The sequence below is a fragment of the Nesoenas mayeri genome (genome assembly GCF_963082525.1).
Source record: "Nesoenas mayeri genome assembly, chromosome: 23".
NCBI lineage: Eukaryota > Metazoa > Chordata > Aves > Columbiformes > Columbidae > Nesoenas > Nesoenas mayeri.
Genome location: NC_137574.1, coordinates 1,102,968 through 1,237,647, shown reverse-complemented (window position 1 = coordinate 1,237,647; position 134,680 = coordinate 1,102,968). Strand labels below are relative to the sequence as shown.

At 54.9% G+C, this 134,680-nt stretch overlaps 10 protein-coding genes across 26 annotated transcripts; 6 read left to right on the top strand and 4 right to left on the bottom strand.

Annotated features, from left to right (window-relative positions):
• Positions 1-1,907: 1,907 nt before the first annotated feature.
• BTG2 (BTG anti-proliferation factor 2) lies at positions 1,908-3,626 on the bottom strand. Its single transcript, XM_080358154.1, has 2 exons — positions 3,433-3,626; positions 1,908-2,427 (listed from the first exon to the last, which is right to left on the bottom strand). Exons 1-2 carry the CDS (start codon positions 3,584-3,586, stop codon positions 2,087-2,089), a joined length of 495 nt encoding a protein of 164 aa, XP_080214280.1. The 5' UTR covers positions 3,587-3,626; the 3' UTR covers positions 1,908-2,086.
• A 21,377-nt stretch (positions 3,627-25,003) lies between these two features.
• TAF8 (TATA-box binding protein associated factor 8) lies at positions 25,004-30,237 on the bottom strand (the record flags this gene model as incomplete). Its single annotated transcript, XM_080358463.1, has 8 exons — positions 25,004-26,397; positions 26,833-26,975; positions 27,680-27,827; positions 28,125-28,249; positions 28,492-28,554; positions 28,766-28,864; positions 29,358-29,514; positions 30,178-30,237. The coding sequence occupies 8 exons, from the start codon at positions 30,235-30,237 to the stop codon at positions 26,254-26,256; spliced, it is 939 nt and encodes a 312-aa protein (XP_080214589.1). The 3' UTR covers positions 25,004-26,253.
• CCND3 (cyclin D3) lies at positions 30,064-64,911 on the top strand (the record flags this gene model as incomplete). 5 transcript variants are annotated; one of them, XM_080358464.1, is made up of 6 exons in its annotated part: positions 30,064-30,272; positions 30,496-30,653; positions 54,485-54,700; positions 60,255-60,414; positions 60,918-61,060; positions 63,183-64,911. In XM_080358464.1, the coding sequence occupies 6 exons, from the start codon at positions 30,236-30,238 to the stop codon at positions 63,342-63,344; spliced, it is 876 nt and encodes a 291-aa protein (XP_080214590.1). In that variant the 3' UTR covers positions 63,345-64,911. The 5 variants fall into 5 exon arrangements, with proteins under 5 accessions (XP_080214590.1, XP_080214594.1, XP_080214592.1 ...); XM_080358466.1 differs by having other exon boundaries at positions 30,231-30,272; positions 30,442-30,653; XM_080358468.1 differs by lacking the exon at positions 30,496-30,653.
• A 1,030-nt stretch (positions 64,912-65,941) lies between these two features.
• BYSL (bystin like) lies at positions 65,942-68,784 on the bottom strand. The gene is made up of 7 exons (XM_080358175.1): positions 68,432-68,784; positions 67,923-68,085; positions 67,715-67,853; positions 67,312-67,445; positions 67,018-67,178; positions 66,728-66,830; positions 65,942-66,555 (listed from the first exon to the last, which is right to left on the bottom strand). Exons 1-7 carry the CDS (start codon positions 68,721-68,723, stop codon positions 66,207-66,209), a joined length of 1,341 nt encoding a protein of 446 aa, XP_080214301.1. The 5' UTR covers positions 68,724-68,784; the 3' UTR covers positions 65,942-66,206.
• Positions 68,785-68,824: 40 nt separating this feature from the next.
• On the top strand, positions 68,825-71,309 carry MED20 (mediator complex subunit 20). Of its 2 annotated transcripts, XM_080358507.1 has the most exons (4): positions 68,825-68,872; positions 68,975-69,129; positions 69,802-70,055; positions 70,688-71,309. In XM_080358507.1, exons 1-4 carry the CDS (start codon positions 68,859-68,861, stop codon positions 70,901-70,903), a joined length of 639 nt encoding a protein of 212 aa, XP_080214633.1. In that variant the 5' UTR covers positions 68,825-68,858; the 3' UTR covers positions 70,904-71,309. The 2 variants fall into 2 exon arrangements, with proteins under 2 accessions (XP_080214633.1, XP_080214634.1); XM_080358508.1 differs by lacking the exon at positions 68,825-68,872 and having other exon boundaries at positions 68,996-69,129; positions 69,807-70,055.
• Positions 71,310-74,743: 3,434 nt separating this feature from the next.
• On the top strand, positions 74,744-93,321 carry USP49 (ubiquitin specific peptidase 49). 2 transcript variants are annotated; one of them, XM_080358340.1, is made up of 7 exons: positions 74,744-74,778; positions 85,844-85,979; positions 86,845-88,255; positions 90,052-90,256; positions 90,497-90,605; positions 91,327-91,532; positions 92,277-93,321. In XM_080358340.1, the coding sequence occupies exons 3-7, from the start codon at positions 86,873-86,875 to the stop codon at positions 92,465-92,467; spliced, it is 2,094 nt and encodes a 697-aa protein (XP_080214466.1). In that variant the 5' UTR covers positions 74,744-74,778; positions 85,844-85,979; positions 86,845-86,872; the 3' UTR covers positions 92,468-93,321. The 2 variants fall into 2 exon arrangements, with proteins under 2 accessions (XP_080214466.1, XP_080214465.1); XM_080358339.1 differs by lacking the exons at positions 74,744-74,778; positions 85,844-85,979 and adding an exon at positions 86,363-86,499.
• Positions 93,322-96,200: 2,879 nt separating this feature from the next.
• TOMM6 (translocase of outer mitochondrial membrane 6) lies at positions 96,201-97,137 on the bottom strand. The gene is made up of 3 exons (XM_080358403.1): positions 96,959-97,137; positions 96,707-96,808; positions 96,201-96,525 (listed from the first exon to the last, which is right to left on the bottom strand). Exons 1-2 carry the CDS (start codon positions 97,108-97,110, stop codon positions 96,712-96,714), a joined length of 249 nt encoding a protein of 82 aa, XP_080214529.1. The 5' UTR covers positions 97,111-97,137; the 3' UTR covers positions 96,201-96,525; positions 96,707-96,711.
• Positions 97,138-97,228: 91 nt separating this feature from the next.
• LOC308049019 (uncharacterized protein) lies at positions 97,229-112,849 on the top strand. 10 transcript variants are annotated; one of them, XR_013923222.1, is made up of 14 exons: positions 97,229-97,857; positions 103,398-103,502; positions 103,763-103,876; positions 104,079-104,231; positions 104,336-104,468; positions 104,671-104,762; positions 104,892-105,064; positions 105,167-105,255; positions 105,345-105,473; positions 105,582-105,616; positions 105,760-105,858; positions 106,007-106,210; positions 106,332-106,523; positions 107,001-107,108. XR_013923222.1 is itself a non-coding variant. In XM_080358397.1 (14 exons), exons 1-14 carry the CDS (start codon positions 97,460-97,462, stop codon positions 112,725-112,727), a joined length of 2,004 nt encoding a protein of 667 aa, XP_080214523.1. In that variant the 5' UTR covers positions 97,229-97,459; the 3' UTR covers positions 112,728-112,849. The 10 variants fall into 10 exon arrangements, 9 of the variants coding, with proteins under 9 accessions (XP_080214523.1, XP_080214522.1, XP_080214520.1 ...); XM_080358397.1 differs by lacking the exon at positions 105,582-105,616 and adding an exon at positions 112,713-112,849; XM_080358396.1 differs by lacking the exon at positions 105,582-105,616 and adding an exon at positions 107,406-107,935 and having other exon boundaries at positions 104,928-105,064.
• A 4,616-nt stretch (positions 112,850-117,465) lies between these two features.
• FRS3 (fibroblast growth factor receptor substrate 3) lies at positions 117,466-128,023 on the top strand. 2 transcript variants are annotated; one of them, XR_013923204.1, is made up of 8 exons: positions 117,466-117,608; positions 118,665-118,799; positions 118,993-119,081; positions 119,606-119,792; positions 121,745-121,906; positions 122,480-122,637; positions 122,994-123,973; positions 127,724-128,023. XR_013923204.1 is itself a non-coding variant. In XM_080358298.1 (7 exons), the coding sequence occupies exons 2-7, from the start codon at positions 118,790-118,792 to the stop codon at positions 123,918-123,920; spliced, it is 1,533 nt and encodes a 510-aa protein (XP_080214424.1). In that variant the 5' UTR covers positions 117,466-117,608; positions 118,665-118,789; the 3' UTR covers positions 123,921-127,498. The 2 variants fall into 2 exon arrangements, 1 of the variants encoding a protein (XP_080214424.1); XM_080358298.1 differs by lacking the exon at positions 127,724-128,023 and having other exon boundaries at positions 122,994-127,498.
• Positions 128,024-128,956: 933 nt separating this feature from the next.
• Positions 128,957-133,901, top strand: PGC (progastricsin). Its single transcript, XM_080358254.1, has 10 exons — positions 128,957-129,031; positions 129,575-130,480; positions 130,767-130,905; positions 131,309-131,426; positions 131,998-132,116; positions 132,473-132,672; positions 132,823-132,945; positions 133,031-133,175; positions 133,420-133,518; positions 133,638-133,901. Exons 2-10 carry the CDS (start codon positions 130,425-130,427, stop codon positions 133,788-133,790), a joined length of 1,152 nt encoding a protein of 383 aa, XP_080214380.1. The 5' UTR covers positions 128,957-129,031; positions 129,575-130,424; the 3' UTR covers positions 133,791-133,901.
• The last annotated feature ends 779 nt before the right edge of the window (positions 133,902-134,680 follow it).

Genomic DNA, 134,680 nt, shown 5'->3' with positions numbered 1-134,680 from the left:
AAGCAGCTTAAGCCAAGACTCCAAAAAGCACCTGAGATCCCTTTTCCTGGAAAAGGGAAACTGCTTTGGGAAGCTCCCAACCCCCCCGTTGGTGAGGTCACCTATTGCACAAGTTCACCCAGGGAAAAGCCCCAGCGCTTCGGTTCAGCTGCTGCTTCGCTGAGAGCAGAAGCTCAGAGGGAAATGACGCAGCCTGGGAGGCCCAGTCTGTTACTGTTCAAGGACAAATAACTCACCACTTGACATTTTTAAGGGGTTTGAGAACTGAGGCTGGTTTTCCAGTCCTGGATTCATGATTTGAAGCTTAAAAAGAAAAATCTGAACTTTTCCACATTAGTAGTCAGAGTTGGGAAGCTGTGCTTTTTTTATATATATAGGCATTTTGAAGAAACCAGCTAAGAACTGCGGCAGATGGGAGGCTTCCTTCCTCTCTCAGAGCACCCAAGATTTGGTAATATATTGCACAAATGTCTGAGAACTTGACTCAAAGGCTGGGCAAGAACAACTCTGGTTATGCCAGACAGCTGCCCGGTCAGGAAAGAGGAAGGTTGGAAGGAGCATTGAGGGACAAACCTGGGCAAGTTTCATTAAAACACCACTGTCAGCGTCCTGCTTCGCCAGTCACTTCTCTTAGGATCACTGGAGGAACACCAGCTGGTGGATAAAAAGGCAATGGACATAAAACATCCTGGTAAAGGCTCATTCCCAGCAGGCAGGTAAAGTTCTCAGGGCAGCACTTTCAGCTCCCACCCTATTTGTAGCTGCCAGAGCAGTTTAAGGGCCGAATCCTGAAAAACACTGGGGCAGAGTCCCCGCAAACACAAGTACCATCAGGGCTACAAGAGGAGTTTTACCTGAAGAGACAAAGCACAGGGCCAGGCATTAATTGTGCAACTCCTGTACCGAGAGATCAGGACAATCGATGCCCCTTCCCACGGTATCAGCGGGTACCCTCCCAGAAACAGCCACACGCTCATCACTGGGGGAACAGAGGGAAGTGCTGGGACTTGAAAAGCAACGTTAGGACACCAAAGCACGTGAGCATCCCCACACGGGGAGGACACCCCCGGTATTTCTGATTCTCAGAGGCAGGGCAAAGGGGGTTCTCACACACCGCCTCTGCGGCACAGGAGAAGTTGCTTCATCTCTTCTGGAGAAGCGACGGGGCGAGTCGTCAGCACTGGATGAGGCAACTTTTGCAGGAGGCCAGACCGCTGGGGCACAGGGGCCGCGCAGGAGCGGGACGTGGGCTGCAGGACGTGGGCTGGTGTCTGAGCCACTCTCAGCAGAAAGGCTTCGTCAGCCCCAGCCGCTCGGTGCTGGTTTCGGGGTCTGGAGTGCACCAGCAACAAACCGCACTCCAGTGCGCCACAGCAGCTGCAAAATTCATCCTGGTGATGTGCCCCCGAGCATCTCTGCCTTGCTCCACTCCACGGACATCGATAAAGGAACAATTGAGGGGCTGAAGACCGGTCACACTGCCCCTCGCTTCGTGCTGGGAGTGGGGCAGAGCAGATCTGCTACACTCATGGAGTGAGCGGGTCCAGAGAGATGTGAGAGCAAAGGAGAGGGATCCCAGGGTCCCCAGCATCACCCAGCCCTGAGGTGACGTTCCCCCAACACTACGTCCAGGCCCCAGAGAGATCAGACCAGCTGAGAAGTGAAGTTAAAGACAGCAACTCCCTCATCCCTTCTCCAGCAGTACAGCAATACTAGGGGTACAGCAATACTGCTGGGTACCAGGATGGCAAGGTGACCTGTGCATCTCCCACCACCAAGCCACACTTCCCAGCCTGGCTCTTCCCTCTCATCCTCCATTCCAAGCTGCCCAAGTGAGCAAGCCAGCCCAAAATTGCCATCCAACACTAATTAGGTAGATATCGGCTTCATAAGAAAAACTCATAAGCTACAGCTTTAAAAAAGGCACCTAGAACACCGCTTCTGTTCAAAGCAGTGCCCAATATTTTAATTCTGGGTTTTCTTGGATTTTTTTAAAAAATATAAATAGCTCTTCATCTTAAAAATAGATCCTCAGGTGAGGTATACAGTAGCCTGTGTCTTGGCAGTGTAAGGACAAGAGGAGTATTTAGCTGGAGACAGTCATGATGTAGTTTTTGGAAGGACTGGTGCGACCCAACATCATCTGGTTCTTACAGGTCAGCATCCCATAGGAGCTCACAGGTTTCGTCGCAGTCGCTTCGTATAAGACACAGATGGAGCCGTCCTCCCCGATGCGGTACGAGACCTCGTAGGGGTCCACCCAGAGCGTGAGCTCGCTGGGCAGGAGCTGGTAGAGCTGCGGGAGGCTGAGTCCGATCTGGCTAGCTGCCTTGCAGATAATGGGGTCCATTTTGTGATTGATCCGGATGCAGCGATACCCAGAGCCTTTGAAGGGTTTCTCAGGAAACCAGTGATGTTTGTAGTGCTCTGCAAGGGAAGCGAGAAGGGAAGAGCGGTGAGCAGCAGCCGGGAGGAGGTCTGCGTCCTGTAGTCCCGAGGAGTCCCACACCTCGCTGTAGGCAGAGGGAACCACGTCCTCCTTAGGCTGCCTCCATCAGACGGCGGCTCCAGAGCCCAGCGCTCAGCTGTTCAGCTGCCGCTTGCTCCAGGGTGCAGGAGCGCAGCTCTTCAGGTCCTAGAAAGCCCAGGCGGGACGGTGCCACGGGGGCTGCAGCTGGAGCCCAACACCTCCTCAGCCCAGGCACTGGGGTGGCCGGGGTAGATACCGTATCACCAACAACAGAACACCGCAGGCACAGAGTAACATCCAGGTCACTCTCTAAATTTGGGGGCATGTCGCTGCCCCTTATCTCAGCACAGCGGCAGACAAACCATCCCTCCTTAGGGCTGATAAACGGGGAGGAGACCCCTGAACCACCCAGTTAGTGCAGAGCCCCAGACACACTCACGGGGAGGGGAGTTCCGGACCCCACACACAGCTGTTGCCAGGGGCTCAGCGCTCAGACTAGCTTTGGATCACCTATATCAAGCCCCAGTGAGGAGGATTTCAAGCAGATGGGCTGCACAAAGCCCTAAAACTGGGCAGGGGATCTGCTCACTTCAGGGGCTGAGGCAGGAGTTTGCACAGGACCCCCCCAGGACAAAGGGGGGTGCCCAAGGAGACACACAGATGCCTGCCAGTCCCGAGGGACATGGGTGGGCACTCAGGCAAAGGCACTAATAGGCATCCAGCATCGATGATGACACCACTGGGTGTCAGGGAAGGGCACAGATGGGTGCCCGATCTAAGAGGACACAGATGGGCACCCAGGGAAGAGCACCAGGTCCTGGGAGCAACACAGGGGACACCGTGAAGGACACCAGTGGGTGTCCGGCCCCGAGGGGGATAACAAGACAACAGACACGAGCGGGCCGTTCTCGGCCCGGCCGTTGCTCCCCGTCCAGCCGACCTCTCCCCGGCCCGCGCCTCACCTGCCAGCGCCTCCCGCAGCGCTCCGCTGAAGACCTGCAGCTGCTGCTCGCTGACGCAGCCCCGCGTCCGCAGCAGGTTGGACACGAAGCCCACGGCGGCGGCGATCTCGGGCACCATGTCGGCGCGGGGCCCGCGGCGCTGGCTCTGGCTCATGTCGCGCTCCAGGCTCCGGCGCTGCCGGGCGATGGCGATCGGCTCCGATCGGTCTGCGCCGGCGGCTCCGCGCCGCCTTTTTATAGGGCAGCCCGGGGAGGCGTCATCGGCGCGGCGGCTCCCATTGGCGGAGCGGGCGCCGTATGCAAATAGCGCCTGACCTCAGCGCACTGGAAGGACTGACGTCGCCGCCGCGGTGACAATAGCGGCGGGGGGGGCGGTTACCGGAGGGTTATTTTTGGGGCTGACCTGGGAGGAGGAGGAGGAGGAGGAGGAAAGGAGGAAAGGGCCCGGGCTCGTCCCCCCCGAGCTCTCGGCACCCCCCTGCTCCAGGGCAGAGGCCCCCGCTCAGCCCTGGCGCTGCGGCACCCGTGGGCTCCCGGAGTCACGGGGGGATCGGGGGTCCCTGGCAGCGGGTGCTCGAGGTGACCCTCGGGACGTGGGTCGTGGGGGCAGGAGCACAGGGAAAGGGCTCCCCGAGGTTCCTGAGCAGTGGAAACCCCCTCCCGATCCCGGATCGGCCCAGGTGCCCTTTGCCGGCCCGTGGAAGCCGGTGTCGGGGTCCCGCGGCTGCTCCCGGTCCCCACAGCGGGTCTCCGGGTGCTGTTGGTGTGTGGGACGCCAGCCCGGACCCGCTGCTCCCCGCAGCCCAGCGCCCCGGCCGCTGCAGGGAACCCCAGAGCACCAGGGTCAGGTTTCCAACCCCTCCCCGCCAGCAGTGAGTCCACGGGCCAGTTCCAGTAACAGACGTGACGCCTCGGGAGGGTGCAGCAAAGGCTCGTCCCCTCCAAGCCATTGCCAAGTCACCAAAACCACAACGGACTGAGGAACAAACAGTGCAGCTAACGGGAGCTGGTGCAGAGGAAGGGTGTCCCCAACAGCTGGTGGCCCTGGGGTCCCATGCACTTCTGCCGGGGCATCAGCCCAGCATGGGCACCGGTCACTGGATCGGCATCGGCGGAGCAGCGTTTCTGCTGACCTGGAATGACAAAGACCATTCCCCCGTGCTGTAATAGTGACCCATACGCAGCATCTCGCCCTTCCTACCCTCCTGGCTTCAGTACAAGATGGGGTCTGGCCCCCTACATGGGGCTCCCATCCCCCCAGGGGTGTACAGACAGGTTTCCATCACCAAATTGCATTCCCTGAGACACATTCACAGATCTTTGTTCCCTGGACAAGGCCAAACCCTTCCCAGAGCCCCCTGAAGCATGCCAGGAGAACTTGCCACGGCCTGCGCTGTCCTGCACAGCTGAGGGACGTGAGAGGGAACACGACAATAACCACTTTTGTCTCAGTGTGTGAGGAGCGAGGGCAGACACTCCGAGACCTGGTGCCTCCCCCAGCCAAGAGCTGGGCTGGAGGGAGAGCAGGATCCGGGAGGAGGTGGCTGCAGCGCAGAGGACGTGTCTGATCACAGAACAGGGTGAGCAAGCCAAGGCAAGCATGGAGCAGAACCAAGCGTCCTCGGTTGCCTCCATCCAGCCGTGCAGGAGGGGAGAGGAGAAGCGGTGCAGCCCTGATGCTCAGCGAGATGCAGCAGCACCTCAAAGCCACACCAAACCGGGAGCTGCACCAGCCGGCCCGGCCGCCAGCCACGCTGCCCGGGACAAAGGCACTCGCCCAGCTTCTGCTGAAACTGGCCCCGAGCTAAAGCAACAGGAGGAGGCCAAGCTCTTTTCTTGCTTTTGCTTTGATCAACCATGAGAGAGTTAGTATCAAACCAGGCTGGGATTTCTGAATGAATATTCTTTGGCAGAGAACTGGGATTGTTTCAAGCCATTGTCTCGCAGCCCCAGATGCCTCTCTTGGCGTGCACCGGGGGAGGATCTGAAGCCGCAGCTCTGATGCGATCCCCAGCGAAAACGCCTTCTCCTCCTCTGGCCGGGGCCTCATTTAGCATCTCCACAACCAGTGGGTGCAGCTGGAGAAAACGGAGGCCGGGAATGAGATCATTGGGGTTTGGCTCTGCCCGGGGTGCAGCCCCGCGGAGGCTGAGCCATCGCCGTTCCCACCGCGCCGCTGCCGGCGCTGGCACAGCGAGCTCACCGCGGCGCTCCCCTCCAGCGCGGCTCCCCCATATCACAGCTCCCCCTTATCACAGCTCCCCCATATCACAGCTCCCCCTTATCACAGCTCGTATCCACCCTAGAAGAGGTGGCTGTAAGAGATCCTGCCCAAGCAGAGGTCTGTGCTGACCCCATTTTGTGTTCTGTGCAGCTTAAAAGGAAGAGCTTTGGGCAGCAGGCACAGAGCAGGGTCAGCCCAGCAAGGAGATAGAGCCAAGGGGTCCCCGAGTCCTCCCCCCCTCCATCTGCCACCCCATTCATCCACAGAGCACAAGGAATCAAGCAAATCTCTCGCTATAAACCAGATTTTCCTTTGTAAGCTTTGAAATAAACCCAAGGATTAAAGTCTAAGGACTTTTTTTTGTTGTTGTTAAATCAGCAACACACATGAAAGAGCACACGGGTGCATGTGAAACACAGAGCACAGCACAGTGCGGGGGGGTTATTTGTCCTGTGGCAGCAGCCGGAGGCCCCGGGAAGAGGATGCACAAAATTAGGAAGCAAGCAAAACCATCCTGGTAGAAGACACCTGCATACAAATACCTCAGGAAAAGCCAAAGCAAAAATAAACTGGTTTTCTACTGTTGTAAAGCACAGGAGGCTCGAGCAGAGCTTGCGGTGTCAGCAGAGAGCAGGGAAAAGGGCTCGTTTCCCCACCAACACATCACAGTGGATGGGATCACCCAGTCCTGAGTCACTGGGTTGGAGCAAGAGCCGTCCTGCCCTCCAGCCTGCCAAGAATAGCACTAATGGCGAGTGCGGTTGGGTTGCCATTAGGGCTAACAGTGCTCAGCAAGCACTGCCGATGACCCAGCCCCGGCGAGCAGGTTCCCCTGGTTCCCCCGGCTCCGCGAGGGGATGAAATAAGTGGTGGCACCATTCTCCAAATTCAGATCCTCCATTTATTCTTAATCATCGTCTCTCTCCAGGCCGGGTTCGCACGGCTTAGGGCCTTTGTCTTGTGTGTGTTCATATGGTCTGACACAGGCCCTGGTCTCCAAAATCAGATTGTCTTCGTTAAGCCCTCCCAATAAGAGATTTCCTGTGGAGCTCAAGGACCTCTAAGCGGGTTACGTGCCCATAATTTCTGGCCCTGTTACAAGACTGCAGCCTTAAAGACAGGGCATAAGACTTAATACATGTTTGCAAATTGCTTTGAGGAGTTACAGAGTAAACAAACAATTAGAAAATAAAATTCATTTAAAAAAAGAGAAGTTAGAGCTGGTTTTAATTCTGTTCTGGCTAGATCAGTTTCCGCCCTGTGTTTAGCTGGAAATGGCTCAGAGCATTTAGATTTCAATTTAAAAAAAACACAAAGCAAAACAAAAAACCAGAACCCAATAAACCTCCCCATAGCAATTGGCCAGACTAGGGTTGTAACTGGTTTGACAGGAACCAGGAGTTCAGATAGGCCTTCAAACACCCCAGCCCTGTTTATCCAAATGAGGTTCCAAACCAGTTGAGCTGGAAATTTTACAATAAAAGGGGAACATTTGGCTTCCAGTCAAGGGTTAAAGCTCCGCACGGACAGCCCAAGCTGCTCACGGGGCCTTTTCAAGAGTCAGCAGCTCGGTGTTTTACATACACCTAGAAGGCGGCTGTTCCCACGCTGCGCTCGGACTCGTCAGGTTTTTTGGGGGTGACGACATCTCGTTCATTCTGCTGGGCTGAAGTTCAGGAAGCATGAGACACACAACCCGATGTCGAGCTGTCCTCGAATAGAGGCGGCGAGCCGCCCGTCAGAACAGCCACGGTGTGAATTCACACCCCCCTTATCACCAGTCACATAGCTACGCAGAATTAACATTCAGATCCCCCCCACCCCGATCAGACGTGTCCCACACATTGCTAAATTAGCTGTCACTTCTCCCCGATGTTCCCCCCCATTACCCTAGAGGTTGAGAAGGATTTTAAGGGTTTTTCTGTGGATTCGGGAAGCCAAGGGCTGGCTTTCTTTGTAAGAAGAGAAAAACCAGACCCAAGTGTCTGGGAACAGTTCTGAACTGTAAAAATACGAGACGTATTGAGCCGGTTCAAATCTCATTATCTGTCTCTGCCGGACAAGGCACAGACAATGGTGAGGGCAGTGCCAGCAGCCACCTGGTGCTGACACCCGCTCAGCACAATCGCTGGGAATTTAAGGGGAAAAAAACCCAGGGGTAAGCTGGGCTATATGTTTAATCACAGCTGTAATAGGTAACCTGGGTCTGACCCCAGAAACAGGCCTAGCAGGCAGGGTAAACAATAAAACAAGAGTCTTAAGCCCAGCCTACACTTAGAGCTAATAAGTCCTTTCAAAACACGCAGTTGTGAAATAAGGCTGTGACTGAACCGTGTGAAATGCAGCTGAGGGGGGAGAGGGAGGACAGGGACAGAAAACAAAGCCTGTTAACCTGTGAGCTGCTGCATCGGACCATGTTCCGCAGCACGTACCGGCCCCGCTGGCCCGGACCTCGGTCGGGACCAGCACGTCGCCTCTTCCAGCGGGCTGAGCAGCTTATCATCCCGCATGACTTCGTGGCGCTGGGCTTCGCCAAGCACCTCGCCACTTGTTTTGGTGCCTGAATGTCTTTTGTCAGCTCGGTCCTTTGTTCCGGCTGTGTCGCCTGTAACCTGACTCCCCAGCTTGTGCCTTGGGATTTGGGGACATGTCCCGACACATTTTGGGCATGTCCGGGCAGTTTCGTTCGTAGACTATCAGGAAGCTTTGAGTGTTCCCCTCAGCTTCTGAGCAGATTTGTGTGTGGACTGAGAGCTGGATGCTCTTCCCCACGGCATTTAACACGGTGGCGGTTGCAGCCCAAGCCCAGGGCTCCAGCGAGGGACCGCGCGGTCCCCAGGAGCCGTCTTTTGCAGAACAACCTCCCTCTGATCCACTTTCCTTGCTTCATGCCATGTTTCCTCATGGAAAACAACCCATCTGACCCACTGCGAATGTCACATCTGTTCAGAAGTATTTTAGGAAGCAAACACTGCTGTACTCAAGGGAGACACTAGTAGAAAGAGTTGCTTTTTATTCAAGCTCCCTAGGACTTTGGACCTAATTTTCCAACTAGCCCTGCGAGCTCCTTGCTGAACCCACACTGCCCAGCGTCTTGTGCAACAGGACATGTGTTCAACGCTCAGTATTATCGGCCAGAGACAAAGGCTCAGCCTACAGCTCCTCCTGAAGCCGCCTCCTTGGGGAAGGTGTGCAGATGACCTCATGCTGATTTCAGAGATGGTTTCCTGTTCTTTCTTTGCATTTGGTTATTGTTTATTTCCACATCCTCTCTGCAGGATGCCACTGCCCTCGCCCACCTCTGTTCCTGTGGAGCAAAGCTCGAGAGGGTAGATGGGGACCAGAGAAAAGGCCCAGCGGAGCGCTCGCCACGGCAGCGGACGCGGAGCAGGTGGGGATGGAGGTGTTTGCACACTCAGGTCCAGAGAACCTTGTCAGCTGCAAAGCCTGCAACAGGCTCGTTAGTTAATGAGATAATAGAGTCCCGAGCCCTGTCTCAATCTTGGAAATGGAGCAAGGAGCAGCAGTGCTTGTCCCGCTCCTGCCCTTCGCCAGCCCTTGGCAGTCACATCTTCCTCCTGCACAGGGTCAACAACACACGTGAGACACCGACGTGCGCAAACTGCCCCTCGGTAGTTCACCCGTATCGCAGCACCCTGGGGTGTGTCTGCCTACCCGGGCGCTGCTCTTTGCCCCTCTGGAAAGTCCCAGACTAAATACCGGCTCTGGTCAAAGCATGATTTCCCTCCCCACAACTGGGAACAGGCAAACCCACCGACAACACACAAGCACCGCAAAGACACACATGAACAACCACATGAAGTGAGGAGCTATGGTCTAACGTGGGAGAGACAGACAGACAGACAAGCAGCACGGCAGGAAACCGAGCCCAGGAGATGCTGTGTGTTGTTGGGAGCCACAAAGCCGAGGCACAGGGCCCTCCCCTGGGCTGCTGCGGCCACAGGGCGAGGGGCCGACGTTCTGCCCGGCCAGCTCGGGTCTATCTCACACCATTCCTGCTACGCGAGGCTGGAGGGTTATATACAGGGGTTTCACCCGTCACTGACGTGCAGCCATGCTACGAAAACGGGACTTTTCTTTTCTTAGAAATGAGAAGTTAAAACAAAAACCCCACAACCCTCTGGCCGAAAGCACAAGCCGGGATTTTTTAGGTGGTGAGAATGTGACTCGTCTGCCAAAGTCCAGCTCAGCCGGGGAGCAATGCTGGACGAGCTGCCAAGCAGCACACCGCCGAAATCTGCCATTATTGCTTATAAAGCATTAATGCAGGATAACGTGTGTTGCTGCACCATAGCAACCCCGATCATCGGCAGAAAACAAAGGCGAGGGCACCAAAGGCACTGTTGCTGTAGCAGCTGGTAAGTGAATCGAGTGACCCTGCTCGGAGCCAGCTCGACATCTCGGCCCTGCCTGAGGTCTCTGCTGGCTCAAATGTGTTTTCTGAAAGCCTGTGAAGAGCAGCTGGTTTACCCACACTTGAGAGGAGAAGAGCAGGGGACACTTATGGATTAAAGCAATTTCTATTGCGGCATCAGAGCCCTGAGCTGCCACCACAGTGTTCTTTGCTTGGTGGTTTTATAGGACACACAGTGTTGAACAGAAAACAAAATCTTTCTGGGTAATTCTGTGTTTTCCACAAGGCTGAAGAGATCAAGCCAGTCCCACAGAGACTTCAAAGACCCAGCGTAGCAGATGCTGCTTGACAAAAGAGAATAGAAGTAGCTTTAGGTCTTCCAGATCTTGGCCGGCTCTGGTTTGTGGCAAGCTGACCTGGCTGGGGTGATCTCCAGAATCTCATCACCATCCCAGGCGATGGATCGGCCACATGGATCTGCCTTCCCCTCCTCCCCCTCCCCACCAGCCCCTTCTTGGTCCCCAGCTCAACTTCACAGCATGGATTATGTCAGACACAACCTATAGCTGCTCTCCAGGCAAAGCTCTGCCCAGTCTATATGTCCAGAGTGCAAATCTATGGGGGGACTTTTGTCTCACAGCCAGCGAGAGCTGCGGCGTGTGGATGGTCCAGGCCCCAGCGTGGGAGAGGAGGGACACTGGGAGAAGGTCCTTGGGGTTCTTCTCAGGCTACACCCACAAATATGAAAGAACTCAGTGCTTCCCAGAGCCCAGCAAACCTCCCAAGCCCTGCAAACATCAATTAGCGCACGACGACGGCCCAGATAAAGCAGGGCAACACCCTGCAAGGGCTTAGATCTGGGTGGTGCCCTTTCCCAAGCGGCAGGTTGATCCCTCCTGGGCAGCAGGTGGACTCGGCAGGGCTGCTCCGGGCTGTTCCCAGGAACCCAGGACTCCTCGCCCGCCCTGGCAAAGGCAGCTAGTTGGGTTTTGGTGGGCGCTGCAGCTGGGCAGGGGGTGGCTGGCACAGGGTGTACCACACACACCCACCGCCCGGGCTTTGCAAACCTCACTATCCGCAATTTCGCCTGCGCCCAGCGCACTCTCCCCACCACAACACAAACCCTTTGCAGGCAGCGCCAAAGGCCGGCAGAGCATCAGCGCCGGGCAGAGCCGGGATCAGCACCTGCGGGTCGCTGCCTTGTTCGTCTGCTCGCTGCCTTGCAGAGAAACAGATGTGGTTTTCTGCACTCTGTGTGTTGCAGAAATCCCACAGAAAGTTTTGTTGTGTAAGAAAGTCAGGGCGGCTGGAGCCGAGCAGATATCTGGAGCTCGCCCTGCGCTGCCAGGGTGTGTGCGCCCAGCGAGGAAGTTGGCCGCTTATTAAAGTAGGGGTCATTTACTCAGAAATCTGGGTTTAGGCATGGCTTTGGATTGCATACAGAGTGCATCTCGGTTCGGATACCAAATTTCAGGTTAGAGCCACATTTATTACTCATAGAAGCAGCACATAAGCTCTCTCTTCATATTTCTGCATTTCAGCAACAGCGAAAGCTCCAGCAGAGTCTCTGGGGGCATCTTTCCACTCATATTTAGAGGAATTGGAGTCATGATTTTATCTGTGTACATTTGGGGGCAGGAGGTGAGGGCTGGATTCCTGAGCCGTTTTCAGGTCAGACCTTGTGCCTGTCCAAGGCCTTGATCTATTGCTCAATTTCTGCTCAGGACTTTGGTCTCGGCTTTATGAAAGCCCAGGAGCTTCATGCAGAAGCTAGGCTGGGAATGAAGCAGGCACATTTAAACCTGCTTAAGCTAAACATAACTTCAATATCCTGGAAACAGTCTCCAGGAGGCTGCTCTGGGGTCTCCCAGGCATGTGATGGCTCCAGACCTGCCCCCAGGGGCTGTGCTAGAGCACAGATGATGCTGAGGGACCAGCCACCCTGGCCCAAGTGGCTTCAGTCCACCCCAATGACCGGTGTTCCCCAGAACTCCTGCGAGTGATGGTCCTGCACACGCTCAGCACCAGCTCACAGTCTAATTGATGCTTTTGGGCACCCAGTTATACCCCAGCCCTGCCCCAGTAATGGCAGGGACGGTCCCACTCCCACCCCAGCCAGCTATGTCCCCGTGTCCCACAGCGAGGTCAGCGCAGCTGTCTGGGCTCTCTCAGCACCAGAAACAAACACGGTGTCTGAGACATGCCAAGAACAGCGACTGGAAATCCAGCGCACGGACGCTGTTCCCCACGAGGTGACAGAGCCAAAGGCTGTGCAGAGCAAACACAGAGCATCTGCGATGCCACGGCGTGTGGGAGGGTGGAGACGGGGCTGAGCTGTGCCACAAGGGCAACAGCTACGTGGTTGTAAAAGAAACAATGTGCAGCTCACTTGTTGGCGTAATTCCCCCCCAAGGAAGAGCTACCCTCGGAGCAGGACGCTGGAGAGAGGCTTTGGCAGCAGGGCTTTGCAGCCACATTCCTCAGGAAACAAAAGGGTTGGAAAAACAAGGACAACAATGACCCACTTTCCCCTTCCCTTACCCAGCCCTGGCTGAGGCCGTGCTGAGTGAGTGATACGCGGGGCTCTGTCGGGAAACCTTCTGCACAGCTGGGAAAGCAGCGAGACAGCAGCACGGGCCAGGGGACAGAGTGCCAGGCAGGGGTGGATGGGAGTCCCTCTGCTAGAGCAGGACACGTCCCGCTGCCTCCCTGCGCAGCCAGCACCGCCCAGCACCGCCCGGCACCGCGGGCTCAGCATCTCGCCCCCTGCACCGGGGGTGCCAAGGCCTGCGAGACTCACCTGGCTTTAATACAGCTGTCCCCCGACATCAGCCCGCAAAGCAGGGTGCTATTTCTTTTCCTCTATTTCCCAGAAGGTAAACTGAGTCACAGGAAAACAGAATGGCACGCCTGGGGCAGGCCGGCGGTTTGTGATGAACTGAACTGAGATGTACCCCCAAAACCCAGATTCCTGCCGACCAGGTCACACGTTGTTTGTTGGCGGCGTCCCCAGCGGCTCCGGTACCAGCTGAGCGCAGCCCGCGGTGTCGCACACGGTGGGGCTGGTTCCGCTGCTGCCACTCGCCTGCTCCGGCTTCGCAAAGGCAACTCACTTTGTCCCAGTACGTGCCTCAGTTTCCTGATGCACGTGGAGCCTCACTGCCCATTATAACAGCACCTGGGGACTTCCGAACATGAAAAGGTGCGTTCCTAATGAGTGGAAGGGCCTGGAAACATAGCTCTGAGGCACCCCCTGCTACAAAGAGGATGAGAGAAAGGAGAAAATCGCCTTCCAGTCTCCGTGTCGCAACAAGCCATATGGAAACACAAGGCCCCGGTGTGTTTTCTTACAGCCCCCTCAGAGGGGCTGCTCTGAACCCAGATCATGGACACTCAGTGGGAAACGGCCCCGTGGAGCAGCAGAACATCCCCTGTGAGCACCGTCCTGCTGCAGGGCTGCAGGGCTCCCGCTCCTCCTGCGCCCGCAGCTCTCCCCATCATCACCATTTCGGATTTGCCTCATATACATGCCCTTGAAACCTGCAGAGCCTGGAAGAGTAAACAGACCTTAAAAGGGTCTCGAATTCCTGCCTTGGCTCCCTCATTCTCAAGAGCACTCCTGAGCAAAGCAGCTTTTGCAGAGCCCAGGCAACTGAAGGCCCCTTTCACCATGCAAAGCAGCTAATAATAACTCACAGCCTTCACCCTGCCCGCTCCAGAGCCCGGGAGGGCCCTCGCTTGGCAATTGTACACATTTGTCTGCCATAAATGGCCGCTTTCCCTCTTTCTAGCAAGGCCGCATTGTACTCAATCTGCGCTGTTCCACCATTAGAAATTCCAGCTCCAAGTTGCCAATGCTTGAGATCGCACCACAAGTCTTCTCATGTTTGAAGCTTTTCTTTCCCTCCTGCAAGGGGTGAGCTTTTAATTAAAATAAAAAAGATCATTGCATAGAGGAAAACTGTGCAGACCAGAACATATGCATTAGAAAACACCCTAGATGTACACGTATGTGCTGCTGGCAAGCGAGACGAGGATCTGGTCCACCCAAAGAGCAACCAGGTGCCCTGTGGGCAGCTCTGCTGAGTCCCAGACAAGGTCCCTTGTGCTGCTGACACCCCCTCCTCGAGAGCCAGAAAGGGTCCCCCACAGCCAGTCTGGGCTCCAGTTTGCTTCAGAACCGAAACACCATACGAAACTCCTTTTCTGCACAAGGGAGTTAAACCAGAGCACTTGTCCAGCCAGCTGTTTTCTCAGCAGGAGCTGAACAATACCGTCCACTTCAAAGGTGCCACCTCAGACACACCTCGGATGACTGCTCTAGAGACATGTGAGCAGGTCAATCATTTGAAGGGCCACCTTGGGCCCTGTAAGTGCCCCTGGGTATGCAAAAAATTGGCCACAATTACTCTGTGGGGTGCTTACCTTACATAATTGTCTTAATTATATGGGGCTGCCTAATTACACTTTATGCAGCTCTAACTATGCAAAGAAAGGCATCACACGTGGGATAGAGAAGATTCTGACCGCGTCTTGGCCAACACGAGAAAAACAGGAGTATTGGCGGTGTCCCCGTGCGTCCTGCGCTGTGACCGCGCTGGGCAGGTCTGCAGCGCCGCTCCCATCAGGCTGCAGAGCTGGTGTGACCCCAGGTACCACAACCCCCAGAGCGGGGAGCGCTGGGGGCGCCGGCACGGGGCTGAGATGGGAAAAGGGACTTTCCAGCTGAGCAGCGTTTCCCACAGCGGCAGCACTGTAATTGTGCTTCATTTGGGGCTGTTTATGCAAGGCTGGAGAGCTGTTCTCAGATTAACTATCTCCTCCTCGCAGCTCTGTCACCTTGGTAGCCGGCTTTTGTTGTTTATTTTAGACTGCGCCACGTAGGCGCGGAGCAGAGCTGGCTTATCTCACAGCCACCCGCACGGCGGCCGAACGGAGCAGCATCCGGGCGCGGAGCTGCGGGAAGGCAGAAAGGCCCAGCCCCGCTGGCTGGCAGGATGAGTACGCTGGGAACGAGCCCTGCGATGATGCTGTGTCTCGCTCAGGCTTCTCCCAGCAGCTGAGGCGCAGTCAGGTGGGGATTTGACTTAATCCTATCTTAACGACTTATTGTAAACTGCCCAGGTTTCCAAATGTGTACGTGTACATATAACCCACTTTGAATAACACGTCAGTTTAAGCGTGCTCTGCTCCAGGGCTGGTTTGTCCCCCATTCCAGGCACCCGAAAGCCCCCAGGCTGAAGCTGGAGGAGGGAGCAGTTCTGCGGGGCCACCCCAGTTCTCCTGCTCCACAAACACAGACTTTCTGAACCCCCAAAAGTGCCCCAGTTCAGGTGCTGCCTCGGGACACGACACTGCCGAGATTTATGGAAGGCAAATGACAATTTCAGTTTCAAAAAGCAGGGTAATACAGCTGCACTAGAGAAGCTGGGATGGGGGAGTGCCGTCGGAGGAGAAAATCTAAATATAACTGTGGAAGAGCATTCCACTCCAATTAATTATCAGCAGTGAAATAACATTTTTAAAAGAGAAAGGAAAATATTGTGCTGAGCTAAGAAAAAAGAGGGAGGTCTGCCAGTCCTGGAGTGTGTTTATCGTGGGTATTGTTGAAGCTCTTAGTGCTAAATTACTGACAGAGCCCAGCTGTTCCCGAATCTCAGCCCTCTGCTGCGCTCGGGCCAATAGACTCTGCTCTCGTCTGCACCCAAAAAAGGACCGCGCTTCCCTCGGCGGCCGTGCCTGACGTGGCCGGCTCCGCAGACGTCAGCAGCACCGGCTCCTCGGCAGGAAGCTGGCGAGAGCTTCTCAAAAACATGTGACGTCGGAGACGGCCGCGCCACCGCGAACCCTGCGCGGCAGAGCGGGCGCGACGGCCAGAGCCGCGCTTCCAAACAAGGCGAGCCGGCCTGCCGCGCGCCTCGGCGACAAAACCGGGCGCCGGCTCCGCAGCCGGGGGTTGTGGTGCTGCAGTGGGCACCGGCGGAGCTTAAAGTCTTTATAGAGGCTGGCATGGCAACAAAGGGCTGCTGGTGAGAGGCACATACGTGGATGCTTGGAAGGATCTGGGGAAGGCAGAGAGGCACAGAGAGCACCACGGGTCCACGCACGGGTGGCTCTGTCCCAGCCGCGGGCTGGACACGGTGAATTCATTTCCCTGTGGGTAAAATAGTCAGGAAAATGAAGTGAAGCCCCTCCACACCCCCCCTCGCCGTGTCTGATCCACGAGGAGAAATTATTGCTGTTGCAAGAGACTATCACCCACACGCTTCTGTTCCACTCCCTCCTCCACTCCAAACCCCCCTGGCAGCCTCTGCCCCAGAGCAGCCCCAGGAAAGTCCCTCCCCATGCTGAGAGATACGAACAGCAGATGAACCAGGACAATGCCCTCCTCCGACTTCCCCGCTCCCACGCGGAGCTGCGCAGAGCCCCGTGCTGCCCTCCCTGCAGCGGGGCCCGCAGTGCAGTGAGTCATTGGGAGTTTCTTTGATGAACTTCACTTTTACTGCTTTCAAGTTCGCCACAGTCCCCAGCCTACCTGGCTTTTCACTCATGTCGGCAATATTCAGAATTATTTGATGATTCTGCTTCGAGTGGCACCAGCCAGCAGAGACTGGGGCTTGTGAAATGCGGTCTGGCTTTAGACAGGGCTGAGCAGAGGGAAGGAGAAGCTGCAGCTCTCCCAAGCTGCTCCGAACGAACTCTATACAAGCAGCAACTCGCCAGCCAGCACAGAGGTGCCTGCGCTGGACCCGGGCTCAGAACCACGGTGTGCACGTCCCCGCTGAGTACACCCTGCGTACACCCTCCCTGCGTGCACCCTCACTGCTCAGAAAGGTTTGTAGGCAAGGCTTCACCCCTCTGTTGGCACTGATTGCTGTTAGGGGAACGGGATCTTGTTCTCTGTGCCAGCCCCGAGATGGAAACCTTGAATGGGGAAACAAGAAGATGCTCTGCAAGATAAAACCCATTCCAGCAAGATTTTGAAACAAAACTGCTCTTTAAAAACAAGGACAGTAACTGATGAAGCTTGGGGACACAGATAAGGTCTCTGCCGAGACTTCAGGGCACGTTTCAGGAAAGCTGAACTGGGGGTGGGTGGTCACACCGACTCCTGAGCTATTTTAAGCGTTTGAGGTTAAAGAGCATCTCGAGCTGCTGCTTCAGTGGTGAATGTTTTATTTAAAGGCTATTTGGTTGCTCAAACTTCTAGGGCCCCAAATGCTATTGAATTATGCTATTGAATTATTTTAAAAACCTTCACCATGCTAGCGAGAGTGTTCACAGACATAAGCGAGAGGACCACGTACCCTTCTGGGGGCGTGTGACGGTCCACGTACATGTTTAGACCCCTGTATTTTTCTGGTTCGACGGCCGCGAGGCGGTTGGAGGCGCAGGGTCAGCTCCTCCCGGCGCGCAGACACTCGCCTGGGTTGTCTCAGCAACAGTTGCTTCAATACTCTCTTGTTATATCCTGTAAATGTTTAATGGGAAGCTTATCTCTCTTACCTATACAGATGGCTCAGGTTACTGAGCTTGTGAACAAGGATTAATTGGCAATGGGCAGATGTCAGCTAACCAGGAAAGGAGCTTAGTCAGTAATTAGATGAGCTGGGGTGCTGTTGTGGGGGCAGAGCCTCCTCTGAAGGGTTCCGAGGAAAAAGGACAAGCCCAAAGGCAGTTCCCGTAGCCCTGCTCCAAGTTACCGCTCACATCTGGACCCCACGGACGCGGGATGCGGACGCAGGACGCTGGGCACACGGCAGCACCCGGCTCGGTGCGCAGCACTGCGGGATGGACCAGCACCCAGCGCCCTCAGCTGCAATTCAGGGCAGCTGGTTCTTGCCTCACAGATAATGGGGATTGTCAGGGTGAGATGGATGGGGAAAACCGGTCACGTTGCAGGGAGCAGCCCGACTGAACCTGCCGCTGGGATCCTCTCTGCAAGGAGTTCAAGATCTGCATGCCTGCTGCTGATAGTTTTCTAAATAATAGATTATAATAGTTTAGACTCTAATGTGCATTATCAATCTCAAGTGGGGTTTTGAAGATTACGTACTTTAATAAATCCAATTTTGAAAAGATCAGACTATAAAAATGTGCATGTGACAAAAGGTGCATAAAAACAGAGGAAGAAAAATCCAGAGCAGCTGAAACAAAGCATTCTTCACGTGATATTTCCTTAGCTGAAGTGACAGCCCTGTGCATGTTTGTTCATGCATACACAGCTTTTCTGCAGTATGTTTTGCCCACCTGCACACACCTGCACTTGGGCACAGATGTTTATGTGCAAGGCAGCAGCCTGTGAATCTGTATCCTATGCACACATGCCCCCTTCCGAAGGCCTGTCCTCACTTGCCAACGGACCAGGAAATAATTCTTGGGGCTAACACTTGGATACAAGGGCAGGTGGAAGGATCTGCCGCCCGTCCCTCGGCACCGAGAGCCCCATTTTCACTGGGAGAGTGGGTGAGCGCGCCGCCTCAGTCCTGATCACCAGGCAATATTCGTAAGATGCCTGCAGTGCAGAGTCAAGGTTTATTTGAGGAACAGGATGGCCAGAAATCAAGTTCGAGTGTTTCACAACATCAGAGAAGCTTGAGATTTGTTTACAGCACCTAATTATAGCAGTTTAGTGCCAACAGAGAATAAGGAAAGATGAAAGATGTGCTGTAAGGGAAGAATATGCAATGGCTGATTGCAGTACTGCATCAAATTCCTCATGAAAAGAACTCTGCTAAATCCTTATAAAATATACCTGGGGACAGAAGGTGAATAAACGATGACGCTCCGTGGAAGCAGCCAGGGAAATGGCTGCAGCATTTCGTAATCAGCGTGAGTCACGGATGATATTTCTGGGAATGTACATGCAGAAGGCAAGAATTTCCCCCGGGGGGCAGGGAATGGTTGGTATCTGAAAATCAGCAGTTCTTTAGTTCCACTCAATGAGCTGTGGAGGGAAGGGAAATCAAATGGAAGATGTGTGAAGCAGAACAGATCCAGCCTTTGCAACAAGGAGTTAGCACTGGGGAAAACAGGCTTTAAACCAGAGATCTTTAAACAAATGCGCCGGTGTCGTAAGAATCAGAGAGATCTGAATCTCTCCTGGCTGTCCCGTACAGGCGAAGTGCCCTGAACACCCAGTCCCAGCCCAACACCTACACGATGTGATTGTCTTCTGGAGGAGGAAATCTGAGGAGCTTTAAAGCTCCTCATTTCTTGCTGTGAGTCTGAGCAGGAACAGATGGCAGACACCTCCCGCACAGAGCACGTTACGCCGCAGGTCGCGGTGCCGGCTCCGCGGCCCGGGCTGCGTGCAGGACGGTTCTCCCAGCAGCAGCGACATGAGCCTTTCAGCTACACCAAACAACCTGTTTAGGAGAACAAAAGGGATTTGGAGCAGGACAGCTCCCAAATCACTCTCCAAGCTCTCAGCCGGGCAGCGGAGCAGACGCCAGACCCACAGGCTCCAGCTGTCTCCTCTTTGCGCAGATATTATTACACCGGCCACCAGCAGCTCCATGTGCGCACAGTGAAGGACACGTCTGAGCGTTACGTGACTTGGAGGTAGCACAGACCCCTTTTCAGGACTCCATTTACAGGCATGGGGTTATAGTGGCAGTAACTTACGCGTACACATACCCAGCTGGATGCGGAGCCAGATATTCACATGTATGGCCACTGGCTCTGCAGCCGTATTTCCTTAATTCTCAGTCAGATTCCTGAAGTGAAGAGAGTGGGACAATTTCCCAAGCAGCTCAGCAGCCCCCAAGGACAGCTCTGCCATTAAAGGCTGTTAAGCCATTGAGAGACCAGCCATATCACCAAAGCTCTTGATAGGAGAGCTGGAAAAGTACTCACTGCATCGACAGGGCTCGGAAGAGCAAGCAACATTGACACCTACTGTTGGATATTTTAGTTGCTGATAGCACCCAGCCGCTGACTATAAGATCCTTGTAAAGCCAGAGGAAGATGCTCTCCGTAGTTAAAACAACATCTATGCAAGTCCAGCCAACAGGAGCAACTTCTATAACTGCGTTAATGGTGAAAGGTTGGTGCAGAGCTCCCAGGACGGTCTCGTGTTTGATACCAGCTGCTCCTGCTGCGGCTGGCCATGAAGACACCCATCCTACTACAGCAAACAGACCCCTCTGATCTAATTACACAGAATAAGATTTATTAAATAAAGTGTGCTGCAAAAGCAGCAATCCTCAGTGTTTCAGCTCATCTCACTCTTAATATCTGATGCTCCCTCATTCTCTCATGGCACTTACACTTGCGCTCAGGGAAGGGCCTGAATCCACAAGCTGGACTTAATTCCAATAATATAGCATTTTCCAGGGGTTTCTTGCAGCTGCACCATGGCAGCGAGACAGGGAAAAAGAGAGCAGACAACGGGCAGAGCAGGCTGTGTCACAAGGGAGATCACACAGAAGGGTCCTGACAGCCCAACCTAGAGCTTGCTCCCCCAGAGACCTCTCCCCACTGACCCAGGGGGTGCAAACAGCAGCTCCTCGGAGTAGGACCCAGCACAGCACGATCCAGGGCTTTACTAATCCTCCTCTTTTCCCCGCACCCTCGAGGTGCCGCCATCATCAGCGTTCCCTCCAGCAGCCTCTGCTCCGCGTCTATAGCAACTGGAGAACGCGCACAGTGAGCCGTGGCAGGGCAGCATGGCCCGGGAGCCCAGAGGTGAGCCCGGCCAGGTGCGCGGCCGTGGGCACCAGCGCTTCCCTTTCCCGCAGCGCCCGCTGGCATGGGCCTGCCCGGCAGCCTTCCCCACAGCGGCTGCGCTGCCCCGTGCCCCTACGGGGAAAACGAGCCTCTGCGGCAGGAGGGAACAGACATCCAGAGGGCAAGACCCCTCACGAAATTCCCGTCTGGGAGATGAGGGGGTGGTTGGCCTCAGGCAGAGAGCAGCAGACACTTAGGATGGTAAAAAAAGCAGCAAGCGGTCACCTCCGCGTGCGTTTATCACACTGGTGGAATCTCCATCTCCTGGTCTCACAGATGCACAAAAGCAGATCTCGTTCGGGTCATGCCAAGAACGGAAAATCTTCCCTGCCCACCAGGCCTCGGACAGGCTGGGGATCCAGCTGACAGCCGCAGGGGGGAACCCTTCGCTGGGGCCAGGCTGCTACCTCAGCCAAGAGGTAAATCCTGCAGGGATGTGCTCAGAGCTTTCCCTTCACAAAACACACACGGTACAGGAGCGATAGGACCATGGCCAGCCAGACACGGCATCCCCCTCACCTCCAAACCCATTGTACAAGGTCTCCACATATACCTAGAAAAATAAGCTCCGCTTCCAAAAGTACCAGTCCTCAAAGCTCCAGCTGCCCTAGCGCTCTACAGCAGTGAGAAATTAGAGGTATTAATAAGAAATACACCTGCTGCTCATGTACTTCTGCCCTTCCCCTGATGCAAATGATGTCTTAAAAATGTCAGTGAGACCCTTTGGTTTTGACTTGTAGAAAAGCAGCCTCAGATACTCTTTGGGAAACAGACCACTGAGCAACAAAGGCTACGTGATCGGAGCGAGAACGGCCCAGCGCTTCATGCCGCAGCCCCAGGTAAGAGAGCACACCTCGAAGGGCAGAGCTGCAGCTCTGCAAGGGTTTGTAGGCTGTTCCCACCTCCAACTTCATCTATAGGGTAGCTATAGATCTCCTTACACGAGTCTAGTGGCAGGTGTTGAATGTAGAGAGTGATCATATGAGCTCTGGCAACATCAACGCACGCATTTGTATATACCCATTTCTTTGTATCACATACACACGTATGTAAACCTACATATACCACCTGAACAAACACTCTGTTTTCTGACCTAATTTCTCCAGAACAACAGCATATTAGGAGCAACAACACAGGACACACTGGGTAAGCAGCAGGGAGTGCATCATTGATTTTTTCAGGCTATCAGGGTAGCCCAAGCAGGCATGGAGCAGCAGGTCTGTCCTGCCCCGCTGGCTGATCAGAGCACGTATGAACGGTCCATACATTTTCCATACAGAAATTTCATCTTTTGCAGCCTGTGAGTCCCGGCCCAGCAACGTACCAGCCATTCGGGAAGAAAAAGTGCCAGCCTGCCCATGCTCCATTTTCTGCTAAGACACCGCGATTTCCAGACAAGCCTTCAGATAAAGAACTTATCCCTGGGTAATGGAACTCATTTTCTTACACTTTTAATAATAAGCAGGAGTACTGGCAGAGAGAAATACTAAGACACAAATGGGATGTAGGTAACTGAGCTCCTGGTAATGCTTTTTTATCTTCAAAAAGCTCCACTGCTTTAGTCTTTGACTTAGCGTGATGACTAGAATACCACAACATGCTTCTCTCCCACGGATCGAGGTAGGGCTGGTAAATTCCAGTATAACGAACATCATACACCAGCTCCAGAAATTAGATATTTTGTGCCTGTTTTCTTTAGACCTGGAACTTATGAAGCAGAAAAGCAACTACACAAGAAACTCACTTGGCCAATGAAGTTTGGGTCTCCAGACTGGTCTTTAGTGCCAATGCCAGCAACAAGGATGCTGAAAACGGAGGTGCAGAAGGTAAGGACAGGGTAAGGGGTGTTATTCCCGGCTCAGTGCTTCTGACAAGTGAAATTGTGGGATTACTTCAATGTATTTGCGCTATGTTTTGTCATCCGTTCCTCACCAGCCTGCTGGGTACAAGATACAAAGCAATTTTCTATCGAAAAATGTCAGTTTACAAAAAGTTACAGTCCTTCAAAAAAACCTCCTAATAAGAAATTTACTCTGGAAGTTTCCATCCACGAAGTGAGAGAACCAGAACACAGACTTCACTGCGTAGCTCTGCTGAAAAGAAAACCTTTCCAATTTAAAACATAGGTTAAGGTTCTCGACGCCGCCCCACATCTTCCTGCGCTTTCCTGAAGCCGTTGTCACTGCTAATATAACGGGGAGTTGTCTTTCAGCTGAGCTTAGACAGAGAATGGAGGAGACAGCGGGACCGAGCCGCCTACCTGAGCCTGTACTTCAGCTGAGGAGCCGGGGCCGCCCGGCCAGCCCTGGAGTCGCCTGCACTGCTCAGCCTCTCCGAATAAAACCATCATGAAAGAGCCATTTCTTGCCACTGTTTGTGCTTCCCTGCTACTGTCCCAGGTGTCTGCTGCCCCTGTGGGTGTTTGGGTGCTGCCGGGTCCCACACACAGCACCCTGAGCCCGGTTCCCTCAGGCCTGGCCGCCATTTTCTCTGGGTCGCCATGGAAACACATCACTATCTCCCTCCCTGCAGGGGGCTTTTCCACCCCAAATCCAACCCTTGCTGGCAACAACCAGGAGTCTAATTAACACAGATAGAACATGGCTTGGCTGCTGCCCTGTCTCCTCAGCACTGGAGGCAAATCCACCATCTTCTCCTCACCACCATCCCCTCATCTCCAGCCGCTCCAGGCTGGACCCAGGGCTTCACCCCCAGCCCGAGCAGAGCTGAGAAACACGGCGGCGTACACGGCACGGCCACCGGTACCACGCGGCACAGCCACCGGTACCACGGTGTGTTCAGAGAGCGTATAACGGGTTTGTGCCCAGCCAGCAGCCATGTTAAAGCAGCACACAGCAAACGTCCCAGAACGCGGCCGTGCTGGGACCAGCTGGAGCACCGGGCCTGCAAAACCTACATTTGCATCACAAGCTTTTCCCTGCTGACACGAGGAAGATATTCTTGAGCAAGGAGCAAGCAACGTGCTGCTAATTAAGAATATGGCCACAAAAATAACTCCAGTGTGAAACAGAAAGGTGCTGGTATTCGTCATTAGTCGTTTCTGTAATGTACAACTCGGACTCTGGGGATTTCTATAAATGTTTACAAATCTTCACACACAGGCTCAATCTGTCTGATCACAAGCTTGATTCGGTCTCAGGGGAAACTAAGAGCGGGCAGCATTCAACCTCGGTGTAACTACCAGTCACAATGAAAGCTGTCAAATTTTCTAGCTCTGTTTAGCTGTTTCTGTAGCAAATTTCAGCTGCAGCCCAATTTCAGCTATAAAACCAAAATGCATTCTTCTAATTTCCCACTTTTTGCCTCCGAGTGCTCTCACAGATGCACAACAGCTGCTCGTGAGGTGTCTGTTCTAGGCACGTTCTCCTTCCCTCTCAAGCACGAGCCGCCGCGTTGCCTGCAGCTGTCAAACAGGGGGGGACCTGCCGATCCACAGATCTTTGAGATCTTTGGAAGGAGGGGTAAGACTCACTGGAAACTGTGCTCTCCTAAGACCTGGGCTTTATGGCTGGTTAAGGCTCCATCTTTGTATTCACGGCTGATACTGCATAATTCACCTCCATCTGTCTTGGTTTTCTAATCAGGAGAAAAATACACGTGTAAGAGGAGATGTAAAAGAAAGCGAGCAGTACCTATGATCCTGCAGTTCTCAACCACATGTTCCACCTGTGACCGGAGAAACCTTTTACAAAACTGACGGTATTTCAGAAGGCACTTTGTCCTCACTGAACGCGTTTCTAACAAACCAAAGGTCTTACTGGAAAATTCCCAACTTTCTCAGCTATCAAGTGTTGCTATGCACAAAGGAGGAGATGCAGAGAGAAGGACAAGATCTGCTTGTAGACCTCACTGAAAACACACTCGGGCGTTTTTCTACTCCTGAAACTTTAAGGACTCAGCCAGTTTTGCTTGTAGGAGATAAAATTTCTTTTATTATGAACATAAAAATGGCTGTTTTCATTCTACAGTTTTCCCCTACCTAGTGAGGGATTTCCTCATCATGAACAACACTTAATCCAAGTAAAAAAAGATATAAACTTTTATATTTACATACATACACAACGTCTCTGTACATCTGTTATTCTGTACAACCAAGGCACCAGCAGAAGTGACGATGGCACGTGCAGGACTTTTTACACTAGAGATCGCATTTCAGACTGTTTGGCAGCAACAATCTCCATTCTCACAGAAACAATCGCTCCCGTTCACCTTCCCTCCCTGGCCCGGGAGGATGCTCGGACTGAACAGGGCTGAACACGTACGCACCTGACGCGCATCTCCCGGGGTCTGCGGGACTTGGCGCGTTCAGCTGCTGTGCTGGAGCACCAAGCCCTGCCTGGCAGCCCCTGCCGCCTTCCCAGCTCCACATTCTCATCCAGAGATCATCCAGGAGTCTTTTGTCATTGAAATTTAACCCATATTTTGCCTAAGCGAAAGCTGAATGAAAACTAAAGCAAAGCTCTCCAAAACCAGCCAACAATGACAATACTCCCATCACCAGCCGTTTTCACTGCTGAAATAAAGTCTTCTGCTCTGGGGAAATAAAGAGGGGGGAAAAAGAGCAACTTCTGTTGATAAAAGCCCGTATTTGGGAATGGACAAAATGAAAAGGTGCGATCGATAGCATGGCCTTGCAGACTGCAATCAACAACAGTTTTATTCCATATTCCAAGTTTTTCAGCACAGCATCTTCCCAAACAGCCGGCGAAGGCGCGAACTCCCAAAGGAGCTGTGCTGTGTTGAAACTAACAATAGAACTGAAAAACAGCCTGAGGCAGCGGCTGAATCTTGCCATTCATACTGCTACAAATTATCTCAAGGCAGAACAGGGTAAACACCACACTTGGTGCTTTTAAGTTAGAAGTGCAGCTGCAGTCAGAAAAGTGAGAATAAAATGCCATCTTAGCTCTGTATTTACACTTCACTCTCCTACTAACACATCAGACACTTTCAGTTTATAAAAGAAAAGCCTGTTTGCTTTTACCTGCCAAGAATCCAAAGAAAGAAACCTCTCTGGGGTTTTTCTGTCTCAGTTAACACACGCTCCTGAGATTCTGAGGCAAGGTTGATTGCAGAAGCTGCTTTTCCAGCCAGCCATGAAGGAATGGCGCCTTTGTGTGCTGCAGAGCCCGCTGGGACGCACCGAGCAGCCAGAACCTTTGTGTCCCCGTCTCTTCAGAGAGCAAATCCCACCGCCAGCGAGAACAAACCACCGTGAACGAGACAATTCCCGTCTGCAACCCGGTGGCCTTCGACGCTTTTGAGGCAATTGGCCATTGACCGCTGAGAGTCAGCAGGAGAGCGGAGGGGAACGAGGGAGCGTTGCAAAGCGGGAGGGGAGCGCGGTTCACCACGCAGAGATCACCCCTCTGCCTCCGCTGCAGCGGGATCGCCTCTCCTGCCTCAGCGGTGCCCTCGGCCGCAGCAGCGGAGGTGAACCCCCGTTTCCTCTCCCTCTGCTGCCCGCACCTCATTTCTTCCTGCGGATCTTGGGCTTTTTCACCGGCCGGAGGTAGGGATTGTCTATCACGTTTTCCTCCCCGTTGCGACTGCCCGACAGGGACGTGTTCTGCTGTAACACTGAAGCGTTCTCCTTTTCGGGTCCTGAATCATCCTGCCACATAAAAATAACCAACATAAACAACCCAAGTTATGCTAAACAAGCTTAGAAGTTCAAACCACACAACCAGCGGGCAAAACAGATAACCAACTGCCAGGATAAACAGCAGCACATGAGGAGCTGCGTTAAAGGTGAGGACCCCCGATTCCTGACACAAGATTCCCTTTGGGAACAGCGCATCCCAGGAAAATCCTCTCTCCTCTAACATGAAATGAAGGTTGTACTGAAAGCTCCTGATCCAACCTCATTTTGCTGCAGAAAGTGAAAGAACCGTAACAACGTTTAGTCATTGACACCTGGTAAAACACAACCCCCCCTGCCGTTTTCCACCCACTCTGCCCAGCTGGGAGGAAGACGGGCACAGAACCAGGTTTCAGAAGTGTGAGAAAGCCGGGCCCAATAGACCTTGATCTCTCGGGCCGGACGTACCGTACTCATGTGCAGGGGCAGGTTCTCGGTGTCTGTCTGGTCGTCCTGCTCGGATGAATCAGTTTCTTCCATTTGCTGCATTTCCAGCTCGGAGGGGAGCAGAGCCGTCAGGTAGGGCACGGTGAAGGGCCGGGCGGCGATCACTGGGGCGAGGGACAGGGACACGGTCAGCACGCTGGGACAAGGCTCCTCAACCCAGACATCACAACGCACAAAGCCAACCAGTCACTCAGAGACCAAATGCTTTCACTGGTTCTGGTTTTAAATACAAACACTCTTTTCCTCCTGCTCCCAAGGATCAGGAATTAAATATACTGTCCCTAAAAGACGGCAGTCTCTGCTTTCCTAGTTGCTGAAGCCTCATTATGCTTCCAGCCAAGCACACAGCATTATACTAACACTAAATGTCCTTCCTAACTTCCATAAAAGTTCGATTATCTGACAGGCTGAAGCATCATCCCTTAGTCCCCCTTAAGATAACACTGAGAGCTGTGCTGCCAGCGAGCCGCGGGGAGGGGGGAATTCTCATCACCGCTTCGCAGAGAAACAGGAAAATCTCCACTGCCCACCACAAAAATGTTAGAGACAAGAAATCACTTGTTTAAAAGTTACAGGGGGTCAGAGACAGGACTGGGATGAGCTCTGAATTTAGCACCTGTCAGCCAACGCCTTCTCCACCAGCAGAACAAAGTGACCCTTTGGTTTTCATCCCCATTTTAAATAGAAAATTACTCATTTTCCAGCCTTCCAGTGCCTCAGAAGGGCAGCCACAGCGTGGTCGGCCCGTGGAGTGTCTGTTCAGTCAGGCAGCTGCCATTTATAGCACAAAGTGTCCTGGATAACTCACGTGGGAACGTGCTAACGTCGTCTTTGAAGAGACTCTGTGTTTCTCCTGTCTTAGCCATGAAGCGGGTGAGAGCTCTTTCCACGTCGCGCCGTTGAGACGCTGCCTTTTCCCGTAGGACTTGATAATCAGACACCGGCTCCCGGTACGTCTGGAGCGAGGAGGAAAACAAAACCACCGTCAGTGGATGCACGGCTGACAGCTGGAGTTCCGAACGCTACGAGGACGCAGATGCTACGGGTGAGCATTGACCTTAAACACACGCAGATCTTCAGGGAGCTACAGAAATCTACAGCAAGGGCAACCCACACAAAACAAGCAACATCTTCAGCCAGGAGAAACACTGTTTTGGTTAAATGGTATCAGCACTACAGTAAAAATATCGACGCTCCTGGTGTCACTGACTCCAGACAGACCCCGAACAGCACAGAAGTCTCTTTTCACTCACTGGGGTCTTGATGTAGGTGTGAGGATCCGGAAACTCCGGGAAGTGACCAGGAATGTGAGGGGGATGCGGCTTGTTCTGTCCGGCTGTCAGGGCTTTGGGAGTCACGGGCTGGTTGGTCACAGGAGCTGCAGTTACAAAACATGCACACACAGATCAGGCAGATTTGTTCTGCCAAGGGTTCGGCACAACGTGCTCCCAAAAGGCAGCAAGGATTACTTGACCCGTCTCTCCTACACAAGAAGAGCAAAACCATCTGGAGGATTCTCATGTGCAACGAGGAAGCTGAAGCAGAGGGGACCTTCCTCCACCAATTACACAGCCATTATATACATTTCCTGCATAAGAAGAGAAAGAATTTCTCACGTACGGGCAGTGATGACCATCCTCTGGGAGCGCTTGGCATACGCAGGGAGTGTTTCAACGTTGAACCCTGAAATACAGAAGAGGAAATGGAAATCACACCAGGAGTTTATCTTGTCAAAAATACCTTCACTTACACTTCTCCAGAATTCTTCCGAGGGCTCCAAATTACATGAGGAAGAAAATCAGAACAGAGGGCATCACACAAACACCAGAAATGTCAGGGACAGATTTTCCTACAAGGCAGGCAGCTGGAATTAGTGGGACCATCAACTACTCACCCATTTCCACCAGAGTAACCACAATATCAGAGAGTGTGGGCTGCGTTCTGGCCGTGTGTTCGCAGTAGGACTTTGCACTTCTCCCAATTTCAGAAATATCTGGGGGGAAGAAAAAGCCACCACCACATATTAGATTCAGCCCATGACCACACACACGTATCGGCCCAACCCTGGCATCAGAGACCTGAATTTTTAGTAAATTCAGCAAGGAATTAAAAATAGCCCCTGGTGTCTTACAACATGGGTATTTAAAATTAAAGCATGTGCAAAGTATGGAGACACTAAAGATCAAAGTATCGGACATTTTCCACAAATGCAAAAGGCAAATCTGCATCGCTGGCATGAAAAACACAAAACATAATCACCTCTTGAGTTCAGAAGAATAAGTGACCTGAGAGCCTGGGCACATCACCCAGCAGAGCAGGAACTGCTACAGCCCTGACCACTCGAACGTCTGGAACTTTGTTATTTCTCTACTTATTCTGGCAGCATCTCAGTATGTGGAGCTGACTGGATACCTAATGAGTAGGCCAATTTGAAAACAGAGAAACAAGAAGCTTCGGGGGCCCGGGGCGGCACTGCGGACACTCACAGCTCTGCAACATCTCCGTCAGCGTCTCCACCGCCGCCTTCTCGGCGCTCTCGAAGCCGGCCTCGGTGAGCAGCGAGCTGACCACCACCTGCAGCGTCCTCCTCCGCGCCAGGTAGTAGTTATCGGCGGGCGTGCTGGCGTGTTTGCTGCCCGAGCGCTGCGGACACAGAGCCCGGGGCTCAGGGACACGGGGAGCAGCGGGACCCCCGGTCGGCTCCTGGATCCCGCCCGCGCTGCCCTGGGATGGGCTGCAGGCAGGGCTGCCTGCGTGCTGCCTGCACCCAGAGGGCAGGGGCCGGCCCTGCCTGTCCCCCACTGCAAACACACACCTATATACACGTGTACATACATATACACACGTAGGTCTATACATATACATCTACACACACATATATACACACACAAACACGTACACACACATATATACACATATACACACACATACATGCATAAAAACACATGCGCACATACATACGTACACATACAGACATATACATACACACGCACACATAGAACACCGTTTGGAGCGCGGCCCCTTTAAAAAATCCGCCTCACGGGCACCCCCGACCCGCTGCGCCCTCCTCCAGCCAATCAGGGCGCAAGAACTTGAGCCAATCAAGCCCCGCTGCTGGGCCCCGCCTCCCTGCGGCCACTCAGCCAATCAGCGCCTCCCTCTCATCAGCCGCCGCCTTAAAGCCCCACGGGCAGGCCACAGGCGCCTTAGCACCCTGAGAGGAACAGGCCGCTGCGGTTCCGCCCGGCCCCCGCGGGAGACTCCACTCCACCGCAGCCCCGCGTCCCGCCGAGGAGCCGCCGTTACCGTGCCGGAGCCAGCGGACGCTGTGTCGGCCATCTTGGAGCCATAGGGAGTTGTGCGCATGCGCCAGATGCGGCGGCGGCGCGTACGCGCGGAAGGTGGGTGCGTGGGGCATTGTGGGGTTCGTAGTTTGGGCGGGAAGGGGCCCGCCGGGGGTCCCTGCGGCGCAGGGGACGGGCTCGTCCGTGGGCTCCGAGCACCCACTGCAGCAGCTCCGTGGCCCCGCCGGGGGCCCAGGGGTGAGAGATCAGTCTGCCGTGTTCCGAGGTGCTGAAGAGCTCTGTTGTCTGCTGAGCTCTTCTCTCTGGTGACCGGTGACAGAACCCGAGGGCATGGGAGGAAGATGTGCCAGGGGAAGGCCGGTTGGACATGAGGAAAAGGTTCTTCACCCAGAGCTGCTGGACACTGAACAGGCTCCCCAGGAAGGTGTCACGGCCCCACCTGACAGTGTTCAAGAAGAGACTGGACAGTGTCCTCAGGTACACGGTGTGACCTGTGAGGTTGTCATGTGCAGGGACAGCAGTTGAACTCGATGGTACTTGTGGGTCCCTTCCAACTCAGGACATTCTGTGACTCCGAAGCTTGTGGTTTTCCCTTCTTGGGGACACACCCCTCATCCTGCCTCTACCAGGTAACGGGGAAAGCAAAACCCCGTGTAACAGCATTGCAGCGGCACTGAAACAGCCCGTATTCCCATTAGGGTATTACCGAAAAAGCTTGAGAAGTGCCAGCGGTGTGCCAGGAACCCTGTAACCATGGGAGCACTTATGGTTTTCCTGTTGTAAGCAATGTGTACTCTTAGCTGAACCTTGGTGTACCCGCTCGTGTGCTTAGATCTTTTGATCAAAGCTTTGGTGTCAGTTCAGTGTTTCAGAAAGACAGAACAGGAAACCCCCATGCTACAACTCCCACCCCTCGTTTCCTGTTTAAGTACATGTGTGGGAGAGCAAGGAGGTTGTGAGAACCAATTACTGCGTGTGAGAGGGCGAAAAAATGTGATGTAAACAACAGCTGCCACGCTGGAAATTAAAGGTCCTGATCTCATTTGGTTTGGATGGTAACACAGCTTCCACACGCTGCTGCTTTTCAACAACAATAGCAGCAAAATCCGTTAAGAGATAGGGAAAGCAAGGAGGCAGAGGAAGGTGGAGGCTGGATTGTTCAAAGCAAACATGCCTGCAGAAACAAATTCTTGATCATCAAAGGTAGGAGGCAACATATCTTCAGAGACTGAAAAGTGGTGTAGATGCCTTACCTGCTCAAGCAAAACCGCTGGGGGAGGATAATTGTGCTGATGATATTAAAGTGCCTTGAAATGGCTGTATGTGGTCGGTGCTGACTGGGGATCTTGCTGCAGTTTGTTGATGTGATTCCCTGGGTGTTGTTCTGCCAAACTGATAGAGCCACTTTGCCATCCCTGGGTGGGGGTGTCGTGTCCCCAGGGCTGTGCAGCGGGGCTGGGACGGGCTCTCAGCCCCCTGTGTGTTAGGAGAGGTGCTGAGCCCTTGTAGCTTCCAGCTGAGGAGCTTCTGGAGGTCTGCACATAAATGAAGCTAAAAGAAGGGGAATGTGAGCACGTAGTGCTGGTAGGTTGCAATCTGCTGGGTAACTGTTGAGAAGTGTCTGACCCCAGTTGTTTGGGGAGTGAACACAGACAGGTCTACGCTGAAAATGTGGGTGCAGTGCTGCTGCAAAGACAGGCTTGAGCTGAGCCAGAAACGTCTGCAGGAGACAGGAGGGGAGCAGCAAAACCGCAGCACTTCAGTGCCACACTGGAGGATGTTGCCAGGGATCCAGTTTGAAGGGGATGGAATTTGGAAGCAGAACCCAGCTGGCAGCTGGTGTCCATAGGTGGAGGGTGGGATCTGCATTTCAGAGCCCATGTGAAGTGGAAATGACATTGCCACTGGGAGAATCTGCCAATTTAATGTGCCAGTTTCCCTAGACGTGCTGCGAAATTGGTCATCTGGCAGCAAAATGAAAAAAAAAGCAGGATGGCAATAGTCTGTGTGCCTTCCTGGGTATGTCGTGTTTTCCCAAAGGTTGGAACATTTCCTCTTGTTTCCCATTTTTTAGCAAAAACAAAAAAACCAAAAACAAAAACATTTTCACATTGGTACCAAACTGAGAAGGAAAAAAGTTTGAGTTTTTACTCTAGATTGCATGCAGGTTATTTAGAAGAGGCAGCAGCTGGGATTCCCAGGTCTGCTGACACTAAACAGCTGTGTAACCCCAGACAAAAAGGATATTAACCTTGTTGAGATACAGTTGTATAGTTATTCTGATACGTACAATCCCAGATGAGAAGCTGTACATTTGGAATTCATATTTGAGAAGAATAGTGGGAACTGATGACTCTGGACCCTTTGGACAGCGAAAGCCCAAGCTGCTGCTGGTTCCTTCAGCCGCTGCCGCCAGCGTGGTCCGTCTGTCCCAACCAGCAGCGGCGCTGCCACCAGAGGGCACGGTGGCACCGGCATGTTCTTATGTGATTCTTACAGCCCAGAGCTGTGAGGGTGCCACCAAAATCCTCCCTGCACCCATTTATTGCTGAAAGGCTCCTGTGAGCCCCCAAATTCCTGGGCTGACCAGACCTGAGGGGTTTTGTTGTGCAGTTTGACAAACATTTACTTTGTGTGATGTCTTTTTTTCCTCTAATGACATTTGCTTTTGCCTTGTGGAAATGAAAACTCAAATGCAGAGAGCTTATAGCTGTGTTGCTGCTATTGGTTATTTACTGTTTTATTTACTATTTTGAGAAGTATTGTTTCTTTGCTAGTGTTATTATCCTCCTCTCTAAAACAGCAGTGGAATGTACACAGGGTGGAGAAAAGCTTCCAGAGTGCTAAGAGCATCTGATTGTGTGAGCTGGATGTTCAGCTGTGGAGTTTCTCTCAGTAAATCTTGAAGCTGTTTAGTCCAACCTATAAATAATCACAAGGGGAGAAGGTGTCTGGTGGTGGAGGGCTCTTTGATCTAATGGCTCATAAAAAGATGCAGGTGCTGGAAGGGCAGGGCAGGTCAGTACAGTTAAAAGAGGAAATAAGATGCATTTCTTCATGGGAGATGTCATCAGGCTCCTCAAGGGTGCAGCACACTCCCAAACATACCAAGACTGTCTGTCCAGAAGATAATGCTGTAGCTCAGCTGCAGGCTGCTGAGTTAGGGACAGAGATGAGGTGTTTATAGGTGGCTCAGAGCCAGGTGCCACTGTCCCCTGTGGGTCTGTGCTGTAGGGCAGTGACCCTGGTCCCTGGCTCAGCTCCCTGCCACTGTCTCCTTTTGCAAGCCGTGCTCTGTAAGGATGAGCCTACAGCAGCACAGAGGGTCCTGGGTGCTCTGTTTGGCCAAACTGGAGTGTCAGAGCATCTTCATTGCTTAAAGCAGGTCCTGGGTGACTGATATTTACTGGGCCTTTTGTTCCAATGCTATTTAGCTGACGTAAAAACTGTTCCTTCCCACTGTACCAGCTCATAGCTGTGTTTGAGTCAGTGCCATGTCTAATCCCCCAAGCATGTGAACCCACACCTCTGGGCTGGCCGGAGCCGCCGCTGCCGAGAACTATTGCAGATCTCTGGTCAGCTCATCCCGCCTCAGCAGTGACTCAGGGTTCTGCTCTGCCATTCTGTCCCTGCCTGAAGCTCTGGGGTCCAAAGGTGATGAGGAGATGGGGAAATTCTGCTTTTGTGCAGCCGGTTAGATGTGAATTTTATTTTCTGCGGAACGGCAGATGGTAGGGTTTGCTGAGGAGAGGAACACTGCCAGGTTTAGGAGGTGTTCTCTGGTGCAGATTCCTCCAGACAATGCAGATGGTACTCCCCTCCCCTCCTGCGCTGGAGAGGACAACAAGTTCTCTGTCCAATCTTATCTGCAAGCTGTCATTCTGACTTCCCATCCTTGCTTTGGGCAAACTGCAGCTGCTTTGGACTTGCCAAATGCTGGATGTAACAGCCACTGATGCAGTCCCTTGGTATCAGGGATGCTGTAAATCAGAACATCCCCAGCGGTGTCAGGGAGAGCCAATGGCAGGCTCAGCACAGCCAGGACTCGTCTGGCCCAGTCTCACTTCTGTCTCATCAAAGGATGATGATGATCTGGCTGCTGGGGACCCTTAAACCAGCTGGAGGGACTCTGGGAGGAGACTCGTTGCCTCTGCCTTGTCCCTATCATGGATTCATGACCCTAAACTTCCTTGAATCTTCAATCCTTCTCACTCATCCTTGCCTAAGAAGTGGCAAATGTGGTGTGTAATTGCAGCAGAAGCAGAATTATCTCTGTTTGCTGACCCCTGTATCCACACTTGGCATATTTTCCCTTGGGCTGTGAGCCTGTTCCCCACCTCGAGTATTGGCCTGACTTTTAAATGTCATCTGCAGAGCATCAGACCTTGGGGAGTAGGGAAAGCACTGCACAGCAAGGTGGACACCGGCTCTCTTGCGAAGCATATACCAGCATCAAAGCTCGGCCAGGACAACATCTCCTGTGTTCTTTGTGCGCTTCCCCCATGGCTAACAGCTTGGCAGCTGCAGCCATCTCTGCTCCGAGCCAGAGCTGCATCGCATGTGCCTTTGATATCTTGCAGAGGGTGCAGTGTTGGCGGCGGCCCCGCAGGGTGACAGCCGTACCCCAGAGCACCGGCAGCTCTCGGCTCTGAAGAGGCCACTTACCACATCTGAGTTTCTTGCTGCTGGCTTTGCCAAATATCGCTATCGTTTCAGGAAACCACACGGTGGGTGGTGTCTTTTCAGGGCAGGGGTGGGGGAAGGAATCCTGCCCCTCCATGCAGAGGCCCGGGATGGGACTGGGGTGGTGGGACAGTCTGCTCTCTGGGATGAAGCTGCCCATGCTTTTTCTGGCATGGAGCATCCAGAGCCAGCCTGAGGAATTCCTGCATGGGCTGCGCTGTGAGCAGGCTTACCTGGCTCTGCTTCAGAGTAGAACACCATGAAAGTTTGGAAAATTCCTCTGAGCTGTGGTTGTGCACTGCTGCCTATCCCAGCTGGGCTTCAGGTCCTTTTTTTTTTGAGCTCTTATCTCCAAAGGACAGGGAAGTGGTTTGGATGGGTTCTGAAGAGCCCACATGCCTCAGCTGGGTCCAGATCATGTCATGGAATAAGCCTGAGCTGGGAAAACTCATTTTTTCTCCGAATGGCTCTTTTCACAGGAGCCTGAACCAAAGGCTCTTAGTCTGTGCAAGTGTTGAATCAGTCAGACCTGCCAGGAACCCCAGACTGGATCCCTCCAGCATCCCGGTGCAGGGTCACTGCCCAGCCAGCCTGAGCCGTTTGTTTCTCTGGGGGCTTCAGTGAGAGACACGGGTGAGGCAGAGATAGAGGGTGGCAGCAGCTGTTCAGGATGTGTTGCTGATTCTGTGACATCTCCCACCCTTTTTGGAAATCAAGAGTTTGGAGCAAGACAGAAAAAAAGAAACAGTCGCTGATAAAGCTTCCCATAGATGACAGCCCTGTCCTCAGCGAGCTGTGACCCACAGCCTGGCTCTGGGGACCCGCACCAGCTGGGAGGCACCGATAGGCTCTGGTGCTTATTCTGGCTGCTCACCCCCCTGCTCTGGCCATGGGGATGGGTTCATCTCCCTCCCTCAGGTCTGTGGCTCTTCCTCTCTGTCTGAAGCTCTCTCCACAACCCCTGTGGAACTTGCAGAGCTCCTGGCTCTGCTCACTGACCCTCTGTTGTGCAGCTCCCCAAGGACTTGTAGCCTTGGTCCCCCGAGGGTGTCACCTAGAGATGGTGGGCTGGGAAATCCCAGAGTGTGCTCTGTCCTAGGAAATGCAAGTCTCAAGAGACAAAAGAAAAATAGCGAAGAAAATGTTTGTGGCTGGAAACTGTTGATGTTGGACCATGTTCCCAGGACAAATTTTTCTTCAGAGCACAACTGTGTGTCACTTGGGTTTGTTTGTGAGGGACTCCAGGCCAAGAGGATGTTGGTGTCACCCCAACAACTGATCTCCTGTGGGTGGTGGCAGTAGGACACCTACTGAGGGACAATGGAGCAGCGGTATCTGCTGAGCTTGTGTGGCAGAGAAGTTGAGAACGTGGAGTCTGGTAGAGCATGAGTTTCCTCAGCCTCACTGACAGCAGGGTCTATTTTGGGGTAAATATTTAAGACTGGGTCTTTGAGGGTCTGATAAACCGAGTTCCCACGGCCTAAGCAAAGTTCCTGTGGCTTCGGGGTATACGGAGGGCTACGGGCCACACTTCACGTGCAGACAACTGTCACCATATGCAAATTGCTTTGTTTTGTCTTTTTTTTCCGCTATAACAAGTGAAGAGGGTCCCCACATCTGGCTGTGGCGGTTAAACAGGCTTGATTTAATCACAGACTGCTCTAGGAGAAAGGAGATGAGAGGGGTGAGAAAGGCAGAGCACCTGCTGAGCCCAGCGCCATGCTGGGAAATCCACAGCCCGCGGGGAGGGCACGGCAGGAATGAGTCGCTCAGGTCCTGCCTGAGGGGAACATGGGTTGATTGGGCCCTTTTGCAAAGGTTTTCTGCTCCCTGCATCTGGGCAGTGGAAGCACAACAGGGATGCTGGCCTGTGCTGGTCCATTGCACCGCAGGAGGCTTCCAAAGGGGCACACGCACTCTAAGGAATGCTTTGCCCAGGGAATGTGGTCTGGGATAGTTTGTGATTTGAAGAATTTGGGGAAATGCGGGAGCATGATGTGTGTTGAGAGGGGAGACAAATCCAGAGAGAGGAGCAACTTGGCTCTTCTGTGAGGAGTCCCTCAGAACCAGGATTTTGGGGCTGGAACCCCAAACTGGAGCCTAAAAATGGGCTCCTCATCGAGGAGCTGCTCCTCCCACCGGGATCCAGGTGTTTTGCTGAGACGGTGATGGGTTTTGCCATGCAACCAGCGCTGGGTTTCTTTTTCCTCTTCCGCTCATCTCTTGCAGCGGGTGAGCACGTTAACTGAGACAACAGTTTTGCCTGACCCCCCCCCCTTCCTCCCTCCACCCCCAACCTGGTTATCAATTAAAGCAGATTTGACATATGATAGGTCCCAAGATAAAAGCAGCATTACAAGAGAATGTAAGCAACAGCTCGGGGGGACAAAAAAATGCCCCAAAATAATGCAGGCTTGGGCAGGGTATATGGTGGCAGCCCAGTGCGCTGGGCAGAGCCCTGCCTGCTGCAAAGGGTTAATGCCGGGACTGCTGTGAGACTTTGGAGCCCTTTTCACAGTGGTTTTGAAATCTGATTTTCTTTCTGCAACCAAGTGAGGTTTTTATCAACTTCCTATTTGAGAGCAGAAGTCAGAGCTGGTGCAGGGAGGCTGGTGCAGGAGTTCTGGCTTGTCCTGCCCCGTGCCCTTGCATTTATTTGTGGTAAGCAGTGTGCTGGCAATGCAAGAACCGCAGCTTGGGCAAATGGGAGGTTTGGGGTGGGGAACAGCCCCGCAGTTTGGTGAAATCAAGGGTCCTGGTTTATTCTTGGTGTCAGCCCGCAGGCCAGCCCTGCTGAGACCTGCACTGTGCCTCAACTCCAAAATCAGAGGGGCCACAAATCAGCTCTGTTGTGTGCTCATAGCCTAACACCACCTATATATGTGTATCACCATGAGGAGGTGAGGAGCAACATGCCAGTGCAGGCGGCTCCATCCTCCGCTGCTATTGTACCTGCGGCCACCGCAACATTGTCTCGGGCACTTTGCCGGCACACGCAGAGTGGAGCGGGTCCCTTGCTTCACGCAGATGTGCATGAATCCTCTTGCTCTAACCCAGGAGCTGTTTGCACAATTTGTAATTGCTTTCTGTATGTGGCTGAGGCTTTTCACTTGACATGTCTGTCCCAAACTCAAGCGCTCAGGGACTTGCACTCTTCCACGCTCGTGTTTTCTGGAGGAGCTGGGCCCAGGCAAGCACAGACGGACTCGAGGCTTATGGAAAGTACCTTTCAAACCAGCCCTGTTTAGATTTCTAGCCTGAACCAGAAAATAACTAAATAATGAAGAGAGGTCTGCCCTTTTTTTGTCTGATGTATTTTATTTCATTGACAATCAGAGCCTGGGTCAGTCTCTCCATTGGAAATACCCCAGAAAGTCTCAGATTTTGCAGAGATTTCCCTAAATTCTTCAGCTGGGGAGATAACACTTCTCGTCTTTATCCAGAAACTATCCCAGCACTTTTCTGTTCTCTCGCCCAGGACAGAGCCCGTGCTGGCTGTCCAGGCCGCCCCTGCAGCCCTGGCACGCACAGACACGGGTGGGTCATCACCTGCCCTGGGTGACACGGCTCCATCAAGGCAGGGAAGGCTGCGATCTCGATATTGCTTGTGATGCTCCAAATCACAGAGTCCATCAGAGCAATCATAGGATTCAGCAGAGGGGAGTCTCAGTTCTGCCTGTGCTGCTGACACACGAACAGCTAATGGAGTGTGAGAGCAGCACTGACAGCACCGGAGCTGCGAAAAGCTGCTGCGACTGTAGCTGTGACAGAGTGTGCAGGGAAACTGCTGCCGAGATGCTGCGTAATGTTCAGGCAACTGTCTCTCTTCAAAGGTCTTGTGCCATGTTTGTTTTCTGCCTCGCTTGCAGTTGTTTTTCTATGCTGGTGCCTCTGTTAAAGCTGTTCAAACTGTCAGCTTGCAGAGCTGAAGGGTTAAACATGGGGCATAGGGGGGGCCTAATAGAGCAGACTGCTTTGGCTGGGGACTGCCAGCTTCATCGCTGCTCTCAAAACACTGTCTCTGCTCCAAAGCAGGTTTAGTGCAAAGCATCATCCACGTGTGCAACCAGATGCATCTTCGTTGGGCCCTAAGCCGTGCTGGCAAGGGCCTTGCTGAGCCAGAGCTGCAGGTGCAAAAATGACAAGAGACGGGGAGTGGAAATGGGTCTGTCTTTAGGGCTGCAGTGTAGTTTTCAGCTGTGCATCCAACCATCAATCTCTGCAGGTGAGCAGAGATCGTTGCTGAGCATCTATTTTCTCCTTCTTAACTTTTACTGTGCAGGAAGTAAATAAACACTTATGCATGCTTTTAACATATTTGTCAAGTAATTGTGGTGAAAGTATGTTTGCATGTTGTGGGGCTGAATGGGCTGAGAGCTGCTTTGTGTTGCACACGGGAGCCTGTTGAAATCAGTGGGGTCTCAGGGGTATAACTGGTGGCAAACATCAGCCCTTTTTTAAGCCTTTTGTGTCACTGTCCCAGCTGCTGGCACACGGGGACGGTGCCCTGCAGTCGTGCCAACACCAGTCACAGACTGTGGGGGGGCTGAGTGCTCCCCTGAGCGCACCAGGGAGGAATCATCCGGGATTTTGATGCTTCTAACTGTAAAATATAGGAGTCTGGTCTTTGCAGCATCTCTCACTCCCATCTCATAGGAGAACCCTGTCAGGTTCAGAAGTACAAATGCACAGTCCCTTGTATACAGTTTATTACTAACTAGGATCAACTGTAATCTCAAGCAGTGTATGCCTGAAAAAGATCTGTTTCCATGGGCACCAAACCGGTATACAGAGCTGAGTAAATCTCCTGACCCGAGCAGGGCTTTCCAGGGCCCGTTGGTAGCTGCTGGTGTCCCTGGTTGATGCGTTCCCAGTAATAGCTGACACCAAGATGAATGTGTCTCCCCTCTTTCAGGTAGATCATAATCTCTGTCCCGAAAAAATTCATGCAGACACTTGGCATCGCTTCACACCCAGCCAGCAGCTGGAGCAGCGATGCACAGAACATGGCTGTAGCAGAAGGGAGCTGCCCCGGCGGAGCCTGGCGAGTCTCAACAAAAGGTTTTTCCATGTGGAGATATAAAAAAGAGTTGGATAACCAAGATTTTTAGCCAGGTCGCCACCTTACCAAGCAAAACCATAGTGCCTGTATTTCCTATAAACCCAGTACCTTTGTTTCTTCAACAAATTCAGCACAGCAGAGGGGAGAAGCAGCATGTCCAGCTCGCTTTGCTGAGAAAGTTGTAGCAAGGGCAGGAGGAGGTGGTTGTCCAACAGCTCCCAGCCCTACTGTACAAGGGATTTTGGATAGGAAGTGAAGAGCAACTTTTCCCATGGGAACTACAGAGGGAGGCAAACTGAACTGAATGGAGGCCTCATAAATCAAAGACATACGCCTTTGACTTGCTGCACTATAGCCTTGGGCAGCTGGTATTTATATGCCCAGTCAAGAATTTAAAAAAGAAAAAGCCACAAAATGCACAAATTATTAAAGAAATTGCCTTCTGTGAATGTCTCCATTAGCGTCAAACTACTACGGAAGGGGAGACTGAGGCACAGCTTGTGGAGTCTGTTTGCTGAGGGTCATGCAGAACCTCAGCCCTACAGGGATGGGCACAAACTGCTCTTACCCCCTTGCTAAGAGGCGAAGGGCTCCGGCAGCGCCACTGGCAGGAACATCTGTTAAGTTAAACGCATATTCCATGTGTTTTCTTCACCCAGAAGCAGCAGCAGTTGTGCTGCCTGCTTGAGGAATCTACGCTGTCCAAGCGCTTTGCAGGTAGCAACTAATTCACCGCTGTTAAACTGCGGTGATGGGATTTTCCAAAGCTGTTGTTATTGGCCTAAGCTGGGAGCAAAACTCGTAGCAGCTGTGATGGAAATAAAGTTAAGCACACTTCAAAATACACAGGCCTAGGGAGATGTGATTCAGTATGGATGATATTGCTTCTCCATCAAAACACCTTCTAGCCTCCCCCTCGTTAAAACAAGAGTTATCAGCAATCAGTTCTCAGCCCCCCCAGCTCAGAGCCGATGACCAGCAAGGGTCAGCATGGACACCAGCTCGGTGTCCCAGCCCTTTAACCCATCACCAGCCTCAGCTTGCGCTGTGGAGGTAGCTCCAAGCTTGGCGTTGTCATAGCTCTTGGCACCTGCAGGAATCCCGCTCTGTTTAAAAGCTCCTTTTGCTCACAGACCTCCCTGCCAGCCTGCAGCATCATCCCTACCTCTTGCAGGCCACGAGTGGATTCTCTTGTGTCCTTTCGTATCTTCCTGTGCAAGCCGATCGCCTGCTCAGCCTGCAGGTTTGATTGCACAGCTACCTCTACAAGGCAATCAGCTCTTTCCCCACCTTGCTGCCATCAGTCGTCCCTGTGCGTAGGGATATGAGCCTGCCAACACCTTGGGGCAACCTCTCCCTCTTGCCTGGGCATTGAAAGACAGCGCCAGGGGCGTACAGAAGCGCTATCAGTCGCCGTACCCGTGCGGTTGTTTGTCTTTTTCTTTCTGAGGGCAGCTAGATTCTAAGAAACCCGGGCAGGGAGACAGGAGCACAAAAGGACCTTTTGCTTATCTCTGACCTTGCTGGCATGGATGTGTGTTGCGGGGTGGCCTTTGGGACCCAGATAATGCAAAAGCTGGGATGCGTGATTAGGCATTGAGACACCATCTGCAAAGATCTGGTAAAGGCCTGTGGGGTGGCACCGAAGAGAGAACAAATAATTAAAGGCAGTGTCCTGCAAAGTGTGGTGAAGAGGCAGGGTGGAGGGATGCTCGCTGTGCCCCAGTGCACACAGCTGGAGGAAAACGCTGATTTTTCTGTGTGTTATCTGGTGTCTGAAGGACTGGATCGATTTCTCAGTGGTAGCGTGACGTGGGTCTCTCTTCTCCCGAGCTGCCTCCTCGTCTGAGACTTGTGGGAACATAACACTGGGGGAACCTTTACCTGATCAAGTCAGACTTGGTCAAAACTGGCCAAAGGATTAAGAATTTATGGGAACGGGAGGATGGATGCACGCAGCAGGATTGCATGTGTCCTGTTTCTTTAGAAAACAAGGCGAGAAGCGCTGAGAGGCCTTGGGTTCATCCTGGTGCAGAACAGGAAGATTTTTGTGGGATGGGAAGAATGTTTCCTGCCCAGCTCCGGTCCGTGCCGCAGCGCAGGGAGACCCGCTGCGGTCAGTCTGGGCTGCAGCGCTGGGGCCGGGACAGACAGACAGCACCACAGGGTGTGTTTATGTCCAGTAGCCTCAGTAAAAATCCCCCTTCATGGTACCGCAGCCAAATGCTGCTGCTTCCACCCCAGAAAGGACGGGCAGCATGGCATGACCTTGAGGGAAACACAGAGAGATGAACTGGGCAGAATATAACATACCTATATGCTTATTTTCAGGTAGAAAAAATCAAGTACTTTCCCAGCCTCTTTGGAGAAAAACATCCTCTAGAGTTTCGTGTTTTGCTGAGGCTTCTCTGTCTCTCGAGCCGTTTCCAGCTGCTGTGGCGGGCGGGGGCCAGAGCCCCGTCCAGATGTGGCAGCTCCACCCTGCCAGCCTGGGAGCCGTGCGTTCAGTACCCGGGTGACGAGGGGTCAGCTGGGGTGTAGCCTCTGATACTTATCTTTGTGGGGCCTTGAGAATATTATTTTTCCCCCAAATGGTTTGTTTTTTCCCCACTCTTCTGTGGTTAGGCTCTAGTGACCCAGCTCTGATTTCCTACTTTAATTAATTGCAGTAGTCTCGGTTTCTGTGTTTCACATGGTAACGAGCATTTCCCATATTACAGCTATGATTTATGCAGCGTATCTGCCTGCTGCCTGCCCCGGTAACCACGGGGCTCAGAAGATACAGGTCTGCTCTGCGCTTCGCCAACATAAACAGCTCCCGAGCCGGGGGAGGAGGTTTATTTGCCAGCAGAGTCAGAGCAGTAGATGCTTTTATACAAATATGGTCATTAACATGGTTTATTTTACATATATATACTAATTTAAATATAGTTACATTTAAATGGTTTTGCCACCACAATACTCTTTCCGTGGTGAAACGAGTGAAGTTTTTGTGTGGACGGATCAGGCGGAGCCCACCCAATGCTGAGCAGAGCTGACCCGGGTGTCTCCGGGCACGGCGCTCCTGTCTGCACTTGCCCGCTCCGTAAGGCAGCTTTGCAGCCAGCCAGGTCTTGTTTTTTACTGTGAACATTTATTGTATGTTTTTATTGTACATCACACTATCTGGGAGATGGGAACAATGCGCCTCATTCTCTCTGGGAGACTTGTAAAGATACTCAGAAAGAGCGACGGCTGCGCTGATGAAACCCAAGGATCACTCACAGCCTCCTCGCCGAGGGGCCAGTGCTAGTGACTCAGGGAGGCAGAACCACCCCGCACAAGCAGCCCAGAGATCATTTGCAAGAACCGTTATTGGTGTTGACTCTGAAGCGTGTGGTTTAGCATCTCCTCTCATGCATTTTAGAATACAAGGTAGTCTTGATATCCAGAGAATATCCAAGTTCTTTCTGGCTTGTAATCTTGCTTAGGAATTGCAAGAAGTTGGCATTGTAGGCTCAAAAGGAAGTGGCAGGAGCCAGGACTTGTTGTTAGCTGTCAAACCCCCAAAGGTCGTGCTTAGGTTGGGGCACTGAGAAGAACGAGGTAGAAGTGCTGTTGCAAACGGGGAACATTTCCATGCACTGCGCTGTTGTCTCTAGGAAACCTTTCAAGCACTCCCAGGCCCAGCAGTTTGCTAAGAAGACCCAGATCTCAGTCCTTTCACTGCGGTTGCCAGCAGAAAGGGGTTTTTTTCCAAGTAGAATCTGCTCCTGGCTCCACTGATGCTGGTCACAGCTTTTGTTCAAACATTAAGCCCTTCCGTCTTCAGCTGTGCTTTATGCGGGAGCACATCGCCTGATCCTCGCCGGGGCAGGAGCGGGTCCCGCCAGCCCTGCCTGCGGAGGGGACTGTGGCTCCCTGGTCACCCAGCACTGCATCTCGACCCAGGCGGCCCAGCGGTCACTGCAAACGTGCCCACAGCTCCTCTGCCCCGAGTAACCGCAGGAAAGGGGCTCTGGACAAAAGAGCAAGCGATGCATTGATGTCATACAAGAGACTGAAGTCGCGCTGAGGTCTGACTGTCACCTCCCGTCACCTCCAACTTCTTTACGTCCCTCTAGGGCCTCCTGTTCTTTCCTCCTCTGTAGCTGTTAAGACTTTGTTCTTCTCTGGCAAGGAAAAGACAAGATCCCAGCTGACCTGGTGTCTTTTGGTAAGTCCTGGAGCCAGGTGCAGACTGACTGTGCTCCCCAGCCTCTGAGCTCAGGACAGGACCTGAACGCATCAGTCACCCACCGTTTGCAGGAATGAACTGCTGTGCATTCGACTCTCTCCCAGTTGTTCAGGCCATCACTGAAAAGCTGGCTCAGGTACTCCCTGTGTTTTTACACTCACATTGTGCACTACAGGGCCTGTGAGCTGTGAGACAGCGGTGCTGACAGTGCAGAGAGGCCGGGTCACTTTGGAGAACGCGGGGCCTGGCACCTGCTCCCAGGTGGCTGCATCAAGGGGGACAATGAGTCTCTCACAGCTTCTGTTTGGACACCCAGACCTGTGCATTACATCTGTGAGCACAGGATTATACCTTTAAATCAAACAGATCTGGTCTCTGTGAAACCTTCATCAGAGGCGTGGAAGGGGAGGGGGCAGGCTTCTGAAAATGCTCAGAATAATCCAGACCCTGCTGCTTCCACTACTGCCTTGAAAACAAAAAAATTTGCTGGCTGCTGAATGCCTTTGAAAACTCAGCCCTTGATCTAGCTTTTAGTTTTTCTCGCCTTGTGCTCCCTTTTCTTTCTCCTCCTGGCTCTCTGCACATGCATGCATCTTCCCAGTTTCTGTCTGCCTGGGCTGAGAAGTCAAAATCTCGTGCCAATTTGACATTTGCTTTTTCCGAATGCAAGAAGCCCCTGGAGCTCAGGTGGGAGGAGAAACAAGTCACTCTACTTTCCATCATGTGCGCTGCTCAGAGCTCAGCCTGGGAAATCGAAGTTCCTTGGCTGGCTCTGAGCAGCCGTCTCCTGCTGTCACCTTGCCAGCTGAGCCTCACGTGTTCGTCACAGAATGAGCAGAACAATGCGGCTCATCTTCCTCGTTTTGCCCGGTTCTCCACACGTTTCCTCCACTCGCTGTTTGCAGCTCTCCAGCCCTTCGGTTCTCCCTTTGTCTGCTGGAGGTGTAGCAGGAGCTGTCCTTTTCCTCTCCCTAGGCTCACATCAGCAAGTCCAGCTTGGCCAGGGGACCAGGCTGGTCCAAAACAGAAAGAAAATCCAAAGGAGAGCCTCTAGAGATCTGTTCCAAAGTCACGCTTGCAGAACAAAGGCAGGGCATTCCAGGTCAAGGAAAAACAAAGCTGACACCACTGCGCCCGCCGGGCCGTGACAACCCCTGTGTCCTTGTCCCCATGTTTCTCATGAGTGTGCCACATACTCCTCATTCCCTCGCAGGCTTTCCCCGAGACATTTTCACGGTAATGACTGTTGTAGGAGGTCTGGTAAGCCCCACGCTCCTCGCTCTGCAGATAATCGGTGGCTCCACGATGGGCTGTTCAGCAGTTCTGCGCTTCCCGTGGCTCGGGGCCCGACGGGGACTGGCAAGGTGGCTGAGCAGCGGGAGCCTCCCCAGCATGCAGGTGAAGTCCAGAGAGTCCAGTTCTGGGCCCCTCAGTTCAAGAAGGACAAGGAACTGCTGGAGAGGGTCCAGCGTAGGGCAACCAAGATGATTAAGGGAGTGGAGCACCTCCCTTATGAGGAAAGGCTGAGGGAGCTTGGTCTCTTTAGTTTGGAGAAGAGGAGACTGAGGGGTGACCTTATTAATGTTTATAAATATATAAAGGGTGAGTGCCATGAGGATGGAGCCAGGCTCTTCTCGTTGGCAAACAATGATAGGACAAGGGGCAATGGGATCAAGCTGGAACACAAGAGGTTCCACTTAAATTTGAGAAAAAACTTCTTCTCAGTAAGGGTGACAGAGCACTGGAACAGGCTGCCCAGGGAGGTTGTGGAGTCTCCTCTGGAGACATTCAAGACCCACCTGGACAAGTTCCTGTGCAACCTCACTTAGGCGTTCCTGCTCCAGCAGGGGGATTGGACTAGATGATCTTTTGAGGTCCCTTCCAATCCAGAACATACTGTGATACTGTGATACTGTGAAGAGGAGCCAACAGCAGTTGCAAGGTCTCCTTGCTTGCTGGGCTGTGGAACAGACACCATGCTGGGACTTGGGATTTGCAGGCTCCCTGTCTAGGCCTGGCTTTCACCTGCCAGGGAGTGAGGAGCAAGTCGTTCCAGTGCCTCTTTTTCCTCATCCGTAAGCAGGGATGCTCCTGCATTTCTCTGCAGGTCTGCTAAACGCTGCCATCCCCGCGTCTTTTCTCCCACAGCTGCTAATGCTGTGCAGTTTCAAAATACCAGTAGGAACAGAGGGTTCTTCAGTGTGGACCAGACACTGGATTCATCGCTGTGCCAGAGCAGAGCCCATCCAGCAGGATTTCGGGTCTTCCACCCAGCACCCGCAGGCTGCTCCTGCCCAGACGTTAATGCTTGGTTTGGGGACATGGTCTGCCAGCTACAAAAATAAACTCAGCAGCACTCATGCCTGAGCGCAGGAACCTCTTTGTTTGGCAGTTTACAGTGGGAAGGAAGTTTGTATTTCAATTGCTACAGACCATATCCTGGTAGGAGGCTGACTCGGGTGTTGCACGACAGTAGATCTGATTCCCTTCTGCTCAGGCTCTTGTAGCCAAGTGACAATGACAATATTTCTGCTCACACATACAGGGCAGGGCTGTAAACTGAAGAATTGCTTTCGGAGGCAGCTCTAGTTGTGATGGCTGAAGCCTGGCTGTCCAGTAGGGATACCAGTAGAGGATGCAATACCAGTATAGAATGCAATACCAGTATAGGATGCAGCCCTTTAAACCACTACTAATTTCAGCTTGTGATGTCTCAGGAGGCATCATCTTCACTGCAGTGATGCTGGGAGAGGCAGGAGCAGCAACTCCCGTGCTGCAGGCTCCGAACAAGTGCAAGGCGGTAGGTTAGTGCTGGAAGACCTGGTTAATGTACCAGGTGACTGCTGGAATTGCTCCACCCAAGATCTGCCTAAATACAGGGGAATGCTGCTTGCCCAGTGATGTGTATGTGTCCACCAAGTGTACCTCATTAGCGCGTTGTTAATGTCAGTAATTGCTGATGACATGAATGCAGAAGCATATGTAGATAATATACAACCACCAGAACTGCTGGGAGAAACACATCCGTATTTTATTACAGATACTAAATCTCGGTGAATTTGATCTCTCTGCATCTGTTGGGATATACAGAGGTACTGGGCTGGGACAGTCACAAGAAATACAGTGAGATTTGTGCCCTCAGGGAAAGGCGTTCTGAGGAGACTTCTTGAGGCTGCAGGTTTTCTGAACGATGGCTGCGCTTCTGTGTGGATTATATTTTATTTCCATTTATTAACACAAGGCTGTGACATTCCCTTTAGCCCGTACTTCATCACTGCGGCTTGTAGGTCCTTGAAATTTTCCTCCTTTGCAGTTTGGAGGGCCGGGCGTACCTCCCAGCACTGTCCTGCCTCCAGAACCAGCTCCAGCACAGACTTGACTGATGCCATGAGATCCCTGCCTGAGCCAGAGCTGTTTCCAAGGGCTTTCCCTTCTCCCTTCCCATCGCTGCACCGGGCCTGGTGGATCTTCTCTCCAGCACGAACTCCGTTGCTGCCCGTGTGGCTGGGAAGCCTCGAGCTGGCCCCGAGTCGCCGAGTGGCAGTTTGCGTTGGCAAACAGGCACCAGGGCGGGCTGGCCACATCAAACGCCAAACAGCGCGCAAGCAAAACTTCTTAGAAAAACCCAAAGGTGTCTCATCTCCCGAACAGGGGGTGCGAGATGTAGGCAACGAGATCAGGGCAGGAAGGATGGACAAGGGAAGGGTGTTGTAAAAAAGTTGTACTTCATATGTAAAATTTCAGGGGAGTATTTTTTAACAATTTGCATAATTGGCGACCACAGATAATCCCCTGAAATGAGCTAAATATATCATAACTGGGGGCTTTCCAAGCCCAGTTTGCTTTCTGAAATTGATTGGTTTCAGCTTTGCATTTTTTTTTTCCTATGGTCTGTCTTTCTATCTTTACCAGCTGAATTTGCCTGGTTTCTAAGATGCCTGATTTGGGAGCAAAACGGAACGTTCACCTGGGGATGGCTCACTCTGAGTTTGAGTCAATGAAAATGTGACTTAATTTTAGATTTCGTTAGGAAAAGGGAACTAAGGCAGAAAACAGCTGCTAAAGAGACAGGTGAAGACAAACTTATTCCAATGCTCTTCATAAAAAGTCAAGTGAAACTACATTTAAATCTCTGGCCTAAATCATCAGCTGAGGCAGACTGGGCTGACGCCACTGGAGTCACATCTGGCGCAGCTGCTCTGCAATAGAGACGCGCCAAAGCTTTGGAAATTTTCTCCTAAGGATTTGCCAGAAGACGTAGCGAATTGCCTGTTAAATGCTTGTTTACAAATGCGTCTCTTTCCATCCATTTATACCTCTTCCCAAGCACTTCTTTGTTCTGTTCTGGAAGTCACCAAAGCAAAGGGCTTCCCTACATCTAACCCTTTCCCTCCTTTAATAATCCCAGTTAAGGAACGCATATTATCAGATTGATAAATATCCCAGGAATGGGCATGCTGAGATACAGAAGTGATGGATACGGTGTAAACCCAAACAGTATCAGCAGTCACACTCGTGTTTACATAGACAATTGGTCCAAATTGTACCCAAAGCTGCTCTAATAAGAGGATTTAAGTCAATGATAAGTTATATTTGGACCTTCGAAGCAGCAAGCTTTCTTCTTTGGAATTCTCATGTGTATCATTACTGGGTCTATTTAAGCATTGCGGAGATCCAGTATTCAGATGATATCACTCCGAACTAATTAGTTGTGCTCAAAAGTCTGACCAACTCAGAGGAAAGGGAAGGCAGTGCTTGCCAGTAATGGGAAAGATATTAGGAAACACATCCCCGGGGTCAAATGTTGAACTTGTACTCCACCAAACTTCCCTTCAATTCAGCGAAAGCATTTTTTCTAAGTTACAAATGAACATGATGAGAGAAAGGAGAGAGAGCCAGCTACGGGGGCCGGTCTTGTGTTTAAGCCTGGGACCGAGCCCAGGAAATCCTGGGCTCTCCTGGCCGGCAGAATGGCTGAGGAGTGGGAAAATCCACGTGAAATAGAGCAGATCAGGGTGTTTGGAGTGCTCTGAAATCCTCACACCAGCGAATGTGAAATACCACCTTCGCTCTTTCTCACGCACGCACAAAATGGTACCTGTTTTTCAATTTATTTTGGGGATTTCCTACAGCAAATGATATAGTTATTTGCTCATTGGATTTGCTTTTCAAGTCCTTCGTGTATGTTAAGCAGTTTCATTTTGATGTCACCGATGATGCCGTAGTTGCAGTATGACCAAGGCAGAAGATGGCTTAGCTCTTGCTATATCAAAAATTGGGCAGAAGGGAGATATAAAGTGTAAGACATAGAAAGCGGTGTAGAAAAGGTACTGACCACGTTTGTTGACAACCTTTGGGGCCAAACCCACTGCTGCGGAGCCACACACGTAAAAACTTGCTGCAGAGAAGAGCAGACAGACCTGCCCCTGTGGAACAGCTTCAGTCCGGACCCAAGGCCAGGGCTGACACCGGCTGCCCCACAGCCTGATCTGCGCCGTGTCGCCCCTTTAAAAGCCCCAGCTGCTCGTCACTCTTTCTCAATTCATCATCAACATACCAAAAAAATGAGCACCCTTTATGATTCAGCAAAGAATAACATTGCTGGTTGGAGATCCTGGAAGTCTGGAGGCCATCAGGTTTTTTTAATTTTTACTCTGAAGGAATTTCCTTTTATAATATTGCTGTGCTCTCTCTTGCCAAACCAGGAAGCTGACTATCTATGGACAGCAGTGACCAACATTTGGTTTTCCTGGAATTTTCTCCTTTTCCCTCCGCACACCCACACAATAGGCTTTTTAGGATGCCTGCAGTCTGTAATTTGCCTTTCTAGCCTGATAATGTGGCTTGCAGAGGCATCGGTTTTGCCAAGTCATCATCTGGAAGGGATGCTCTCTTATGCAACGTGCGCCAGCCGAGCGGGCGGTGTCAGAACCACGGGCAGACACTGGGACACGGGAGGGTGACCGGCAAGGCTGGGAAAGGGCCCGAAACTTTCAATTTCAAAAGGCACAGCCCAGAAACCAGCAAGACCGAGACCCCGGTGCTGTGGTTTCCCTTTGCCTGACTAAAGAAAATAGCTGCTGTCTATTTTTACTAAAAATGTGGGACATGGGGCCCTTCTCTTCCCCTGCACTAATGGGGGATGCTGCTCACAATGAGTGGGGGGGGGTCATCCCGGATTAAAACCAGCTGACTGGTCCGCAGAAAAATCTCCCATAGATTCTTCAAATATTTCTTGCCCACACCACCGGAAGATTTATTTGTAAGGTGGAAGTGAGTGATTTGGGAGAGGGATTTGGGAATCTCATCTCACCTACAGGAATTCTTTTTCATTTTAAGGCAGGGATGGGATTGATGGAATTCTCTCCCCCTTCCTTTTCCCCGGTTCTGCGTCACTGTGCTGTGTGGCGCTCACAGGGTGTTCAGCACAACAAGTCAACGCTGATGGCATCATGACCAAATTGCAGTGTACCATGTACCTTGCAGAGGCTGGAGGCTGGCTGTGCAAGCGTAGAGATGGGATTCCAGCGCGTGAAATGTGTGTGTTATGTAGGTGACCTTTGGGTTTGCTGTCAGGAGTGGTATTTTGCACCTCTAAACCTCTGATCAAAAAGATGGTTTTCATTTTCAACACACACAGAAACATCCCAAGCAGGGAGAACAAAGACTTCAGTCTTGTTTTACTTACACTTATTAACTTCATATGTTTGTTCTTCATTAAGAGACTCTTTTTAGATGACTGAAAATATAAAAAAAATACTAAACTTGTGAAAATGGCACACATAGAAGTGACTTGTGCGTGGGGAGTAGCTACTGTGGCCATTCACTCCACTTCTAACTCCTTCGGTTCTCTGTTCATTGACCATTAAATACACACAAGTGCATGGACCGAGGTGAACTCCAGCAGGACTGGTCGGAGATGTTCCCGCTGAGTCCCCTCTGTATGATACTACATCCCAACAGTCCTCAATTTCTACAAATTCCATTGCTCCGTCCCCTTTGAACACAAGCGGCTTCCTCCCTAGGGCTGCAGATACGGGTTACTGCTGTGAGAGGAATCTGGGTTCCTCTCCATTGATTCCCTGCCCCGTGCTCTCAGCCCCGCAATCCTGCACTGCATAATGGAACACACTGCCCTGTGCAATACAGCGCGTACGGCTGCGGTGCTTCAGTTCAGAGGGTACAGCGGGCAGGGTGGGCAGGCAATGATGGAATCAGGCAGAGAAAGAGATGGTGGTGGTCTGGAAAGTATCTCCCACCTCTCAAATAGGTGATTATAATCATTTGGTTCCAGCTGCTGCTGCAAATGCCACATTGTGGCACCGTCACCAGGCAGGTCAGCCCATGTGACAGGTTGCCTTTGCAACAGATATGGGCAACTTTTGCTAAAAATGGACCTCCTGAGCTCTTTCAACTGAGCGAGGAGCTTCTCATTTGCAAGTTTGAAGGCAATCCATCCCCCCCTTCCAGTTAGAGAATATGTTGTACATTTTATCCTGTTTTCTGACCCTTCCCATTGGCACTTGCAAAGTCAAGACATTGCAGTTTTCGTAGCCAGTGCCAGCGTGGCCAGAATTACAGCCCATTGTCTTCAGTTTCTCATACCAGAAAGCAATTACTGCTGGGTCAACTGGAAGCAGACTTGGGTACTAACTGAGCAAATCCTGTGCTCTGGAAGTCACAGTGCAAACTTACTCGAAAGACTTTTAAAATTCCTAGAGTAAGTAGCCATTCAGTGTACAATTTGCAAAGGTATTTCCAAACAATTGTTAATTATTCTGAGAAACCAGCCAAGCCTGACAAGCCCTTATCTCTGCAGACACTGAGGTTGCTATCTCCCATGGAGCTGCACCAGTAGTAACATCACAGTAACTTCTGGAAGACAGCAGGCTTAGTACGGACCAGCTCCAAGTACGTACACAGATTATTATTTTCATAGCCTTGAAGGAATTTGGTCAGACACACACACAAAAATGTATAGGACTAAATACTGAAAAAGTTACTCTTAAAAACTTGCAAATGTTGCGTTGACAGGAGCCTCCCTGCAAACTCCAGGACTGTCCCTCCGCAGCCTGGCCGGCCTGCAGAGAGCTCTGCACCGCCTGGGCACCGGGGCGCGGCCCCTGCACACACGGGGGGGGATCCCGTGCGGCCGCCGGTGCCGCAGCAGACGGACGGGAGGAGTCCCGGGGGTGGCCGGTCTCGGCCCCCCAACCCGCGCCTCCAACATGGCAGCAGCCCCCACGTGCTGCCAGCCCGCCGGCGCGCCCTTCGCCCCGCCCCCGGCAGGCGTGGCCACCGCCCGCTTTCGGCGCGTCGTTGCCGGTCGGCCCGCGGATTGGCCGGGAGGTGGCGGTGGCCCCGCCCACTCGGCGCACTTCGGCCGCCCGGGCTCCGTGGGGCGCCCCGGGGTGGGCGGCGGCCCCGCCCCCTGGGAGCGCGGCCAGTTCCCGGCGTCCCGCGGCGGCTGCAGCGGAGCCGGCGGGGTGTCCGGTGCCCGACTGTGCGTTCGCCCGCGCTGCCCGCCCTGCTCCGCGGCCATGGAGTTGCTGTGCGTGGAAGCCGTCCCCCGTGTGCCCCGCGCCGGGCGCGACCCGCAGCTGCTGGGGGACCGGCGGGTGCTGCAGAACCTGCTGAGCCAGGAGGAGCGTTACAGCCCCAACGTCTCCTACTTCCACTGCGTGCAGCGGGAGATCAAGCCCTACATGCGGAAGATGCTGGCATTCTGGATGCTGGAGGTACGGGGCTCCCCGCTGCCTCCGCGCCCTGCCCTGCCACCGCCGCTTTTCCGCGCTTGCAAACGTGCGCGCTGCTGCTGCGGCTGCTGCGGCGGGAGAAGCGCGGGGCAGGGGCGGGCGGACCGTATGCAGGGCTGCAAGGGACAGTCTAGGGGACAGGGAAGTCCTGCGGTCCCAGGGCTCCGTGTGCGCCGGCGGTCATGTCTCCGGTGTGGGGGTTATGCCGGTGGGGAGGGACGGCGCTGCACATGGAGGGTTGGAGGCGGGTGAGGAAGGCGCCTTGCACCGTGCAGTGTCTGTGCTGGGAGACGCGATTGTCCCGTGCAGGAGGAGCAGAAAACCCCGAACCCACAGCCTGTGCTGCCCCGCTACAGAGGGACCCCCAGTTTGCACCCAGCTCCGCCAGACTGGGCGGAGAGCTCAGCTGTGCAGCGGCCGCCCGGAGACGTGCGTGTCCTGAATGGGGCTGAAAACGCCCGATTAAAGGGGGAGAATAAGATCACTACCGCTTACTTCCCTAAATGAAAAATGAATGCAGCTCGCTGCGGGATGCAGTTCAGTGCAGGGGAAACCTCATGGGTCTCTTCTTGAGACCATCAGGGCAAACAGTCTCCATAAAGAAAGAACAGATTTTGCAAAGGACAAATGACGTTGGGATCAAGCCTGTCTGCTCTGCACCCCGGCCACTGTTGCAAGAAGCTGCCTGCTTCTGTCAAAAGAAATAATGAACGTTTTGCCTTCCCCCCCCCCACTGCTATTATTGTTCTGTTTCTGCAATTCCCTTCCTGAGAAGCGCAGTTAGATAAATGCTGCTCTGGAGCCTGTTCCTGTGCAGCTCTGGTGGCTGTGGAGGAGCGGGTGACACTTGGCGGTTGTCAGGACGGTGTCGGTGTCCCCAGGGCAGCTTGTGCAGGAGGAGGCGGCTGCTGCTGTGTGAGGAGAAACCTCAGTATTTTTATGGTTGTGTTGAAAGAAGGAAGTTAAATATGTTTTGATATTAGTTAAGAGATAAGAGCAGAGGACTGAAATTCAGAGCTCCTGGATTCTGTTCATGGCTGAAGGAGGAGAACTGTCAGACTCAACCACTGATCCGGGCTCCGCTGTTGATTCTTCTTGTGTCTCTGGACCACTTAAGGTGGAATTGCCAGAAGAAACGGTGGATCCTGCACTGTTTGGGCTCCAGCTGGAGATCTGCTAAAATTCCTCATTTTCTGCATAGGTCCCCAGTCCCCACAGAGCAGAAGATGGCAGCTCTGCTCTACAGCTGCCCGGAGACCTTAAAAAAGGGGCCAAATAATGCAGTTTTGGTCTTACCTTATTTGTGCGCTTTTTCTAGCAACACATAAGTTCTGCTTCTTTCCACAGGAAGATGAAGTCTTAGGGCATTGGTCAGCCTTGTTGCTGCTGTAATCCCCCCGAAGTCATCGGCTTCGCACCCATAGCTCATTTATTCCTTAGCACTGAGGTGCCTCCAGGGCCCTGCAGACAAGTGTGAAACACCATCGCAACCAAAAGCTTTGAAGCTGTGGTGCAGGCAGGAGCTGGGGAGTCCTGTGCTGATTAAAACTTCCTTTTTATTTTATTTATTTTTGTAACTGGGTTTTGTCAGGTGTGCGAGGAGCAGAAGTGCGAAGAAGAGGTCTTCCCCTTGGCCATGAATTACGTGGATCGCTACCTGTCGTCGGTCTCCATGCGGAAGAGCCACCTGCAGCTGCTGGGAGCAGTCTGCATGCTCCTGGCGTCCAAGCTGCGCGAAACCATGCCCCTGACCGTGGAGAAGCTCTGCATCTACACAGACAACTCCATCACACCGCAGCAGCTCCTGGTAACCACCTCTATCTTGAGCCCTCCGCCTCCTCCCCGGCTCGCTTTATCTCCTGCATCCTGCTGCTTGGCAGCACCCTGGCCTCTGTGTCTCCTCCTGTTCTCTTTTTCCTCTGCGTTCCTCAACCACCCTCTTCCGCTCCTTGTCCCGGTGGGTGCGGTGCCAAGGGGAGGGAATGAGCGGGACCTTCTGCTGCCCAGGTCCTGCTCTGCGCCCTTTGGTTAGAGCAGGGCTGCTTCGCCTCCCCCATCGCATGCTCAGGCAGAAGCTGTGTAGGCTCTGAAAGGCAAAGCATTTTCTCGTCTGATAAAAGTTCAGAGCAAAGATCCAAACCTCAGAGCTCAACTTTGCCAGTGGGGGAGGAAATTGGAGAACCCCTTTTCTTGGGGGCCTTCTGTGCTGGGAGGAAGCAGCCACCTCGCTTCGAGTGACAAACACCCCTGGAGACAGTTTGTCTACGAGAATTTCTCAGGGTTAGTCATCGCCTTATTAAATACCTATTTTTTTTTTCGGGCTGGGGTGGGTGAGATGATCTGAGTGTGATTTGTCCCCAGGGTGGGGAGTGAACCCACAAAACTTTCAGATGTGAATCGGAAGGGAGTTCTGGTAACTGGGGAACTCTTGTATGAACGTGGATTTTCCAAGTGCCCCTGAAGGTTGGGGAAAACCCCCGCAGCTCCATCCCTCGCTCCCCAGACTCACTTGTGGGTGGTTGTTGCCTTAAGTAACACTCACAGAAAAAGCATGTGGATCGTTACCACGAACACTGGTGAGGGATGGGAATGCACAGAGGAAACATGACTGCTCATTGCTCCTCTGGATGCTGAGCTGTGGCGGTGCTGCGGGGTCTGCCACAAAACCTCGGTGTGCAGGGGCTTTCTCCTGCTTTGCCAGCACAGCTTCGCCCTGGAGACGGGAATGGGAGCTGGTTTGTGTTCACTTTTCTGCTGGGCTGGCAAAAGTTGCCCCAGTTGCAGAGGGAACAAGCTGAGCAGGAGGTGCCCAGCAGCCTCCTTGGGGGCAAACGGGCTGCGTGTCCCAGCGAGGCCGCTGCTTTCTCAGGAGCGTGGAGCTGATCAAAACACGTGTCGTGGGCTGGGTCAGGTTTGTGTCCCTTCGGAGCGGTGGGTGAGCTCTCTGTCCAACAGGAATATGGGTTGCAGAGAGGCCAACTTACAGCCACACTTCACCTCCATCTCCCTCTCTGGTTCAGGCTTTAAAGGGAGTCCCGCTGCCATCACCCCTGCAGAGCATCCCAGCAAATTCTAGTGATTGCTGCAGCGTGGACCTTGGGCTACAAGGAATTGGACTTGGTGTGCACCTTGTGCGTATCTCATGGTCCCAATTGTATTTCATTCTGATTTATCTGTTGATTTATTCTTGGTGAGGGTTGGATTTTTTCAGCTGAATCTGGACCTTTGTAGCGGGCTGTCCTAAGGAGAGCGGTTAGGAGAGCACGTGCATCATCCCTGGAGCTATCCCTTCACTCTCGCACTCAAACGCTAACACCTCCTCGCTCAGAGTCTCTTTTATTTCTTTCCCCCAGCGGTCTGTCAGCAGGAAGCTGTGGCCAAGCGGTGCCACAATATTCATCTTCCTTTCTCCCTCTGGGCAGTGTCGGGGTGGGGAGGAAGAAGGGAAGCACTGTCTGCCGCCTGTTGCTCGCTCCCGCTGGTGCAGGTTTTGCTACCGGAGTTCTCCTTCTCCTTTCTGGTGTCTTTTTCCCCACCAGGATCCCAGGACACACACAACGGGCGGCACAGCTTGACACTGGGCGCCGAGCTCCTTCATCCTTGTGCTCCGGAGTCAATGTGCAGTTGAGGCGGACAAGAATGGCTTCATTTTGGGGGTCAAAAGTCCTTTCTTGGGATAGCCCGAGACAGCTTGGCATCCCTTTTCTCTTTCCCAAGGGGATGCCCGTGTGGACTCAGTAACGTGGGGTTTATTGCTGGTAGTCGGTGCGAGCAGAAGGAATCACAAACCAGCCCTTCAGCAGAGGTGCTGAGGCATTTGCAGGTGTCTGATGCACTGCACCCCAGATCCAGGGTCAGCTTTCCCTGCCCCACAAGGCTTTCGGTGGATATTTAACCCTGTTGGGAGCAGACCCTGCTCCAGCCTCCCATCGCTCCCCACTCTCAAAAGGGATTGGAGGTAACACCTTTGCTTTGGGACCTGACGAGCGTTAATGCCCTGATTACAAAACCAGGGCGAGCTGCTGTTTTCTTCCTCTGTGCTAATCGTGGTGATGTTACTTCTCTTTCACAATCCTGCAGTGGAAGAGGGTGGGGAGGGGAAAGGGAGCTTCTCCATCCAGGTTTGGACAATGGTGCATCCTGGACCGGTGCCGTCGCAGCGTCCAGCGCATCCCGTGGCCCTGGGGGGAAGCGGCTCCCTTCCCGGTGCTTTGCTTCCTTCTCGTGCAGGGATGCTTGGCACCAGCTCGGCGGTTTGGAAGGGACACATTTGAAACAAAATCTTGATGAAGTTATTCTAGGTAGAAGGAAATGATGCAACGAGGGACTTGTCCATTTGGAGGAAGTTGGATTTCCGTCAAGGGTGTTATCTAACCTGCCTTTTTTTTTTAATAAAGGCTTTTCTGGCCTGTGCAAGAGGGTGTTCGGCTGCTTGAAGGTTGGGGAGAGCAGTTGTAGGTCACCTTCATCCTCCTGCTTTGCCACTAATACACTGTCTTGCCTCTGAGGTCTTTGAGCAAAGGTCAGTGTTGCAAACCACCAGGTATTTCCTAGCAAAGACCTTCAGCAGGATCAAGGCACTGGGCAGATAACGGAGCAGCAGTGCCAGGAGGCCACAAAGAGCAGAAATAAGGGCAGGAGGTAACAGCTGAGCAGGAAGGGATGTTCACTTGTGGCAGAGCATTGAGCTCCCAGCAAACGTGCTTGTGTTTTACTGCTCATTGCACGGGTCGGGTAGACATAACCGTTCCTGCATCTGAAGTTGGCACCTTTACCCTTGACATCCAGACTTGAGCTCTGGTCAGGCGACAGAAACAAACGTTTGCCCCAGATTTCCTGTTTGCAGCTGGACTCTCATGGCTGCTCATTTCTGTAGCTGTGTCTCAGCGGCTGGGGCGGTGGGCGGCCAGCAGCAGCAGCTCTTTCCACCCGCTTTCTGAGTCAGCGCAGCCTGCTCCCGCTTCGCCGCTGTCTCGTTGAGCCTGCGATCGTGTGAAATGGGACCTTGTCAACGGGAGGGACAAAATTGAGCGCAACCTTCTCCTGCTACAGCATGGAGCTGGGCGCTGCTCCGGCACCACCACCTCCTGCGTGTGTGGGTGTGCTGAGGGTAGAGCTCCATGTGCAGAGTGACTGTCGCTGCATGAAAAAGGGAGAAACTGGCATGCCTGTCACATCCTCAGCTGCGTTTGCAGAGCTGTAAATGGAGTAGAACTGTCTCTGCTTGTGCCGCGGGTCTGTCTCAGTGAGAGGGGCAGAGGCAGCAGCCGGGGCTGTTTCAGTGCAGTGGGGCTGAGCTCCGAGATCACCGTGTCAGGGCAGGCAGTGGGAAATGCTCACTGCTTCCCTTCCCTTCTGTTCTTTGTGGTGGGATGGAGGGGAGCTCTGTCCTGGGCAGTGTCTGCCCCACAGGTGCTGGCTGAGCGTGGGGAGCTCTGTCCTGGGCAGTGTCTGCCCCACAGGTGCTGGCTGAGCGTGGGGAGCTCTGCCCCGGTGATCCTGCAGTAGGACCCGCTGCATTCCCAGCAGCGGGATGCTTGGTGGGCAGCGCTGGCAGCTCACAGCCCTTCCCCAGGAGGGTGGGCTCCCCAGGCTGGAGAAACAAAGGGACATTTTCCATTTTCTTCCTCTCTTTCATTAGCCAGGCAGAGGCTGATTTAATTAGGTGCAAAACAAAATGCCAGGAAAAGGATGTTTGCTATACTGAGTGGTGCCGTTATGAACCTGCTCGCCTATCTCTTGCAGCCTTTTGTTCTGCTTCTTCCACAGATAAGTGATTCAGAGATTCTGACATGCTGCTCTGCGAGTGGCGTCCCCAGGGTGAGCCGGGGAGGCAGGAGCAGGGTGGGTTGGCAGGAGAGCGGCTTCCCTGAGCTAAATCCTGTGAGCCGGTGACAGTCCTTGGCGCCTGGCGCCTTCAGCTGGCACCTCAGCGCCGGCTGGGGCCGGGACCAGCCCTTTGGAACAACGAGGTTTTTAAGAAGACGATGAGCCTATGTACTGCCTGGAAAAGAGCTGCTTTTGTGCATTGCAAGGGGACGGGCTGTTGTCCCCAAGCAGCCCTGGTGTGGCAGGAGCCGGCGTGTCCCAGGTGAGGTCTCGCAGCCGAGCTGATCTGCGCCCTGGATCTCCCGAGGACAAAGCGTGTCCCGGCAGGGCCGGGCTCGCTGCCACGCGTGCTCTGCTGGCTCCGGGAGCTGCCGCAGCTCTGGGGAGAAACAGGGAGCGAGAGCTGGGCGCTGCTGGGCTGCTATCCCCTCCGTGCTCAGGTGCTAGGTTTCTTCTTGCTTTTATTCTGCAAATTTGGCTTAAAAATACGGTGCGTTTGGCCTCACGGGGGGTTTGGAGCAGGTTGAGCAACGCTGCTCATTTGAGCAACCCAAACTGGTGGTGTTGTGTAAGGGGAAAGTGGGTTTAAAGAAAAAAACAAACAAGAGAGAAAATGAAGATGTGCCCTTACAAAAAATCTCACTTCTTCAAAGCCATCTGTTGCGGCAGCCCTTTGGCACGGCTGCGCGCAGCGCTGCGCTTGTAATCCTAGACTGCTCAGGAACAGAATAGATGTTCTGCTGGGTAGGACTGGGCCCTGAAATGGAGACGTATGATACAAATCCCAGCAGGAAACTGAGCACAGGCATCCCAAATTCTGTGCTAAGGCTCGAATTGTGGGGTCCCCTTCCTTACACCATGCTGGGTGGCACCTGGAGCCCGTCGGGTTTGCCGGGTGGTGGCTCTGCCAAGCGCTCTGCGCTTCGGTGGCCTTGGCGGCGTCAGGACTAATGCGCAGAGCTGGCGGAGCCCGAGGGGCTGGGCAGACGAGAGGAGCCCCAGGGAGCACCTGGCTCTCCCGCCATCTGCTCCCATTTGCAGCTTGTGCAGAGACCAGATCATGGGAAGGATCACGGCGATCCCTGCGAGACGCTCGGAGAGCGGCACAACGCGGGACGGAGTCGCTGGGCAGCACCAGCGGGTGTTGGGTGTGTGTCCGCAGGAGAGGAGCGGAGCAGCAATGCGGGAATGGGGTGTCCTCGTGCTGGATTGTCCTCTGCGGGCTGCTGCAGCCACCTTGCGACGCAGAGGGTGTCAAAGGCTGATCCCACTGCACCTTGGGAAGAAGAAACCAGATTTATCGCTTCCTCTCCTGGTCTTTATTCCCAGCTTTGCAACAGCTCAAGGCTGGATTTGGGCCATAGTCGCAGGGCAGGGACGTTCCCCCTTTTCTCCACTGTCTCGTGGATTGTGCTGTTCTGCCGTCCCTTCCCCAAGTGCTGGCCTTACCTGCCCTTGAATCTTGTGAGTGTTTTTGCCTGGTTGAGCCCCACTGAATAATGTTCTGTCTGTTTGTCTGTCTGACTCTGCAGGACTGGGAGGTTCTTGTCCTGGAGCAGCTAAAGTGGGACCTGGTCTCGGTGATAGCAAATGATTTCTTGGCTCACATCCTCCATCGCCTCCCGCTGCCGAAGGACAAGATGGAGCTGGTGAAGAAACACGCGCAGACCTTCATCGCGCTGTGTGCCACGGGTGGGTGTCTGCTCGGCCGGAGCCCCTGGGGTGCTGGGGGGTGGTAACTGGGGGTGCTGAGCACCTGCCTGCCTTCAAATCAGAGCGTTTGGCTGCGCAGTGACATGTTTTCTGCCCCTGACAAAGTGGGATAATGGTGCTGGGGGCTCTTAGTGGGTACCCAAAAGATGCCAGGGAAGAACAAAGCTGCCGAGGCGCCCCTGTTGCTGCGGGAGAGCACCAGGGTGAGGGCTGGGCTGAATCTGAGCTGTCGTCAGCCTCGCTCTGTGTCACAAGAGCAGCCTCGTCTTCAGGATTTGTTTTGGTGGAGGGACCCAGAGAAGCAGCTCCGTGCAGCCGCTCCGGTGCTCACCCTGTCTCTGTTCCTTCACCCCCGTTTCCCTGTGCTGAGCCAGAGACCCCTCTGTCTGCCCCGCTCAAGTTTTCCAGGGAAATCAGTGACAAGAACTCACCATGTGCATCCCTGCTAACGGCCGCTTCTTGTGTCCCCTCCCTGGCTCTAGACCACACTTTTGCCATGTACCCCCCCTCCATGATCGCGACGGGCAGCATCGGGGCAGCGATCCACGGCCTGACGATCTCTGTGAACGATTTCAGTGGCGAGGCCGTCACCGAGCTGCTGGCCAGCATCACGGGCACGGAGGTGGTGAGTGCTCACGGGGGACACAAAGCGGTTTTGCTGCTGGATCTGCTGGAAACCTTTCCTCTTTCTGCTGCTCGTTCTTAGAGGGAGAGGTGGTTCGGCTGTTTGTAGTGATGCCGACTTTGCTTTGAGGAACGCCTGGAGATGAGGGAGCATCTCCACACGCGGTTTGTCAGTCCCGTGGCCGCGGTTGGCTCCTGGCTCCTGTGCCGAGCGGGACGAGCTTGGGAGCCGTAGAGCGGCAGCACAAAGGGGAGCGGCTGTTCCCCACGGGCAGGTGGCCGGGGGATCGGGTTGACGCAGTGGGATGGGGCAGCAGGAGAACCCGGGCTCGGCATCTGCTCAACCTGCGCCGGTGTCTGGTTGCAGGTGCCCAGCCTGGGGCGGGAAGGGGGGCGCGTTCCAGGACGCGGGCACAGCGTCGCTGTTGGGCTCCCTGTTCCCAGGTCGCTCCTGCCGCGGTGCAGTGATCGGCAGCTTTGCTGCTGCCAGGGGCCCCTTTTGATCTTCTCTTGTGTCCGAGCGCTGCGGCCGGCAGCCGGGCGGGTTGGTTACAGTCCCCTGACAGCCGCGCCGGGATTTGGAAAAGGTGCCGGTGCCGCGGCGGGCGGGAGGCTGCGCCGGGGCTTTGTCCGGCCAGGAGCGCGTCCTGATCTATTTGTGCGGCTTGCATTTTTTTAATTGTTTGTTTACCAGATGCTTTTTAAAGAGTGAATCAGTGCAGCCAGCTGCTCTCAAGCTGCTGCGGTGAATGGGGCCGGCGCTGAAACCTGCGCTGGGCCGGGGCTGGTGCAGGAACAGGTGGGAAGCAGGAGGGCACCAGAGGGAGCGAAACTGAGCCCCCAACCTCCGCTCCCCCTCCCCAGTCCGAGGGAGCATCTGGCCCGCCCGCCGAGGTGCCGCACACACAGGACCGCGGCAGCTCCCCAGCCACAGGGAGCCCTGAGGACGTGTCCACAGCGTTTCAGGGCTCCCGGGGGATGATGCTGCTCCCCAAACCTGGCCTTGCCATCCCCCTTTGGCTCTGCAGGTCCATGGGGACAATGGCACACGTCTGTGGCCAGCAGGAGCTGTGCCATCGCGCTGACCTGGCCTGTGGCAGCTCTTGGGGTGAGGCAGAGCAGGGGGCTCGCAGGCTGGACCAAGCGCAGCTGCCTGGGCAGCCCCCGAGGCTTGTCCAGCGGGGCAGGAGCCAGGCTGCCGCCTCTCAGCACCTCTGCCGAAACTGCCGACCGAGAGCCCGCGAGGCCCCGCAGCGAGCTGCCCGCGGCGGCCGCGCTGACGGGAAGCGGCGCGGGGAAGGGGAGGTGGGCGTTGGGGCGTTTGCTATTTTCGCTCCCCACATCCTCTGACAGTTTCTAAGAACCGGCAGCAGATTCCTGGTAAGAGATTTCGGGGTGTGACAATATCCAGGCAGCGCGCGCGGCCCCGCGGCGTCCGGCTCGGCCCTGGGGTGCAAAATGTCACCTCTGGCCCCTCGGTTTGAGCCCCACGGGTGCGGGGCCGGGACGAACCCGTTAGCGATGCCTCCGCGGCTCTTGGTGCATCATGGTGCTCTGGTGTCGAAGTGGAGGAGTTTCCTCCTCTGGTCACAGCTCTTGTGGGGAGCAAACAGCGGGTTTGCTTGTATTACAAGAGATGTGCGCTGCTTGCAGTCCCAGCACGGGGGTCCCTGCACCCCAGGGAGTCACGGGGGCTCCCCGGGGACGGCGGGAGGGGAGAAGCCTTGAGAGGAGCTCCGTGGCTGCAGCATCACTCTGGTGAAACCGTCGCTGGTGGGGCTGGGGAGTTTGGGCTGGTCTCAGCCCCGCGGAGCTCGCCGGCTGTGCCGCGGTGCTGGAGCCAGGCGCTGCGTCCAGGCGGAGCCCGGCTGCTTTGGGAAGCTCCGATGGGCACAACGTCTGCTCCTTGAGAATGTGGGGAGAAGACAACCAGAGCGCGGGACTTCTCACAGAGCGCAGCCACGCTGGAGATGCCCCTTGTCGGAGAAAGGCGGCTCTGGCTGCTGGGTTTAGATGCTCCAGCAGCCACAGACGTAGCCCAGCAGCTCCTCGGAGCTATTGATAAGGCTCCCAGCTCTGCACAGCAGAGAACTGAGGCCTCTTGTCCCTCTTGTGTCCCACAGGACTGCCTGAAGGCCTGTCAGGAGAAGATCGAGGCGGCCTTAGCCGAGAGCCTGAAGCAGGCGTCCCAAAGCCAACAGGAATACAGCGCTGCCAAGACTGCTGCTTACCCGGCCAGCCAGCCCACCAGCACCCCCACAGACGTCACGGACGTCAACCTGTGACCGGCCCCGCCTTCCCGAGAGCCGCCCGGCCCCGCCGGCCCAGGGACCCCAACGTCGCTGCACCCCCTGCCCGCCCCTCGGCGCCCGCTCAGGGTCCGTTCCGCTCGCTGGCGGCGCGGAGCAGGATGGGCCGGCCGGGCCGGCGGAGCCCGGCGCTGTTCGTCGGCTCCTGTTGGCGGCCGGGGTGAAGCGACGGTTTCCGCGGTGGCCGCGCACGGGGGCAGCTGGGGAGGGGGAGCAGGACCCGAAACGCAGTTGTAAGATGTTGCTCAGTTCGTGTTCCCCGGAGCCCTGCCACCGCTCGCTGTCTCCGCAGGGCTGTTCACCGTGACGACTCCCAGCCCGCGAGGGCGATCAGTCATGGCTAACGAGCCCCTTCCCCAGCCTCCGTGACCAAAATCCCTGTAACCCCCCAACGCACGCGGCTCCAAGCCAGAACTGGTGTCCGGGCAGAGGGAGCAGGTGCTTGCTGGCCCCGTGGTCCCCGTCGCTTTGTGCCTGTTTGCTGCAGCTCCGGGGTGGGTGGTGCAGCTGCTTCTGCTTGGAGGGGGAAACGTGTGGCTTGTTTGTTGTTGCCATTAGATTTGGGATTTGTGGGTTTTCGGCTTGCTTGGGGACGTGCTCCCCGCCTGCATGACGGCAAAGCCCTGGCCTCGGGGAGCAGCTCCCAGGTGAGGTTTGGGCGCAATCCCCTTGGCTTCCCGCTGCCCCACTGAGGCTGCTTAATTTATTGTTAACTGCTGGGAAACGGGGAGGGAGGAGGACGCGGCCGTTCTTGCTGTGGGGCCTGGACGCCGCTCTCCTCTCCTTCCCAATGAGTGCCTTCGCCCTTGTCCCCTTCCCCGCCTCCCTGGGCAAGGGGAGACTCTTGGAAGCTGGTTGTGTTTTTGTAGGTAGCTTAGACATCAGACTAGGTTTTAAGAAATCCCTTTGAATGTGCTGCTATGGTCTGAAATGCGTCTTCAGCTCCTCCAAGGCAGGGACCTCGGATCGTGCTCGGGGGCTGCGCTGGGGGTGGCTCCAAGTTGTGTCCTCATCCAGCCGAAAATTTGCTGCGCACTTGAGTTGAAAAGCAAATATTGCAATTTTTGTATTGTTGTTGATCCTGTCTGTTAGGTTTTATAAAAAAGTGTTTTAAAAAAAAATAATGCTGCTTTTCTAAGAGGAAAACCATTAAATAGTAGGATTGTATTAACAAGGAGAAGCCAGAGAGACCCTGCGGGAGGGGAGGCGGATGCTGCTCCGTGTGCTCTGGATCTGTGGCTGTTGTCCCGCGGAGACGTGGAGCGGGCGGTAGGAATCTTCCTTTTTGGATGCCACTAGAAACAAAAGTCTTATCAGGTGGAAAAGGATGGGGCTGCTGCTCTTCCCCCAGCCTGGTTTCTCCAGAAGAGCCTCTGCTGCTGCCTCCCGCCACCGGGGCTGGGGGCGCAGAGCCTGTCTGTACAAAATTTTTTATATATATATAAATGAGTTTTAATTTAAGAATAAAGTGGTTTGGTGTTCACACGCAAGAGGCCCGCTGCTGGGAGAATCAGAGGACCAGATGATGTTGCAATAAAGTATTTTAAACAAGCGCGAACGCCTCGAGGGTTTCCCTGCGCGATCCGCTGGGGCTGCGCTGCCCTGGCGGAGCCGCTGATCTGCCCCACATGGCGCGGGGGCCCGGCAGCCCCTGGGCTGCTCCCCGTGTTCCCCGGCCCCGTGTTCCCCGGCCCCAGCACGGGGTGAAGGGAGCGGGCAGGACAGCACCAGCTCCGGCCTCGCTGACGCTGCAGCACCCGCGGGACTCGCTGCGCATCCCCAGGGCAGCTCATGGATGGTGGTGGTGAACACAGAGTCCAAACGCCTTCCTGTGGGCAAGGTGGCTGCCACTTCACCCCCCAGCAGCTTCGAGCCACCGTCCCTCTCGCCGACAGCGCGTGGGGTGCGTGTGAGCCTGGGCTGTCGCTGGCGCTCATTGGCTTCTGGCTTCTTCTTAAAGAAAGGAGATAGAAATCACAAAGCCAAGGGAAAGGCGCTGCGGTGTGTGCGCAGCCTGGGCGGCTGGGCTTCGCGTGCGGCTGCGCTTCATGTGGCTTCTGCTCCCACCGCTGTCACGGGAGAAGGTGGCAGCTCCCGGGAGAAGGGACGGGCGCAGCTGTCCCAGCACCACGCGCTGCGCGGGGGCTCTTCCCCACAGTCCAGCAGGACTTTGTGCCTGTTCAGCGGCGAGACCAGGGAATCGCGACACACAAACCGCAGTGTCGCCACGTCGCCGCCAGCAGCTCTGCAGGGTCAGCTCAGCGCCACGTGGGACGCGGGAGGAAAAGCCCCCGCAGGGTTTTCCCACAGAGGTGGCCCGTGTGCGTGGGCCGGTCGGGCACGCGGCTTCACCAGCCCCACTGAGCTGAGCTACAGCCGGGACAGATCGGGGAGTGTTTTGGGGAAATCCAGAGAGGGCAGAGGGGGTGTGCAGGGGACCCTTTGCAATCTGGGGACAGGTGCGCAAGGATTCCTTGTGGCACCAGCGACTCCACCTGCAGCTCTGCAGAACGCTGGGGCTGGTGGATTTGCTCTGCCACCTGCTGGGGACAGGACAGGGATGTGATCGGTAGACACGGCTTTGGGTTTTATTTTCCAATATAGGAACAGGCCAAACCCTGGCGGGTGCTGCTGGCACCAGGTTCCAGGTGGGACGGGGCTGCCCTGCCCGTGACGAGCAGCAGGGAGCACAGTCCGGCTCTGCGGGCACAGCGGAACCTGGCGCCCACGCTGTGGGCTCCCGCGCTGCTCCCCACACTCCGCTCACACGGAGTTCCCAACCGCACAGAGAATCGTCCCCGGAGCAGCTCAGGCTGCGCGTTGCCCGGCTCTCCCCGCTCAGTCCGTGGCCGCCGGCTGCTGCCCCTCCACATCCCGCGTCTTGGAGTTCACCAGCTCCCTCCGGATCTCCGGCGAGATCTGCGGGTGGCTGTGGAACTTGAGCAGCTCCAGCAAAGCCTCCTTCTGCTCCGAGGACAGGTCCTCCTTGTAGCGCTGGGCGAAGGCCAGGAAGCTCTGGTGCCACAGCACGGGCAGCTCCCGCTGGTCCGTGCGGAACGCCAGGAAGTGGAAGACGAGGGCGTCCACCACGCGGAAGGGCAGCGCGTACTTCTTGTCGATGAGCAGCCGGAGGAAGATGCTGTTGGCGCCGCTGTACTGCATCTCGGCGATCTTCAGCATGGCCGCGCTGCGGGACAGAGGGAGCGGCCGGTGAGGGCAGGAGCCACCCCAAAAAGTGACAAACCTGGCCCTGAACCTTGAATCTCAACCCCGCAGGGAGGTGAGTGAACCCCCAAGCGCTGAGATGCCGCAGAGGCCGAGGGACAGCCCCGTGCCCCCCGCAGCCCCCAGCGCGTCACCTGGAGTGCAGGACGGGGATGGAGCACTTGGTGAGGATGCTGCCGATGATGATGGCCTCCCGCAGCGTGCAGGTCCCTGACTCACACAGCGGGATGAGGATCCCTGCGGGTGGAAAGAGGCAGCGCCTGCGTTAACCGCAAAACCCCGCGATCCCCGGACACACCGCACGCGGGGAACAGCAGCTGCCAGCGCTGGGGTTGCCGCGTCTGCCCGCCGTGCAACCAGCCCCAAACACCCTCAGACCACCAGACAAGACTGAGCCCGGTCCCAGTTCGCAGGGAGCCCCCACCTTTGAACCAGGCGGCCGGCTTGAACAGCGCCTTCTTCAGAGCCATGTACAGGTGGAAATTGAGGCGCTTGTACTCGGCGATGTCGTCCCTGACCCGTGGCAGCAGCACCAGGTTGTAGAACCGCTGCGCCATCCTCTCTTTCAGGTTGGATGAAAATATCCTGGGAAAAGCAAAGCACCAGGCGGGCTGTGGGGACAGCACGAGGGACGGGCTGGTGTTCTGTGAATCTGCTTCCAGTTACAGAAAGAAGAACTAAAAAGTCCCACACCAGCAGCTCCCAGGGATGATCGTACCTGGTGGCCTGGTACATGGCGGCTGCCGTCCACGTCTCCGGCTCCGTGATGTAGAGGATCTGCTCCCAGTTGGACAGGGCAGGAATGATTTTAAACGCCTTGGGGAGTTTCCCGCTCCTGTATTTGGACAGCACCTTAAAGACAGGGATATGGGCCAGGCAGTGACACGGGCGCTGACAGGGAGGGCTGCGGGATGCGTCTCAGGACCATAAGAAAGTTGTCCCCTCCCTTGGCATCTCTGGTGAGAAAGGACCATCCCAGGTCCTAAGAAAGGACCATCCCGGGCTCATCCCGAGCACCGCACTCAGGACGTCGTCACTCAGAAATTCTCCAGTGACTGATATAAACACCGCAGCAGTTCCTGCGCAGGGCGAGGATGGGACAGCAGCGGCTTTGGGCTCACCTCCCTGACGCCCCTGTAGACCTCCAGGACGCGCGGATCCAGCTGGGCCATGGGGCAGCCCGACAGCTCCGACAGCGCCGTCTCCACCTCCGTCTGCTTCTCCGTGATCTTCTCCATGATGATGTCGGCCAGCGTGCGCCTGGGCCCGCAGGGGGACAGTCAGAGACGCCCGGGGGGCGGCGGCCCCAGCCCGGCCCCTTCCCCTCACCTCAGCGGCGGGTTCTTGTTCATGAACATCTCGATGGCCGCCTCGTCCTCGGGGTCCACGGCCACCTCCCCGCCGTACTCGCCGCCCCGCCCTGCTGCCAGCGCCGCCTTCTCCAGCGACGGCCACTCATCGTCCTCCGAGTCCGAGCCGCCCAGCGCCGGGCCTGGATGAGCTGGGTGAGCCCGGGGCCCCGCACTGGGACACGGGGGGAGCGACCGGGGAGAGCTGGGGGAGGACCAGGGGAAATCGGGGGAGAACCGGGAGAGGACATGGGAGGAATCGGGGGCAAGACCGGGGGAGGAACTGGAGGGGACAATCAGGGAGAACCGGGAGAGGACCGCGGGGAACTGGGGGAGAACCGGGGGGGGACTGGGGAAGAACCTGGGAAGGACCGGGATAGAACCGGGGGAAACCAGAAGAGGACATGGGGGAAAGTGGTGGGGAGAACCGGAGCGGGACCCGGGAAAACGGAAGGGGAGCGGGGAAGAAGCGGGGGGAGCGGGGCTCACCCAGCGCCGTGCTGCGCTGCCTGGGGCCCGCGGGCTCGCCGGGCCCGTGCTCGGCCTCCAGCTCCTCCTGCTGCCGCCGCGCCTGCTCCAGGATGCGCCGGGACAGCCGCGGCTCCACATAGGCCTCCCCGCCGCCATCCGCCTCCTCGGGGCCGCCGCGCCGCTTCGCCCGCGCCGTGAGCCGCGGGGCCGCGTCCTGCAGGATCTGCTCGGCCAGCGGCAGCACCGGCCCGGGGCCGGAGCCAGAGCCGGAGCCGGGACCGGAGCCCCGCGCCCGCCGGGCCTTGGGCATCGCGGCGCCGGGACCGGGACCGGGACACGGGACAGACACGCGTGCGCCTCAGCCACGCCCCTTCCGGCGCCGCGGCAGCCACGCCTCTTCCGGCGGGCGGCGGTACTTCCGTCCCGGCGCGGCGGGCGGCTCAGCATGGGCGTCACCTGGTACCGGGGCGGGAAGGGCCGGGGAGCGGGGCGGGCGGGCGGGCCCGGCAGGGTCCGGCGGCTCCGTGAGCGGCTCCGTGAGCGGCTCCTCTCCGGTTGCAGCGTGGCGCAGGTGCCGGTGGCCGAGGGGAAGAGCGTCCAGCAGACGGTGGAGCTGCTGACGCGGAAGCTGGAGCTGCTGGGGGCCGAGAAGCAGGGGACGTTCTGCGTGGACTGCGAGACCTACCACACCGCCGCCTCCACCATCGGCAGCCAGGGTCGGTACCGGGAGCACCGCGACGCCCCGGGTCCCTCCTTTACCCCGCAGCCCCCGCCTTGCCCGGCCCTTGGAGGAGCTTTCCCGTGGGATGCACAGAACGTTTTGATTGGAAAAACCCTCAAGCTCATGGAGTCCAACCGTAACCCACCCCTGTCCCTGCCCCATGTCCTGAGAACCTCATGTCCGTCTGTCCAGCCCTCCAGGGATGGTGACTCCAGCACTGCCCTGGGCAGCCTGTTCCAATGCCCCACAGCCCTCTGGGGAAGAAATTGTTCCCAAGATCTAACCTCACCCTCCCCTGGCGCAACTTGAGGCCGTTTCCTCTGCTCCTGGCGCTTGTTCCTGGGGAGCAGAGCCCGACCCCCCTGGCTCCAAGCTCCTTTCAGGCAGTTCAGAGATCAGAAGGTCTCCCCTCAGCTCCTGTTCTCCAGCTGAACCCCCAGGTCCCTCAGCCGCTCCATCACATTGTGCTCCAGGCTGTGTCCTGGGGTTATTTGGTGTCTGTGTTTTTTTTCTGTGAAAGTTGTTAAAATGCGTTTTGCAGGCTGCATTTTGGTCTTGAGAGGGCGGGTGTGAGTCCCCCCATCCAGCCCCGCCGTGCCCGTCTCCGAGGGGCCGTCACTGTCCCTCGGGGGAGGTGGGACCCCAAGCGCCGCTGCTGTCGTTTCAGGGCAGACAGGGAAGCTGATGTACGTGATGCACAACTCCGAATATCCCCTCAGCTGCTTCGCCCTCTTTGAGAACGGCCCCTGCCTCATCGCGGACGCCAACTTTGATATCCTGATGGTGAAGCTGAAAGGATTTTTCCAGAACGCCAAGGCCAACAAGATTGAGAGCCGGGGCACCCGCTACCAGTACTGCGACTTCTTGGTGAAGGTGGGCACGGTCACCATGGGGCCCAGCGCCCGCGGGATATCTGTGGAGGTGAGAATCGTCTGTGGAGGGTACGGGATACAAGTGCAGATGGGGAAACCCCACGTTGCAGGCTAGATGAGAAATCCCGAGTCCCTTCTGCGTCTCGGTGTGTTGCTCATTGCTGGTGGTTTATCCCGGATGTGTTTGTGTACGCAGCAGGCAGGGTACTTGTCTCCTGTTCACAACAAGGTTTAATTTAGGCAGGTGCTTTAGTGCTTTGAGTTTAGTAGTTTTTTCAGGGTTTGCATTTGAACTTATTCCTGGTTTGGGGCCAGATTCATATTTAGTAAAATGCTTTAAGCCCAATCTCAAGGCTTTTTCCAGCTGAAAGATGTCACAGCCACACGAGTGGTCGGACCTACCGGCACACGGGAATGAAGTTTGGGTTTGGCAGGGTTACTGTTAATGTGATGTTTGAATCGGTGTCCTGAGAGCTTAATTACTGGGGATTTAATAAAAACAGTGCCCTCACAGGGTGTGGTTCACCTTCCCTTTCCTTTTGAAGGGGTGGCTTGCATGTCCATCCTCTGTATTTGTCCTTGTTACATGCCAAACGTTCTCTGATGTTTCTATGGGAAGGATTGTCTCTGTAGAGAGAGCGCGTTGCCTCTTACAAGGCTGAGGCCGTGGTTTCGCTGCAGGTGGAGTACGGCCCCTGCGTGATCGCCAACGACTGCTGGAACCTGCTCATGGAGTTCATGCAGAGCTTCATGGGCAGCCACGCTCCCGGCGTCCCCTCCGTGTTCGGCACCAAGCACGACAGCGTCTACGGCCCCGCGGACACCATGGTTCAGTACATGGAGCTCTTCAACAAGATCCGCAAGCAGCAGCAGGTGCCCGTGGCCGGGATCAGGTGAAGGGGAGTCCTGGAGCTGGAGCCACCGCGTCCTTCAGCCCCTGGGACCGGGAGTCCCTCTGAACAGCCCCACTGGAGGCAGCCCCAGGTCGTGGGTTTTGTTGTTTTCAGTCTCTTTCCTGTCTCAAAGCAAAATTCTGTGCGTGTTTCTTGTTCTTCCTCATGGTTTGGAGCGTGTCTGGGACCGGGCCCGTGCTTCTGATGGTTCTTTGTACGGCGCTTTGTGCAGGGGGTTGCTGTTCGTTAGCAGGAGGGGAGAGGACGAATTCCAGCCAAATGTGTGTGAGGGCAGAGCTTCCCTGATTGCAAACAGCTGCAGGAGAGACTTTTAATTTTTGTTTTTTAGATATCTACATCAAAATATCTTGTTATTTTTCATGAAAATAAAAAGCTGTATTTTGTGAGGAGATGGAGTCTTTCCGCACAGGAAGCGTTGTGCTGTTTCCTATTGTTTATTTACAGCTTTTGAAATTTTCTGTTGAATGGAGACGATTCTTCAGCATGGTTTTATCTTCAGTTTGGCTCAAGAGCTCTATATCCCTGAAGCAAACTAATATTCCTGTGGCAAAGTCTGCAGGAATTCTGGCATTCCTGTTACAGCTGTGTTCTTAGCTTGCCTTCATCTTTTATATCTGATGGGAGCATTAAAACCTGCTACCTCTCAGATGGTGCTGATGAAGCCTCATGATAAATAAATGAGGCAGGAGCCCTCTCACGCATTGAAGAGAACACCAGGCGTTTATCTCATGTTTGACTGGTGGGTAATGAATATCCCATCCCTGCACACCATTTGAGAACTCCTGTAACTTCACCAGATTGAATGGAGTCAGGAATGATTTGGGGAGTCGGGAATGATTTGGGGAGTCAGGGCCAAAAACTTATTATAAGACTTAACCCGCACAGGACGGGCGGGCGCAAAGGAGGCGTGGGGGTGGTTTTAGGACGGGAGATTTGCAAGAAGGACGGTGGGTTCCTCGGGGAGGAGCCCCACGCGTCTCGCTCACAGAGAATCTCGTTGGGTCTTGAAGAGTCTGAAGAGCAAATAAAACAGAAATGGATTTCTCCTCAATGGATTTTTTCTTCTGAAGCAGGAGGTTTTGTGACTTGATTTGCTGGCTAGTGCAGAACTAGTTATTTACATTTATACCTTTAAGTCTAATTAACTGTTAGAGTGCTGTAGCTTTTAGTCTGGGCATTTCATAAATGTAAACAGCAGTGGGTCCAGAAGGATCTGGTTAATGAGCCGTAATAAATGGCATAATGTGCCAAAAGTGTGTTAGAAATTCCAGCATGCTGAATATACTGGATTTTTGCAACTCTTAGCTCAAGTTCATGACATGTGCACTGACTTCAGTGGGACTATTAATCTTCAGTGATGAAAACTCAGCGAGAATCTGACCTGCTGTTGTTCCACATAGTTAAATGTGGCTGGGAAAACTTAGGAAAACGAACTGCAGCCTTTGTAGGGGTAGTTGTTTCTGTCCTGTTGCCCATTTTAAGTCTTCAGGTTAAAAAAAATACCTTTTAATGACCAGATTAGTCATGCTGAATGCTGCTAATGGTTTATTAAGTCCCGAAAGATGTGTTCTGTAACCAGAGACGTCAAAACTCCCGTCTTAAAAATACAAAGTGTGTGCTGGAATCTCTGGGGACTTCAGTGCTCTTATTAATACATTGTGCTGTTCCTAGAGCAATGAAACGGGACCCCTCGAGCTGCGTTCTGCCTTCAATTACCCGTTACAGCCGTTGACGTCAGCAGGTTTCCACGCGTGTGAGGATGAGTGGGATTCAGCTTTTTTGTCTTGGCAAAAACGTCTGTTGCTGTAGCTGCGTTCTGTGAGCAACGGGATCAGCTGCCCCGCCTGAGCTGCTTTTACACCGAGGCTTTTTACTTTCTCGATGGACAAAATGACCGTTTTTCAGTGTTATTAGCTGCAGTAATCTCCATTCTGCCCCCCGCACCCAGCATCTATGTGGCAGGTTAACGCGGCTTGGAACTAGTCTGCATCTTAACAAGTCTTCAGGGGGCTTTAAATTGTGTTACGTTAATGGATTGAACCAGCGTAATTGAAAACCACCCTAATTTTGCCTGTCAAGGCGCGGTCTGGAAGGTTGTTCTCCTGTTGCTGCCCAGTGTTTTCTCAGAGAATGCAAGATCTAGAGGGAGAGGTGGCCAAGCTCTAGTCCTGTACCACTGTGGATCCTTTTTGCTGCTCCTGTCCCTCTCAGAATCGCTGCGGTGGTGTTGCTTTCCGTGAGTTGAAGTCTGACCTAGACAGGACTGGGGATCTCGGGGATGTGGGTCTGACTCCTGCCGTTGTTACAGCTTTTCCCCTCCTGGCTTTAAGTAGAGCCTTGGTGACGTTTCCAGGGTCACCAGCACTTCAGTGGCCGAGTCCAAGTCTTGCTGCCACCCTGGGGATACTGTGGGCTTTTGTCCTGTTTTGTGCTGTGCTGTTTTTTACGAGGAGGTACTTACTGCTGCACCCTGCTAAGCTTTACAAAGAGAGCGAGGACATAAGGGCCTCATCAATCTTCAGTTTTAATTCTTAGCAGACTTTGCAGACTGAGGGCTCGTTCCAGTGGGGAGCGGTGGTGGAGTTGAGAGGCGTGCGATGGATTTCTGTGCAGGTACGGGTTCTGAACACGCCGGGCACTGGGCAGAAAGGGAAGGTGTAGAGGAAGGGCGGCAAATCTCACAGGAAATGGAATTTGTGGGAAGGCTGGCGAAGGAGCTCACGAAGGAGACCGCAAGGCTGTGGAGTGTCCTCTTGCCGCGGCAGAAGCAAGCGGGCTCCCACCTGTCGCTCTGCCGAAAAACTTGACGGGACGAGAGGGGAACTTTGTTCCTGTGCAAAGGAATTGTGTCTGTGACACCGCTGACCTGTGCTCTGTGTCACTGGTGTCTGTGCCACTGCTGACCCGTGCTCCCTGTCGCTGGTGTCTGTGTCACCGCTGACCTGTGCTCCGTGTCACTGGTGTCTGTGTCACCGCTGACCTGTGCTCCGTGTCACTGGTGTCTGTGTCACCGCTGACCTGTGCTCCGTGTCGCTGGTGTCTGTGACACCGCTGACCTGTGCTCCGTGTCGCTGGTGTCTGTGTCACCGCTGACCTGTGCTCAGTGGGTCAGTGTCTGTGTCACCGCTGACCCGTGCTCCGTGTCGCTGGTGTCTGTGACACCGCTGACCTGTGCTCGGTGGGTCAGTGTCTGTGTCACCGCTGACCTGTGCTCACCTCAGGGTCCCCTCTTTTACCTCGGAGCCCCCATGGGCTCCCCCCATCACCTTTGGGGTCCCTCCCCTGTCACCTCAGGGGCCCTCTGGGGCACCTCCCGCCCCGCGCAGCCACCTCAGGGCCCCTCGGGGCCGCGTGAGCTCCCGCGCCGCCCCTTTACGAGTCTCTTTGTCTCCTAAACATCCTTATTTACCCTCCCGTGACTCAACCGAACTTCAGCCCGGGATTCACAAAGCCCGGTACGTCACCGTGCGGGGCGTGGCCCCCGCAGTCCCCGCCCCTCGGCGCGGCCCGCCGGCTACTCCACCGTAAGCCATTGAAGAGCTCCCCCTAGCGGCTATGCAGAGCCTGTAAGCTCCGCCAGAACTCTCCCCGCCGCGGCGTCGGCTGCGCAAACGGTGTCCGCCGGTGCGCCCGCCGCGCCGTTAGCGCCCCACTCCGCTCTACGGAATCAGCTTAAGCGCCGGCGCTGAATGCGGAGCGGGGCGAGGGGGCGGGAGAGAGCGCTGTGTGGCGTGCGCTGCAGCCAATGGCGAAGCGGGGCGGGGCGCGGCGGGCGGCCAATGGGCGGGGAGAGGGGCGTGGCCGGCGGCCGTTGGGGTGTCTGGCGCTGGTGACAGCTCGCGCGTGCTGATGATGGCGGTAAATAAAGGGGCCGGGGGGTGGGGGGGGAGACACCGCGACCCGCCCGAGGGGAGGCGGGAGGGGGCGAGGGCTGAGGGGGGGGACACCCCGCTGTGAGGAGGGTGCTCAGGGGTCCTTAGTCCCGTCCCCCCAAAGGGGCCCCCCCCTCCCCTCAGTGCGGTTGGGGGGCGCGGGGGGGACCTGAGGCGAACCCCGATCCCCCCCGGCCCGGCGGCCGCCGCCTTTGTCTGCGGGCGGGAGCCCCGCGCCGGCCTCGACGGCTCCGCAACTTTCCCTTTGTTGAGGCGCGGGGGCCGCGGGAGCGCCCCCCCCGTCCTCCCCGTCCCTCTGCCCGGTCCCGGCCCCTCCCGGGGGCTCGGCCGCCCCCGCCGGCCGGGGCGGGCACAGCGCGGGGGGAGCGCCCAAAAACTGCCCGCGGACCCCCTTGCTGCGCTCGGGCCGCGGTGGAGAGGGCACAAAAACGGGGAAAGTCGGTGCTGATTTATGTTTGTGTGAAACAAGGAAAAGCCGCGGGGTTGTGTCCCCGCCCGCCGCAGCGGTAAAAGGCTGAAGTTGATCGAGGGGCTTGGGGTTGGGTGTCTCTGTCGCTGGTGTCTGCCCAGGGAGCAGAGCATCCCTTAAAATCGCCTTTTCAACAGGATTCGAAGCAGAGGGGGCGGCAGCAGTTTGTAGCCTCCTCCCGCCAATGCTCGAATAACCAAAGCAAATAACGAGCCAGTTTTAGCAAAGCTGCTGATTTTAGGAAACGCGCCCGCTAATTGTCTTGCGTGCGGTTGTACGTAGGAAAAAGAAGCGTGATCCGTGTGTCAGAACAGCTCCTGATGTGCAGGTACAGCCCGCGGGGACACGGTGACGCGGCCATGGAAGCACCCGCTTGGTTTGAAAAACACAGTGGGAGCGGGGAGAAGTGTCTTTACTTTTCAGAGCGACACTTGTAGTTTTAATGAGGGAAAGATGCTGTGAGCTCTTGAAGGCGCTGAGCTCATCTCGTGTGGAATGTTGCAATATTTGGTTCTTTTATGTCCTGCTGCTGCAGAGGAGCCGCTCACTGGGACCCGGGGAGCGCCGGGAAAGATGCGATGGGAGCAACCGGTTCCTTAGCCCGGGCAAAACTCCAGTTGACTTCAGCGGGAGCTTCTCCTGAGCGGTGTTGGTCGTTCTCATGCAAAGGCAAGGCGAAAAATAGGGATGAGATTAGAAGGGATGATAGGTGGGAGTGGAAGCAGAAATAAGGTGTCGGGGAGGGGGAGGAAGGTGGAGATCCGAGCTGCTCATTGAGACGAGATGCACGGCTGGGATGTGGAAACGAGGAGGGGAGAAGGAGCTGCAGGAGAGGGTGGAACTGCGAGTATATAAACTGTGTGTATGTGTGAACGCTGGGGATTAAAGTTGCCCTGGGATTAAGCAAGTGTCGGTGTAACAGAGCGGCTGGAGTTGCGCCGCTGGGCTGCTCTGCCCTGGGCAGCGGCGCTCGGGGCTTGATCTTGTTTTACAATCATCAGATGAGTTGGCGCGGTTAAAAAAAAAGCTGAGGGGGCGGTCCAGCAAAGCACTTGGTGTTTTTAATTGCTTTGAAAATATTCTAGGTGCAAATATTCGAAAATTATGTGCCAAACATGAGCAGCATTTGATGTCTCTGAGCTACGTGTGGTTTCAAACACAAGGCTGCAAACGGTAAACGCTTGTTTATTTTTCCCCTAATCATTTTTCCTGTTAATGTGAGCTGACTTCAAGTGAAAAGGGTGTTTTGAAATTGGCAGCTTTTCAGGTCTGGAATAGTTCTTGGTCTTGTGCAAGTTCTGTTTGTTACAAAGAATTTTGCTTATTTGCGAGCAGGGCTTAACAATAGTCACATATGCAACGGTTTAGAGAGTGTTGCAGCTAGTGTGGCAAGACTGGGGATTTATTTAGCTGTTGTGTGTCCAAAGATCGTTAGTGAAGAATCTGTGGCCGCGGTTCCTGCGTGTGGTGCAGAGCGCTGTGGCTGACGAGGCACGCGGGAGGCCTGAAGGATGGAGAAATGGTCAATAAGCCTCATGTGCTGCAGCTTGCGAAACAAAGCGGCGCGTGCTCCGGTTAATACTTGGGTTTGTAAACTCAAAGGGAACGGCAAAGCATCTCTTTTGTGCATTGAACTGTTAATCATAAGACTACTACTGATAAAAAACCTAAAGGTCACGTTTAGCTTGGTGTGTGGCCGCTGCGTCTGAGAGCCTGAGTGCTGGTTCTTGCTGCAGTGGGTTTCTTGCAACTAATCGTGATCCTCCGCATGATGTTGGCTTGTTTGCGGCTCTGTCCTCAACAGACGTTGCAGGCTGCTTTTTTAAATAAGGCTCACTAGAGAAGTTCATTTAATTAGGTGATCGTAATGTGATGCACTGCCAGGTCTGTCCTCTTGAGAACTTCACTGGGAAGGTAGAAGACAAACACAGAAGCAGCAGCAGCTCTTTCCAGTGCATCCCCGCTCCTCCCGCCATGTGCTCCTCGCTGCTCTCGCTGCTCTGGCTGTGTCATTCAGCTGCTTTTTCAAATGAAGACAGAGAACTGGAACGCGTGGCTGTGACAGCTCAGAGTTAGTGTGAGTGCAGCTGAAACGCATCTCGTGTGACGTATCAGTCATGGCAAATTACTATGTAGAAAAACGTTCGTAGGAGGTGCTTTCTCAACGTTTTGTCATTTCGCTAACTGGAATGCAGAATGGTGCTTCAGCCAAAGCAAAACCCGTGTACGTGGATGTAGGGGTCCCTACAGAAGGCAGGAATTACTAAATAACGTGCTCCATCTCGATCTTTAATAGCGTGGTCTCTCATATTGTACCTCAGTTTGTTGTTTGTATCACGAAAACTTTTACACTCAACCTCTAAACAAACACCCTGAAAAAGGAACTTTTTGTTTTGGCCTCTCTGGGTGAAGGCAGTTTAGAAAGGACCAATTTAACGGAGAAAAGCTTTAGTTCACTTATGTTCTTTTCAGGCTTTTCAGTCAAAGCATGGAAGATCAAGCCAAGAGTTATGGGCCACAGCTGTGTTCCTCCATTGAGACCTTCTATAGCGCATCAGCTGAGCTGACTAAGAGATGGTGACCACAGCTCCCTTCCCTTTTTCCCTCTGAAAGGCAAATCCGTCCACTTGATTGAGAACCGCTGCCCTGCAGCCACGTTTCCCCATTCACTTTGCGGTGGGCGGCTTAGATCTGATGAAGAAATACTGTCCCGTAAGTGCGTTCTGCCCCGTCTCATGCCGTGAGAAGGCTCTGCAGACCGCTCGCGGTTCTGAACGGCGGGCGGTGCGGTGCCGGTGCCGCCTGTGCGCTGGGGATGCGGGTGAAGAGATAAGCAGCTTGGAGCCAGAAATGCGCGGGGTCCTGAGCGGGCAGCGAGCGCCGGCACGCGGTTCTGCTCCGTTTGGTCCCCTGTCCGGGGGTCCGTGTCGCGGAGCCTCGCTCTGCTCAATGCGTTTGTGCCAAACGGGCTCGCCTTTTCTCCAAACACCAAAACTGTGTTTTATATTGAACCCTTTATTTTAACGTGATGAGCCCTGTTTGTCTCTTGCCTCGTGCTGAATACAGCTTCACCCGCTAATTTTAGATAGTTTAGAATTCCACGTTATGTTGTATATTAAATGCGTTCCAGCTGAATAACAAGAGCCGTGTGAATTAAGAAAATGATAAGAGATTTGTGGCTGCCTTCTAGCTCGAGCATTATCTGCATAAATACCGAACTGTAGGCTATCAGAACCAACAACTTTTTCATCCACTAAACTTCAGCAAAAACAGTTCTGCCCTAATTCCTCCCGTCCCCCCCCCACAGGTTTGTGTAACTCAGTCAAACGAGAAGCAAACATCATTTTTGGCTAATTTGGCCTTGCATTTGTGTTCACGGGTGGGGTTTTATACTCAGTAATATTTGGTGGCTCTTCTGGGTGGAGAGAGGGATCTAAATATTGATTTAAACAGACTGTACGTCTATATACTTGTGTGTGTGTGTGTATCTATAGATACTGGACAGGACAATGTGCTTTGGGGTGCGTGGGGGTTTTCAGTCATTACCAACCGGTGAAAAGCGATGTGTTCTGATTCAGAGATGGCAGCTGGTTCAGTGTGAGCCAGAGGGACCCTTAACGATAAATTAACCGAAACTTGGGTTGCGTGTTACTTAAAATTAAACCCCGTTGTCTGGGGATGTAGATCGGTGGCTTTTTCTCTCCTCGCTGTCCCATCCGTGCTTCCTCTCATGGAAGAGTAGAGAGCAAGAGCAATTAATTAAGGTGGTTTGTTGGAATTCTAATTAAATTGAGAGAGTGATGGTTAAATATCTCTGCAAAGATACAAAAGTAGGGGAAAGACAGCTCCTCACTCTCCTTACTGGTGCCTTTCAGTTTTTGATGTGCTTAAAACCCACACAAACGTGACAAACGTGTTTGAATTTTGAGTATTCTAGACTTAGAACAGTATTAATTATTCTCCAAAAAATCCAGGTAAAACTCTGCTGCTCTGTACAAGTTGAATTAGCTGTTTATTCAGTGGAGTTGTGAGAAAGAGCCCTTAGCTTGGGTTTAATGATGTTTAATCATTCTTTCAAAAACACAAAGGAGGTACTAAAAGCCGTTCAGCTAAGCTTTAAAGAACTAATAGCTGTAACTCAGATTCAAAAGTGATTTAGTTCAGGGGTAAATCTATAATCCTACCAGTCATGAGTTAATCTGTCATCAGACTAAGACTAGAAGCAAATCTATTTAACTAAGAATAGTTAATTCACCTGAATGAGAGCAAGGCTGAAGATCCTTCTCACAAGAGCTGATTTATTTGCAGCAAATGTCATATTGAGGCTGGTGAGCACAGCGAGTGTTTCTCAAAGGCGCACTCAAAAATCCCACGTGGACGTTTGTGCTGCTCTTCTGCAGTAACGCAGGTAATATCCTGCTTGTTATCAAATGGGAAGGTTTTAGGAACAGCTTTTTGAGGCGCTGGATCGCGGCATCAAAACCAAATCCACCCTGTCTTTCGTTTCCTTGTCCTGTTGTCGTTTCATCTCGAGACAAATTGATGCGATGAACTCTGACCTCTTAGGAGGATAGTTTATTAAAATAACAGATGCTATAGAATCGGGCCGCGGTTGATCTTCCATTCTTAAAGAAGATTAACAACCTGATATTCTGCAAATCGGGTTCCCGCTTCCTGCATCGTTCTGTTACGTCGTGTTGTGGTGAGGACAAAGGCACAACTCAGATATCGCCCGTGATTTATAGAGAAGGATTTCAGCCCAAACAGGATTCCTAGTATGCAAATTGGAAATAATTCCATCAGGAACAGGGGAGAAAAACAAAAAGGTGCATATGAGCAAGTGAATTATTCCATAGGTTCCAGAAATAGAGGCTCAAGCCTCGCCGGCCAGCTGGACGTCGGGAAGGGTTGAGGTTCTTAGTTTTGCTAAAGCCACTTCAGGTCTCCTTCTGCACACCTGCGAAGAGGCAGGTTTGCCTTTATTAAAACCCATAGCAAATGTTCCTGCTGCTGCTGTGTTTCACTCACTTGGGGTTTTAAAAGGCTCGGTAGGGGCTGATTGGCAAGGGAATGGAAGGAAATGATGGAGAGGTGTGTGGAAACCCGTCGTCATTTCATCTGGTAATCCCTGCTCCTCAAACGTCTCGAAGGCACCTTCCCTGCTCAAAGCGCAGCCCAATGTGGCTGTGGAATGTTGCACTTTATATTTAATACTCTTTGCCTATTCATGACGGCTGGGAAGATAATAAGCCCCAGTCTGCTGGGTTGTCTTGTTCTTTATTGCTTCAGTAGATGGCACTGACATGTTCGTCTGACTGATCGCTTTATGTGTTGTATCAGCTGTGATGTTGTTTTAGATTAGTTAATAGTCTGTCTAAGATTTTGCCAGGATGAATATGAATTAAAATGGGGGAGGAAGAACAGCAGAGGACTACCCGTAACTTAGCAAGTATTCAGTGCCTGGGATAATCCGTCTTTGTGTCGATCACAAAGAGATGGTGAAGAGGCTGCTGAATGCCAGGGCTGTTCAGGGCTCTGCCGCAGCCGCCGGGATTCTCCGCTGTGCCGAAGCCAGAGAACTTCACCCCGTACCTGTGCAACGGGGCTCTGCCCTTGCTTTGCTCTTAGTAAAGTCGCATGTCTTTTGATACAAAAACCATCAGGTTTTGCAAATGCTGGGGGGACGGAGCAAGGTACCATAGATCAAAATCTGCCTGGTCCTGACCTTGCTAATGGTTTTTCCAGCAGCAGAAAGTTATGTTTAATTCGTTGATGTTGTTGTGAAAATGGGTGGAAATTGTGTATAATTTGCCTTATCAATGGTGGAGTTTTAGTATTTTTAATACCTAATGTCTGAACTATTGCTGTGAGCGGCAACTCTGTATTGTTCGCGTGACAGTCTGATGAATGTGATACGCACTGGATGTGAGAAATAACGTTTACAGAGCGCGGTCGGGAGAAATAACGCTTTTTGTGTTCTGACAAACGCAGCGTTTTGGCCAAGACTAAAAGGAATAATAAGGTAGGGAAAGTGGGGCCATAAGAAAGCGGCTATTTATCTCCTCTATTGCTGCTTTGTTAGGCCATGTTGAAACATAACATGGCTGGTTTTGTTTAACTGGTACCTTGTTAATTATTCTCAAGCTGCCCTGTTCGCTGTGCTGGGTCTGGGCCCCTGAACACGTCAGCGCATCCTCTGTCTGTTCCAGCAGCCTCGCTAAGCTCGACTCCTTGCCCAACTGGGCAGTGCTAAGAGTGAAAGGAAACAAAAAGACACCGGTTTGGGTACAAACCCCGGCAGTTTGGGGCTGGTGGGCTATAAAAAACTGCATTTCCAAATAGTGAGAATTGCTGTAGCTCGGGACTGGGAGTCGGTGCCGCTGATCCTGTGTCTGCTAAAGCTGTTACTGCCGGTGCCAGCCGAGTGTTGTTCGGGGGCAAACACGTAGAACACTTCAAAATGCTGTGGCATGTCGCAATTATGGAAATTACATGAAAAATGTATGAAATCATGTTGTCACAATTATGGAAATAGAATTCGTTGGGAATTCATGGATTCTATAAAGCTGGTTGCTTGACCCGTAAAGTGAAGTTATTGCTTTATATCGGGCAGTTAGCATCTACTTACAGACCGTTGTAATGCCAAACATCTCGTCGTGTTCGCTAACTGCTTTATTACTCGTTTGTTTTGTGGTGTCCTCTAAAATCGGATACAGAGCAATATCTGCTTATTTGAGCTTCCTGAGGTGATTCAGGGACTAAAGTCCTGCAGAAGTCGCGTTTACCTGCACTGAGGAAGGTAATAGGAAATAGGGTTTTCTGTGCAGGAAATAGGGTTTTCTTCACAGTTCTATTTCATTCATCGCTTTGCTTGTCTTTTCAGAGAATCGCTGAATCTTGAGTCATCTGTACCATCTGTAACTCTTCCTCGTGTGTTTTCCTTTGTTTTCCCGTTGTCAGCTGTGTTCACTTGCCTGTAACTCACTCGATAGCGCGTCACCCTGGGTAGAGAGAACCCGGCAATCGTGGGACAGAAAGCTGACAGATTTCAAGAAAATCTGCTTCCAGGATAACTGCAGAATTCTCTGGGGCTGTGGTGACTCTTTGGAGACGCGATTTGAAGGTCTAAAAGCAGCAGGTTTGAACTGGAGGAGTCAAGGGGGAAACTCTTCCTGCCCTGGCGAGCGGGCGGCTCTGCGAGAGAAGAGGACAAAGAGCTGGTGGGTTGGGTTATGCAATTTTAACATATATATATATATATACTCTCCAATATCTCCTCTATTGCATTTTTGAGTTTTTGCAGCAGGCTGGAAATTCTGCTCGAGGTTTGTCCCTAGAAAGTTGTTTATTGGGGGCAAGAGGGGAAGGCACTTGTGTTTTTGCACCCAAGGTTTTTAAACCTTTTTAAATGCGATATATTTGTGTAGGATGTGTAGTTTTGACCACAAGAATACCCCCAGCACCTTCCCTGAGCCCTACACTCCTTGTTTCTTCGCTTCGTGCACATTTATTGAGAAAAAGCAAGTACCTAGTGTCAACGGATCTGTGCAGATGTCTTTAATCAGTTTCCAAATGTGTAACAATGGTGCAAAGAGACATAATAAAGTCATGTGGTTTATTTTAACACTCTTTTAGGGTCAAGAGCCAAATTGTTTCTGCTGCGTTTGGTTCTTGAAGCTATTATAGGATCTTGCCGTAAGTTTCTCCAGGATTACGAGGCATGCAAGAAAAGCAAGCAGGGTCTGACCCGCTATTGAAACCCCGCAAGTGATTTGCAAGGGAAGAGTTTTTCAAATTGTCTCTAGAACATCACTGGGAGTCCAAGAAGAACTGGGGAATCCAGCGTCCTTATTTTCCTTGTATTTCCTATGCTTTTATTTCAGCTTTAACTCACCTTTAGTGGCATTGCGGTGCAGCCCCATCCTCCTTCTGGTACCTCTGCTCCATACTGAGCAATGAAGTTGTTCCCCCAGCCCTTATCTGGAAAAGAACAGATCTAAGTAGGTGAGAAAGGACAACTATACAGATATTTCTTAAAGTGAGATCTACCTTGATGGAAAAAGCTGCACACTCAAGAAATAAACCTAATGTACTGTAGTTCATTTCCAAGACCTTAACATGTGAGGTGTTAATTCTCCATCATTAAGCGCTCGTGTTGCTCATGGCTTGTCCTGGGCTGTCACGTCAGCCACATGAATTACTGTTCACTTGCAATATCTTAAATACTTCCACCCCGGCATCTTTGCAGGGTTGGTTTGGTTTTGTTCCCCTTGTGCAGCTCTTTACAGGTCCTGTGTTTTCCTTTGATCACAGCTCTGTAATTTCTCCTGTTGGTGCGTTCTTTGTATTCTCGCTAGTAGGTTATGACAAGCTGTTTGTTTGCAGATGGAAAAGAGGAGCACATTTTGTTCTGAGTCGTGTGCGTGTCTCTCAGTGACTTATTTAAGGGTCTGTGTGCACGTGGGCCTGCAGACACCCGTTAGCTCGTGGTTCACGGTACCGCACGGCCCGTTTCATTGCAGTGCTCCGGGTTAAATAAACACCGTTTGTTTCTAACTCGCAGAGCAGCCGAATATACGTGGGATCAGGGCTTAGATTTGCGAGAGGAGTATCCAGAGATGCCTAAAGAGAAACAGGTGGGGAATATCACACGCAGTATCAAAGATGCTTTTGTGCTGAGAATTGCTGAATTAAGGTGTAACAAAGCTGCTTTGTTAACTGACCGATGCCGTTAAATTCTCTGTCCTTTCTCAAACAGGAAATCTTGCCGGCCCGCACAGGAAAAGCAAAAGCAGTTGACAAAAGGCTTGTAATTTATATCCTGACAGGCCGCTTCATTGTTAAACATGATTCGGTGCCGCGCCGGCTCAGCCGGTGATTGATTTCCGCGCAGCCTGTTACCCAGCTGAAAGCAGCAACGTATCAGCGGTGTTCCTTTCTGCCTTGGAAATTAAGGATCAATTCAGTGCTCTTTGACAATCTCGTGTCCTGAGCCCTTGCGGGGCTGGCGAGCGACTGCACTCAGCCCCTGTTTAATGGGTCTCTAGGAAATGGTGTTTAGAAGGCCTGGTTTTTGTTAGACGGTACGAATCTGGGATACGCTGGGGAGACGCAAGGGTTAAATTCCCAGCACTGTCGCATATGGCAGTGAGCAGAATCACAGATGTTGATGATACAACATAATTAGTATTCTTTTATGTAAATGAAGGCTGTCAATGTTACCATAGTGTCTATACTCTTTGGAGCTGGAATCTGTGCCACTCGGTCTCACCAAGGCGAGATGGGATTATTCCACAGTTCTCTGTCAAGACCTGAGCGGAAAAATTAAGAAGAAAGAGGGAAAAAAGGTCAGAGAGGAAGGTGGGATGGGATGTTTCCAGCTTGGAAGGATGAGAGCCAACGTGTCCTTTGTTTAGTGCAGGATTTCCCAAAGTGTCTTGGCGGGGTTTGTGAGGGGACGAGCGCAGCGCTGGGCACATTCTGGGCTGCTTTAAATCAATAACGAACACGGTGATTTAGGCACCGCAGAATCATTCTGCGGAGATGGGTTCTGGAGTGGCCACTTGTGCTTTCAAGTTGAGTTCAATAGTAGAAGAGCTTTGATTTTCATTTTTGTCTTTAACAGTTCCCCTCTTTAGCAGCAGTGTCACTGGAAAGGGAGAGTCATTTAAGTAAATTAGCATGATTTGGGGACCACTATCAAGATGTTTTCTTGACATGGTCAGGTGGGTTTTCTGCAGCTGGTTGGTGTCTGCCCTGAAGCTTCGGGGCCTTCAGGGTATTGGACTCTGCCCCTTGTAAACTGAGCTTTGGTCTCAATGCTCTGTAGGCAGAGCTGATGCTCTGTGACATCTGTAACCGCTTGGCGTGCTGCTGCTGTCCCTCCCGTCACCACATTCTGTTGCATTCAAGTGCTGTAGTTGTAGATGTGTAAGCCAGGGAATTCAGTCTTTCTTGGATTATTACAACAGATACGTTTTTTAAATCTTTCCTGCCTTGGGCAAAATGCAGGTTTTTGCTATTTTTCTTTCCTCTGTAGTTCTTATTTTGTTGCCGCTCACATTTGACAACTATTCATTGCTTCATTTTTATTGTTTGCAAAATCATCTAGAAACCAAATTTAATTCAGGATAGATTTCCCTTTCTTTTCCCATCTCCTCCCTGCTCCTTTCCCCGAGTTATGGAAGCAGCCAGAACGGGTGCGATCACAGGAGCTGCGTGTTTGCGCCCAGTTCTTTTAACTCACATCTTTGCCATATGCTGGGGCACCCACTACTAAAGATGTATGGAGAGGCTACGTCGTCAGCACATTCATAGATTATCAGAGTATGAAAGCGGGAAGATGGAAATTCCAGACTGCCTCTTCCAGGTGCCGTTTCTTACCATCTCTGTATTTGTGTCCGAGCTGCGTTCACGCTTTGACTTCCAGAAAATTCTGGTTTCTGTAATAAACGTGTTCTCCGCAGCAGCGCTTGCACCGAGGGGATTAATCGTGTTGGAAAGCAACTCTGCCAGCGTTCTCACTTTGTGTATGTGCATCACAAGAATATTCTCTCTCCAGGGCTTTGGAGCTGAGCTGCCTCACAGCGAAGACTTGAGCGGTAATTAACGGCTGGCAGAGGCGCCGCGGCGGACATGGGGCGGGCGGGCGCCCCGGAGGCGGCTCCGCGGAGGGGAGGATGTTCAGCCGGGACCCCGTGAGTAGCGCGAGCGGCCGGTCCTGCCTCCGGTCCTGCCCGCGGCGCCGAGCGGTGCAGGGACTGCCAGAACAACCCGCGGTGCTGGCGCACAGCGGTTCGGACACACTCTTTGGGTCTTTTATACAACATGGGGGCACAGGACACGGAGTGAAAGGTTTTTGCACCTTCTTGTATCCCCGATTTGATTTATCTCCACTCACACTATAGAGATTTAGTAAATCAGTTGCTTTTACTGCTTGTGCGCTCACACAAACATGCAGACATACAGATGTTCCTTTAGGTTTATTATAACATGGTCTTACACATTTCATTTTTTTCCCCTGTTGATTTTCTTTTTAAAACATGGGAATGTGCGGGACGCTGTGGGAAATCGGGGAATTCGAGGATAGAACATGAAGCCTGCAGACTTGCAAACGCTCTGGTTATGACAATTACCTGATGTTTTTGTGGCTTCTGCGGGAAGTTGGTAACCGCGGTCTGGTTCCGATGGCATGCATTCCGATTCCAACTGCATTTCGTATGTATCAGTTTCACAAGGGCAGCCAAAGATCAAACGTGTGTGTGGACGGAATGAATCGTTTCCCCGGGGGGGCCGCTCTGGGTGGGTGCGGTGGCGGGGGCCGCCTGGGCCGTCCCGAGCAGACACAGACACTTCTATTCTGTAGACCTTGTCAACCCAATATCTTTTGCTGCTACTAAAAACCGCTTTTAAAAAACTACACAGAAATAGTGCAAACTGCGGTTGGGATTGACAAGACGTGACATCTGTATTTTTATAGGTCTTTACAGCTGGTACAAAGAGATAATTTTGAATGCGTATAGTGGCTCTAAGACCTTTTCCTTTCTCTTTTTGCCCCCCAAGGTCGAAGCAGCGCAGACTCCTGTGAGACATGGATAGATGCAAACATGTTAGGCGGCTACGACTCGCCCAGGACCACTCGATCCTGAACCCGCAGAAGTGGCACTGCGTGGACTGCCGCACCACCGAGTCCCTCTGGGCTTGTCTCAAGTGCTCCCACGTGGCGTGCGGAACGTACATCGAGGAGCATGCCCTCAAACACTTCGAAGAGACCAGGCACCCGCTGGCCATGGAGGTCAACGATCTCTATGTCTTTTGTTACCTTTGTGAAGATTACGTCTTGAATGATAACCCGGAGGGCGACTTGAAGTTGCTGAGAAGTTCTCTGTTGGCGATCAGAAGTCAAAAACATGATCCGTCGACAAGGAGCGGCAGGACGTTGCGATCGATGGCTTTGGGAGAAGACGTGTGCAGCCACCCGCGGAGCCCTCAGGGACAGTCTCAGATGCTCACCGCGCTCTGGCACCGGCGCCAGGCCCTGCTTGCCAAGGCGCTGCGGACCTGGTTCGATAAGAGCTCTAGGGGCCAGCTCAAACTGAAACAAAAGAGGCAAATGGAGGAGTTGGAGAAAAAGAAGGAGGCGGCTCGGCAGCGGCGGCAGGAGATGAAGAGGCAGCTCCTGGAGGAGCTGGCGAACACTCCTCCGCGCAAGAGCGCCCGGCTGCTATCTCACGCGCACAGGGACAACTGGATTCCAAGGAAATTCAGGGAGGTGGCGGCCGCTTCTCCTACCTCAAGGCAGGTGCAGAGCAGCAGGTTCAAACAGTTTTATTCCATCCGGCGGAAGCCTCTGATGACTCCTGGCGTGACGGGTCTAAGGAACCTGGGAAACACGTGTTATATGAATTCTATTCTGCAAGTGCTAAGTCACCTCCAGAAATTTAGAGAATGTTTTTTGACACTTGATCTCTGTGAAACAGAAGAACTCTTAGCCAAAACTGTGAATGGGAAGTCTCGGATGCCTGGCAAATTGGCAAACGGGTCGGCCGCTAATGAGCCGGGGAGGACTGACAAAGTGGGACCCTGTGGCGCGCAGGACCTGCCAGCTGCCTTAAACGGCGGCTCCTCCATAAGCAGGAGTTTAGAGCTCATACAGCCCAAGGAACCGAGTTCAAAGCACATCTCCCTCTGTCACGAGCTGCACACCCTGTTCAGAGTGATGTGGTCGGGGAAGTGGGCGCTGGTGTCGCCGTTCGCCATGCTGCACTCCGTGTGGAGCCTCATCCCCGCCTTCCGAGGCTACGACCAGCAGGACGCGCAGGAGTTCCTCTGCGAGCTGCTGGACAAAGTGCAGCAGGAGCTGGAGTCGGAAGGAACCAAGCGCAGGATCCTCATCCCGTTCTCGCAGAGGAAGCTCACCAAGCAGGTCCTGAAGGTGGTGAACACCATTTTTCACGGGCAGTTGCTTAGTCAGGTAGGCACCTGCTTTTGCACGGAAATCAACTGGAGCCGCTCGCACCAGGGAGCAAAGGCGCCGATTCTTGAGGAGCCACCAGATAGGGAGAGAAGTTGCTTAGGAGCGTCTCCTGAGAAAGAAATCTGTTGGGTTGCTGTGCAGGTTGTCACGTTTTTGACATTTGTCACGTGTATTGTAAATGCAGTTGGCTTCTGCCACTTCAGAATGAAATCTGCACAAGTACAGTAGTTCTGTCCCCTTAGTTTTAAGTTTTTGCAGTGTTTTAAAGTGTCTTTGTAACTTGTTTTGTCCCTGCCTGGTTTTGTTTCTGTGGCTGGAAAGAACGTGCTGAAGGACGGAGGGAGCAGTCATCTCGTGCTATAAAGAGTCAGCTCTCTGTGATCATTCCTCTTTTTGCAGGCATGTGAAAGTCATGTTGAAATACTGACCGTGCTTACCAGAGGTTTCTGTAGGAGACGAAAGCGCCCGTCGTGCTGCTCACTGCGGTGAACTGTGCGGTTCCCTGTCTAAACTCGCTGTTCCCACCAGGCAGACTCTGGCAGCCCAGAGCGTTCTCAAAGTCCTCAATTACATTTGCTTTCCAGGAGAAATGAAGTGTGTGCACCATGCAGCACCGAGGGTTGGCAGGACCAGCCTGCACGCAGTATCACACGTGTGTGTTCTCATCACTATTTATATCGTCCCTCTCAGTGCCAATCTTACCGAGCTTACCGCCCGTAAGAACTTACGTGCACGTTAAAGATTAAAAGATGTATTTTCCAAGTTAAAGCTTTTGGCTTTTCAGGGAGAGGGTGTTTGACTCGTGGTTCCTTTGAATCATCTCTGCAGTGCGTGAACTTCTTGTGGGCTTCTTAACTAAAGCTCTTTGTTGGGTCGGCTCTTGACTCTGGACGTGGCGCGTGTTCTGAATTCAGCGGTAGGTCTGTGTTAACAGCGTGAAGATGCGCACAGATCAGTGTTGTTTATCTGCTGCTACGATACACTATAAATAACTTGCCAAGCTTTTTATTCTACTTACGTAACTCTCGCGTACACACGCTGGATTTAATTTAAACCCCTCCATGCGCAGAATTCCTTCCCCAACTACGAATCCGTCTTGAAGCTCCTGGTGCCTTCAGCAGATGAAGCCACAAGGTTGGGAGTTGGTTTCTGGCAAATAGTTCTCGCAGTGACACAGAGTTTGAGCAGATTTGCTTTCCGGTTTTGTTACCTCATGTTCTCACTTTCTGCCTCTGAGTTTAATTTAAAACTTTTCTGCTGTTCTTACTGAATACTCTGGGATGACATAAGGAAACAAGCGCATCTGAAATTTGTCCTTTCGTGCTCCATTCAAGAATAATTTTTATATAGTTAGCAGATGAAACACTAAGGGAATTATACACTTTGAAATATGCAAGGAAAGTAGAGAAAATGTGGAAGGATGATTGCATGATAAACGCAAATGTGTACTTTTTGTAGTAGAAAAGAGATCCAGGGTGCTTGTTACCAACGGTGAATTGGCGGTGTATGTGTAATGGTGTTTTTCTCTGTAATGGTGTTCTTCCGAGGCAGCGGAGGGAAACAGTGGCTCTATTCAAAAAAATGAATTGGGGAAGCAGTTGAAATGATGTGCTGCAGACAGACAGCTCGCAGACTGGAATGAGCAGCGTTTCTTCTGCCTCACAGGTCGCCTCTGTGCGCCTGAAACTGCGCTGCCCTTTGGGCACAAACCGGCTATTTATTGTGGGCATCAACGCCCCTCTGCAGGTGTATGTGTTCATAACTACCTCTGTGCCTATGTATTTCATTCCCAGGTCACCTGTATAACATGCAACTACAAATCCAACACGGTTGAGCCCTTTTGGGACCTTTCCCTGGAGTTCCCCGAGCGCTATCACTCGCTGGAGAAGGGGCTGGTCCCGGTGAACCAGACGGAGTGCTTGCTGACCGAAATGCTGGCCAAGTTCACCGAGACGGAAGCCCTGGAAGGGAGGATATACGCGTGCGACCAGTGCAACAGTGAGTTGCGCGCTGCTGCTGTGTTTTAAACCTGTGCATTTTCATCCTAGAGGTTCCTGCTCTGCGAAGGGATTAATGAGAAGTGTTTCCTCGCGTGTCCGTGCTGAGCGCGTGTGTCCGGCCCGAGCGCGTGTGTCCGGCCCGCCGCCACTGGAAAAAGAGCTCACAATGTGCTCTTTTCCCCTTCTGAAAATGAATGACACCCTCACCATCTTTGCCTTGATTTTGTTTGTTTGATAGGCAAACGGCGAAAGTCTTCTCCGAAACCTCTGGTTCTGAGTGAAGCTAAAAAGCAGTTAATGATCTACAGACTACCTCAGGTCCTCCGGCTGCACCTTAAACGCTTCAGGTGAGTGGGGCGCGCTCCGTGGGCAGAACAGGCTCGTGTGGGCGCTCAACTTCTCGTGCTTTCCGGGAAACGCACGTGTATAGACATTTGACCCAAACCAGGTGTGTGATGCCCTGTCAGTACTACTTACATTGCAATCAGTAGCTTGTTTGGAGCATGTGTTCTATTATACACACAATAGAATGTTTTGTAGATGTAAATGCTGGTTCCCTCGCATTGTATTCAATGGTATTTGTCTGGGTTTGCAGACGATTTGAAGCAGTGGCTGTGAGGTGGGGGAACTGATGAGTGAGTTGTTGAAGCTGGGAGCCTGTGATAGTTAAATCCCAATATTCTGTATACACCCGCTGAATTAAATGCAGCAAAGTTCAAAATGTTATGTAAAGCTTCTAAAATGGTTAGCACAGGGAATCGAGGTGTGTGGGGGTTGTATTTATGTAACTGAGTATTTAAAGCGCTGTTAGACCGTCACGGTAGGTGCGTGTCTGTCTCTGGCTGTTGCAAATCTCAGCAGTGTGCTAACAAATAACAAATGGGCGTCAGCTGTATGCAAAGAATGCCGATGTTAGAGTGAAAGCAGAGGTGAAAAGCCCCGTGCTGCCCGCTTGCCCCGGCACAGAACGCTCCTCAGGGCCGTTCAGCAGCCGGTGCTTGTGTGCGCGGCTCCCCCGGCCTGAACCGCCGGCCGGCCGCGTCTTTGACGGTGCCCATGTGTTTGCAGGTGGTCTGAGCGCAATCACCGTGAGAAGATTGGGGTCCATGTCCTCTTTGACCAGGTATTAAACATGGAACCTTACTGCTGCAGGGACTCTCTCTCCTCTCTTGACAAAGAGACCTTTGTCTATGACCTCTCCGCTGTGGTGATGCATCACGGGAAAGGGTTTGGCTCAGGACACTACACAGCGTATTGCTACAACACAGAGGGAGGTGCGTGTGCCTTGTGACGAGGAAACAAATGCAAGAAACTCGTGTGCTGTGCCGTAGACGTAGTGCGTTGTAAAGCTTTATCATCCAAGTTGTTTGGAACCAAGTTTCCTGACGTACGGTAGTTTGTTTCCCAGAACGTGTTGCTAGTAGCATGTTTTCTTTTTCTCTCTTTTATTTTCCCCATAAAGCACGGGTTGCTGCTCGTTGCTTTGCGGGTCCCTTTTACCGCTCGCTGTTAACAGCATGAATGCTTTTCCCATGTGAAGTAACCCCGTGGAGCTGCTCCAGCTGGGCGTCTTTTCTCAGTATCCTTGGGATGATGAGATAAACAGAACGTGTTTTGAAACTGGACAGGGACTATTCATGAATAACATCCGCAGGGTGCTGTGATTTTCCAGCAGCCCTTTCTGCAGCTGAATTAGTATTGACTCTGCCTTCTGACGTGCAGAGAAAGACGTACAAATTGGCCGTCCCTGGGGAAGTTTTATTTTCCTAATTGAGTCTTGGGGCTATAATTTACAATTGGTTAAATTATGATTTGGTCTTTCCAAACTCAGTTAACAGCACAGAAACTATCAAAATGTTTTCCAGATTAGAACCTCTGTTCCAAAGCATCTGTAGGGGAAAGACAGCGATGCCTGTCTCCCGTTTCCTCTGTGGATGTTTCCAATGAACAGTTCCAAAAGGCCCTGGGAAGGAACGCCGCCTCCCTCACTCGTGTCCTCTCTCTCCTTTGATCCCCAGGTTTTTGGGTCCACTGCAATGACTCCAAACTGAATGTATGTAGCGTGGAGGAGGTGTGCAAAACCCAGGCTTACATCCTTTTTTACACTCAAAGAACAGTGCAGGACAAAGCAAGAATCTCAGAAAAACAACTCCAAGCTCAGGTGCCGTCCAAACATAGCGATAAGGACAGAAGGCTGACGTTCCCGTGATGGGAGCTCTGCAGCTCCATCAAGTCTCAGTTTTTTTAAGAACCGTTGGCATCTTTCCTGGCCGTAGGAACAAGGCTGCGGGAAGGGATCGGGTCCTGGTTGCCGCCCAGGGTCTGGAAAAGCGTTACCAAGCTGTGCAATTCTGACACGTAAGATTGTCCTCAGAATCTTGGTTTTAAAGCATCTTCTTGTTAAATTACGCTCAAAAAATCCAATGAGAAAGATCGATGCTGTATTATTCATCTCATATCAAAAGGGAATGATGTAAGGTGTGTAACAAACGAGCACAGCCAGGAAACAGAAGCGTTCAACGGGCTTCAAACCCCACTGGTCCCAGTAATGCTGGTATCACTCCAGAAGGAGCAGGTACAGTACTCTCCCCTCTCATTGCTGTGCAGATTTCCAGGGTTTGAGTCACGCAGTCACCCAGGTATTTATTTGAACGGTTGTTGGGTAGGTGGGGTGACTGTCTGCAGAGCCGTTCTGCTGGAGAAATGTTCAATGTTCTTCTAGCAGAGAAAATGTTCCCCCAGGCCCCAGCCAGCTCTGCTGTCCCACTTGCTTTGCCATCGTCAGAGGGCAAACCCAAGGCTGGGGAGCGTTGCCAGCAGGGTTCGCACTGTTACTGAGGCTGCGTGCACACTGGATGGTTTATTCTCCGGGCTGAACTGAATTGGCAGCTAAATTCACTCAGAATGTGATCTTAAAACCAGTTCTGCTCTGGAGAAAGTGTGTTTAAAAGCAAAAAAATCAAACCCCTGTAATAAAAGGGGAGCGTTCCTGCGTGTCACACCTCTTTACAGTGGCAGCAAAACCAAAGCCTGTGCGAGGGCTCCTGCGGCACGACTTTGGTGAGCGGGTTAAAGCGGAGCCCGAGCCCGGCCCGCGCAGCCCCGGCAGCGGGAGGGGACGCGGGGGCGTCTCACGCCGCAAACCAGCACGCGGCTCAGCCTCCCGAGTCTTTATTTCTGATGGGACGTAAAGGGAAGGAATGTAATTGAATCTCAAATTCCATGTTGAGTTTGGAAGGCTGGAAAAATGTCTGTATCCATCATCATCTTGATTTGAGAACTGTGTGTGAAACGCAGGGCCTTAGGTGACTATTCCCAGTCACTGCTCAACCTACAGTTGCACCTCAGGTGTTTTTATAATTTGGGGTTGGCTGTTCACCTTTCATGTTTCAATCAGATCTGAATATGTAGCTGCACAGACATGACCTTTTCAATCATGGTTTGTTGAGTTTTTGAAGTGGTTAAAGGTGAAGTAATCTAAAACACGAGGCTCCTCAAACAATTGGTGTCCCAAATACCATTCATTCCTCTCTTTCCACTGAATCTCCTCTCCTATGGGTGAATGGATCTCTCTCCCCTTGGCTGCTGGTGATGGCTGCGGCCATGCAGACATGAGCGCGGCAAACAAGAACCTCCTGCTTTGTCAGAGCACGGTGTCACACCCGCTCTCCCCCATCCTTCAGGTCCCCGTGTCTTGTATGTCTGAGCAACATGCTCCTTTTCAAGCCAACAAAACCCACCTTCTTGACGGTTTAGTATAACTTGGAGACCACATGCTGTTATTTTTTGGAGACGAGAGTTTGAAACAGTCCCGTGGGAGCTGATGAAGAAGGTTTGGGGTTGGTTCTGTACACGTGGCAGGGTCCGGGAGGATTTCTGATGAATGTCTGCCTTCAGGGGATGCTTCGGTGCCTTGTACCCAATAATATTTTTCATGGGACAGAAACATTAGGGAAATGTCGTGACTTTCCCCCTCCTGACGGAAGCGGCGGGTTTGCGTGTTTTCACCCGTGCTCACGCTCACTGGTGTTATTCATTTCCTATCTCTGTGAGCGCAGTTACCAGCAAGCTCAGCAGCTCGTGCTCTAGATGGTTGAAATCTGTGTATTTGTCGTAGCGCGGTGTCTGGGCTGTGGAACTCCCCACCTCTGATTTACGGTGACATTTTCATAACGAGTGTCATCTTCGCTCACCTTTAAGAAACGAGTGGCCTCGAGGCCATGTGCTGCTGCTGCAAGAGGAATGACACATTGCCCAAGTTTTCACCTCGTTTATCAGATGTGTAAACTACAGTAAGTTACCGCTGCCAACCTGGAGCCCACCTAAAAGAGAGTTAGGTCCTGTTTTCTTCCCTGCTTAACTTGGCGTTGGTTAAGCAGTCAAACTCTTTAAGCCACATCTATACATCCAAGGGGCAGTTTACAGGAGAGGAGCAAGTGGATGAGTTTGTTTCCTGTAAAACTTCTTTTTTACGAGTCTGTCTTTCCGTAGAAGAAACTTAAACACATCTTAGAAAGTTAAAACAGCTTTTCGGAGAGGAGTGTTGGGCTGGGGCAGGATGCTGCCGGGACCCCCCAGTGCTGCGGGACCCCCAGTGCTGCCGCCCTGGACGCGTCACTCCTGACGAGCAGGGCAGAATTAAAGCTCATCTTCGGCACTTTACAAAGTTAATCCTGCTCTAGGAAAGGGGTGCTGGGAGGGAGCTGTGGGGAGGAGACGAGCGGTTTTCCTCCGCTGGGAAGTGCTGCACCGAGGAGCCAGGTGCTTTGGGAGGGTCTCCTGATTTTTCAGGGACTCTGGGGAGTCTTTAAGTCAGAGCAGCCTGTGGTTCCTGCCTCACGTTCCCCGTACTTGCGTCACTAACGACTTAAGCTGATGCTGCGCTGTGCTCCCAGCGCGGCCGCCGGTGCTTCAAGGACGCTCCCGGGCAGCAGCGAGTGACGAGAGAATCCAATTAATTACCGAATGTTTCTGGCAATCTGTCCAGCTGTCTCACAGCTTGGGGCAGCCGCGCTGCTCCTAATCGCAGGTTCAGCAGCTTTTAGTTTAATCAAGGTTTGTTAAGACAACATCCAGTAAGTCACCTATGGCAGCCTTACATACTTAACTGCATGAACTGCCCCCTGCCTGAACCCGGGCCCCAGGAGGAGATTAGTGTGCTCTAAATCAAAACTAAGATTAACTATAAAATGATTTAAATGTTCTAATTAATCCCCTTGTCCCGCAGAACTGTTTCGGTATAACTCAGATTATCCATACTTCAAAAGAGCTTCATTTCTCTACAGGATGTTAAAAAACCCGCTTTGAAAACAGCGTTTTTGTGGGTAGCGGGATGTTTGGCTCGGGGCGGCTGTGGGGCAGCTCTTGGTCACAGCGCGCAGAACGTTTTAAACCGAAAACCCGCACAAACGCATCCAAAGAGCCTGAGCCCGCGCTGTGGTCCCGCTGCCTAACGCTCAGGGCTGGGAATTAATCCTGCTTTATAAACAGGATCTCCCAGGAGCTGTCGTGTGGGTTCACAGCAGATTAAATCGCGGGCGCAGCTCCCTCGGCCTCACGTGGCGCTTCCCCCGTCCCCTCCGCAGCTTCGGCACCCGCTTCACCGCTGGGAACGGCCAACTGGTCCCAGTGCAGGGCGCCCCAATGCTATGCAACACCAAACCGCTTCTTCCTGCCCCGCTCACCCCTACAGCACCCGTCCCGGGTTTATCTCCTCCAGACACCCCCCAGGAAACCTCCTGGTGCCGAGTTCACCTGCGGCTTCTCACAGGTTCGTTTGTCCTCGGAATAATTAGCCGATGGGTCCTGCTCACAGCCCGGGACTGCACTCGTCCCTTTGTCTTTTGGGTGTGAAATACAGAACATGTTTTTATGATTTTTTTGTAAATCTTTACTCTTTTTACACCTTGTTTTTGTAAGCTGAAGTTTTCTTATTAAAAAAAAAATGAAATTCCAGTGGGTTATGTCGTTATGCTACATTAATATTTATTAAACACCTCGGGGGGTATGGAAGCAAATTCCACACACGCTGGCTTCACGTCCTTGAGGAACATTCTCACTGTGCCTCGTAGAACAAACTGACAATCGATTCTCCCTCTCACACCCAGTGTCTTTTCCCCCCTTGTTGTAGCGTCACGCGGGAGCTCAGGAGCGCGAGCGGCAGCTCTGAGGGGCAGAACGGGCCCCCCGAGCGCCCCACGTCGTGAACGGGGACGGTCCTGTCCCGGCGTGCGGGGCCAGCTCCGCCCCGCCGGCTCCGCTGCTTTCCTGTGTCGGAGATGAAGCGGAGTTAGACAAGGCTGTTCCTAGTCCGGACTCGTGCTGTGCAGCGACTGAACAGCTTCGCGGCCCCCGGTGCAGACCAGCCTGGGTCGCGCTCTCGGCCCGCGCGGGCGCAGGGTCCGCTCCCCGTTATCCTGCAGGTGACCCCCCCGCTCCCCGGACTCACCGCCGCTACGGGCCGGGCTGCGGGGCCATCAGGTCGATGTCCGTCAGGTTCCTGGCGACCCAGACTCCGGCGGCGAAAAGCCCCAGGTTGACCAGCAGATTCCTGAGAGACAAACCGGCAACCCTGGCTCCGGGGCCCGCTGCTGCCCCCCCGGGTCCGCCCCTGCCCCCCCGGGTCCGCCCCTGCCCCCCCGGGCCCGCTCCTGCCCCCCGACCCCGCTCCTGCCCCCCCGGGCCCGCCGGCGGCGCCCACCTGCGGAAGTCGTTGCGGTCGGTCGCGAAGCGGTACGCGCTCCACAGCCACCCGCGCAGCCCCAGTGGAGCGGCGCCCGCTGTCCCCGCTGTCCCCGCTGTCCCCGCTGCCCCCGGCCCTCCCGCCACCGCCGCCCCCGGCGCCGCCGCCATGCCGCCGCCTCGCCTGGCCCGCTCCGGCGCTGCCTGATGGCGTCACTTCCGGCGCGCGGAGGGGGGGCGGTGCCCGCGAGGTTCGTGCCGGTGCCCGGACCACGTGCAACAGCAACAACAACAACAACGTGCAACAACAACAACAACAACAACGTGCGACCACGTGCATGAGCGTGTGTTTCCCCGTGCAAGGCGGAAGCGGCTGCGGGTCCGTTTGTAGCGGGAGCAGCCGCGCAGCGCCGCCCGGGGAGCCCCGGAGCCCTGACCCCCCGGCTGAGGTCGGGGCTCCTGGAGCCGGTTTGCCCAGCGGCGATAGCGGCGGCGGCTACAATGGGGAAAACTGCGGGGAATGGTGAGCCGGCGGGGGTCCCTCCGCCTGACCGAGCGTTTTGGGGCGCAGGCGCTGGGCCCGAGGCGGGACGGGCGCAGCGCGGGCAGCGCGCCGCACCGAGCACCGGCGGGGCTTGGCAAACGTCTGCGGCTCCCTCGGTCCCCCCCGACCTGTGCCCGAACCTCCGCTCTGCTCTCGCTTTCCCTTCGGCTCCTTCCCGCTCTTGCGCTCTGGTTCGTGGATCCCGACCAGCTCTGCCCCCGTGGCCCCAGCGGGTCCGGCCACCAGCGACCCCCCCGCAGCCTCTGCGGCTCTTGGGAAAACCAGAAGCCAGCTCTCTGCCGCTTGAGGCGTCGCAGCGTCCCCAGGACGTGCCCGTTTCCACCCGGAGGTGACTTCCCAGCAGCAAAACCCAGGTTATTAGCGCTGTGAAGTCTCACACATGTACCTGTTGTCAGAGCACCCTGCACTGGCGCTTGCCTGGTTATTCATCACCTTTTCCCAGCGCCCCAGCACTTATCTCACTGTAATTATGGCACTTGCTGCCTCCATTTCCACCCTCTTTGTCAGCACATGATCTATTACTGTGCCACGTTCCACATCACACAATGCAGGAGGAGCAGCCGGGGTCACCGCGACGCCGGTCACTGCAGGACGGGGCGTTCACCGGGGAGCGGATGGGGCACCGGCTCCTGTGTTCTGCTCTTGTGCCCAGAAAAAGCAGCCGGTGGCACCGAGAGCTGCTGGAGTGATGCGGCCCCGCAGGGACGTTCACCGCGGAACCGCGACCCCAGCGGGGTTTGCACCTTTGGGGTGTCACCCGCTGCTGTGGGGACAGGGAGGTTCCTTTAAGGGTCCTTGGTGGAATGAGCTCTGCTGCTGTATTTCTTTCCCAAATCACAAAGAGCTAGTTGATCCATCCAGTTAATTAATTGATTTATAGCTATTAAAGACTATAATTAACTGACCAGCTGGGAAGCTGCGTGTTACCTGCTCGGTGGGAGCAGGCTGAGAAGCAGCTCTGGTGTGCCCTTGGCTGCCCCGTCCATGCAAACAGCTCCACTGTTTGGGCTCTTTGAGGGGTTTTGCTCCACCACAGACTCTGCGCTTTCCCTTTTATCTCCTCCTGTGTTAACATTTGGTGCGGGAGCTCAGCCGAGCCTCAGCCTCGCTGTTCTCCCTTATCTCCTCCCGCATTCCTGCAAGGTCGCAAACTCGTCTTCAGGAGTTTGCACAGCTGGACAGACCAGTTGGGACCAGCTCGTTATCAGAGCGTTCCCTGCCCCGGGCAAAACCTCCCGCTGCTGTCAGACCCTGACACCACACAGATGTTCCTTGAGTGACGCATCTCATCGCTGGGCCGCAGAGATGTCTGTGCCTGGTACCAGCACATCTGGCTGGTGCTAACAAGCTCCTGGGAGTGCTAATGAGCTCCTGGGAGTGCCGTTCCCTGTTGGAACGCAGGGAAACAGGGAGGAGATGCTGTAGGTCGTGGCAGAGGCTCCCCAGAGGCCACGTGCTGGCAGGGCAGTGGGTTCTGTCCCCAGGGTTGCTGGGGGCGGCGATGCTGCGAGCGGGGCCCAAACCCACTGCAGCGTGAGGAGCTGAGCGGACACCGGCAGCCACAGCTGAGCCGCAGCCTCCCGGCCGTGCCCGAAGGTGGGTGTGATGGCAGCGTCCCTTCCCGCTGGACCCCGTCCTGCCAGACCCTCTCGCCCTCTTCCCTCCCCTACTCGTCCCTTCAGGTTGTGCTGCAGCCCCTGGGGGGGACCCTGCTCCCCCAAATCCCCCGGCACAAGGCTGGGAGTGTCTGGGGAAACCGTGCGGCTGATCCAGGTGATGCTGGAGCTGGATGCAGGTGGGTGCTGGGAGGGTGGGCTGAACGGACACTCTGTGCCCTGGGGGTTCAGGGTCCCCCTTGCATGGACACGGTGCCCTGGGGGTGCAGGGCCCCCCTTGTTGGACACGGTGCCCTGGGGGTGCAGGGCCCCCCTTGCCCAGCAGAGCAGCAGAGGAGGGATGGAGCAGGACCAGGGGCTGCACCCAGAGGCTCATGCGGTGCAGAGTTTGCAGGTCTTGCACCAAGCTCAGCTTTAAGCCGGGTTTGCTGAGTGTGAGAAATGCAGTTGTGATTTGTGCTTAGAAGATGTTTGATGTTTACAGATAAAACCAAATGAGGCTCTGAACCTGGAGAAAGGAAAAGGTGGTTAAGCTTTATGTAAAAAGTTGTGAAACTTGTTTATGAAGTTATATTGATAGAGGGAACTAACATTTTAAGGGTTAACCCACCACATAATAAGAGCCTACTAACAAACTAACACTTTAAGCCACATAATGAATGCCTAGTTTAGAGCTCTATGTAACCAGTTGTGTTAAGAAAAAACAGAACCTCATCGAATGCCAAGATAAGAAGTTTTACAGCACCAGCTGTGAGCTTTGAGGAGACAAGATAACCAAGATTTACAGCAAAAGGGGGTGCCGGTCTGGTTTGGCAGACTTGGCAGCTCGGCTTCCAGCCAGTTCATCGTAATGAGCCAAAAAGGTAAAAAGTTCACTATGAGGAAGCTGAAGGAGCTTCATCCACAGATCCCCAAAGACCCTCCTCAAAACCACCAGGTGCCACTCTGCAGGCGAACAGGGGAGACTATGGAAATGGTTATCGGAGACTCAGAAGTGGGGAAAGGTTATGAATACATATAGGTGTTCCTGGGGTCATTATGAATATGTAACACCTTACTGTATGTTATATGTAATAGGTAATGGTCAAGGTTGTTGAACAAATCGAGTAGGGTTCAATCATATTATGCATATCGTTGTAAGAAGTAATTGCGCTTGTGCAAGTTTAATTATATTTTGTAAAAAACTTGTAATAGTAGCTAAGCCAATGGCCGGATGCCGGACCCCGACCAAGCCAATGGCCGGATGCCGGGCCCCGACCAAGCCAAATGGCCGGATGGTGCAACAGATAACAGAATGCCCAGATGGTGCAACAGATAACAGAACTCCAGAGGCAGAAACACCAAGCGACACTCAGCAACATCTTTCACTGTCGACTAGCCAACCAGGAGCTAACTCGTCAGGGTGTCCCAGTGCATGAATGAGTGTATAACATATATAAGCACATACGAAAAGTTGAGTGTGTGCCGTTGGTGGAACTGAGCTTCCCCCGGTCACCTAGCGCCGTTTTGCCTAATTACTGCTTGCTTTAAATTCGCTTGCTTAATAAAATTAATTAATTGGCTCAAAGACTCGTCTTCATTTATAACATTATAGATAATCACGATAAATAGCACGCACTCATTGGAATAAATTGCTTAGAATTTATTGCGGCAAGTGGGCAAAACAGCGCTGGGCGGCCGGGGAGCCCGCGCTCCACCGCGGCGCGCCTGTCCAGTAGCAGCAAGCTTGGTTAAATGTGGGAAAGGATTACATATTCGTGATTATTCCAGGAACGCCTATACATACTCATAACTTTTTCCTTGAAAAGGCCATTCTTATTAAAATGAGTTCCAAGGAATTATATCTATAGTGGTCACCTTTGGCTCTTTCCTGTTGCGCCTGCGCAGTGTCTCCGGGTGATCACTGGTGGGGGTCTTTTGGATGAAGGCTGCAGTCTATCTTGTGCACTTCTTTGGCCTAGCACACTGGGTTTGGCCAAGGCTCCAACGGCTTGAGCTGGTTTTCCTCCTGCTTTGTGCTGAAGCCCCCCCTGTTAACTCATTCACACAAGGATGCAACTGGGCCCTTATCTCTGTCAGTCTCTTACTGAATGTTCTGCAGGGTACACTAAATTAGGCTTTTACACATATCTGTGGAACAAGTGTTTTACAAAGACTGCATACAGGTTGCATTGTTTGATGGCAGCATGTACTAATATCATGTTATATGCTCAGGTTTCACAGCCACTGATAACATATCCATTTAGACCGGTTTGATTAACAAATACATCGTTAGGTCTATTACACTGTATTTAAGCACACCTCGTTGTTAAAAGGTGTGCGTGTTGGGTGGAGCAAATCCCCCCCCCCCATACCCAGCGCTGTTTTGCTTATGCTTTAATGAACCTGTGTTTAAGGAATTGGATTAAATGCTGTTTATTCATGGAAAAAGCGTGAGTTACGTATTTCACTGAGGGACGTCAGGTAACCAGAGGGACTGGGCTGTCCCTGGTGCAGAGCCCAGTTTGGGCAGAGGTCTGTGCAGCCCCCAGGGGATGCGGGGGAGTCTGTTGGTCCGTCGTGCTGCTCGTTAGCGAGTGTTTGTTCTCGGCAGCTGAAATGGGCGTGAGGAGACGATCTGCAAACAGGAGCGAAAGCTCCTGCAGGGGATCTCGGCTTTCAAGGAAGGGAAACCGAGTGCTGGGGAGGGCTCGGCGGGAGCGCCCGGGGCGGGCGGCAGCACCTGCCCGCTGCCATTGGCTCGCGTGGGGCAGCCGCGGGGCGGGGGATGCGGGCGGGCCGGCGGGATCGGCGCCGGGGCCGGAGCCGCAGCCGGAGGGGTCTCCGGTGGAGTCTCCGCTGGAAGGCTCTGCTATGGAGGGCTCTCCCTTTGATGCTCCGCGGGGCTGCGTCTCTCCGGGCGGACGAGCTGCTTTCCAGGTCCACCTGGGACCCATCTGCCAGGTAAAGGCTCCGCGTGGGGACAGGAGCGCTCTGTTCTTCCTTTTCCTCTCGGCACCGCCTGGTCCCTGCCGACCTGCGAGACAAAGCGTGGTGCCGACAGCTCCTGCCAGCCTGGGGCCTTACTGGTGGCTCTGGTGGCTCTGGGAGCCCAGTGCCCCGGCCGGGCTGGGTTTGGGTCCGGGCATCCCCTGCTCACTGGGACGGCGTCCGGACACACTTACTGCACGGAGCGAGCAACACGGTTTACATACGTGATCATTATATCCAACTCTGTGCATCTCCAGCTGGAGGAGTTAATATGCGGAAGGCAATTAAGCATGCTCACTAAAACCGAAGGGCACGAAGGTTCAAACTGGTGCCCTGGTGATACCTCCTGTTAGCTGGTTGGTCACAAGCTGCACGTTTTTGTGAAGGCGTGTGGTTTTTGTGAAGGCGTGTGGTTTCTGGGAAGGCGTGTGGTGGTCGCTGGGACCGTGACGATCGCTGGTCTTCCACGCAGCCCCTGTGGCCCCGTGCTGTGGAAACCACAGAGCCTGAGAAGTGCAGGGTTTGGACCCTGTGCCCTCGCAAAGAGCCCAAACCATGCCTGCTGCAATGGAGAGACAGGACACAGCTTGATGCAAGCAAAATGTCAACTTTATTGTAATTTCTAACATATTTTATACCTATTCTAAACAGCGCGTCACACGCTGATTGGTTTGTTATTCTTTCTGGATACCTCCTGATTGGCTAATGTTTGTTTAGGCAGTTGCTATCTTGATTAGTGCACTCTCCTTAGTGTGGCAGCAGCAGCAATTCCTTCTTGACAACCTTAGTAACTCATAATTTTACCTACACAAAGGGTTTAGCACATCCTGTCTTTAAGTACGGTTTCTGTTTTTCGTCACCAGGGTCTGTGACCAACAAGCTCCAGCATCAATTGATAGGTGCTGGGAGTTTTGCTGAGGCCAGCCAAATCCTGTCCCACACATGCCCAGCTGGCCCCTGGGACAATAGCGGGAAGTGCCACTGGGTGCTGTGACCCATGGGGTTTGCACGGGGCCATTGAAATGTGGCTGCGGGCGGGGGCAGGGACGGGGTGCCCGGTGCCAGGGGAGCAGTCCCAGCACTGCCAGGAGCCGTGTCCCCTCCTGGGACGGGGAGCGGGTCTGTGTGTCCCCAGCTCAGCCACCTCTGCGTCCCGGCTGGTGACGATGCCGTGTGGCTCTGGGTGTGACGCAATGCTCGGGGCTCAGCAGAGCTGGGGACACTGCGGGTGGCACCGAGCTGGCAGCTGTCCCCGAGCCGGCAGTGACGTCTGGGGGACGTGCTCACCCTCGCCTCTTCCTTTGCAGTTGGGTGCTGACCTCCCCGGGGCCTCCTCACCGGGACCGGGGCAACAACCGGCTTTTGGCAACATGTTCCCCCCGCCGGGCGGCAGGAGGGGCTTCCCCAGGGAGGTAGGCGGCTTTGCAGCCCCCCTGCTGCCAGCGAGGTGCGAGCGGAGGGGCTTTGTGGGGCGGGATGGGTGTCTGCTGCTCTATGGGTTGGGATGCCAAAGAGCCAGGAGGAGCATCCCTGCGGCGTGGGGAAGAACCGGGAATGGTCTGGGACCTTGGTGGGAGAGGAGAGTGGATGGATGGGTTCCTGGCTCAGCATCCAGCCGGTGCAAGGGGGACAGGGAGGGTCTGATCCTGTGCTCCCTGTGTCCTCTCCCCAGCCCGGTCCGTGGAGAGCTGGGCGACCGTGGCCTCGTGGTCCCAGCCCCCAGGACGTCTGGGACGAGCCGCCCTGGGAGCCCCCGCACAGGAGAGGCCGCCGCGGGCGGCACCCGGTAAGGGGACACAGGCTGGGATGAGCAGACGGGGGACGGAGCTCCCGGGGTTCACCCGCCAATCGGGGTGGCCCAACCCAGGGGCTCCCCAGTGAGCAGGAGAAGCGGAAAGAGCTGGGGGCTGCGTCAGGAAACGGAACTGCAGCAAAACCGAAACGGCGCGGCGAGCTGCCGGCCTCACTGGTGGCGCTTTGTGCCGCAGCCCCATCCCTGGGAGCCCAGACCCTTCTGTGGTCCTGCCGACTTCCACGAGGACGGGAGCTGGGCACCCCAGGACTGTCCCCCGCCACCACCCTGGGACAACAGGGAAGACAACCAAGGACCTGAGGACCGTTTTGGAGAGAGCTGGCACCCGGTGAGGGGGAGAGGGGCTGGGGGGCAGCTGTGTGGCTATCCCCAGCATGTCACCGTCCTCACCAGCAGCAATTTGCCATTGCAGCCTGGTCCCTGTGACCCCAGAGACCCCCCTGGCCCTCCTAACTTCCCTTGGAAGGAGGAGGACGGGAGATGGGCACCCCATGACTGTCCCCCGTGGGTTCACACAGAATACAATGGAGGACCAGAGGGCAGCTTTGCAGAGGACTGCTACCTGGTGAGGGGCTGGCCGTGGGACTGAGGGCAGGGAGTGGGTGACATGGGGCAAGGGCCATTGCCTGTCCTGGTGACAAGGACAGCATGCAGGGACAGACCAGTTTCCCTGTGTGGCACTGGGAGCAGCGGCAGCCCGGCTGCTCTGCTCTGCAGCCACAGTGTCCCCGTCCTGCCCCGTGTCTGAACCCCCCTGTTCCCGGCAGGATCCACCACCGCCTGGCCCCGGCTCCTTCTCCCGGCCTGAATTCCCCGCAGAGGAGCAGTGGCCGCCCTGGCCCCCCGGCAGCCAGCACGGGTGGGTGTCTGTGCCAAGGGAGGGGGCGCGGGGGGGCTGCGCTCAGCTCTGCTTTACAGCCCAGGGCTGTTGCAGCGATGCTGCTGGCCCTGCTCAGGGTGGGGAGTTTGCACCGCAGACCCTTTCCAGCCCCAATCCCCCCTGGGGCTGCTTTTGCCGCTGCAGGGAGCAAGGGGGCTTCCAGGACGGCTGGTCATCTGGGGGCTACCGTGGCCTGGGGAAGAAACGCTGTCGACGCCTTCGCCAGAGCTGCCGACAGTTAACCCTGGTCCGCCCGGCCCCGTGTCACCGGCCCGCCAGAGGTTTGTGTGACCCCGTAGCGGCTGCCAGGAGCCCCGAGCTGCTCCCCAGCACCTCCAGGTGCAGAGCGAGGAGTCACTCCCGTTGTGTTTCGCACCCTGCAGGGAAGCAGCCGCCCTTCAGGTCTAATGCTCCTCGGCCACTTCCATCCTCCAAAGATGCTGCGCAGCACAAGGAGCAGATGCCTCCGGTTGTGGGTTTTTACCCCCCACCCCAGCACCCAGCGGTGACCCCAGTTTGCACTGTGTGCTGCTGTGCCCCTAACCGCTGTGGTTTCCCCAGGGTGCTCCGGCAGTGAGCGAGAAGGTCGCGGAGCCCCCCAAAGCAGCTGACACCCCTCAGGACAGCCCGGCCGCGGGTCCCCAGGCTGCGGCAGCGGGTGCAGAGCCCGAGCAGGCAGGAGTGACGCCGGTAGGAGAGCAGCCCTCTTGGGGACTGGCAGGGGGGGCTCCCGCCCTGGAGGTGCCTGGTGTTGGGGTCTCTGCAGCCAGTGTGACATTTTCCTTCTCTCTCATCCAGCCCTTTTGCTCTTCACTTCGCTGTCTCTTTACCAGGCACGGACGTGTTCCTGACTCTTCTCTGGGGCTGCAAAGCCCCGTGGTTTCCTTTGGGTTTTTGGTCCCCGTCCATCCCGTCCCCCAGCTCTTCTCCCCGGGCCACACGTGTGTCCCTGCCTCATGCCATTGTGTGTCCCCAGGTGGAGCCGGGAGCCGGGCAGGACCCTGCGGGCAGCCAGGACCCCTGTGCTTCGCAAACAGAGGAGGAGAGCTCTGCCAGGACGGGGCAGCACCTTGAGGTATGAGCTGATGTGTCTCTTCTTCCCACCTGAAAGCAGCACCCGGGGGAGGTGGCACCTCGCCATCCCCTTTGCAGACCTCTGGTTTTGCCCGGCGTTGCCAGCACTCACCGCAGGCTCTGTGTTGCATCTGTAACGCTTTGCGCAGGTGGAGCCCAGCAGCCCGAGTGTCCCCGAGGCTGGCACAGGTGGTGGGTCACGTCCCCCGACGCCCACAGCCCCCACGGAGCCGGCCCAGAGGGTCTGCGCAGCCACTGGAGAGGGGGACGCTGAGCTCTGCCCACAGCCCCCGGGATGGCAGCGTCTGCCCGGAGCAGCTGGAGCAGCCGAGGCAGGATCTGCCTGCCATGGGGTGCGTCTCGGTGTGCGGGGGCAGCTCCCTGGCGTGTCCCCCCAGCAGGAGAGCCCCCCAAGGCTCCCCGCACTCCTGTGCAGCCATTGCTGTCCTTCTCCAACCACCTTCTCTCCTGCAGCTCCTCAGTGACCTCCAGACACCCGAAAACTCGCCAGTCGCCCCAGAAGCTGCTGCCGAGCCTGGTGCACAGCCCGGCCAGGCTGGTTCTGACGGCTGCACCGCACCAGTGACCTCGCCAGGGACCCGGCACCTTCCTGGGTCTGCTGAGACAGAGCCGGTACGGGGTCCGGCTGCCTCTGCTCCCCCTGAGGTATCCCCGTGTCCCCCTGTTTGCAGGGTTATGGAGTTAAAGTGCGGCTTTGTCTGGAGGCAGAGCCCGTGTCAGCCCCGCTGCCGGCTGTGCCGGACATGCTGATAAACGGGAGACAGCTGGGAAAACAGCCAAAAAAATAACTGGAGGCTTGAGAGTGTGCTGGAGCGTGAACGATCCCGGGACTCGAGCTTTAACGAAGCAAACGAGACCATTGCAGAGTGGCTTAATTACTGCCTAATGGGGAAGAACAATCTGCTGGCAGGGCTCTCGGGGCGATGCCGCCAGGGCTGGGGTGGAGCGGGGGGCGAGGGGCAGCTCCCGCACCCACGGAAGGGTGGCAAACCAGCACCCCAGAGCCGAGCGTGACCAGTTCCTGGCTGGCAGTGGGTGCCAGCAGCCCAGTTTGGCCCCAGCCTGCCCAGTCCCTCTCCCCTTCGAAGCGCCTGACCCTTCTTCGCCTTTTCCACCGTGCAGGCTGCAGACGGCCAGCGCCGGCTCTGCTCCGCGCCCCCGGCGTCCTCCCCGGCCGGCACCGACCTCCGCTCCGCCACCGTTCTCGCCAGGAAGGAGGAGATTGAGCTGGTGAGTCCCGGGGAGCCCCGGCAGAGGTGGGGGGGGGGTCTCTGAGGACCCTTTTGACCACGGGATGAGAAACGATGCTGGGTTAATTTGGCATTTTGGAGTCACTGGGGAGAAACCCCCCTCCAGGTGACAGTTGTTGCAAGGGAAGGTGCTTGTAGGCAAGAAGGGCTCTGCAGGGGCTTGGACACTGTTATGGAGCTCATGGACCATCCCCAGGGGGAACAAATATCCCGGGGGGCACATACTATGTGGGGAGGTCTAGGGGCACCTCTGCTGAGCCCGTGTGCTCCCCGGCAGTCGTACCAGCAGTTCAGCCTGACCGTTGCCGTGGTGGCCACGATGCTGCTGCAGAAGGAGCCATCCATGGAGGCGGCGCTGGGGCTGGCGCTCAGGGCCAACCTGCGGCAGCGCCGGCTCCATCACCTCCGTGAGCTCGAGAACTTCATTGACAGCTACGACTCGGCCGCTCTCAGCCGCTGAGGGGTCAGGGGGAGCGGACATACACCCCCCCCCCCCGCCACCCAGGGCTGGGGGGTGATGGGAGGCCGTGCTGGCACATTGGGGTGATGGTGCTGAGCCCTCGTGTTGAGGTGGTGTGGATGTGTTGGCACCGTCCCACCAGCTCTTGGAGATGCAGGAGGGGGGTGGTGCTTGGTTTTAGCCCCTCTGTATGTGCAGGGAAAGGGGGAGCTGGTTTCGATGAGGGAGAGCAGCTGTGCGGAGCTCCCGTCCCCCCAGGTCCTCACTCCCTTCCCAGTTCACAGGGATGTGTCTGGTTCACAGGGTTGTTCTTGGTTTTAAATCTAAAATAAACTATGGTCTTTGCAGCCCCTGCCCCGCCATTGCTCTGTACTATGCACAGGAGGGGTCCCACGGTGTCCCCCCATCCCAGACACACTATGGGGGACCCCAACCCCAGCTCCAGCAGCTGTCCCCAGGGATCACACCCCTCTGGTGACATGGCCAACACCACAGTGACCCCAGAGGGGAGGAAAGGGGCAACCGAGGTGGCTCCTGAGTCCAGGTCTCAGCTGAGCTTTATTGGAGCATCGTCTGCATCCCCTCCCACCCCTTCCCCGCTGTGCCAGGGGTACAGGCTCCCCCAGGGCTGGAGAGCATCTGGCAATGGTGCTTGTCCTTCCAAGAGGTGTCCCAGGGAAGGCTCCGGCCCTGGCTGCCAGCACCCCTCCTGTCCCCCAGGTCCCTGCAGCAGAACCATGCAGGCAGCTGCCCTTGTCTGGAGCACCCGCTGCCCCCCCGAACGTGGCTGCTCTCGGAGCTGCCGCCTTGCCCGAGGTGGGAGCCCCGGCGCGGGCTGCGGCGCTGGGCTCCCTACCTGCTTTACCTGTTCCTAATTGCAGGGGAGGCCGGCAGGAATTGCAGGCTGAGCTTTGCCAGCAGCCGCCAGGGGGAAGGATCCCAGCGGCTCCCACCAGTCTTGGGCTGCGTCCAAAACGCACTTGGAACACGTTGAGACTGTGGCAGGGCCCGGCAGGATGGCAGTGCCGGTCGAGCACCCCCTGTCCCCTCTGCTAGGACACACTGCAGTGTTTGCTGCTGCCCCACGGCTTCGCCGTCCTGCCCGCAGCCCTCCCCGGGGGCTCCCTGCCCAGGGAGCTCATCCCAGGCTTGGGGATGGGCTTCCCGAAGAAGAAACCCTCCTCCTCCGAGTCTGAGTCCGAAGATGAAGAGCAGGTGGGACACCAGGAGTCATCCTCCTCTGTGATGTCCTGCAGGTCGATGTCCTCTGGCCATGGGCTGTGTGGGGCAGGGCACGTGGATGGGAAGTGTGGATTCCCATGGCCTGTGGGTGTTCGGGGGTCAGGGCCCCCCAGAGCTGTGTGGTTGCGGGCTCCAGCCCCATTGGGACCCTCTGTGTTGGGCTGGGGGGCAGAGGGGTCTCCGGCCGGAGGTCCCAGCATCCCTGTGTGTGCAGCAGCATCCCTGCTCCGCTCCTTGGCTGCCCCGCGGTCCTCCGGGCTTCGGAACGCTGGATGCAGAGACGCCTGGTCCAGAAATGTGTCTAGAAGAGGGAAAACAAGGCTGGGTGAGGAAGGGGAAGGCTGAGCCAGCCCTGCCACAGCCCCTGGTGCAGGGATGGAGGGCTGTACCCACCAAACCCCGGCTGCCAGTGCTCACCCTCCCGCGGGAGGCGGCTGGGGGCTCGTCACTGCTGCCCCAACCCTGGCGTGGGCTGTACCCATAAAACACACCCCGTAAAGGACCCAGGGGCCAAGCAGAGCCAGGTAGTGCTCCCACACCCCCAAGCAGAGCAGCAGGATCCCTACCAGCCCCTTCCCCAGGCCGCCTGCAGCCCCCGGCCGCCGCGGTGCCGCCCGTCCCCGCCGTGGTCCTGCCCGTGGGGCCAGCTCGGGGTGTCGAACCGGGGGATGGGGCTGAGGTGAAGGCTGAGTCCGAGGAGTCGGAGGTGGTGGAGGACGCGTCCCGTCCCAGGCTGCAGGTCTCGGAGCAGAAGAGGCGGCCGCGGCGGCAGACGAGGGGCTGCCCGCGCAGCGGCTGGCGGCAGCGGCTGCAGCAGAAGCAGGCGGCGCGGGCATGCCAGCGCAGCCCTTGGTGGGTGGCCTCCTCGCTGTCGGCACCTGGGGGGCAACCTGGGGTGAGGGGGAGGCTCTTCCCACCGCCCCGTGCCAAAAACCCGGCCCCCGCAGCGAGCCGCGGGGCTCTGGCTCCGCAGCGCTCCCAGCCCACGTCCCACCTGCCCGGGCGGGGATGTCCCGCTCTGCCCTGCCCTGGGGACACGCGGACAAGGGGGCAATACCGATGGGGTCCCCGCAGGCCTGGCAGGGCTCGGCAAAGAGGCTCTCGAAGCAGCTGCAGCAGCAGGGCCGGCCGCTCGTCATCACGTAGCGCTGCCCGCGCAGGGGCACGTCACACTCCAGGCAGCAGAAGTGCTCCAGGTGCCAGCGCCGGCCCTCCGCCTCGATGCACTCCTCCATGAAGATCAGCTGCAGGGGGAAAAACAATCCGTCCTCTCATCCTCTAAGCACCCAGAGAGAAAACTCGTAGCCTGGAGGACGCTTTGCTGTGAGGAGGAGCGAGGGGGAGCCCCCGTGCCTTGGCAAGGGCACAGGGCTCTGCAAGGCTCAGAAGGAACTTTCCTCCTGCCCACCACAGCTCTTGCTGCCTTTGCAGCCCCCAGCCAGGCACAGGAGCTTTAATCAACAGCAAAAGGGGGGGTGAAAGCCTCTCCCCACTCAGCACCCACCTGGTCACAGGAGGCACAGCGGGGCCGGAAGAGCTCGGCGTGGTGCCGGCCGCAGTAGATCCTCCCGTCCTGCTGGAAGTAGATGAGGTCGACCAGGGGCTGGTGACAGAAGTGGCAGGAGAAGCAGGACGGGTGCCAGAACTGGTCCCCCAGCCGGGATGCCGAAATCCCCGGGTCGCCTTTGTTCAGCCTTCTGCCGCACTGCAAGGCAGAGGGACGCGGGGTTCAGAGCCCGGTTGGCTTTTGGGAACAGGTCCCCGCTCAGGAGTGGGTGCCTGCGGGGGATGCCTCACCTTCTTGCAGGGACAGCCATGGCAAGGACCTGGCACGGGACACGCCAGCCCCTGTCCCAGCGCCTCCCGTCTCCGGCGGGCGCTGAACGCTCGGAGCTGCTTCCTCTCCTCCTCGGCGAGGTCGGGGCAGAACCGCTCCTGCGTGGGGAGGGGGGTCAGGGGATGCTCGGTGGGGGAGCGCGGGGGCAGCACCCACCCACCCGTGTCTCACATCGCAGTCCTGCGGCGGCAGCTGCTGCAGGAGGGCTCTGGCACGCAGCCGGATCCTGTCGGCGGCAGAGACGGGCTGCGGCGAGCGGCTGCCGGGGCACAGCGGGACCTTGGGGTGTTGCACGGAAGAGAGAGACACCAGCAGATTTTTAGGGGGATTAAGCTGCGTTGCTCGAGGTTGCTAAAATGCATTTCATTCTGGGGTGCTGGGCTGCAGGTACCACCCAAGGATGGCACCCACAAGGCTGGGGGAGAGCGGGGAGCGAAGGGAGCCCTGGCAGAGCTGCGGTGCTGCCCACCTCGGGGAGTGCGGGGTCTGCGGGGGGCTCCGGGTACTCTTCCAGGGCACAGCCGGAGTCGCTGTCGGACGAGGCCGGCGGGAGGCCGGTGGCGGTGCCGCAGGGCGGTGGCTCGTCTCGCTGGGGCCATGCGGCGCTCGGCCGGGACATGAGCTGGGGAGAGAGCGGCAGAGCTGGTGAGAGCGGGGGGAGCAGGGTCCGTCCCCAGGACACGTGTCATTCCCATGGCAGCGGGACAAGCAGCGCCTTGCCCACCCCAGCCGGGGTGATGCTCGGTGCCACCGCAACCTCAAGGCCCTCAGTTGAACCCCTGCTGAAATCCAAGGGCTTTTGGATGCTGTTCCTTTCTCTGCAGGGGTGATACGCAAACTCACCCCGAGGACATGGGTGCTCGGCAGGGCAGCGGTTTGTCTGCAGAGCAGGAGCAGCTGAAGGGATGGTGACGGAGAGAAACCGGGCAGGAAAGACCCTGGGTGTCTGTGCTGAAGCTGGAACAGGTTTTTGGGAAATAGCTCTGGCCATTCGCTCACCCGCAGCAGGAGATTTTCCCGGCTCCCGCCAGTCCTTTGGCGGCACGGAGAACCCCTGCTCTGGTGGCCAGTGAGCAGGGCCGTGGGAGGAGACCGAGGTCTATCCCAGTTCAGTGGAAAATAATTTATTCCCCTCGGGCTGCTATTGTTCTGCCCGGAGCGGCTGTTCCTGCTCGGGCAGCCAGCTCGCCCAGCCGTCACCATCTCGCCTGGCTAATGGTTACACGGTGGAAACCCGGCCGGTCCCGTCCCCTCCTCCCCACGCCGTGCTGTCCACCGCTCGCTTCCTTCCTGCCTTGGCTTTCCACAACACAGGCGAATGGTGATGGGGTGGCTCCTGGACACCGGCCCAGAGCCCGACGGCCTCTGCCCAGGTTTCCTGCCCTGGCGTGGGGAGCGAGGGTGGAATGTGGGTGGGATGGGGCTGAGCCGCTGCTCCAGGGAGCAAGTCCCAGTGCTGCAACCAAACAGCCCCAGGACACCCCCGGATTCACCCCATGCAGTGCCCACTATGGACTGATAACTGCTCTGGAAAGTGTTTTATACAGCAAGTGGCTTGGCAGGGTCTCAGGCTGAGGTGGCGGTAACCCCCAGGTCCTCCTACATCGCTGTCACCACAAGGACCAGTTCATTCTGCTCTGGGATGGTATTTCTGCATGTTTGGTTTATCTCCTGGCCAGCACCAGCACCTGCATCCCCACCGCTCCCACTAAACAGCTCCAACACCCCCCGCTCAACCCCTGCTCCCACCGTGCTCCCCCCTCCACAGCTGCCCATTTTTGGGGTGCTGCAGCGGGTGGAGCAGCTAGGGCAGCTCAGGTTTCCCTGCCACGCACCTGGGTCAATGATTAACGCTGCAGATTGGCTGATCAGCGGGAGAAAACAAAAGCGCTGCTTGCTCCTTCCTGGGGCTTGGGGTCTGCCAGCCCTGGGCTGATCTGGAGGGGCTGCAGGGCTGGTCACAGGGGGCTTTTAAAGCTGTGCTCAGCTCTAGGGCCTGCACCGGGAATGATGGAATCATCTGACCCAGCTCTATGTATCCACAGCCCTGGCCTTGCTGACGGACCACTGTACCTGGGGACCTCCGCGGGCTCTGTGACCAGTCCCAGCTCTGCTGCTGCCTTGTTTGGGTGACACAGGTCTCTGCTTTCCCTCCCAGTGGGAGGCGGATGGCAGTCCCAGGCTCTGCTTGCCTCATTAAACCTCCAACCTGCATTTGTTTAATCTGCTGGGGCTTTGCTGTAATTAGAGCCCTCAGACAGACTCAGCAGAGCTGGGGGTGCCCATGTGGCCCCAGCCCCATGGCAGGGTGCACAGGGCACCTCATCCCAGGGACTGGGAGCCCAGTGGGTGATGCTGGGGGAGAGTGGAGGGCAGGGCTGCTGGGAACCCATGGGCTGTGCTCAGAGCCCAGCCCAGCTTGATGTGATTATGCCGGCTGGCAGCTGTCTGGGCTGGAGGCAAGTCCCTGTAATTAGCCCCAGACGGTGACAGTGGTATGTGCCTCCCATGCTAAGGAGCCAGGCAGCCCCAACAGGTCTGTCTCCTCTGCTCCCTGTCCCCTCTTCCTTCCCGCCGTCCCTCCAGGCACTCCTGCTATTGCCCTGCAAAAGGGATACAGGGATGCTCCCCGCCTGCCAGGCTGCAAACAGCCGCCCCGGCTCCGGTCCCAGTGCTGGCACCGCCTGGCTCGGTGGCCCCTCAGGATTCCCCTTCCTTCTCCAAGCATGTTTCCCACAGTAGCTACAGCCCTTTGCAAAGTGGTTGCATCTCCCTGGGTACAAGAGGCTAAAATTCACGAGAACATTAATCTCATTTGGCTCCCTGGGAGCAGCCCCCGTCTCCAGCTGGCGTGTGTGGGCTCCCGGCCCTCTCCTGCCAAGGTCACACATTAACTTGCAGCGCAGCCACCCCGGCCCATTCGCATTCAGGGCAGCTGCTCTGTTCCCAGCATGGCCAGGGGCTGGTTGGCATCTCCCCCACAGCCTTTTGGTTTTCTGAAGTCACCTTTCCATCTTACAAGAACCTGTTTCAGACCCCTCTAGCCTATTTTTCAGAAGCACCAAACGCCCCCCAGCTCTGCAACCCTGAGGAAACACAACAGTTCACCACCACCAAACCCACCAGATCCCCTTTCAAGCACCCAAAAGCACCGGCAGCTTTCAGAGGTGCAGCTCTGTGTTCACCACCTCACCCACAGGATAACCTGTTTTTGCTTGAGCTCCTGTCAACACAGCTGCAACGAAGGTACGTGGAAATAGAGGTGAAGAGCCAGAAAGATGCATCTTTTCTGGGGTGAGATAAGCTGAGGTCTGGCAAGGCGAGCCCAAGCAGCTAGTTCTGCAGCGCAGCCCAAGCCAGGCTGCCCGAGATGGAGCCTCTCGGGAAGGAGCCCACGGTGGCTTTTGGGGCTGCAGTGGCACGAGGTGGAGCAACGCTTGGGTGCTGCTGGCTGGGTGCAGCCACCCGTGGGCTCATGATGTGGAGGGACAGGGTCAGCACAGCCCCCCAGTGACAGAGGGTCTCAGCGTCCTGCTCTACCATATGGCACCGTGTTGCCCACGTCACCGGAGGGGACTGTGGCCAACGTGGTGGCTTCTTTGCTCACCAGGGAATGTGCCAGTGCTGCAAAGGGCTTTTCCTAGTGTGTTTTCCCCCATTCGGAGTGCACAGGCACGGCCGGCTGCCCCAGCTGGGAGCAGTAACCCATTAACCTGCCCAAACTCAGCCATCCATACACAGTCGGGTACAAACCGAGAGCCCCCCACCCACCCCACCTGCCCCCACAGCCACCAGATCCCATCCGGCACGTCAGTGTACGACGGGGCCCAGCCAACTCCAGTGGAAAACTCCATCGCTAACCCCAAAATACCCCGCTCCTGCCGAATCCTGTCTGAAGGAGGGATGGCGGAGCCAACACTCCTTCCTGGGGTCCCGAGGGACGCGGGCAGCCCTGCCCGCCCTGCCAGCCCCCTGCCCGCGGACCTGCCAGCGCCGGAGTGGCTGCACACCCGGCATGGCAGAGTCCGGTAGGATGGCGCAGATGCCGTCTCCTGCTCTCAGGAGACGTTTTCCCATAAACAAAGACCGCGGGGGCAGCAGTACCACTCTTCTTCCCCCATTTATTTCTCCCAGGACACCCCCAAATCACTCCCTCTCCCCCCTTCACCTCCTCTTCTCCTTGCAGCGATTCCCAGGCGGGGATTCTCCAGTGTCCCCCCCACTCCCAGGCACCTTGTCCCCCCGCTCCAGCTCAGCTCGGAGCTGCGGCCCCGGCCCCGTTCCCGTTCCCAGCCGCACGTACCTGCGCTTTCCCCGCGCTCGGCTCCGCGGGCTCCGCGGGCTCCGCCGCTCCGCGCTGCGCCGGCCGCTCCAGCGCCGCCGGCCCGCCCCGCTCCGGAGGCGGCGAGCGAATGGAGCCTGAGCAGGGGAAACTTCGCAAAGCGAAAGGAAAACATCCAAGCTCGGGCAGGGAAACAATTATATTATTTTTCCTTCTCTCTCTCTCTCTTTTTTTCCTTTCTTTTTTTCAGCCCGCCTGCCCAGGAAACCGGAGCTGTGTCAGCCAGGGTCCTAATTACAGGCTTTTTAGCCTAAACCTACAGAGACAGCCAATGGCAGGGAATCCCAGCGGCGGGCAGGGAGGGGAAGAGCAAAGGATGGCGGAGGGGGGGGCACGTTAACCCTACAGGGGACAGAGCTCTGCGTGACATCTGTTTTTCTCGCCACCTCTCATTTTCCGAGCGTCCGCGCCCTTCCCTCCATCTGCGGCTCAGTTCACCCCAGGTTGCCGTTTTGATGGCTTTTATGATCCACGCGGTGATTTATTTTCCTACGTAGATCAGAAAGAGTCGAAGCTTCATGAAAGAGGGGAAGTGTCATTACACCCCAATTTAGAGGTGGAGAGACTTTGGCTGGGCTCTCACAAAGGAGTTAGCCAGGGGCAAGTCAGGATGTCCCAGTTTTCACAAGCCCTGGACACCTGACGAGCCTCCTAAAAGCCATTTAGAGGCCTTGGCTGAAGCAATTGCACTTGAGCACGAGTGAGGGCAAAACTGATCAGAGTCTCCAACACAAGGCAGAGCGTCTTTGTTGTATTTCTCACATGCCATAAAATTTTCCTGCCTGATGCTGTGGCTTTGGGGATAAGCAAAGCCACAGCATCCCCCCAAAACCCTCATCTACAGGGACTGGCCCACATTGCTGTCCCCCGCGTGGGCCGAGCAATTCGCTGCCCAGGAACCGCACCTTGTTTTGGGGCTCCCCAAGGGGTGCGAGTGGCTCGTGTGTTATGGAGGTCCCTGGGACCAGGGTCGGGACTGCAGTGTGAATCTGCGGGGGTGGTAATTTGTCAGAAGAGGTGGCCAGGCTCCCCGGCAAACCGGTGGCACTGCCAGGAGAGGCCATGCAGGGCTGTGCTGGTGCACAGCTTGTTGCACTGGTAGTTTATATCTCTTCAAAATCACCCCCCGGGCCGGGAAGGAAGCAGGAGGAAAAGGAAATGAGGCAGGTGAGCGTCTCTGCAGGGTCCCGCTGGGGCTGCTAAACCAGCGTCGCAGTTCCCCAGGGACCCTTTAAGCTCTCAGATGTGCGCTGGGGAGGTTAATCCGCTGTTTGGCTTTGGTGGGAGGTTGGTCTCCACAGCTTTATCTAGACCCGTTTGCTGCTATGGACTTTGTACCTGCTGCTGCCTGTGCTCCATGTCCCTCTGCCTGGCGGAAAGATTAATGGGCAAAGTCCTCGTTAGGAGAGCAGCCAGGCACAGGGACTTGGACTGGACAGATGGGTCACTCAGGGACCAGCTGCCACTCCAGTGAAGCCACCGCCCTGGAAACGCCACGACATCCCCCACGGGCACTGGGTGACTGTGCACGTGTGACGGGCAGGACACTGGGCTTCTCTGCTGCCAAAACACCGCGGAGCAGCCGGCACGTGGCCGGCAGCGTCCCCACGGAAAGGGCAGGGCTGCAGACTGCGGCTCGGTGACTCGGTGCTGGAGCAGACTGGGAGCATCCACGGGTCACGAGGAGCCAGCAGCCCCTCCAAATCCACAGCTGGTGTCCAGCAGCTCTGTGGCGTAACAGCACGGACGGGATTGTAGTTGCAGAGCGTTCACAATTGTACAAATTGCAAGTGTAAAAACAATAAGTGTAAAATCTGCAGCCCAGCCTGACTCTCCTCGTGGCCTCCCTGTGGTCCTGCTGTGCGACAGCCCCCTTGCGTGTACCCAGAGCCACGGGTGTTATCGTGGAGCACTCAGGAGCGCAGGGGCCGAGTCCGGACCCCGTGCAGCCCAACCGGGAGCAATCGAGGGAGTCCAGGGGTGCAGCCGCCTGCGGGACCCCAGCACTGAGCTGCCATGACTGTGCTGGTTTAGTGCTCCGGTACTGGTGGAGCTGGGGCAGGTGGTGTGCAGGGATGCTGTGGATGGGGGGGCTGGATGCAGAAGGCAGCCCTCAGCACCCCTTCCCGCCCCAGACCCCCCAATCCCCTTTCACTGACCCCCCTAGAGCATCCCTCCACCCCAGACCCTCAAGTCGCCCTCCACTGAACGCCCCAATAAAACCTCCTGCCCCTCGCTCCCCCCAAACCTCCCGCACATCGTTTTCCCGCCCCCAGACTGCTAACGAGGCCACGCCCCCTCTGGCCCCGCCCCCGCGGCGGAGGCGCTGCGGACCCAGCGCGCCCCCTGGCGGCCGCGCTGTTCCGTGTCTGGGTCCTCCCAGCCCGAGACGCTCTAGGCGGCGACCGGCGGACTCGCTGCTCCCGGCGGGCCCGGCCCGGGCGGAGGACGCGGCGCTGGCGGGGCCGGACCCGCTCCCGGTCCCCGAGCCCGAGCCCGGACCCGGCGGGCCGGGCAGGGCACGGGCCGGGCTGGGGGCCGGCCGGCAGCGGGTGCCCGGGCCTCAGCTCCCGGACGGCGGAGCCGGGCAGCGCCTCAGGTACCGACCCGCGGCCCGGGCCTTTCCCCGGCACCGCCCGCATGGTCCCGGCCTCCCTCCCGCCTCCCTGTCCCCGCTGTCCCCTCGCAGCTCCAGCCGCCCCCGCTGCCCCCCGGGACTCGCCCTTCCCCAGGCCCCCGGACGCACGGGTGTGCGGGCCCCTCCGGCCCCGTCCTCCCTCCGGCCCTTCCCGTCGGCAGCAGCCCCTCGGTGCCCCGGCAGCCCCGCTGCTCCCCGCTGCAGGCGGGGCCGCTGGGTCCCGGTGGGTCGGTGTGGGGCGGCGGGCACTTCCCGCCGGGTGTCCCGGTCAGGGCTGTCCCGGGGGTCCCGCCGGGGCCTTTGGGATCAGCTGGGCGCTCATGGTCAGTCCCGGGTTCAGGAGAACCGCAGTGAGGGCTGTTCTGCGGCTGGGGCTTGGGGAGAGTGGAAATCCCGGCTGCGGGGCCAGGAGCGCTGGGCTGGGCCCGGGAGGCCGCCGGAGCTTCTGGAGGGTTTGGTTGGGCTGGTGGAGGCTCTGGACGGGCAAACAGCCGTGGGAAAGGTGCGCTGGGTGCGCTGAGAGCGCTGAGCAGGAGACGGAGCCTCCCGGGGTCTGTGTCTGCGAGAAAGGGATGCCACTAAAATATTCGCGGTGAGGAGCAGCAGGAAGCCCTGAGAGTGCTCAGGGATCCCGCTATGATTTTTTGTTTCCTTGTTTGTTCAGTTCTGACCATAATAACTGTTGGGGATGGGCGGCAGCGCTCCAGCCTAACCCCCTCAGCGGTTAGACAGGGGTGGTGAAAGGAGCAGCAGGGGGACAGAGGAATAAAGAAGAAAGAGGGGGCAAAGGTGACAGGTTTTCTACTAGATTTTTAATTTTTACTGATGGGATTGATGAGATGTGAGTGGGAGGGCAGAGACAGAAGAGGACGAGGCCCCTAGTGACCAGATTAGATGAAGCGGAGGGGGATCTGTTGCTAAATTATAGATCAAAGCCTATAAGGTCAGCAGGGAGTGAATCCATACTGAGTCTAGAAAACTGTTTTTTAATTTGTTTAATTGTATTTTCCTTGTCAGGTGGAAGATGGGGCAGTTTGCCTGGTGTTTTAGGTGACTCTGACACCTGGTCACCATGAAGTCCCGAAGGAGATAGAGGGACAGCGGTGGGAATTTCTTCTCACTCCTCCAAAAAAATCCAACAAATGCCTAATGGTAAGAAAGCTGTTGTTTTTAATTAGCCTTATATTGCCTGGCATCCATTAATAAAGAAAGGTATTGAAGAGTTTGAGATCCAACCCCCCTGGGCCACGTGCAGGACACAGGCTGTAAATGCTCTGTGTTTGGAGAGGGTGGGAGGAGCTGGTTCCCAAACCTGATCGCCCTCGGTTTTGTGTCCCCTGCGCAGGGATTACCTCTTACGCTGACGTCATGGGGAGCTGCTGCAGCTGTCTGTGCAGAGACAGCATCCCAGACAACCATCCCACCAAATTTAAGGTGAGTATTGCACACTCCTCCACATCAGAGAGGCTGTGACAGCACCGACAAAGCCCAGCATGGGTTGGATTCCAGGCCTGAAAGGCAAGAAAAGCTCTGCTCTTGCAGAGGAGTCTTTCACTTGATAAGATTTGCAAATAAGTTACTGTTTTGATGGTGATGGTTTTTATTCTTTCCTTTCCTTGAGCAGCCTCTGCTGCAAATGTGTTTGTATTTGCAGTAAAAATTGCCTTTGCACTGAGATTCAGCTTGAGTGAGGAAATAGGGAACTAGAGAGAAACCTTTTATTGCTCAGGGCCGTGTTCCAGTGTCTGCTGAGACGCAGCAGTGGAACTGCCAAGCGCACGGTCTCCAGGGCTGCCGGCTTGGCGCCTTCTGCCAGCAACAAATTCATGCTCCCCACTGAAAAAAAGGCATCTCAGTCAGCGAAGGGGGAATCCGTGGGAATTACAGTGTCTTGTGGGTGGGTTTTTTTTGATACCAATGCACCAAGTGTCCTGACGTGAGCTCCGTGGGCTCTGCAGGTAACGAACGTGGACGACGAAGGTAACGAGCTGGGATCTGGGATTATGGAGCTGACGCAGACGGAGCTCATCCTGCACACGCACAAGCGCGATGCCGTCAGGTGGCCCTACCTCTGCCTGCGCCGCTACGGCTACGACTCCAACCTCTTCTCCTTCGAGAGCGGCCGGCGCTGCCAGACGGGGCAGGGTGAGTGTGGGGCTCCTGCAGGAGGGAACTGCTGAGCTTTCTGTTTTCCGGCAGCCGGAGCGAGCTGGTGCTCGTATCTTCCCATATTCCTGCGTTTAATGAATCAACAGGTTCTTTAGCGTCTTCTGTTCCCCCAGAATACCAGAGCGTGCATGCACATATAGTTAATAGTCCTGATTAAAACGCTAATGAGAACAACATCATGGCTCAGGACCTGGGCTTAAATTTAATGGTCTCATTTTGCTAGTGCGTCGCTGCTCATGAGGCAATGGGTGAAGCAGGCTCGAGCACTGGACGGGGTGTATTTAATGTCAGGGAGGGTGCTGGTGACACTGTCGCTCTCAGTGATGCACAGCTCTGGCAGGAGGGGCTGCTGGACTAGAAAGTGCTTTTTGCAAGCCTGAAGCTTTGTTAAGCATCTTTTAAATCTGGGGATAAAGCAAAAGGGCAACACCGGCACCTTTTTGCAGGTCTCTCTTCGGGTTTGCTCGTTCCCCGGAGCTGCCCAGCGCATGTCAGCAGCAGCGCTCGTTTGAGCACGCTTGGTGTTTCTCCCCGAGTTTGCTCTGCCTCGGTTAGTGCAAGTTCTGCTCCACGCTGCGCACGTGGTGTCTGGCAGCACGTTGTAACGTAGAGGGGAAGGAGTTCTCCTGATTTTGTGCAGGGGGACGCTGTGCTCAGGGAAGGGAAGTGAGTCACCCAGGAGCACATGCCAAGTCATCAGCAGCGCTGGGAACAGCCTCCAGTTTTACAATGGCGCCTGTTCGTTCCTTTACCAGTCTGTCTCTCTTGCTTTTAAAGAGCTGAACGTTTCCTTGGCATCTCCATCCCTGGGAAAAAAAAAAAAGTTTGTTTCCTCATTCTGTTAATGTGTTTGTAAACTCCTCCTTACCCAAAAGGGCTCCACATGGCTGTTCAGTGTCTGTGTAAAGTGCCCTGCAAATCTGTAGTGCCGTATGCTGCTTTTTAATATTTATGAAGTGGGGTTTTCCTCTCCCGGAGTCGTGTGCGTATCCATTGCCAGCGATGGGCGCTGCTTGTCTTCAGTTTCTGGTTTGCCTTTTGCAGTGATCAGAATTCTGCCCTGTGTGTGGTTTGGTTTTTCATTTGACCCAGGTAGAGGGCCTCAAGCAGAACCGTTCGCTCTTAATGTATTGCAGAATTTTTAGCAGACACACACTTACTCATCAGTCTTAACGCAGGCAGAAGTGAGGGGGCAGGCATTGTGTTTTGATCAGTTTTCTCCCTTCCTTGCAGGATTTTTTTCAACCTAGTTAATTTTATTGGATGGACTCCTTCCTTATGCTGCTCCCCACTTTATATAAGGCAGACGTAGCTATTTTTTTTGGCCAGAACGCTTAAAACCTTATTCTTTGGGGTAGCGGCGGTTGTTGCCATGCCGTTCTTGTTGCTATGGCTTTGTGCGTGTGTGTGCGTGCCAGTTTGGGATTGGTTAGCTCTGGTTTGGGCTGCTCACTGTTTAAATCTACACATTTTGGAAAGAGGCTGTTGTCCCTCCCTCGCGTGCACGCTCCGCAGGGCCCAGTTCAGCTTCGAGCAGTCGCTGGAGAGACTTTCCCCGGTAATGAGAATTGGACTGCATACCCAGTGAGTTAAAATAGAATATGAGAGATGAGACAAGACTGGATAGCCTGTCCTTTTCACACCTCTGCTCGTGCGGGATTGGCGGTCATCAGATAACTGGAGTGCTCGCTGTTTTCCTCGTCCTAATGCCCGTTTGCTCAGACGGCTGTTGTCCCGCTGTATTTCTGTTGATGCAATAAGCCACTGACTTCTTGGTTATTCACCTGTGGCTTGCGGGGGTTGATTGTGTTAAACACAGCGAAAGAAATCCAAATTGCCTGTTCATTTAGAGCTGAAAATTACATAAACTCTGGTTGAAGCAGAATCACTTTCTTGCTTTTCTGACTCTCCTCTTCGTTACCGTGCAGGGATTTTTGCCTTCAAGTGTTCCAGAGCAGAGGAGATCTTTAACCTGCTTCAGGACCTGATGCAGTGTAACAGCATCAACGTGGTGGAAGAGCCTGTTGTCATCACCAGGAACAGTCACCCCTCGGAGCGGGAGCCGGCCCGGGCCCCCCAGGCGCCCAGCAGTGAGCCTCCTTCTGCGGGAGAACCGGGGGGACACAGAGCCGGGGGGGTGGCTGTGGTCACGCGACTGAAACTGCCCTTTGCAGCCCCTGCATCTCTCCCGTGCACGGCCTCGCTGCTCACCCGGTTCTTTCTGTCTGTGTGTGCCCCGTACAGCGTGTTTATTTTAAGGTCCCACTTGTCTGCAATGTGGTATTTTGTTTCCAAGGAAATGACAACAAAAAGCCCTTCAAATAGTCCACCGAGGTGTCGCTCTTAGGTTGGTTTTCACCTGGACCGCTGCCAAGCGGCCTTTTTAAGTAGCACCTACAAGGATCAGGTGGTTCCGAGAGGAAACCACATCTGGAAGAATTCGGGTTTGCTCAATTCCTGTCTCCATTAGAAGTGGTGTAAATCAATTTAAACAAGAGAGCCAGGCCCTTGTATTGATAGGAGGTATTTCATGGTGGGATCTTCCCCGCACAGGGTGATTGTGACGTGCAGGGTGCAGTTCAGAGCCCACCTTGCTGTGAAAATGAATCGACTCTTGTACCAAACCAGCGCTCTGATTGTTTTCTGTCCCGGTTCTCTCCCAGGTCTGGGTTACGCTGTCCCGGGATTTCCCAATGGATTTCCCAGCTTCCCTGGCGAAGCGCTGTCGTTCTCGGCAGGCCGGCAGCCCTCGGTGAGCAGCCTCAGACATTCCTCCGTGGGCGAAGACTCTACTCACGCCCTTATTGGGCCCGATGAGCAGGTAAACCTGCATCTCCTCAATTCTGCTCTTTGCAGGCAGTGAACAAGCAGTTTGTCACACTAGGAGTCCTGCGCAATTCTAGATTCTCTTATTTGGGTGATCCTCTTACGCTGTCATCTATTTTTTTTCCTCTTTTCCTTCATTTTGCTCTTGGAGACTTCTGCTCCCTGGCACTTCACTACAACAGACACTCTGTTGAGGCTGACAGGCTGCTTTGATCCACTAGTATTTCCATGACAATTATTTAACAACTATTAAATGAAGAATTTTCCATTCCTGTTGTTTTCTCAGCTGGTGGCACCTGCTTTGCTCTTGTCTCTTCTCCTTTCACTGTCCTTCTACTTCTCTCCTTGCAGTCGCACACCTACGTCAACACGGCCAACGGTGAGCAGGAGCCGAGGGGCCGACACTGTATGCACTCCTTGCCTGAAGTCCACCCTCCTTTCCCCCCTAGGAACCGCAGCTGCTCCCTCGAGGACCGCAATCCCCAGGTCTTCCTGCAGCCAGGGGAGGTTAAATTCGTGTTAGGTCCCACGTCCAACTACAGACGCGTCTGTCGGCAGCACCGTGAGTGCAGGACGCACTTCTGCCCCCCCAACAACAACAACAACGAGTGCGAGGGGGAGTGCCCGTCACCCCAGTGTGTCTACGAGAACGTCAACGGCTTGCTGCCCCCCAGCACCTCCTCTCTCTGCCGAGGCGGACGCTTGAAACTCAGCCGGGAGGACACGGGTTTATCCGTCTGCTCCCACCGCAGAACGGCCTTGCTGCACTATGAGAACTTGCCGTCGCTGCCGCCAGTGTGGGAGTGCCAGCCACTCCGGCACGGCGAGGAGGACGTGGGCGCCGCGGATGTGCTGACACCTTCTCCCAGCGGCTACTCGGAGGCTGGTGAAGAAGAGCCCCTGCAGAACTACATGAACTCGGAGAACACGACGCTGCACCGGGCCAGCGGCCAGCGGCACAGCAGCTTCTTGCCGAAGCCTCGCCGCGGCTGCGTGCCCAGCGTCTTCAGCTTCGACTTCCCCCGGCCCTGTCCAGAGCAGCCGCGACAGCTCAACTACATCCAGGTGGAGCTGGAGGCCGAGCCGCGCAAGGGACATCAGAACCCGCCGGTCCCCCGCGTCCCGCCTCCTGCCACCCACGACGCCCGCCGGACGGACTCCTACGCGGTCATTGACCTCAAAAAGACAGCGGCCATGTCCAGTTTGCAAAGGGCCCTGCCGAGAGACGATGGGACTTCGCGGAAAACTCGCCATAACAGCACTGACCTGCCTCTGTGAGGGGAACGCCAAGTGCAAGCGCCATGTCGTGGCTTCGGTCCCTGCCCTTCAGTGTAATTCCATCCCCCGTTGCCTCTGCTTCCCCGTTCGCCCCATTCCTGGTGTTTTGGGGTGGCCCCTACAGCTAATGTTGAGGCTGGTCTGTCTGTCCATCTGCCTCTCTCCATCTCTCCCCTGTAGTTCATTTTTAAAGCCTTGTGGGATATCTGAGGGTGCAGTTTGAAGGTTAAATCTCTGGTGAGAGGGGCAGGAGGTGCCGGCAGGAGCGCGGGTGCGGTGTGGATGCAGCTCCGGGTTTTGCCTTGTGGTTTCGCCGGTCTGTGCTGGCGGCGCTCGTGCTGCGGTCTCTCCCCCCTTGACTCGCTCCTTTCTCCCCTCTGCACTGTTACTGATTTTCTCGAAGCACATACAAGCCTTTAATACTCCCGTCCCTTTCTCAGATTAAATTTAAGTTGAGCAGTTCTAGAAATCACTAGAGGAGGACAGAGCCATGGGCACAGACACTGTGATCACATAAACCCCATTTCCTGAAGAGACCTCGCTTTGAAAGAGGAGGGCAAGACCGCAACTGTGAGAGAGTTTGGAGGTTTGAGATAGAAAACTTTGATCATACCGTATCCGGTTTTGATTTTTAAGGGTTCTTTTCGGTGGCTGTTCAGAAGTGTTGTCTATCTATTTATTTGTTTACTTATTTATTTATGAAATGTTCTTTTGCACCCCAGTGGTAATTGCCAAATCCAGTGCCAATATGAAACACGTACTCGCTGTGGCTCGCTTCTTCCATCAGGAGATGTATCTCGGCAGAGGTTAGCGGCTTTGCTGAGCTGCCGTTGGGGAAAAGAGCAGCTGTGAATCAAGAAGTTGGTTTTTAACTGGGACTGAGCGTCAGAGGGTGGGTGGGAACGGCCCGGGAGCTGCGGGTGCGCGAGCGGAGCTGCCTGGAGCCCTATCAAAGTCATGGCTGCACCCACGTGCCCGCCCGGGTCCGCGAGAAACGTTTGATGCGTGTTTGGGCTGAATGCGCAGTTTGTTTCCTACAGCTGCGGCCTTGGAAGGGCTGAGTTTCGGCTTTTGGGTGTATTTGTGGCCTTTGATGTGGGTTTTCTCTGTGGGTCTGAGCTGTTGGGCGGGCGGTGGTGCTGCCTGGGCTCTGTGCCCCCTCCCGCTGCGGGGCAATGCAGCTGCACCCTCCTGGCTCCTCTTTGCCATTAGCAGGTGTTTCGAGGGGACGGGAGCGCTCGCGATCACTCTGGCGTCCACCTCTGCTGTGTTCTCCATCTCCTGTCCGTCCAGCTGCAAACTGCTGCTGAGCTTCTCATTTCCGCACTGTTGAAGTTTGACCTTTTTTCTTACTTTGGTGCTGTAATGTCGTGTTGAACCGCGGCCCGTTGAGGAGCAGGGACACGTGCCATGCCGTTCAGAAGAAGTGACAGGAGTATGAGTAATGCCAAGCCTGTGGGGTAAACATGGATTTCTTGGCTTGCCGTTGCACTATAAATTCAAAGAGCACCACATGCTCAAAATCCCTGCTTTTGCCTTTTTTTCTAAGTCCTTGTGCATGTCTTCCATTCTTTTTTCCACCCAACCCTTGTGTAATCTGTAAGTGAAAGGAAACGCAACTAATATATTTTTATATGTATACCAAGTGACTTTATTCAAAGGACAAAACACCCCAACAAGTAATAGGTCCCTGTAAATCTAGCTTTCATTTAGGAAAGGGAGAGAATAAATTATTTATATTAAAAAGTGCATTAAGCTTTAAATAAACTGTTTGAGTGAAGAGTTTCTAAGCTGTAAGTGTCACCCCGGGGCTCCCCCAGGGCAGGGCTCCGGGAGCCTGGGGTGAACCTGCCTGAGCTGGGAAATGCAACGTACTTGTTCCCCTCTTGCCCCAAAAAAGGGCCAAAAGGATGAAACGGGCCATGGAGGAGGAGGAGAGGGCCCTTCCCACCCGCGCAGGCCTTGGCAGGGTGGTTTAAAGGGAAGATGCTGGGGCGCAGGTTGTGTCCTGGGAGGACGAGGTGATGCTGCGGCTGCTCGGCTGTTCTTCGTGTCCCGGGTGCTGTGGAAGTGCTGGGAAGGAGCGGAGCCGTGTTGGGACACAGGCGGCGGTTCTGGGGGCACAGGGAACAGAAATGTCACTGTGGGCTTTCTCCCTGTGTCACACCCCGGCTGGGTCGCGGCTTCCTCTAGTGGCCACGTTTGAAATAGTTTTGGAGGAGAAACCAGGACTGGCTTGAAAGACAGGACATCGCAATTCGCATTTTCTCGTTCCTTCAGCTCCTTGGTTTGGGTGACGGGCAGGAGGGATCTTTCCTTGTTAGCGTTTGCTTTGGTTGGAAATCCTGTTTGTGCAATGTGCTGTGTCTTTATGGCACCTCGTGAACTATCGCGTTTGCTCAGACTTTGGTTCTGACGGAGCTTTGGGCAGCAGGATGCGGCTGCCCGGTTTGTGCATTGAGTCCTCATTGCGCTCCTCCCACCACGGGTGAGACCGAAGTTCAAGGGACGACTCGCCAAGCAGCCCCATCCAGACAGTTTCACTGTCTTAACCTTTTTGAGTGATTCTTGTTTGAGCTTTGAGTTAATCAATGGGAATTATTCCCCGGTGAATGCATAAATAGATCTTTTACCCTTCCCTTTCCCAGCGACCTGTTGGTAGGGAGACAGCTTCCCCCAGCACTCAGTTGTCTTTTATTGTGGGGGGGGTTTTCATTTGTTTTTAACCCATGTTATGTGTCTGCGTTTCCCCGGGGAAGGAGGCTGGAATGTCAGCTGTACCTGCCTTACAGGGCGAGGATGGCAACGGAGAGCCTGGATGGTGAGGGTTGGGGGATCAGTATTTCTGCAAAGAGACTCGAATGTGTCAGTTCTTACTGAAATATTATTTTTATTACTTAAGCCATGCTGTGCACTGGGGCTAAAACACAGAGCTTGGTGTTAGAGCCGTCTGTTCTCAGCCATTTCTCCCCAGGTCTTTCCTCTGTCCCCTGTGATGCTTCTCAACCCTCTCGGGTGGTGTCTTGACTGTGAAGTGTCATTAACCAATGATCGTTAATGAACGCATTGCCTAAATTTAGCTCCTGGGAGGGCTGCCATCCTTCTTTCTGGGAAGTTTGTCTTTCCCTCCAACTTGGCTGGTCTTGAAATGCCGCACACAGGTAGCAGAACAGGTTTACATTCCTATACCGAACGGGCGAATACATTAGTGGAAATCCTGAGAGCTTTGAAGTTGGCAATTACAGGCCAGGCTATGGAAAAGGCTAATTGTAAAGAAGGGAGATAATTTGTTTTCCTTCCACAAGTGGATGTGATTTTGCAGCTGAAAGGCGCAGATGCACCCGTGTTATCTCCAGCTCTTCTCCCGCGCGGTTCTGCGTGTTGTTCCTTGTGCCGGTGTCTTTGATACTGAACATTTCTGATGCGGCAGAAGAACGAAGGTGCTTCGGGGCCGCGGCCACCGGGGTTCGCTGCTCCGAGCAGGGCGTTGATCTCGCTGTGTAAGTGCTTCTTCGGGTTATTTCTGTAGAAATCCATTCCACCCCTCGATCCGTCCCACCGGGGTAACCTCACAGGCGAGGAGCAGCAGCAGCGCTCGTGTCTGACCTTAACGTGCACCACGAATGTATACAGAATAAACTGAGTATGACGATCGGCCCGTGGTCCTGTCGTTTGTGTGTGCTGCAGAAAAACAAGTGTCATTTCAAACCGAACTGTACTCTTTATTTGAAATGGAAAGGCCAGCAGGCACCAGTTGTCCTCACGCAATTCAGGCTGGATTTCTTGCAACCTCTGTTTTCCAGGTCTCCCTCCCCTGAAGGAGCAACGTCTCTGTCCTCCTGTGTTCTGCCTGGAGCAACCTGCTGTCTTCCACCTGGCTGGTCCCACTGCAGAGAGCTTGAACAAAACAGAGAAGATCATCATGGAGCGGCTGATCCCCGCCCTGGCTTGGGAAGTTAAATGTTAGACCGAGAGCCCAGCAGTTCATTTCAGGAGCCGTTCTCATGGTTGCCTGGGAAAGGAGGAATATTTAGATTAAGGTGGCTGGAAGCGGTTCATCTGCGTAATACAGCCGGTGTTTTGGAAATAAACAGCTGAGAGCAGCTTGGGCAGTGCGGGGCGCAGGGGCCGTGTGTGCGGCTCACACGCAGCTGCCCCGGCCACGTGTGCCGTCGTGGCTCCCATCGCCCGTTCTCGGCTGGCGAACCGCGCAGAGGGCAGTTCTGCTCCAGGCAGAGCCTACAGAGCTGCTTAACTTAACCACACCGAGCAAGGCTGCTTCAGTGATGAGAGTGTTAACTCCAATGGGGTTGGGCACCTTCAGGAGGGGTTTGAGCTGGCGCGGTGCTTACAAGAGCAACAGGGAAGCTCCTGCCAGTCCCGTGTGCGTGGTTATTAAGCTCCGTGCTGTTGTTTGTTGAGGTGAACGGCAAGAGCAGGTGTCTGGGGCAGAGACACAGGAACCAGGCTGGTAAATTGTGCTGGAGTCGGGACCGGTCACTTCTCTGTGTTATTGCTGTGGGTAGAGGGGAGCCTGGAGCAGAGCAGGATGTTCAGGGTGATGCCGAGGTCCCGGGCAGGTGTCTGTCCCGGTGGCTCTGCTGTCCGCACGCAGGACGGGGCTCTGGGCCCCGGATTGCGCTGCAGAGCCCGTTTCTAACCCTGTGAAACGCTCCGTCGAGAGCTCCCGGCCTTCGGGAGACGGTGCCGCCCCTGCCCTGGCTGTTTGCTCTGCTGGAACCCGGCACACCCGCAGCCGGCCAACCTGGGGTCAGGAAGCGCCAAAAGTGGAATCCGTGTGTGTGCTGTAGAGGGCACCTGATTCCTTTGTCTTCTGGCAAGGCCGAGTCCCCGTGGGGACCTGCAGATAACACTCGCTATATCGACGTTTTGATAACTGCTCTTTGCTTTCAGCCAGAATTTGCTTTTTTTATCCAATCTTAATAAGTTGATCTTCCTATCAATCCTGCTAGCAAACAAGATAATTGCTTTATTATAGTCTCAATATCCACCAAAGGACACGCGCTCCCTGGTGCTCCCGAGGGAATAAAGTCCGTGCGGAGCATCGACACGGGATGAGGACGGTGACAGTAACAGTGACAGCGGGGCAGGTGAGGACAGCGGGGCTGCCAGCGGGGCCAGGGGAGCTCTAGAAAGCATTTCATAGGATCACAGAACGGTTTGGGACCTTAAAGATCACGTAGTTCGAACCCCCCTGATTATTTTTGCCTGGCTCCCTCCTTGCTGAGACGCGTCGCTCCTGAGCTGGGATGAGCTGATCCTTGAATATTAAGCAGAGTTTTGGGGCCCCTCTTCCCTCCAGGGCTTTGTCCCCTGATGTTGTGCAAGCGGATCCCTCGAGAGGCCACATTTGCTCCCTGAGCGCCGGGCAGGGCTTTGCTGTGCACCCCGAACAGCACAACAAGGCTGCCCCGGCGCTTCGGCTTCTGACTGCAAACGGCTTGCTCAGTTTCCTAGAAAATATTTAAGTTGTGACCAAAAATATTTTGGTCCATTTGCTAGAAAAATATTTGGGTTATAACCAAAAATATTTTGGGCCATTTGCTAGAAAATATTTTGGTTATAACCGAAAACGCCGGGGTGTTCGTTGGCAGTTCGGGAGGTCTGTGTTTGCTGTTCACTTTTTTCCACAGGAAAAAGAAAGCGAATGAGGAATTTCCTGGTTCTCTGGGCTGGTGCAAGACCCGGCGGTGCGTTAAACCGCCCCATGCAGGAGGAACAGCACCTGCCTCCTGACGCAGGGTGGAGAGGGAATTGGTTGCTTCAGAAAATTATTTTAAAAATAAAACAAAATATGGGATTTCTGTCTAGAATAGTGTGAAAGCAGGAGCAGGATTGCGGTGTGTGACGTGGAAATGAGCAGGAGGAGAGGATGCTGAAGGACTGGGAGGCTGATGAAGGGCTGGAGGAGCACAGAGCAGCATGGAAACCACCGCTGGGGAAGCACAAGGAGCCCCTGGGGCTGGGGAGCGGAGCTGCAGCCCCAGCCCTGGGAAAGCCCCAGCGCCCGCGTTTCCATCCCTCCTCCTGCCAGAAGGTCCCGGCCGGGCGGAAGAACCGCAGACGAGAGTCCGACACGTTTTCCATCCTGTGCCAAAAAAGCCGCGAGCACCTTTGTTTTGGGCAAAGGTTTGAGGCGGTTTTGACGAACACCGATAACGCCCCAGCGCGCTGACGTTGTGGGTCACTCCTCTCCCCGTGGCGATAAGAGCCGGGCGCTTATCGGATGGTGACGCTTTGATCTCGCTACCCAAGACGTGTGCTGCTCTACCCTCACCTGAGCGCCTCGCTAAGGACACAAACTCCTCAACATCCTCCTGGCCCAAAATACAAAGAAAGCCTTGAAGCCGGGGCTGCGCGGGGTGGTAATGGAAAACGGAGGTCAGCAGATAAGCGGGTATAAAAGCGGGGAGCCCGCGCGGCTCAGCCGGCTGCTGCCGTCGTGGACAAGGCGCTCGGGGAGCCCAGGGTGACAACTGCAGCATGAAGCACCTCGTCCTGGCCCTGCTGTGTCTGCAGCTCTCGCAGGGGCTGGTGAGGTGGGTGTTGCAGCAGAAAGAACAGGGAGAGGGTGGGTGACAGCCTGGCTGCAGCTGGAACCCGCACGGGCTGCCCCGCGTCCCCAGGGATGCTGCCCACGTGTCACCGGGGTGACTCCAGCATCCTGCATCCCGCAGAGCAGCGGGGCCGAGGGGACACGAGCAGCAGCCCAGCGGAGGGTTCCACGGAGCCCAGAGCACTCATTAGAAAATGCCCAAATCTCCTAATTTCTTGCTGTGCCACGTTCTTCATTGTTTTGTTTCGGTTTGTTTTTCCTCTGTACAGAATCAAGCTGAAGAAAGCCAAGTCTATACGGGACAAAATGAGGGAGGCCGGCGTGCTGGAGGACTACCTGAAGAACGTTAAATACAAGCCAGCCAGTGAGGCCCAAGTTGTGTATGAGCCGATAACCAACCACCTGGATGTGAGTCCCGGCTCCCTCTCCCGCTGCCCTCCTGCCCGCAGAGGGATCTGTTCACCCCGAGCCCCCGGGAGTGAAAGATCTGCTTTTTTCCATTCTTTTTTAAAGCTTCTGCTTTAGACTTTAGAAAAGTTCCCCCTGCCCAACCCTCAAACGTGATGTTTTTCTGTATGTAAGAAAAGGCATAAAAAAGAGAAATATTTAATATTACATCTTTGGGGAGAAAAAGCAAGGTGAGAGTTCGCTCCATTCCTGTCTACTTCGTTATGTGCAAGAGCGATCCTGGCGCTCCCCAGCACTGGGGACGCTGGTGGGGGGCTGGGAGGCAAGAGCCTGGTCTGCGCTGCCCTGTGGCCAACGCGGCTGCGCCCGTGGCCAACGCGGCTGCCCCGTCTCTCGCCCGCAGTCCTCCTACTTCGGGGAGATCAGCATCGGGACCCCGCCGCAGAACTTCTTGGTGCTTTTTGACACCGGTTCCTCCAGCCTCTGGGTTCCCTCCACCTACTGCCAGAGCCCACCGTGCTGTGAGTACCGCAGCCCCCTGAGCCCCCTCGCCGGGGAAATGGCGATGCCAGACCAAAAATGACCCCGGCACGCTGCTCTGGGACAGCGGCTGCCCAGGACCAGCTGCTGCCTTGCTTGGGAAGTGCAGAGCTCCCAGCCTGGCGTGCTGGGCTAACAAAGGTGGCCAAATCACTGTGGCCATCATGGGTGTCCCCAGAGCGCAGAAATCGCAGGGGTTGTGCCTGAGCTTCGTGGCCAGGCTGAGGAGGAGCTGCAAATGGTGGAGCTGATGTCTCGCTCCCCGGCAGAGCCCATCGACGTAACTCGCTGCTGGCGATGGGGATGCAGCTGCTGATGGCTTTGCTCCCGCTGGGCTGTGATCACAACAGCTGTCCCCTTGAGGGGTGCGGGCAGCGCTGGGATGCAAACCTTGGAGAGAACGGTGAGAACACCCGTTCTGCTCTTCTCAACCTGCTCTCCGCTGGGGAAGCCGCTGTCCCGGGCGTTATCCCGACAGAGCAACTGGCACCGCAGTCCCATGGGGGCCAGGCCAGCGTGTGCCCAGGAGCCTTGTCCTCTTCTCTCACGCAGACAATCACGCCAAGTTCAATCCCAGCGCGTCCTCCACCTTCACCAGCAGCAACCAGACCTACAACGTCTCGTACGGCAGCGGCACGCTCACGGTGCTGCTGGGCCGCGACACGCTGCGGGTGAGCAACTGGCCTTGAGTTGCGCCGGGGGAGGTTGAGGTTGGATCTGGAGAACAATTTCTCCCCCGAAGGGCTGTGGGGCATTGGAACAGGCTGCCCAGGGCAGTGCTGGAGTCACTTGGGCAAACCAGGGCCTGAGATGGGCAGAACCCCTCTAAAGTGGTTATTGCCGCCCTCAGTTACCCAGCTTTGTTTCAACCCAATTCCTGCGTATTTTCCCAGCTGCCTAGTGGTGTTTTCAACAGCTGTGACCCTGCACTGTGCTCTTTGGGCTTTCAGAGCACCAGTCATCCCACCTGACGGCCGCTCGGTCTGCCCAAGCATACGGGCTGACCTGGTGTCTCGTTCCCCTCCAGATCCAGAACATCACGGTCACAAACCAGGAGTTTGGGCTCAGCAAGAACGAGCCAACCCACCCGTTCTACTATGCGGATTTTGACGGGATCCTGGGGATGGGCTACCCCTCGCTGGAGTCAGGAGGGATGGCCACCGTGCTGCAGGGCTTGCTGCAGCAGAACCAGCTCGCCCAGCCCATCTTCAGCATCTACTTCTCTCGGTAAAACCTTGCCAGGGATCTTTGGACATCTTCTTGTGCTCCAATGTCCCCTTGCCTGTCCCTATGCAGATTCCTGGGGAATCTGTTCCTCGCTAGCCCATGCGTATCGCACTGATTTACCCATCTCTGCTGCTGTAACTGTTTTTGCAGTGAACCTGCCTACAACTATGGGGGAGAGCTCATTCTCGGGGAAGTTAACACTCAGCTCTTCCGTGGGGACATTCTGTGGGCAGCGGTGACCCAGCAGCGTTACTGGCAGGTGGCACTTGATGAGTGAGTTGTGTTTGTACCTGATGGGGACAGGTTCAGCTGCCAGTGGGTGCCTGAAGTGACGCCCTTCTCCCCGTGCTCCTGCCAGGTTTGGTATCGGAGACGTGGTGACGGGCTGGTGCAGGCAGGGCTGCCAGGCCATCGTGGACACGGGGACATTCCTGCTGACGGTGCCCCGGGAGTACATGGGCACCTTCGTTGAGGCCGTGGGTGCCCAGCAGACCAGCTATGGGGTAAGTGCAGGGGGTGCTGTGGAGGTGCCCCCAGAGCAGTGGGGACACTTGCGAGGGAGCCAGAAACTGTGGGCTTGAGCAGATCCTGCAAAACTCAGGTGGCATCTGCAGAGCATGTTGCTGCAGGCGTGTCAGAGAGGTGACGTGGCACTGGCAGGGGACAAAGCGTGTGTTACCCCACATATGGGGGTATCTCTCCTCTTGGTCTTCCAGCCATAACCTCCTCTTCGCCCTCTCTCCGCAGTATGAGGTTGAGTGTGATGAGATCCAGAACATGCCCACCATCACCTTCATCATCAGCGGCGTTCAGCTCCCGCTCTACCCCTCCGCCTACGTCCTGAACGTATGTACCATATCAGCCGAGTAGCTTCCTCCTGCTGGGTCCTTGAGGGCCAGGACTCCATCCCCGCTGCTGCCCTGGGGCTCGGTTGGGGCTCTGACTCCCCGTTGTTCCCCCTACAGAACAAAGGCTACTGCATTCTGGGGGTCGAGGCCACCTACCTGCCCCCCCAGAACGGGCAGCCGCTCTGGATCCTGGGGGACGTCTTCCTCAGGGAGTATTACACCGTGTTTGACATGGCTGACAACCGCGTTGGCTTCGCCCCGGCGGTGTAGAGGAGCGCAGCAGCAAATCCAGCGCCTCTCCTGGCCACACACGCCGCAGCCAGCGTTGCTGGAGCGCGACAGGGTTCCTATGGACCTTTATGTCCCTTTACATGCCCGCGTGGCTCCCCGTCCCTCCGGGATTTCTGTGTAAGGGTGTTCTTACAGTCTCCTGTTACAAATAAACCCCAACATCCCAAATTGTCTCTGACCTTCTGAGTTTGTTGAGTGATGCCTGAGCACAGAGCGACACGTTGCGTGTCTCGGCTGCTCTTTCTGCAGCAAGGTAAGTGCCGCGATAAACTCCCGGGCTGATTTCTGCCAAGTCAGCACGGGAAGGCGGTGGGGACGCTGTCCCTGTGTGGTGCAGAGCTCAGCACTGATGCTTCTTGCAAAGGGGTACGGTGTGTCAGCTCCGCTGGGCGCTGCAGACTTGGTGCGGGGGGAAGCAGGCGGCTGCCGTCCCCCAAATGGCAGCCTTTGTGCCTGCACCCCACTCCTGTCCTTGTCGCCAATGAGGGACAGGCCCAGAACGTGGGTCCTCACCTTGTTCCTGCCAGGGCTTTGCTCCCAGGCTGCGCCGCTCGGCCGAGGGTAGAAGGTAGAGCCATGGGGCCGGTCGGTCTCCACCTCCGTTCCTCTTGCTGGGAATCGGGAAACCTCGTCAGAGGTGCGTGTGGAAAGCGACTAATCTCCATTGCGGCTGGATAAGGTTTAATAAAGTCCTCTGATTAAGTGAGAGCGGGAATATGAAGCCAGCTTAGGTGAGCCATGACATTCAAATGACCCCTAAATCCTGAAATGGGGCTATTCAGTGGGGTAAAACAACAGCCAGAGTATCGGGAATCACGATCTGTGGCTGAAGGGGACGGGGAACACCTTGGCCGGGGGAGGCTTGGGCA

What these genes read in the sequence shown, in the direction of transcription:
- BTG2 (XM_080358154.1), bottom strand. Translation starts at nt 3,586, where the DNA reads ATGAGCCAGAGCCAGCGCCGCGGGCCCCGCGCCGACATGGTGCCCGAG. An exon ending in GCTGCGGGAGGCGCTGGCAG is followed by an intron (nt 2,428 to 3,432) that starts GTGAGGCGCGGG and finishes CTTCCCTTGCAG; the next exon opens with AGCACTACAAACATCACTGG.
- BYSL (XM_080358175.1), bottom strand. Translation starts at nt 68,723, where the DNA reads ATGCCCAAGGCCCGGCGGGCGCGGGGCTCCGGTCCCGGCTCCGGCTCT. An exon ending in TCTACAGGGGCGTCAGGGAG is followed by an intron (nt 67,446 to 67,714) that starts GTGAGCCCAAAG and finishes CCTGTCTTTAAG; the next exon opens with GTGCTGTCCAAATACAGGAG. An exon ending in GCCGGCCGCCTGGTTCAAAG is followed by an intron (nt 66,831 to 67,017) that starts GTGGGGGCTCCC and finishes TTCCACCCGCAG; the next exon opens with GGATCCTCATCCCGCTGTGT.
- MED20 (XM_080358507.1), top strand. An exon ending in CTCCACCATCGGCAGCCAGG is followed by an intron (nt 69,130 to 69,801) that starts GTCGGTACCGGG and finishes CTGTCGTTTCAG; the next exon opens with GGCAGACAGGGAAGCTGATG. An exon ending in CCCGCGGGATATCTGTGGAG is followed by an intron (nt 70,056 to 70,687) that starts GTGAGAATCGTC and finishes GTTTCGCTGCAG; the next exon opens with GTGGAGTACGGCCCCTGCGT.
- USP49 (XM_080358340.1), top strand. Translation starts at nt 86,873, where the DNA reads ATGGATAGATGCAAACATGTTAGGCGGCTACGACTCGCCCAGGACCAC. An exon ending in ACGGGCAGTTGCTTAGTCAG is followed by an intron (nt 88,256 to 90,051) that starts GTAGGCACCTGC and finishes TTTCATTCCCAG; the next exon opens with GTCACCTGTATAACATGCAA. An exon ending in TTGCTACAACACAGAGGGAG is followed by an intron (nt 91,533 to 92,276) that starts GTGCGTGTGCCT and finishes TTTGATCCCCAG; the next exon opens with GTTTTTGGGTCCACTGCAAT.
- TOMM6 (XM_080358403.1), bottom strand. Translation starts at nt 97,110, where the DNA reads ATGGCGGCGGCGCCGGGGGCGGCGGTGGCGGGAGGGCCGGGGGCAGCG. An exon ending in GACCGCAACGACTTCCGCAG is followed by an intron (nt 96,809 to 96,958) that starts GTGGGCGCCGCC and finishes TTTGTCTCTCAG; the next exon opens with GAATCTGCTGGTCAACCTGG.
- LOC308049019 (XM_080358392.1), top strand. Translation starts at nt 97,460, where the DNA reads ATGGTGAGCCGGCGGGGGTCCCTCCGCCTGACCGAGCGTTTTGGGGCG. An exon ending in GCCGCCGCGGGCGGCACCCG is followed by an intron (nt 103,877 to 104,078) that starts GTAAGGGGACAC and finishes TTTGTGCCGCAG; the next exon opens with CCCCATCCCTGGGAGCCCAG. An exon ending in AGGAGCAGATGCCTCCGGTT is followed by an intron (nt 105,256 to 105,344) that starts GTGGGTTTTTAC and finishes TGGTTTCCCCAG; the next exon opens with GGTGCTCCGGCAGTGAGCGA.
- FRS3 (XM_080358298.1), top strand. An exon ending in ACCATCCCACCAAATTTAAG is followed by an intron (nt 119,082 to 119,605) that starts GTGAGTATTGCA and finishes TGGGCTCTGCAG; the next exon opens with GTAACGAACGTGGACGACGA. An exon ending in GGCCCCCCAGGCGCCCAGCA is followed by an intron (nt 121,907 to 122,479) that starts GTGAGCCTCCTT and finishes GTTCTCTCCCAG; the next exon opens with GTCTGGGTTACGCTGTCCCG.
- PGC (XM_080358254.1), top strand. Translation starts at nt 130,425, where the DNA reads ATGAAGCACCTCGTCCTGGCCCTGCTGTGTCTGCAGCTCTCGCAGGGG. An exon ending in CTCTCGCAGGGGCTGGTGAG is followed by an intron (nt 130,481 to 130,766) that starts GTGGGTGTTGCA and finishes TCCTCTGTACAG; the next exon opens with AATCAAGCTGAAGAAAGCCA. An exon ending in TTCAGCATCTACTTCTCTCG is followed by an intron (nt 132,673 to 132,822) that starts GTAAAACCTTGC and finishes CTGTTTTTGCAG; the next exon opens with TGAACCTGCCTACAACTATG.